Consider the following 142810-nt stretch of genomic DNA (forward strand, 5'->3'; position numbering starts at 1 on the left):
ATTCCAGACATAAGGGCATGTTCTAACATCGCCCCATCATTACCATGTGCAACAAATGAACACCCACAACCCACCTGTGGTCGATGCTGTGGTGAGCTGCCGGGCCCTTTGCTGGAGAGCTGAGGGCTCGTTCGTGGTCCAGCAGCTGGGAGCGCTGCTGGCAGAGAGCCCCCCGAGCCGGCCCCTTTGGGGATCACCTCAGCTGCTTGGAGACCCTTTGCCCTAAGTCACACCCTTCCCCTGGGTGGCCTGCATGCAATGACTAATCCATGCCAGGTGTTAAGGTCTGGTCTTCTTGGCCCTGCAGGGGACAGCTGTGCAGGGCCACCATAGCTCCAGGACCCCTCCTGGGGTCTCCCAAGTCAGCCATTGGGTTCACATTACAGCTCAGCTTCTCCCTCTGCTCACTCCTACCACCTCTCCTGCCTCAGGCACCATTCCCGGGGGCTCCTTTGTAATCACCCTGCACATGAGGCCCTCTGCAGCGGCTGCCTTCAGGGGAACCCAACTCGGACATTGGTCCTTCTCCCCCACTGCCACACAAATGTCTGTAATTGTCTGTTTGCTCAAATCTGATCTGAACAAGACATACACCTTTAGTTGTTATGTCCTCTGAGTGTGTTTTAATCCATAACAGCGCTTCCTTTTTCCTTGTTGCAGAAAGTGTTAGTTGTCCCATATTCTCGATGTATCCATTTGCTTCCTCTGTCCCTGGTTCTCCTGTAGGTGGGTGTTGGCTCTCATTGCTTTGCAGAGAGGGAATACATGGCTTCTCCAAACTGTTAGTAAACCACTGATCTACTCTAACTGCCCCTTCCCTTTTTTTTACATTAATGAGGAAACTGAAGGCCAGCAAGCGGATGGGCTGTGCAAAGTTCATGGCACAGCTCCCTGGTTGCCCTCCAGAGGCAGCTGCCCAAGTTCACAAGAACACAGTGTCCAGGGCACTTGTCCCTGTGACTTGCACAGCAGATCAGTCTGAGCTCCTGACGCATGAGCCTTGCCCATCCTTTCAGGTCATTATGCAAACAGGGAGCTGGGTCTGGAACACTCATCTTTTAACTCCCGAGCTGGGCTTCCTGCCCTCCTGAAACTGACACTCTCAGAGCAGTGGTCTCTTCAGCAAAGGTGCGTCTCTAAGCACATCACACGTGGTAACTAAGTGGTAAAGAAGAGGAGTGTCACCCGGGTATATACAGGTGGTGGCGTTGGCCCAGGCTCTGTCCCTTAGGCAGGTTCCCTCCATTCTCTTTAGTCTTCAGCCTTCCCCAACCTGTCAAGTGAGGGTCACAATCTCTGCCACACCGTGCACAGAGCTATGGTTCGACCAAATGAGACCATGCACGATGAGGATGGCACCTCGTGTTGACGAAGTGCCCCTAATGTCCCAGGTGCTGTGCACGATCTACTTCATCCTCACAACAACCCTATGGGGTAGAAATGATGAGCAGCAACAGTTAACACACGGCGAGGAAGAGACTCAGAGAGGTTAGGAAACCTGCCCAACAACACCCAGCTGCTGAGTGGGGAAGTCAGGACACAGAGCCAAGCAGCCTGACACCAGACTCCTGGCTCATAACCATCTTCCCTGCAACACAACTGCTTCTGAGAACCTGCCTGTTGGAGGACCTGGACGCTCATCTAAGCTAATCATCTTGTTTCCTAGTTGGGGTCACCAGAGGCCAACGAGGTGCCTTGTCCAAGTTGCACAACACAGAAGTGGCAGAGCTGGGTCTCAACACACAGGTCTGGAAGCTCTTGATCTCCCATTCTATTTCTTTCACCGCCGGCTGCAGCTTTGAAAGGACTGTTTCTGTGGCTCTGTGGCTCAGGAGCCTCCCTCACTGCGTGTAGCCATCAGGCCATGGGCAGGAGCCTCTCACTTGTCCATTCATGATGCCTGATTAATGGGGCTAGGCACCCTGCAATGAGTGGAGAGGCACCCTGTCCTCCTGGAGTTTAGCATCTAGTCAGGGGGTGACAGACACTGAGCAGGGGGAAGACCTCCCCAAGGACTCGAACGTGCCAGAGAACCCTGCTGCTAAGGGCAAACCTCCCATTCATTGTAAAGGAAAAAACCACCACGTGTTCTCTCCCAACCAATGAAATCCAAACAATTTCCAGACTGAAAAAATAATCCCCTGAACAATGACAAACCATTTCCGTTGGTAACAAACAAAAGTTTGAGGACAGTGTGCACGTGATACGAAATGGAACGGCCGTCCCTATTCTTATTTGCACGTGGTTTTCTTCATCAGCGATTCGGCACTCTGGGGGCACGTGGGCATCTGGCACTCAGAGTGTACTTAAAAATGCTAATGTGAAAAAAATATTAACATCAAAGCAGCCTTAGGACAAAAGAAAAGCTAAACCCAAGAGTGCTCTGAAAATGAGGAAAGGCACACACGTCCAAGTCTCGGTCTTGGAAAATGCCTCCTCTTTATGGCTCTGGCTGGGAGTGAGTGAGCAAAGGAAAAAGTGTCTAGCTCCCCTAAATACAGCACACACTTCAAGTCTGCCCTCCACCTCCTCTGACCAAGACTTGCTTTAGAGTTCATTGGTGAGTGGTTTTGCCTGGAACTACAAACATCTCATTTGGCACATTCCTTCAGTGTGCTCGGGTAGACAGGTCGGTGCCCCCAAACAAGGGAGTCCTTGATCAGAAAGTGGTATAGCTGCATAAAAGTCACAGTGAAAAGCAGGGACGAGACATCTGTTACATGTGGTGAGTCTGAGTGACTCATGATGATTCATGAAAAGTGCTGTGAAGGAAGAAGTGAGCTCAGAAAATTCTGGGCGGGTGGGGAGCACACACTGACCAGGGTCTTGTCTGAGACGGCGACGCCAAAACCAGAATCCTTTCCCCAGTCGCTCGACAGGCACGCAGGACCAATAAAGACACACCTGGGCGGGGCTGTGGGTGGTGTTTCCTGTTTAATCTCCATAGTGTATTTGTTAAGTTTATTTATAAGCAGATCACTTCACTATTTACAGTACATGAGCATAGAGATTCTACAGTTTCTGTGATGTAAACAATAACTCCACAGTGGGAGTCTGAGAAAAGAAGCCAGTTCTGAAGTATTTACAGAGGTTAAAATAGAACTTTATACTCACAGGATAATAATACATAGAGCAATTTGGTTAAATTATCTATGAAACTATAGAATCTGACAATGTACAAATACAGGAAAACATCTTCTCATTTAGAAGGTAAGACAGATAAATCACAGCAGAAATAAAATAGGGACAATGACAACCACAATAATTAAAAGCAAAGAAGGGTTCTTCCTTGCCTCTTACAGATAAAGCATTTATATAAATAAGGACACAACCCAACAAAATGGAAAAAATATATAAAAATCCTCTACCAATTAAAAAAAATAGCAAAACTAAAAACTCGATTCCCAATCATCAGCAGTGTCCTTTAAAAAATTAAAATTTAGCTTTCTATTATAAATAACAAAGCGATGTGTCCCTCTGTGTAGGTGAAATTCTTGCACCTTTCTCAAGAAATGCATCAATGCAATTCCACACACACGCAGACGGGCATGCGGGTGCAACGCACGCACACAGACACACACACACAGCCTTGCACTCACACACCCCAGGCTGTAGTTACCTTGTTGAGCTTCCTAATAAGTAATGCCCCCTATGGAGTACCCCTGGGGATGCCCAGACCTCACAAGGTTAGCCATCCCTGGTGTGGCCCTGTCACAGAGCCAGTGAAAGCCCTGGCTTCCTGTCGCTCAGAATTCTCCAGGCTGCATGGTCACACTGAGAGAAAATAATTAGAGTCCAAGACTTGGAAATGCTGGAAGGGACCAGAGGGACCACCTTGCGCAGTCAATTAAGGCTAGCTACAAATACTGTCTCTTTAGAAACCTGGGGGTGGGGAGAGAGATCCTATGTTGGTTTCACCACCAGCAGCTGCTCTGAAGCAGCGGATGCTGAGCCCATGCGGATACCATGGCACAGGAGGTGAAGGGGGTGGGTGTGAGTTCCCAGAGCAGGCCGCACTGAGCCGGATTTCGGGGTGGTCGCCTTCCCCAGAAACCATCTGGAAATCCAAGTGGTCCACTTCCCTGTTTTACTGACCACTCTCCCCACGCCCCTTGAGATTTCCAACCCGTTTCCGTCGGAATCAGAACATCCCTCAAGAAACAAAGTTGGGAGTAGTTTATGACTTTTTATTCCTAACACAAAAACACTGGACAAGATTTTAAAATACAAAATATAGAAACAAAAACTAACAACAAAAAGTATATAACCTGTTTGGCTATTTTGGTGGACCCCGTCAAAGGCCACGGCCAGTCCCCCCACAGCATCCTGACGCCCAGCCCATCTGCTCGTCCCGAGGGTGCGGTGCGGCCCACCTAGCAGAGGTTCACTTAAGAGGGTCAGCAGCTCAGCTGCCAGTATTGCAGGTACAGTAAACCCCTCCAGGGCGTCTGGACATGGGGTCCACTCCTATCTCCTCTGCCCACAGGAGAGCTAGTGCGCTTCTCAGTCTGCGTGCATCTGCATGGTTGATTCTTAATTCTCCTGAGCGGTGTTCACTGGGCTCTAAATATTACAGACAGTTTACTCGCGACATCACGTTTCATTCCCAAAGCGGGTGTTGGACAGCAAGGTGGCGGAAAGGATTTACTTGCCTTCCATCTGGGTAGCTGGTGGATACAGTCTTTGGCCACTAGATGGCGACTAGACGTTGATAAGGCAAAGTGCTGAAGTGGAAGCGAACCAATCCCTTCAAGTCACCCAGAGCAAGGCCAGCAAAGTGGACAAGGAGGCTTTATTATGCTTCCTTGAAGGATCCTTTGACAAAACATACAGCACAGGGGGGGGATTCTAGCTACAGAAGCACCTCTGGGAGGTGCTGTTGCAGATCCCAGGGACCACCTACAAAACTATTTTTCCAAGCTCCCAATTGGGGCGGCTGGGTTTCTGAGCTGCTTCTGGATGTGCAAGGGATTCTGATGCAAGGGTCGCTGATAATCTGCCCCGCTCTCACCAAGAAGCCTCAGTCCCTGCAGCATACCGGGGGCATACCGTTCAAGAAACAGAGAAGAAAAGCTGCCCTAAACACACTCAGTGCAATCGATGGAGGCCTCCCGTTGCCCCTTTTTATAATCGTTTAAAGGAAATGTGTGAAAAGTGCGTACGGTAAGCTGTTTTGAAAAAAACAGAGTATTGCTAGTATTGTCTGGGAGCAAGAGCCAAACAGCCGAGTGGTCAGAACATGCAGGTTCATACAGTAGCTGTTTGGTGGGGTGATGCCGAGGCTAATGTGAGACTGGACATCGCCACCTCGCCGAGCGGGGGTTGGATTCCCACCATCCCCACTAGAAACTATGGCTTAGACCTGTCCTGGGGAGCTGGCCTTCTGGCGTAAGGTCGCTCTGCCAGGACCATGTGGGTTTGAACCTGCTGCTGGTTGGTTACCTTGCAGAGCACTGCACCCCGAACATGAGCTGGGTGTGGCCAGAGAAGGGAATCCGAGCCTATCAGAGAAGAAGGGGACTGGAGTGTTCGTCCCATCCAATATTCTTCTCCTTTGCCGGATGAGGACACGCAGGCCCAGGGCCACACAGCAGGGGAGGAATGTCGGCTTTCTCACTCCAAGATGGCTTATAGTTAAATGATGTGGTGTGCAAATCCATTTCAATCAGCTGGGCTGTTTTAATTTTTTATTAAAAAAAAAAAGGTACCAAGATCTAAACTCACAGTTCCCTGTCTCTAGGGCCTCCAGAAGCGGCCAGGAGAGGACTAGCCCTAGCATGGGCTCTCGGACTGCTGCCGCCTCGGGTCCTCCGCACCCTCCCCGCTCACAGCAGCCCCTCCCTGGTGCCCTGTCCCAGGCCCTAGGAGAGCAGCTCGCACAACCAGAGGAGACCCAGAATTGCCAGTGTGGCCACACGGAAGCAGGCTGAAGTGTTGTGGTTTTCTCAAAGTGCTTTTATTGGTTCAAGGCAAAGTCAGCCTCTGCCTGCTTCCTGGGTGTCACGCAGTGGGCTCCCGAGGGCTCTCCCTCCGCCCCCGCCATCTGTTTTGGGCCAAGGGCATCTCTGTGCTCATGGGCTTCCCGGCTCCCCAGCTCTCCCTCCATTTACCCTGTACCTCCGGTTTGGCAGACAGCCCTGGAGCCTGTCTGTGTGTGCAAATGCCTCGGGGACTCGGGGACAAGCTTACACATATTGCACGTCAGCACTAAGTGGTTTCCTTTCTGCCCCCACGGGAAGGGGTGAGGGGCTCCTCTTCTTTGGCCAATGGAACCACTAGGTTCACTTTATTTGCTACTGTGCATCCAATTTCCTTCCTCGATCATATCTTTGAGGGTGACTGCTAAATCTCAGATGCTAAGAAAATTACCGCAGTTTTGATGTCAAGTCAGATCAGCAAATCCTCTAGGGTGTCTTCTGCTTCATAGTCGATATGACCCCTCCCTCAAGCTGCAGGCCCAGCTGTGAGGCCTGGGGTGGGGCTCTGACCTACCTGTCCAGACACGAGAATCTCAGTCTTTCCTGCCCCCGCCTACGCCCCTCCCACATGGTGGCCTGGGCTTGCAGATGGCTTATACCTAGAAATCACTCTCAGAACATCAACAAGCATGGGGTTCAGGTGATGAGAGCTTCTCATTGCATCATCCTTTTGCACGTTGGGACTTAGGTACTGAGTCTTTGAGCTCAGAGCATTCCTCCCGCCCCCACTCCCCAGTCCCCGGAAGCCCTGCCTCTCTCCTGAGCACGTCCTAAGTGCTACATGGCCAGATCGCACAGCAGACCCAGACGCCCAAACGGTCCTTTTGACTCCAAGCAGTTTTCTGATTGGAGGGACAAGGTGTGGAGGGGTGGGGGGTGGGGGCCTTAGCTACACTCCATCCACTCATATCCTTGACCTCTTTGATGCATTTTCCTTCGGTAACCAGAGCCCCCAAGAGTGAGGATTCTGATTCAGCCTTGTACCGACTGAGGAAGGAGATGGAAGAATTCCACTTAGCGGTTGGATAGGGTATTTTTGGAAAACACCAGCACAGCACAGAGACGGACAGTGCAACCTGCCCTGCGTGGGCGGCTACCGACAGAGTCTACAGTAAGCTTTATGGTAATCACATGTAAACATCATCGAGAGCAAATACTAGGACAGAGCTACGACGAGATGGTTGCCAATGGCAGCTGCTCCCTCTGGGTTACTCCTTAAGTTGGTGGGCAAGAGACCAAGGTTGACTTGTTTTCCTGGAGAGACCTTGGAGTCTCCCTGGTAAGTAATACACAGCACCGAATGGGTCTTCTGGACAGAGGTGGTCTGCAGGGCCGGTCAGCTCTAGAACCTGCAGCCTTTTCCGTATGGGACGCTTTGAGCAGAAACCGATGGATGTCCTCAGCGGGATCCCTCTCCTACCGGTGGCCCCAGCTCCGACCGTAGGCCCCCCACGTCCCACGGCCGTGCTCGATCCCTGCTCTGCTCAAGGGCCAAGTTTAAGTAACTTCAAGAGCCCTGTATTGATCTGAAGTGAAAGGACAGCTTCAGCTGACCCGAAAGATGGGAGAGACTTGTCCCTCCCTAAAAACCTGCCTTTTCTTACCCGAAAGGACCACCTGCCCAGGGTAGGACCCCTGGCTCAGTGCCATCGAGGAAGAAGCCAACGGGAGGCTCTGAGATGACCTAGTCCGACTCCAGATCTAGAGTTCTCTCCTGCCGGCTCCCACGGGGTGAAATCTGTGACTCCTCGGTGCGAACAAGGACTCGGGGGAGGCGGCGGACGGATTTAGATTCCATTCCATAACCATTTATTGTGTGCCTACTGTGTGCTAGGCAGTGAACAGCTATAAAAGGAATTTAGGATGTTCGGGTCTGTGCTGTGGGAAGTCCCTGGTTTGGTCCATCTCACACACCCTGCCTCCCCCAAACATGTTCATGTCCGCGATTCCACTCTCCACCCCAACCCCAAACCGGCTGTGTGTCACAGGAGTACGGGGAGTCCTGTGTCAGGGAATGGCTTTAGGGAAATTTTCTCTCATAGGTCAGGATATGACAGACAGGAATGGGCTAGCATGAAATCCAGCCACCGTATTTGATGTGTGATGGAAACTTTTAGAAGATTAGACCAAGATGTCAAATAGGTTAACCTCTGATCAATTAGTAATGTCTGCCCAGAGCACTGTGATGAGGATTCTAATAGCAGACCAGGCTCAAAGAACCTGAGTGCTGTGGTTGATTAGTTATGTCTGCCACTGGCTAAGGGTGTGGCTATAGTGGTGCGCATGCTGTGTATTGGCCATCCTGAGCTAGCACTGCCTCAGCAGAAGCTAAGACTGGCAGGGACCATGGAGATAAACGTGTCCAAATCTCCCCCTGTCTCCTCCAGCCTTCTCTGCAGGCTTGTAGTTTGCTCACCACCCAGGACAAGCTCATCAACTGGCTCAGTTTACCTACTGAGGTATTTGAAAAATTTCTAAAAAAAATCAACTATCGATTCTCAAAGGACTAAGCCTGGCACTAGCAATAGGTTAACTTAGCTTGTTCAGTTTAATGAGTCAATTTCAAACTTCGTTAAAGCAGCAGGACCCCTTTCCTTTGCTTTTTAAAATACAAACATTTACCAAGGAGCACTGCCATCTGAAAGTGACCAGGCTGGAGCTGCTCTTGCTGGAGCAGAAGCCACGTGCTCACAGCCTGCCTGGCCATGCTCTCCCTCCAATGGCCCCCAGGGCACCTGCAGATCACCCAAGCAGGACATGGCTTTGATGTCTCTCAAGCACACAAATTTTAAAGGAAACTCCAATCAGAATGCTTTCTACGTTGAAAAGGAGCTCGGAGATTACTTTATCCTTCCCCAACCCTCACACCCTCTTTCTGCTTCTCTGTCCCACGCCGCCCAAACAACTTGACAGCTGAGGAAAAGGAAAGACAAGCTGAGGGGAGTAAGATGGGCTGGTGACTGGCCCAGAAAGGATGACTGCTCCTAAATCACCTGTTCCTGACACTCCAGGCATGTCACTGACGTTCTGACATCATGCCCACAGGTGTAGGCAAACTACAGAGCCCCTCGGAGGGAAATGTGTACCAGAGCTTGAACTCACCTAATGCTGGCAAATTAGCTGTTGACTTGACCCCCACGATGAGCCTGTAGGTTTCTAGTTAGTGGACCAATTGAGCTGAACTCACCTCTACCAGCTCTGGAACTCTGCATCTTTACCCGAGCTGCCGCAGGAGTGGGAGACCAAGAATCAGGAGGCCCAGGCCGGGCCACTGCTCTGCCCACTCACTGACCAGCTATGGGACCCCAGGGCAGCCATTTCGCCTCTTGAGGAACTGCCTGCCTTCCTCCTGAGGATCTGAAGACCCACGGCCAGGCAGAAACTCTTAAGTGTGAGCTGGGCACCAGAGGAGGGCTCTGAATATAACTGGACCCAAACTCACCCGATGAGAGACAGGGTGGGTCTTGGCAGAAAAGGCCCAGAAACACCCCTCCCCTGTTCCTCGCTGGGGCTGCAGGCCGCACCTCCCGGCCACGCAGGACTTCTGGGGCATCCCGGCGGAGGGAGCAGAGCAACTCAGTGGCAAACACCTCACACAGTGCATAGTTAAAAATCAAGGAAGCGATACGATAACCCCAGGCACAGTACGTCTGAGCCATAAATACATTATTTTAAGGATATACTTTGTTTTTCTTCCATTAAAAATGAGTTTATAATCCTGATCCTATTCACAAGTAACAATTTCATCATCACGCGCTACGGACAAGAAATGTTATGGCGAACACAGCTGCACGTCTACGAGGGGAGGTCGGTTGGGGAGGAGGGGGGGTGGGTGACGGACCCAGCACTTGGAGACGCACCTGGGACCACCCGTCGGAAGCGAGGACACTAATGTGGCAGTGGAACGTCAACACCATGGACACTCACAGACAGAAGCAGCTTTGTTCAATGTAAACATTGATTTTTTTTAAAAGGACAGCAGTTTCAAGTCTCTCGCTCGCTCGCTCTCTCATGTGTGTTCGCTCACACGCTCGCTCGCTCTCCTTCTCATATACTTATTTTCTTTGAAAACGTAAACATATTGAAAGGGCCTTGTCTGAGGTATTGAGGTATTCCTCGAAGGTTAAGGCTGTTATCAATGCAGGCTCTGCTGGGCCTCCTTCAGCAAGCTGTCAAAATCCATGGCTTCGTACTTGTTTTTCACTGATGCAGGAAGGGCCTCTTCTGAATTGGAATCTGGGCAGGGGGTGGAGCAGGCAGTGAGTGGGGAAGGCAGTGAGCAACGTGGCAAGGTCAGACCATCCAAAAACCTGCCTCCGTGAAACGGCCGTGGCCCAAGGCCGCGGAGAGCACTGGATGGTGAGCATCGGCGTGGCCATCCTGCTGTGACCAACGTCTTGGGGCCCCGGCTGCCATCGGTGGAGCGGGGGACCTCGCGTAGAGCACCCCAGGGCTCCTTTATCCTCTATTTCTACTTCCCCGAACAGCTCACTGCCCCCTGGCAAACCACTGCAGATGCCACCTGATGCAGCCTCCAAAACTGATGCCCTCCCTGTCCAGCTCCGGACCAGGGTCCCGTAAGCGGGCACGCAGCCAGGGGGCGTGCTGCCTGGCCTGGAACCCTCCGAGGTCTGACACTCAGCCCTGCACTACAGAAGCTGCATCAGGCTCTCCCCTGCAAGTAATTCCCTCCTAATTTTACTTCTTCATTTTCCTTCACCAACTTTCCCCAAATGGTGAGGGCACGGTGACGATATTGTTTCCCTGTGGTGCCTTGGTGGGCAAGGCTGCTGCCTGTTGGGGTCACCATGGAGGGCCCCTCAAAGAAACAGCAGTCATGGCTCTGTCACCATGTGGCTGTTAGCACAAGACTCCACCCTCCCAGAGGCCACGGGAGACTTGGACCTCTCTTTCTGGTGCCAGTCCTGGGTCAGGACAGGACGGACCAGAGAGCAGAGGAAGAAAGCAAGACGGCAGCCTCCCGGCAAAGTGGCTGCAAAGGCATACACTGGCCAGCACTCGGAGCTCGGGGGTGGGCACTAGCTCGGGGTCTCAGTAAAGGCGGTCTCAGACCTTCATGTTACAGAGGACGGCGGGGCCTCAGGTACTCACCGTAGTCAGTGTACCTGGGCCAGCAGAAGCGCCGGAGTCCTCCGTAGCTCAGCTGGAACGAGGGCTCGTTGTGCTTCCGCAGGGCGGCACCATTCCTCAGGGAGAGGGCGGCGTGCTCAGAACACCGGTAGGTGATGAAGCCGTGCTTCTCGCCCCTGCAGGGAGGTGACAAGGGGACCGTGTCACTGGGCCAGCTTGGTCGACACTGTCGGACCACCCGTGACTAGAAAAGGAGAGGAAAGCCCATGACCCAGTAACCACGTCAAGGAGGGACGAGGACGATGGCTAAGGTGACCTCTGCAATGTAACCACAGTAGGAGCAGGTCCTTTACTGAACGTCTGCCAGTGCTGGCCACCCACACGGCAGACCACCTGTGAGCGGGCGCTGCTGTTGTCTCCACCTGGGGTGAGGAAAGAGGCTCAGTGGATTCGGAGTTCGCCCAAGACGGGGACCAGAGCAGGGTACCCAAACTCAGGCCTCCCGCCCACTGGCTGGTACTCTTCACACTCCCGTTTCCCTCGGGAGTCCCATTTTCTGGGACTTGCCCCGCCTACACCCTGTCCCACCACGCCAACCCCAGCCACCACTTCCCTGGCTGCTAACTGGGCCTCGCCCTCCCTAACATCGCTGGTTTTCTCTGCAGTCCCACCCGTTGTGCTAGACGTCTGTTGCGTTGGCCAGCTCAGCAGCCACGCCCCTTTATCAGACAGCAGCACCGTGTGCTCAGCCCGGCTCGGGACACCAGGGGATGTCCCGTGACTGTGGCCTTCCCTGGCCACCATGATTTGTTCAAGGGTGAGCCTGTCACCCAAAGCAGAACCCCAGAGAATCCATTCCAGGGCTTTGCTGGAACCATGAGGGAGACTCCCGCTCCCACTGGGAGGAGATAAGCTTAGAGGTAGAGGCAGCCACTTTGCCACCATGAGGGAAGCCTACCAGAGAAAGATGCCAAGGCTGGGGGAGCCTAAAGTCAGTTCTGTGCCCACTTCCGACTCTGCGGTTCCAGGAATAAGAGGAAGAATCCTGACTGATACATCCGTCGTCTGCTATGCAGACTCAAGGGCAGAGACAATGTGCAGTGCCCCCACCGCTCAGGACGGGCTTACTGATGGTAGGGGCTGAGTGAACACTCAACTGAACCACACACACTTCCTGACCCTTCTCTGAGCCAGGCCAAAGCCAGTCCCCTTCTGCCTCTTCAAATGGCTGAGACTTGTGTGTGCCTGTAAAATACTAATGAACTGACCCTTGCCTTTAAAGACTAATCTGCTTTTTGCTTTTGCGTGTTATCTCCATATGATACCCTGAGGACTGCGTAGAAATGCTTTTATGTGTTTAACGACTCTTTTAGAATTGTGGCGGAAACATTGACCACTTTTACTACTTTTAAGTGTACATCTCGGTCGTGTGAAGTATATTCGCTGTTGTGCAACAGGCCCGTGGAACTTCATCCTGCAAACGCTCTCCGCCCACGAAATGACGACTCTCTCTCTCACCTCCTCTCTGCAGCCCCTGGCAACCACCCTTCTACTTTCTGTCCCTATAAGTGCGACTACTCCAGGTGCCTCATATAAGTGGAATTATACAGTCTTTGTTTTTTGTGGCTGGCTTTATTTCACTATTAGCATCATGTCCTCAAGATTCATCCATGCTTGAAGCATATGACAAGATTTCCTTTCTTTTTAAGATTGAATAATATTCCGCCCTGGCTGGTGTGGCTCAGTAGATTGAGTGCCCACCTGTGAACTAAAGGGTCACCGGTTCAATTCCCAGTCAGGGCACCTGCCTGGGTTGTGGGCCAGGTCCCCAATTGGAGCAAGAAAGAGGCAACCACACATTGATGTTTCTCTTCCTCTTTCTCCCTCTCTTCCCCTCTCTCTAAAAATAAATAAAGTCTTTAAAAAAATGACTGGATAATATTCCATCATACGCATGTACTATATTTTCTTTACTGTTTCATGTGTGGATGGGCACTTGGGTTGCTGCTACCTCTTGGCTGATGTGAATAATGGTGTTCTGAACGTGGGTGGGCAAATAGCTCTTTGGAATCTTGCTTTCAATTCTTTTGCATATATACCCAGAAGTATATGGTAATTCTGTGTCCAATTTTTAGGAACCTCCATACTGTTTTCCATAGTGGCTGTGCCATTTACATGCCCACCAAGAGTACACAAGCGTTCCTTTTTATCTGCATGCTTGCCAACACTTGTTATTTTCTGTAGCCACTCTAATGGATGTGAGGTATGTAATGACTCTTATGCAGATGCTATTTTCTCATTGTGCTTTAAAAGTTATTACTAAGTTAGGATTTAAAAACCTTAACAACTCATCTTGTGTGTAAGTACAGCAGTACGCACTTTAGAATTGTTTCAAAACTGACAACGTTTTTGACATCTAAGCTGTGAATTTATGTACAACCTATTCCCCCGACAGATGAAATGCTGCTTCCCCAGGTGAGTGAGGAAACACCAGGCTGCCCAAGATGGTGGAAGGCCCGGGAGTGGCTGCTGCAGAGGAATGGAGGGGAGTGAGCAGCGTGGGGCGAGCAGCGTGGGGTGAGCAGCGCAGGGAGGTCCTGACGCACACGTGCCCTTAACCGCCAGGGGCTGTCTGCTGCCCAGCGCCAGCTCCGGGCTGGGGAGCCTGAAGCAGACAGAAGCAGACGCGGGGGCTGCAGCTCTGGCTCCGCCACAAACGAGCTGCTCAGCGATTTGTCTCGGCTCCCCGGAAAGAGCAGCCAGAGAAAGAACGAGCGTGTACGTTGCAGGCACCGTGCCGGGAAGCTTAAGAGAATGACGGGAACTGGCTGCTACTCAGCAAACCAACAGTGTGTTGGCCGCTCCTGCTGGGCTGCACGATCATGGTCCAGGCTGTGGATTTCATCCACTTGGTCCCACAGACCTTCCAGGGCATCTTCCGTGTGGCCAGCCCTGGGTGGGACCTCTGCCCCTCCCCACCCCTCTCCTCTGCCAGAGCTCGGCTCCACTCACCTCTTGCTTCTCGTCAGCACCTGGCACTCCACAATCTCGCCAAATACCTCGAAGCGCCTCTTCAGCTCGAGGGAGCTCATGTCGCTGGAGAGATTTCGAACATAGACCACTCGGCCTTCGCCCTGCTCAAGAAAGGGACACAGAGGGACCCAGTCATTGTCTGGCTCCCGGGGCCCCCTTGGGGGCAGGCTCCCACGGATTCTTCGTCCCCAGTCCAGGATGCCCCGCTGAGCGAGTGACACCAGCTGGGGCTAGAGTCAGAGGGGACAATGACAGTTGCTATCCCAGAGGACCTGTCCCGCTGGAGAAGCAGGCAGCAGGGTGTCGAATGGGGAGCTGAGCCCCAACAGAAGCAATTGCTTCCTTGAAGGAAATGAGGCTCATCACTGTTAATATAACAGAGAACATTGTAGCTTCCACATCTGTTTTGAGTCTGAGACTTTCATGGGCAGTGGGGAGGTGCTGGGTGGAAAGGCAAGGTGGTGGTGGTCAAGCCTTGGCAGCCAGGTGACAGAGGGGGCTGGAAGGAAAGTGACGGGACAGAGGACACAGGGCTACTGGAGCCAATATTATCCTTGGTTTTGCCCAGGCAGCGTGCACACACTGCGACAAAAGCCACCTTCGGGTGAGCTCGGAGCCATGCCTGAGGGCCCCTAGAAAATTGCAGCAGAGGGCAGGGGTCGGGGGCAGCCTGGCAGAAGCCTCCCCTCCTCCACCATCTATGGTTGTGTCTGGTTAAAGCCACTGCCCTCGGAAGAGTCACTTTGACCTGCTGGAGCAACTCCGCCATGTTCCTGGGAACCTGGACTCCCACGGGCAACACTGGCAGGTTCGGACGGGACAGGCTTTCTCTGGGGACAGGTTAAGGCCAGTGATTCTGGAGCCATCCCACCTCACACCACAGATGGCAGGGAGGAGGGAGGAAGGCCCGCGTCCGTGGCAGGGCCGGGCTGTCTGTCAGCAGTCCCGGGAACTGTGCATCCCACGCCAGGGTGCAGCTCAGCTAAGCTCCATGCAGAAATCCCCTCCCCAGCCTCCCCGCAGCTCCTGAATTCGTCACTTTGCCTGACTGTTCCAAATCTTTGCTTGGCTGGCACCTTCCATCCCTCAGCGTTCAGCTCCCCCTCCCCCTGCCGCCAGACCACCGTCCAAATACATCCTCTCCAACAGTCAAAACAGCCAGATAGTGGAGTCGTGATGTGAATTCTCGCTCAGTGCTTGTCCTGGTCTGTAATTACAGCGTCTGTTTCTTGTTTACGCGCCCGCTGTCTCTCTCCCTCTCCCTGCTGCCCAGCCAGGGCAGTGGGAGCTCGTCTGCCTTGTTCACTGTTGTCATCCAGGGCTTCGGACACTGCCAAGCCTGCCACAGCTGCTGAATGGTCACACGTAGGTTCAAAGATGCTCCACGACAGCCCGCGTGCAGGCAAGCTCTGTACCTCTGCGGCACGCACACCCTGCGTGAGCGCCCCATTCCCCCGCAACGCATCCATCGCCGGGAAAGGAACAAAGTGAGAGTCTATTGCCTTTTTGTGCTTGTCTTCCTCTCCCGTCTCCCCTTTCTAGTGGAGGGGCTGGCTGCACCCCCAACCCGCCCCCAGCAGCTGCCCAATGAATGTTCCCTGTGGCGCGGGTGCTTTGCAGCAGGTTCACCAGGCAGGGCTGGGCCTGTGGACTCACTCTGGTGGGGGATCAGGGAGGGGAGCGGGGAGCAAGGGATGGGATCTCTTGGCTCCTTAGACCTAATCAATCTGGGGGACCCTTAGCAAGCATAAGACCCAACTCCCTTGTGTATAGATGAGTAAACTGAGGCTCTAGGAAGCTGAAGCACACACCTAAGGTCACACAGAAGGTGGTGGCGGGGCTGGCGTGTGACCTGGCCGGCCCAGCTCTGCTCCCCCTACCACGGCCTGCCTTCTGCTGGAGCCCCTGAGGCTGTGCCAGAAATCACCAACAACTGCACGCATCGCAGCCAGTCCCTTGGTGTCACTTTGCACGGTGCCACCTTTGATGCCCTTTGGTGACCCTTGTGCTTTTTGAAATGAGAGAAATATAATTATCTTCTGCAGGTCACAGCCAGCCTCAAAGGGCTTTGGGTCTGTGAAGTCCTGGCCCTTCCTACACCCTTGCTGGTTCCCGTTCGCTCCGGGCTCCAGGGCCCCAGGTCACTTACAATAGCTTTTTCCCGCTGCTTCCTGGCGTGCCGGACGCTTGGCGTTCCGTCTGAACACGGCCCTCTGCTCTCACATCTGTCAGTGAACAAGCAAAGCAGAGGCACTCACTCTCCGGAGGGACCATACGGGGTGGGGGCGGAGCTGCTCCCAGAGGAAGGGACGCTTCTCTCTGGACTCGTTTGTGGGGGCAGAACTGTCAGAACCCCCTCCCACCCCCCCGCAGTGACAGCCAGCACCATGCGTGTGGCTGAACACTGACACACACCTCCTGCCACCTTCTGGGGCTAGAGTGCGGGGACCCGCCACACTGCTGATCATGACCTTCTGAACCTGGCCGTCCTATGACTTTAGGGATACAAAGGCCTTTCCACTTCATTCTCATATTTGATCTGTTGAAAGCAACCCTGATGAGGTCTTATGTTTCCCCATTTCCAGACGGAAACCCTGAGGCTCAGGTTCAGTATGGGATTTGCCAAAGCCAGAAAGTGGGGAAGCCAGAGGAAGGAGGTCTGCTGACTCTAGACCGCTACCCTCTAGTGGTTGCTGCCCGGCCCAGAGCCCTGGCCATCACAGACAGCCCCGTGGCCTGTACTCAATCCAGACGCACCACCCGAGGAGGCCCTTGGGTGCCCCATGCCTGTGCCTTCAAGCCTGTCTGCACACTGCCCCCTCCTTCACAGGGAACACGGTGTGGGAGGCGTGGCCAAGGCCCGGCTCTGCCACGTACTGTCTACATCCCTGGGAACATGACACAGCACAGAGCAGAAGAGCAGGGCTCCAGGTCGGACAGCCTGTGCTTGAACCCTGGCTCTACCACATCCCTGCTGCATGCCCTTGGGCCGGGCACTTAAACCCTCTCAGCATCATTTCATCTGTAAAGTAGGGGCAATCAGAGGTATCCACCTCCTCGGCCTTTTGTGAGGACCAAGTCAGAAAATGCCTGTAAGTGCTGTGCTCAGGAGCTGCTCAATAACTACTTGCTATGTGTTTCCATTGAATCTCTTGGAGCCTCCACTTCCTCATCTATAAAATGGGGATAAGAAGCAGATGCTCCCTCATAAGTGCATCTGTAAAGCTCAAAGAGGGATGTGGCCTGTAAATGTTAAAGTGCTGCTTAAAGTGCTATATAATAATAGTATCGTCATCCATTTGCAAGGGAACTGGCAGTTTCCCCTGAAGAGCTGAGAGTGGTGGAAAGGTGCCGTGGGGTTTGAGGTTTGTGTTGTTAAAGCATCTCAGAATGCTTCCTACTGACTGATGCTGGGTAGCGGAAGCACAGGAAAAGAAAGGTGGCTCTGGAGAAGGCTGATGACGAGTTGTCCAGGCTTACCAGGTGCTGAGCTCTGCCAGGCGGCCAAGTGGGAACTGAGTTAACCAGTGAACTTTCTCCAGTGAGCAGAAAAAGCCGAGCCTGAACTTGGCCCGAAAGTAAGATGAGGAAGAGAAGTCATGGAGGATTCTAGAGAGGCTCCCAGCGCTCTGCCAGCAAACCCGTGACCGCAGGCCCTAGCTAAGCACCCCTGGACCTGGCATGGGGGAGGTGAGGCTGGGCAGCACCAGCTCTGGGCTAGGGGTGGGCTTCAGCGGGAAGAGAGCCTCAGTAGCCTCTGAGCAAATGCTGCAGAGAAATTGCCTCAAGTGAACCTGAGTCATTTAGCTCCCAGCAACCCCTGCGGAAAGGGGAACGGAGCCAGAAAGAGAGCCCAGGTCTGACAGAAGGCAGCTCTGACCCGTCATCCTGGCGCATTACATAGAAGGGCTTTCAGAGAAACCACCCGGGAACTCATTTCGGGTAACACAGTCCAAGGCTTCCAATCTTCAGTCTCTGGGAGTCCCTTAAAGTTGAGGGCCCAGTTAGATAGATGTCTGTGCACATTTTAATGGGGGAGGAACCTTTGCTTTTATCAGATTTCTGAACAATTAAGAGCTTTGGCATAGATATATAAATAGAATGCTGAATTTTTCTAAGAAAAGATATCTATTACTGAATTCTGGTTCTCAGAGTCACACCCTGGAGACTCTGGGCATCATCACCTGGGAACTCAAGAGAAATGCAAATTATCTACTCCCACCCCCAGACCTACAGTATCAGCTGCTCAGGGGGTGGGGTCCAGCCATCTGCAGCTCCTGAGCCCTCCAGGTGACTCAGCTGCACTGCTCTAGAGCCAAGAGCACCATCTAGTGGTCACTCGGGAGCACCTCAGGCAGAGCGTTTGGGACCTGTACCCACCCACTGCAGGCCTCCTCCAGGAATGTCCTGCTGGGATGAGGGAGAGAAGCAACCTGTCTCCAGCAAAATATGCCAAACCTCTATTCCTTCTGCCCAGCTCCCCGCTGACCTTTGGACGGGCTCCCTCTGCAGTCCGGTCCCGCGAGCAAAGATGGGATGAGCGAACAGGCTCATGACGCATCTCTGCGTCATCCCCACGCAAAGATAAAAGAGCGGGGGCGGGGGAGGCGAAGAGGGGCGGCGGCGGCTGACTATGGAAAGTCACAGTGGTGCAGCTCAGCAGTATGGAGAAATAGGAACAGTCATTACCACTGCTTTAAACCCAGGTATTTTTCAGAACACACAATAGAATCATGCTGATTTTCCTTTTAGTGGACCCGCGTCACATAGGTATTAAACTGTGGGAATGCATATGTCTCCTCAAAGACCTGTCTGTTTTACAAATATATGAGCAGAAAACAGGTGAGTAAGTAAGTTCATTTAGGCATAAGGCCCCAAGTGACAGAGAATAGGTGTTCTTCCTCTCTGAGGCCAGGAGGTTTGGGCCACTCCTGACTGTCGCTCATCAGGCTTCGCTCCCCTCCAGGACTTGCCCACAACTCCCCCAGGAGACCACCTTCAGGCCTCTAACCAGGTCATGGGCCACACAAGGAAAAGCAGACCTAGTTTCAAAGCTCCTCCCTCGTCTGGCACCCTGGGGACAGGGGTCCCTCCTGAGGCCACCCACCCATACCTGAAGGTCCGGCGGATGGCTGGTGACCAGGAGCGGCAGGATGAGGAGCCAGAGCTGGAGCGGCTGCGGGAGCAGAGCTGCCGACTGGCCTTGCTTGGTGGGCTCTGGTAGGGGCAGTGGTCAGAGCGAGGGGGGCTGACCCCTGAGTCCTCGTCATTGTCCTCCTCCTCCTCCTCCAGGAGGAAGCTGCTCTCGCCACTGCTGCTGCTGCTGTCCTCAAAGACAGTGTCGTATTCGGGGCTTTTGCAGGAGGCCAGGTCTTCGTCCTCCAGGGCAGTCTCCAGGAGCCCAAAGTGCTTGGTGAGGCTGGCGCGGATCTCGTGGTCTCTCAGCAGCAGACTGTCCTTGGGGGGTGCGCGTGCCCCACAGCTGCTGTTTTCCTCCCTGCCGGAGGCCTGTGTCTTAGCCTGCGGGGCACCTTGCTGGGACCAGTCCTCCAGGTGGACCCCAGCTGGCTCCCAGGACCTCAGCACCTTCCTCTGCAGGGCACCCTCTGGCTTGAGCACCTGGCAGTAGTCGTGGTCTCCAAAGGAACATGAGAAGGGGCGCTTCTGGCCAGCCTGGGAGGCTGGCTGAGCTACGGCATGCCGCAGGTGGGACAGGAGCTCACTCCGCTCCGGGGGCTTCTTTGGCAGCTTGTGGGCCGCCCCTGTGGCAGCCCCGAGCTGGAGGCCCTTCATGGTGGGGAGGCTGGGGGCTATGTCTTTGCCTGGGCTGTGCTTGATGTCGGGCTTGAAGGGATCCTCCTCTGTGGGCTTGTATGGAGGTGTGGTGGGCGGGGTGAGTCCTACCCGTGCAAGAGGAGAAACATGTGAGGTGGAGACCGAGCCCTTCTCCACGAGACACTGAAACTCTAGTTTGGCATGACAAAGGGTGACCCCACTCTCCAAACTCAATGGGCAGCAGGCATCACTAATCGATCGCTGCAGTGCTGGCTGAGCCTGGGACTCACTGTCCATTTTTTTGGAGCTGACATGTGATGGAAGCCATTTGCCATCCCTTCTGTAGCCTGGCAACGATAGCTAAAGCCCCCAGGATAGCTTCTTGCGCCACAACCAGGCATTCGACAAGATCTGCTCACCCTTCTCCCACCTGCCTCCCACTTGGGTGTGACCACCACAGTGTCCTTAGTGCCCCTGCATCTGTCCTTGGCCTCCAGCCTCCCCTGTGCACCAGAGGGAACTCGGTAAGAAGCCACAGAGTGCTTCCTCCCTGGGGCTCCCGAAGTCTACAGGATCGAGGCCAAGCCCCTTCACCTGGCATTCCTCTCGGCCTTTGCGGGTGCTCTTTCCTGACCCCCCCCCCAGTCTGGCCATGTCACAGCGCCAGGTGCCCAGTCTCCTCAAGGGCAGCTGCCCTCTTTCACTCCTCTATGCCTTTGCTCATACTCATTCTGCTGCCAGGGAGACCCTTCCCCTTCTTTGTCTCTCCAACTTCTACTCATCCTGCGAGCCCAGCTCGAATGGCCCCCACTCTGGGTGCCCTGCAAATCCTCCCAGGCCCCACTCCTGCCTCCCCAGCCCCCCACCTCTGTACTTCCAGAGCTCCTGCGCGTACTTTGGAACTAGTGGGAACAACACAGCACTCATCACGGGTGAGTGTGTCTCCTACAGAAGACTGCAGACTCCTTTGGGCAAGACGTGCGTGGTTCTGTCTTTTCTGACCTGACGTCAGCTCATAGGCCAGTTGGCAGCTGAATGGCCGAGCTGGCCCCTGACTCTCCTCCTTGTAACACCCTTGTTATGTATCTCAAGACCCGGCACAGCCTGTGCTGCAGTGCAGGGAGAGCTCAATGGGGCACCCGTCACTGCCCGAGGGGCTGCTCAGTGTGGGGGACTTGCTGCTGGGCATTGCGCCAGCCCCCCTGAGGGCACCCCACAGCTGAGCCCCTGGCTCACCTGCTGTGCCACAGAGTTCCACCGTCAAGGTCTGCTCAAAGCTCTTCTTGCCAAAAGGAGGGTCACTGGTGGGGGTGGGGAGGACAGAAAGGAAAGAGGCCAGTCAGCAGCAGGCCCCACCTCCCCGAGCACACGAGGAGGGCCAGGGGACACCATGACAGACCCTGGTTCTGCTGCCCATAGAAGTGAGGCCTGGGGAGAATTTGCTAGGGACCCCTCCCATCTTGGCTGTCAGAGGAGCACAGATCCACAAGAGAGATCTGCTGGAGAGTGGAGAGAGAACAAGGATGGCCAGCCTTTTTATTTTACAGATCGAGCACCTGAGGAACAGAGAGGGAGACAGACTTGCCCAAGGCTACACAGCATTTCCAGCTTTTCCCTGTTGAGTAAAGAACTCCTTCCCTGGTCCTAAAGGGGACGACTTACAGAATGGCAGAGCCTTGATTCCCCATCCTTTCCTGGGTCTGCAGAGACCAGCTTCTGACAGCAAACCCCCTTCTAAGGCAGCCCAGCTCTTGAGGACCCCACCAAGCACAGAGGACACAGATGTGGAGACAGGGCCGGGCTCGGGGCTGATGAACCACTCGGGCCCCCAACAGGACAAAGTCTCATGGGATAATAAACCAATCACATCCAAAACCTACCTTTGTGACAAGGTCAGCATGAGGCACCTGGGAGAGTCTGAAAAGAAGAAAAAAAGAAAAAAGTTAAGATTCCACAACATGGCACCATGAGCAAGTATTTCCCTCAGGAGGAGACCCCAACTTCCACTGGTACCAACCACAGCTCCCTCTAGGCATGGGACCCAAAAGCCTTTGCCATGTTTAGGGAAGGGCAGGAGCAACCCGAAGCCACCTCCATTCCCAGTGTCCCAGCAACATTAACTGCTGGCAGACCTCCATTCTGCAGAAAGAGCAGATGGGTACAAGGGCGACCCCTCCTGGCCACACAGTATAGCACAGTGGGGAAGAGTCTGGCCGAAGGCCAGTGGAGGTGGGTTCTACCGCATCGGATGCAGGACTAACTAGCTAAGGGGTCACTAGATATCCCTGTGCGTTCACTTCTGTTAAAACGGAGATTTTAGCAGAACCTACCACACCGACTTCCTGTGAGGAGCCGGCGGGGACAATCTGTGTTAGACCAGCCCCTGGCACAGTCAGTGCACAGGAGATAACTGTTACTGTTCCCACGACTATTGTTAACTTTTAAAGTTCACCTTCATTGTGGAGCTGAGTTTACAGACACACCTTGTGTCACACCATCGCCCACGGAGTCTCCTTCAGGGCACTTATCACAATATGCAGTTATCTTCCTCTTTGGCTTACTTTCTGATTGCCTGTGCTCCCCACCCACCAAATCATAAGCCCATCAAGGCAGACACCTCACTCTTTGTTCATGAACTGGGACCTGGCCCATGCATGACGGGAAGCGCAGGGATGTGCGGGAAATTCCTGAAGACCCACCCAACCAGCGCACTGTACAGAGAGGAAAGCTGAGAGCCAGAGCGGAGAAGGGATCTGCCCAATGTGGGGCTCCCGGCTCCCAGCAGGAGGAGGTGCACCACATCCCCAACCCCCCCCACCCCCCCCACCCCCACCTCCTGAAGCCGAACTCCGACTACCTCTGGCAGGGAGCAGCAGGCAGCTGGCGTCCTCATCTGTGTCCCCACACCCACTCTCACAGGGGCTCTCCAGAGCCGGGACCTGGGGTCCCTGGAGTTGCTGCTGGTCCTGGCTACTGTCCTCGCCCGTGGGGTTGCCCAGCTGCCCCCCTGTGTCATAGGCGTCTGGAGCCAGGTGCAGTGAGGACAGAGCTCTTTGGGGCTCTGAGGGGCCCAGCGAGTCATCGGTGAAGGCCAGCCAGGGGCCCAGCTCAGGGTTCAATCTCCTGGAACGCCGCACGGGGCACACGGAGCTCTCCAGCTTCCTTCCCAGCTTGGTCCACGGCAAGCCTCTGCCCAGCCTTTTCCAGCCCCACTCGTCTTCCTCCTCCTCTTCTTTTTCTTCTTCCTCCTCATCCTCCTCTTCCTCCTGTTGCTTCTGCCTGGCCCACCGGCTGACACGACCTTTCATCCTCAGCCGCAGAGGGCGCAAGCTGGGACTGGGCCCAGCACTCTTGGGTGAAGCCGAGATCCTCACCTCCTCCGCGGTGGACAGGCGGCTAGCGGAGGCCTGGCTGTCCTTGGGCCTGTGCTGGGGCCTGAGGGAGGCGTAGACAGGCGTGGCCAGGCGGTAGGGTTTGCTGACATCACAGAGGACATCTTGAGCCAGGAGTTCCCTCAGAATGGAAAACTCAGCCCAGGCGGCTCTGGCAGGGTGCTGAGACCGGGCCCAGGGTCGGACCTGCTTGGAGGGGTGGCTGCAGGGCCGAGGGGCAGGCTCTGGGGCCTGCAGGGGCCGCTTCCTCTGGGGGAGGCAGTAGGTGTGCATGTAGTGAATAAGCTGCACCATTGCCTGCATGTCCTCCGGGGAAACCTGGGCACTGGGGCCTGCCCTGTCTGGAGCTGGGGGCTCCTGGGGAGAGGCTGGAGCTGGCTGGGGGCTCGGGCAGTCCATGCGTGGCTCTTCATCCTCCTTGGCAGGGAGCCAAGGACTCAGGGGGGCTGTTGACTGCAGGCCCCTCTCTGGGGAGGGGGCTTTAGCCTGAGGGCAGGATGGCACCGAGGTGAGGTGCTTGTGCAGTTCTGTACAGCTCCGGCTCTGAGACTGCGTCGCGGGGGCCTTCCTCTCCTGGCTGCTGTCCATCTGGAGCAGGAAGGAGACCAGAGTGAGGTGGGAGGCCCTTGCTTCTCCTCCCCTCCGCACCACCCCTGCAGCTGCCAGCTGGGCTCAGCAAGGGTCACCAAAAATTGCCAGGGTTTATCCATTTTCCCCCAGCTTCCAGCACAGAGCCTAGTGCCTGACTGTGCTCAGCGATGAGGAACAAAGGAATGACCGGCCTCCTTACGTGGACTGTGCCCCCACCAGGTTCACAGCGAAGCCCTGCTCTGACTGCACCCCACGCCCGCACTCCCGCCTTCAGTGAGAGCACCAGGAAGTCCATTAGTGGTTGCTGGGGGAGGGGGGTGGGGGGGCGTGGGAACATGGATTAACGGTAAGTGGGGGCGCTGGGGATCTGCCTGGGACCGTGGAAATGCTCTAAAACTGGACTGTGGTCGTGGCTGCACGACCGTGAACTTACTAAAAATCACTGAATTGTACTTCTAAAACAGGTGCCTTTCATATGCAAGTGGCACCTCCATAAAGCTGTTAAAAAAATAAAAAGAAGAAAAATTCAATAGCTTCCCAGCACCCATCAGAAAAAGGGAAGGCCCCGTGGCCAGGCATCCGGGGCCCTCCGCAGGCGGGCCCCAGACCACGGCCCTCAGTAGCCTTCTCCGCTCCCGATGTCCTGCAGTGCGCCTGCCCCTTCGCTGGGGCCACAGGGGCTGCCGGGTGTGTCTCACGTCCCTGGGGCACTTCCTCGCCTCAGCAAAGAGCCAGCTCACCAAGGAGCTTAGTGGCTCAAATCGTGAGAGCTCATGTTTCAGGTGGTCTCCCCATTAGAAGCAGCCCCCGAGGACAGGCCACGTCCTCCTCGTCCCTGCCCTAACCCAGTGTCTCACACAGTGCCTGGAACATGGGTGTGTTCGAGAATGTCTGGGCTCCTTCTAGAACCCCAGACCTCCTGGGTCTGGAGACGCACCCAGCACACCAGCTGCCAGGACTGTGTGAGGAGCGAGGAGGGAAGCTCAAAGTTGAATGAACTTGAAACCCCTAACAAGAGCTCAAGGTTGCACATCCCCAGGGGCCACCTGGGGCCGGGGCGGGGGGGCAGAGGATGTCTTAGGGCATGCACAGAAATACCTTGACACAAGTCCGCTGACTTTTGGACCTGAGGCCAGCCCGGCGCCAGGGGGTCCCTTCCTTCTGGGTGTCAGGGCTTGACGCTGGGTAGGAAGTGGCGAGCAGGAGCTTCTGCAGCTGCAGTGAAGCAGAGAGGGGAGGAGTGGGGGCTGAGCCGCAGCCAGGACATGGGAGAGGGGAGAGGACCAAACCCCAGCCGGCCCCTGGGACTGACCACGCCCTGAGACCCAGGTCATCCCAGGACCATGGGGATGGCATGAGGAGGGCAGTCAGTGACCTGGGATGCGTTCCTGATATACAGTGTGGGGCAAAAGTAGGTTTAAAGTTGTTCGTGTGGAAAAATAATACGCTAATTACTAATAATAACACAAGAATACACTCAGTGTTTCATGCACTCACAGCTGTAAACCGCTTGCCCCACCCTGTATGGCAGGAATACTAACAAGCGGGCAATATAAGCAAGTCTCCCTGCCACCTAAGGTCCCCCTTCTCCCTCCCAGAGGCAACTCCTGGGGACCATTTTCCCGTGCCCCTATCAGGAGGTGGGACGCAGTCACACAAGAATACACAGGGTGGGCCAAAGGGGGTTCACAGCTCAGCAGCCTGAGCTAATAGAGCTATTGCACTAACCGTCAGTGGCGGGTCTTTCCCTATTCAAACAAGCGTAAACCTATGCTCTCGTCCGCCTCTGTATAGTTTTCACCATTTGTAAGTGTTGCTTTTCAAAGAAATTATTTTTTGAAAAAGCAACATGAATAAGCCAAGAACAAAAGGGAAATCAGCTGGAACCCCTCAGCAAAGAATCCTTGTGGTGCTGGACTGTCCTGTGTGTGTGTGTGTGTGTGTGTGTGCGTGTGTTCGCACTACAGGTGGAGGCAGAGTGTCCCAATGAAGCGCATACATCACATTTTAACAGAAGGGGCGGACATTACCCAAGATCCTGTTGGGGTTCTCAAAGTCACAGACGTTCTTAGGCGACTGGTTTGGAGAAGGATTTACAGTTTGCTGGGATGTCCGTGGGCATTTGGGGTTGTTGGACATTTGGCTCCCTGTACTCAGTACATTACGTACATGGCACCTCCGGCCACCCAGCTGTTCCTACACAAGCAGAAGCACGTGACACTTGAGCTTGTCTGGCTTTTCTAGCTTTTCAGTAACAGTGCTGAGACACTCACGCTTCTGCACCCAGAGGGCAGATGCCCAACGTTTCCCAGCCGAGAAAGCGGGGGGCTGAGTGCAGCTGGCACCCTACCCGGGGTCCTTTCACAGCCACAGTTGCAAACAGGTCAGGAGGGATGACAGGTTTTTGCCAAAGCGCTGAGTGCTTTCTTGAGGGTCATGCCCCACAGGTCACCCTGGCAAGGAGTGCCGAAGGCCCAGGAAGCAGGGGAAAGGCCATTCCACACTCCCGTAGGAGCTGGAGGGTCCCCACCACCCTTCCTGCACCCCAAACCAACACACACACACATCTGTGGTTCTCTGACACAGATAGAAAGAGTCCTGTGGGCTGGAGAGACCTGGTTCTGGCCCAGTTCAGCCCCCACTTACCATGAGACCTTGGGCAAGTCCTTTCCCTCTCTGGGCCTTGGCTTCTCCATTGCTATGGCAGGGGCAGGCAGATTAAATGACTAGAGCTGAACCTTTTTTGACTCAGGAGACCCTCTAAGAATATGGGAGAAGCTACCGGGCTCAGAAACATGCACAGGTAAGTAAGAGGCCCATGGGTCCCTATCGGTCCAATGGCAGACTCGCTGCGATCCGTGACTCCAGGCTAAGAACTGAGAACTCCCGTTGCACAGAGATCTTTCAAACTCTGTCCGTATACTGGGAGTCCAGAGGGTGTGCTTCCTGTGTGCCCAGCACAGTGCCTGAAACAGGCGCTCAAAAACGTGTGGAACGAAGGCAACCTCAGGCACGGGAGGGGACAGACTGCGACCAGCAGGGGCCGCTCTGTCTCTCGGAGGTTTGGTCCCCTTCCAGAGCCACACAGAGAAATGGCAGAGAATTCTTTCTGCTGCTGCTACTACCGGTCGGGCCCGGACTACTCCCTGGAGAGCATTTATTGAGCAAATTCTATGTTCCAGGCACTGCACTAGGTACTTTACATGCATTACCTACTGCACTCCTGCTAGGAACCTTTGAGGTACACACTGTTTCGACCCCACCTTATAGACCAGGAAGCTGAGTCAGAGAAGTTAGGGACACACAAGTACTAATTGCTGGGGTGGCCTGAAAGGAAGCAGGACCCCTACTCACCAGCAAACGCCACAATGTGGGGTTGAACACACTTGTGTGTCCAGGTGCTTACTAAATGGTTCGCGCTCCTTTGGAAAACAAAGGAATCAGGAGAGAAGGAAAGGGGTCCTGGACCAGGAGGCAGAATACCTGGGTTCTAGTGCTCCCGGGCATACCAACTCGCTATGTGGCCACTGAAGAGGTCCTCCCACTCTGGGTCTCCACTTACTTCCCCATCGCTGGACTTGATGGTTGCCAAGAGCCGTTTCAGCTCAGAACTCTCCATGACCCAAGACCCTTCCCCAGCTCCCACGGGATCATTTTCTGAGTCTCACGGGCCCCGGCAGCCTTAGCACCAAGCTGAGGAGCCCAAGACAGGTGAGCGCGGCTGGACTGTACACCCTGTGACAGCTCATCTTTTGTACTCAGTCTGACTCAAGGGCAGCTGCGGGGAGCAACTCTTGAGGGCTGCACCCCTCAGAGAATCTGATAAAAGCTGAGACCTTCTCCCCGGAAAGCGACAATTCCCTGTGCAGGTTCCCACAGGCCACACACACTCACACAGACAGCATCTAACTCTGCTGATGCAAGTACAGACCAGGCCGACCCCTGTGGAGGGAAACCTGGAAGTAACTGTCTAAACTGAAAAATCATGTATTTGTCTACCTAAGAATTCCATTTCCGGGAAACTTATCCACTTACAGGTGACGAAGGCCACTGCACCAGGACACTGACTACAGTGCCGTGGCAACAAAGGAGTTGAAACAACCCAAATATCCATCAACAAGGGGACTGGTTAAATAAGCTACGGTACATCCTTACAAAGGGACACTGCGGCCAAGAAAAAAGATGAAACAGAGCTACCTGGGCTCATCCGAAATTATTTGCAAGACAGCAACAGTTCACTGAGAAAAGCAAGGTACAGAGCAGTGTATAATGCAGGCTCCCTTTTTGGAGTATTTAAAAAAAAAGGTGGAAGAGGAAAGTCATATAACAGAACAGTAACCATGGTAACCTCTGGGGAAGGAAACGCAATCGTGAGATGGGTAAGAAAGTTTCGCTTCTAACCATCCACATTTCCTGCTTCAATTTTTGCTGTGTGTTTATGTATCATCTTTAGGAAAATGTTTGCATGCCGTTTCAAGGTTATGCCACACAACTAAGGTCAATCCATGAAATCCCCAAGGGCCTACAGAATGCCCGTGAAGGCCGGGTGGCTAGTCCAGCTGCACAGGTGGTAAAGGCGAGGCCCAGGGAGGCCCCCCAACCCCAATCTGAGCTGTCTGCTGTGAACCCCATTGCCACGGATGCATGGAGACCTCTGCAGGGGCTGGAGCTGGTTTCCCTACACCCACCAGCCCTGCCGCCAGGCACCACACCCCAGGCCGCCACCACTACTTCACCTGGAAATAGGTTCTCACCAGTGAGAGCTCATCCCCCTCAGGGGCAGGGTCTGGAGGGCTCTCCAGGGAGGGGCTGGGGGGCGCAGAGGAGGGGACCGGTGAAACTGAAGTGCAGGATGGTGCGTCTCCACCGTCCAGGGCTGGGAAGGCAGCCAGACCCACATCGTCTTCAGGGATGTCGTCCAGGGTCTTGGAGAGCGCCGCCAGGAGAGCCTCATTCTCGCTATCGATGATCTGAAGCGGGGAGTGCAGTGGGGCAGAGAGGGAGGGCGGTGAGTCAGTACCTCGGGCTCAGCCATCTCCCCCGTGGAAGCCTGCTGTGCACACGCAGCTGCACCATCACCGCCCTCCCGCCAGCCCCTCCAGGGTGCTTCCCCCATCACATTCTCTCAGGAGTGCTGCAGTAGAAGATACCAAGGAAATGTGTTATTGATGCCACACATCTCAGAAGCTGATGAGCAGGCAGCAGGTAATACTGAAAACGACCTTGCCCTGGGAGTCCCAGTCTGCTGCTCATCAGCGTGGGAGACACCTGTCCGCTCCACCAGACAGCAGCTCTGCGCCACAGCCCCCTGCACCCAACCCCTGGGACATAGCCCTGAGGCCGGCGTATGCCCCTGGTAGCAGTGTCCCTTTGTGGGTCCCAGCCCCTGACCCTGAGGCCCAGGCAGGCAGTGGGAAGGCTGGAAGCCTCAGGGTTCAACCATGACAATGACCACCACATGGCCACCATGTCCCTGCGGGTTTCCAGGGCTTGCTCGCCTCACTCACGCATGAAGAGGAAGTTACACTGGTGGTCAGGAGTCTGGGCTCTGGAGCTGGGGTGGAATCCCAGAAGCACTACTTTTCAATCTGGGTCCTTAGGCAAGTTACTTAGTTTTTTCATCTGCCGAATGGGACAACAACACTACCTACTTCATAAGGTTATTGTTGAGGACTAAATAAATTAACCTATATAAGACTCTTAGAAATGGTGCCTGGCAATAGTAAGTACTCATTACTATTACTAGTACTAGTACTTCTACTACTATTGCTACTACTACTATGGCAATTACTGTGATGATGGTGGAGATGATGATGATGTTGATGATGATGATGTGGTGGTGATGACAATTATGATGCTACTGACAGTAATGATGGTGATTATGACGATGGTGATGGTAGTGATAATGATGATGATGATGAAGGTGATGGTGAGGATGATGGAGATGGTGGTGGTGACAATCCCTCCCCCCCTTCCCTCCCTCCCCCTCCCTTGCATACATGTACTGAAGGGCTACCCTGTGCCTGGCGTTTCCTGGGCACTGGCAATACAGCATGCCAAGACTGGTCCAGCCCGTGCCCTCGTGGAGCTTACACTCCAGCGGAGAAAAGAGTGAAACGGGGAAACGAGATCATTTTGAAGAGTGACAAAGGTTGGGAAGAAAACGAGAGGAAGCTGCGACGAAGACTCCGGACGCAGTGAGGGTGTACAGACTGTCCTGGGGGCCAGAGAAGGCTGCTCCGTGCAGCCGGAACTTAAACTCCGGCTGAAAGGTGAGGAGAAGGCACCGATCAGGCGAAGGGTGGAGGACAGAAGTTTCCAGGCAGAGGGGAAAGGGAGTCCAAAGGCCCGGGACAAATAATTTGGCTGATGAGAGGGACAGAAAGGCTTTGTAAATACTGCCTCGTACCAACTTATAAGGCAGGGGGTACTATTCTAATCTCTGTCTTACAGTTGAGGAAACTGAGGCTCATAGAGGTTGAGTGAGGGGTCCAGGGTCACATGGCACATCCAGGGCAGAGGCAGGGCTTACACTGAGCACAGATGACCCAAGCCCCTTCCTTCTCTGATGTCTGAGAACTGCAACAAGGAGGCTCGGCCAGCCCACCCCCAGCCCAGCCAGGCGCCCGCACCTGGCCCCCATGCCAGAGGCCCACAGTGTGGAGACCTCACTGCTCCTAGACAGGGCAGCGAGCGCCTCATGCAGTCAACCCTGGCTGCTGGGCCTGCTCTGGTGGGAAGCACACTCTGTCACATGACACCTCCCCCAGTGCTCTTTCCCAGCCCAGGTCGGGCTGTTTATCCTTTCTTCAGGAAGTTCATTGGAAATGCACATCTTGTGACGGCCTTTTGGCCGCACTGAATCTGTTCCAGGCCTTGCAGCCGGAGCAGCAGCTGAGTAATTCAAAGGGGGGACGTGGGGAAAAGAGAACAAATGGGTTTGTAATTTTTGGAACACAGCTAAGAATAAAAGAAAGGTCAAAAGAAGGTTTTGGTTGGGTCTGACCCAGGCCCTGGGGATGGGGTGGGGAGGGGCAGCCAAGGGTAGATCTGGGCCCATGGACTCTGGCTCAAGAGTGCAGTGGAGCTCACTTAAACACCCCCCACCGCCACCCAAAGATCAGAGTCCCCTGTGTTCCCAAAGCAATCTGTCTAGCCTGACTGCAAGTTAAGGTCTTAAAACCTGGGACTCAATGACCACTCTTGGGGTTGGCTATGTGGGGCTCTGCCACCGTAGGGTGATATTGGACGAGTGTTTTCCTTGTTCTAAGCCTCATTGCTTTGGCTATAAAATGGGAGCCCATGAGCCCTGGCTGGTGTGGCTCAGTGGATTGAGTGCTGGCCTGAGAACCAAAGGGTTGCCGGTTCGATTCCCAGTCAGGGTACATGCCTGGGTTGCAGGCCAGGTCCCCAGTAGGGAGTGTGTGAGAGGTAACCACACATTGATGTTTCTCTTCCTCTCTTTCTCCCGCCCTTCCCCTCTCTCTAAAAATAAATACATAAAATCCCCTTTAAAAAAGGGAGCCCATGGGCCCTGGCCAGCCTCCCTCCCAGGTCTACTAGGAAGGCAAGTCTGGCAGTAATGTGGAGAGTGTTTCCATGCCTGCCCATGCCTGGAGCATGGGAGGCATTCAGGCAGGATTTTTTGAATGGAAGAATGAATGACCCAAGCAATGAATTCCGGCCTCGAGGAGAGACTGAGATTAGGGTTTCAAAGAATAGATTCTTAGAGGGACATTGTTCAGAAATGATGTCACCCAGCACTGGAGGGAATGAGAGTTCCCTCTTTCACAGAGGCAGCCAACGGCCCAGAGTAGCCAATCACAGCTATCCGCTAGATCCCTCAGGGATCACACAGTGACCCAGGATGTTAGACATGTGACCTTAAGTGCTACCACTTCCCGTACTGCTAACCAGATGTGGCTGTTCCTTCCACGCCAGCATCTTTCTTAGCGCAGCCCTCCCAGCCACCACTGCCAATCCCGTGCAGGGGGCACTCACCAGGACACTGATCTGCCATTCTTTCTAGGGTGGGCAGAATGAAGGCCCAGGAAGGAGACTCGTCAAGGTCACATGAGACAGCAAGTGAGAGGAGGGGTCACGGACTTACTGTGCACCAGACACTGTGCAAAAATGAATACAAACTGGCAGAGGCCTCAAGACGCCCCCCACAGGCTGATATAAATAAAGCGACTAACAAAAGGCCTCTGCCAGCTCCTCAGCACCCCCTGGGAGCCGCCCCAGCTGGGGCTGGAGGCTCTGACCCAGCCTGGGAAGCAGGGCCATTCCTGCCCACAGCATCTTCCCGCCGGTGCCGTAGGGTAATCTGTTCCAGGGAGCCGGCCACCCTTCTCCTCTTCCTGGGCCCATTAGCTCAACTCTCCCAGCTCTGCTTGGAAACGGAGTGTAAATTAATGGAGAGTTAATCAGCTGAGGAAGGGATATTAATAGACTCGGCCCCACCCCCAACCTTCCTGAACTGATCTCGAGCTAGAGGAAAAGAAGTCTACGAAATCTCAGGGAAAACACTTCGTTTTGGGCCCAGGAGGGGCTTGAAGGAATGTCACAGAACAGAATTGAGGCTACTGGGGATGGAAAGACACTCAGAAATCCTCTGCTGTCCAGGGGCCTTAACGGGTTCAGGACACCCAGGAAATCAGTCCCCACCTTCTTTACTGGGAGCTGGTCCACAGATGTCACCAGAGCACAACAGGACCCTGTGACTCCCCTAACAGATCAAGAACCACTGACTGAATCCATCTTCCTTCCTCGTTCCTCACGTGGGGAAACTGAGACCCAGCCCAAGGAAGCAGCTTGCCAAGGCCGCACAGCACATCACGACAGAACAGCCAAATGCCTGCCCCCCCCAAAATGCCTACGAAGTGCCTGTCGTGCCCCCGACCCTAGGGCTCCGGGCACACCGAGAGCTGGACGGCACTGCCCCTGCCGCCCCCGAGGAGCTATCAGACCTGTCACAGTAGCTTGTTCTCCACTCTCCCCGTCCGTTTCCATAGCAATGGTGTCAATGGACTGTCAGAACAGCCCGGACATAAGGCAGGGCAGCTTTATGAATCCCACTGGTCAGATGAGGAAACCGTCCCAGCCAGCGGCAGAGGGAAGATAGAGCCTATGGCCCCTGAGTCCTGGCTCAAGGTTGTGGAATGGGTCATGTCTGGTACTTGGCAGGAAAGAAAACATTACAATCGGTGCCTTCATTCAACACATATGATTGAGTCCTGACAATGGCTGAGGGCCCCAGTGAATAAAATGCCATTTGTCCTCAAGGAGCTCAAAGTCTAAAGGATACACAGAGACACATGCACGCGCACGCGCACACACACACAAGACCGGAAGCCAGGAGGGGAAGCCACCGACCCACTGCCTTAGGAGGAGCCGGCAGGAGAGCCGGGCGTTGAAGGGCGCAGTCATTCGGTGCACGTGTGCGGAGCCCCGAGAAGAGCCAGGCTCGGTGCAGAGCCCGGGATGATGACAATGCACAGTACCAGCCCCAGGCTCGGGGCTGACGACGGGGCAGGGGAGGAGCCAGGCGCTAGTCACACAACCGCAGGCACAGAGGTACAGCAAGTGTAATGGGCAGAGCTGGCCTGGTCTTGAGAGAGCAGGTGGCCCTGAATGGGACAAGAGCTGGGTGGGCGGAGTTCTGCACATTCTTCGCGTCTGGAGGATTCTGCCTCCCTTGCTGGCCTGGGAGCCTGGGGCCACAGCAGGCTGACTTGTGTCGGAGACCATGTCAGCATGCACGTAGTAGGACCTTGGTAGGACCATGTCAGTGGGACTGGCCAGTGTCTGAATATTCAGGGGCCTGTATAGTTTAGTGGGGTGGCCTCCAGGCATCTAACCCCTCTGGCTCATCAGGCTCCACAACCTAAAAGCATTCTCTGGAGGTCGGGCCCCTCTGCGGGCAGGAGCAGCAGAGCACAGGTCCCGTTCCCGATGTTCACATAAGGGATGAAGGTCACCGGTTGGAGCCAGACCTGGAGCCCAGCCCCGCTGGTCCTCACAGGGTGGCGGAGAGCTTGAGTGTGCATCTGCAAGGGGTGTGGGTCCTGGGATTGCTTGTCACCCTGGCCCTTCCTAGCTGTGGGGCCTTGGGCAAGTTACTGAACCTCACTGAGTTTCACTTGCCTCACTTGTAAAATGGGTTATTGTCAGTCCTTTACTTATAGATTAGAATAGCCTTGGGAGAAAAATCAAACTCCTTACCAGAGCTCACAAGACCTCTCTGGCTTTACCTCCTGGCATTTTCCCCTTAGCTTCTGCCCTCCGCCCTTCTGCTGTCCAACGCAGCCCACGCTCCTGCTTCCAGGCTCTGCACTTGCTGCCTCCCCTGCCCGGAAAGCTCTGTCCCTGCTCTCTGGTCTTCACGAGGCTCCTTCTCACCCCAAAGAGCTCTTTCCTGACCGCCCCATCTTGTTAGAGCCCCTTCTCGACCCAGGTTTGCTTATTTCCTTCTGCACCGCCGTCACAGTGACTGCGGTCTGCTTAGCTGATCGAGGGTTGGTCTCCCTCGGACTGTCCCGTCCACTGACGAATGCAGTGCCGGATGCACAGCGCACAGCAAGCCCCGCAAACATTCCTGGAAGCAACATTATAAACCTTAGGACTATCTGGGACGAGGCTCATGGCACGCCAGCGCGGCATCTGACACAGTGTGTCGTTGCTGTTACTATATTGCCAGACAGGTGCCGGGAGCTAGGTCTTCTTCCCCCAGTCTTCGTGGGGGAGCATACTTCAAGGTGAGAATAATGAATTCGAGTGCACCCATCACCCAGCTTCGACAGCACGGCCAATCTTCTTTCATCTATTACCCTCCAGGCCATCAACACACCTACACACGAATGCATGCAGAGCTGGCTTTATTCTAAAGCAAACCTCAGACATCACACTGTTCTGTGTTGGAGGGCTTCTTAAAGGAAGCGTTGCCCATTATGTGCCTCTGAGGCCGGGCGCAGGAGCACGCAGGATCAGAGGCGTTTGTATTGGTTCTCAGCACTGCCTCCTTTAAAGACCCTCTGACTGTACTTATGTCTGAGTGATGTTAAGAGAATTAACTGCATTAATATCCACAATGAGGGATGGTCCTGCCACAGAGCAGCTGCTCAGTAAATGGGAAGCATTCTCATTATGGCATCATCATGGCCATAAAGCCCTGGCTTGGAGGAAGCAGGACAACTGGATTTGAATCTCATTCAAACAAATAAATGGCCTTGAAACATGACTTCACTTCTCCAAGCCTCAGCTTTGTCATCTGCAAAAGGGGGAAATAATGGCACCTGCCTCAGAAGATAGAGATGAGAACTGAGTGAGACGCGATAGGGGAGGGAGGACGTGGAACCTGCCCGACCCACAGAGGGGCTGCATTCTGAGTGCGGGACGGAAGAGAGAGCAGCTCTTCCCTGCACTCACTTCCCAGAGTCCTGGCAAGGAAGGAGAGCTGTCCAAGGTCGAGTGCAGATCCAGGGCAAGAGAGGTGGCCCCAAGAGCTGTGGTGGTCTTTGCCTGAGCAAGTGCAGACAAAGGAGATGCAAGTCAGAGCTGGGCTCTCGGGGACAGAGAGGGACGTGGCTAGTCAGGAGGCCGAGGGCAGGGCTGGAGGGGACATACCTGGAAGAGCTCCGCGTCGTCGGGGCTGTACTGGCTGGGCTCTGTATCGGAGCCCTCGGGGCACCACTGCAGCTCCTCAAAGCAGGTGGCCGAGTCGAAGTCGCTGGCGTCCAGCTGGGAGAGGTCGAGCTCTGGGAAGTCGGCGCAGAGTTGCTCCTCCCCGGACCCCCCACCCTGCGGAGACAGGAAGGAAGGAGGCCGGTCAGAGCTGAGGGTGGCTAGACCCCAGTGGGGACCCTCTTACTCATGATGCTGCCAGCCTGGACATTGAGCTGCCTTTGGCCAAGGCCCAGTTTTGCCAAGTGGCCAAGAAACGTGAAGTTCTGCCCCGCTCTCTCTGAAATGTTGAATCTACCGGGAGCCAAGCCGGGCCCTGGCGGGACGACGCTGCCCGAGGCTCTCCCCCTTCTCCTCTGCACTCCGACACAGCAGCGCCCCACCCACACAGCCCCTTCCTCTTACCAGCAGTGTTTCACTGAAAACTTTTATAGAATCTGTAAACAGGGACCTACTCCTTTCCCTACCTGCCGCCAGCAGAAAGGGGACTTCTCGGGTGCAACAGTCCCTCGATACGAATAATGAACCAACAAAACAGCAATAATAATATTGGCTAACGTTATGAAGTGATTACTGTGTTGTGGACACGCACCCGTGGTGCCTGGGATTTTACGGGAATATCTGTACAGTCTACAGCGTGGAAGGCCACCCACCCATCATTAAACTGGAGGTGAATAAAACTACCATCACCTGTGTCATGGAATGTTACGGTGCTGTTGAAGAGAATGAGGCAGGTGTATATGCCCTTTAAGACACATTAAATAAAAAACGGAACTGCAGATTATCAGTAGGGAGAATGTTACCCCACATGTGTAAAGAGAAAAACCAGGCTACGCCTTTCTCTGTGTGCCGTAATACGCATGCAATGCACAGGGAAAGGTCTAGAAGGCCACCGGCCCACTTGGCAGTGGCAGTGCAGACTCTGGTGGCATCACGGGCTGACCAGAGCTTCCACAGCGTGGGCCCAGGGCTGGCAGGGGCAGCTACACCTGGGCCCGTGTGAGAAACAATGCAGGTTCTCAGGCCTCCCCAGGCCCCTGAGTCAGAAGGCAAGCACGTTCTCATCCTGATCTCCCAGGTTTACGCTGACCGTTCAGGAAGGCTGACTTGGAAACGGAATCCCGCAGGCCCCGGGGTCTGGCAGCCCTGAGTCATAATCCCTGCTCCGCGGCTAGGAAAGCTCGGGAGGGCCCCTTTGCCTCAGCTGCCTCAGCTGTGAAATGGGAACCCCCACCCACCTGGTATAGTTAAGAGGAAATAAGGGAATGGTATAGCCTTGCTTGGCCGGTGCCCAAGAAATGGCAGCTCACAGGGATGATAACAGAATTTTTTTAAATAACAAGAACAACAGCATTTCATAGCAGGCAGAGAGGGCGGACCTGCCTTAGAGAACAAAAAAAAAGGCTTATGTGACACTTGGAAGAAATAGATGTTGGCCGGGCCTTTTCCTTAATTGTTCCCACTTACTAGGCCTCATACATTATGAATAAATGTATATTATTAGCTCAACTTGACACAGGAAAAAGGCTTTTATCCAAATTTAGGTCAAATGTCTTAACCGGCATTTTGCAAGAACCCCGCACGCACCGGGTGGCACCAGGGCCCGCTTCTCTCGGGTGGCCCACCCCGGCTCTCGGGCCCGGGAGCCCGGTGCTCAGGCAGCTTCTGCCTCCGAGGCCCCCAACCACCCGCACGCTCCACCGGCCCAGTCTTTCTCCAACCCACCCGCGTGCAACAACCACGAGTACGGAGCACCGCGTCACTCCGGGCCCCGCCGACAGCCTGACCACAAGCCACCACAGCTGCCATGGCCGCAGGGACACTCAGGTGGATTCTCGGCCACCTCCTGGGGACTTCCTTCTCTTCCTTGCCCAGGGGGACTGTGGGGATGCAGGTGTCTCGCCTGCTCTGAGTGAACGACTGGTTTGTTTCCAGTTTTTGGTTGTTATGAACAAGTCTGCAATACCTGTGTGAACCCTTATGTGGACATATGTCTTCATTTCTCTTGGGTAAATCTCTAGGAGTGGAATTGCTAGGTCCTATGGTAGGTGTATGTGCGACTTTATAACAATTACAACATTGTTCTCCAAAGTGGTTAGAAGACTGTACACGCCTACCGACCGTGGGAGAGTCCCAGGTGCTCCATACTCTCCCCAGCACTCGGTACTGTCACTCATTTTAATTTTAGCCATGTCAGGGGATGCGTTCCAGCATGTATTAAATGCTGTGAGCCAGGCACAGTGACACAGAAGACTCAGTTCATTCCTTCGAGAGGTGACATCTTCATGGGGGAAGGAAACACACAAACCCTTCACTATAGATCGTGCTAGCGCTCCGAAGGAAATAAACCGGTGGGCTGACGGAGGGTCGGCGGGGACGATCTCTCTTAGTGGGGAGTGGGGCCAGGAAAGGCTTCCTGGAGGAGCTGACATCCGAGTTGAGACTTGAGGGAGAAGCCAGGTGGTAGAAGACGTGGAAAGAACGTTCCAGGCAGAGGGCCCAGCAGAGGCAAAGGCCCAAGTGGGGACCAAGCCCAGGGCATGCGGCGCTGACCCTACGGTCAGCGAGGCTGCAGCTTGGTAAGCTCGGTGTGTGTGTGGGGGGGTGGGGGGGGGGCGGGCGGCGGAGGGAAATGCGTGCAGACGCCTTCGGAGAGGCAGGTGGAGGTGGATCACATAGGGATGGTAAGGGATTTGGGGTTTGCTCCAAGCATGATGGGGGTGGGGCCGGCCTGGAAGCAGGCAGATGGGTTAGGCTGGTACAGCATCCAGGAGAGGGGCAAGCGGCAGGACGGGGAGGCACCGCTTGGACACAGGATGGCCTGAGGAGCGGGAGGGAGCGCCCGAAGCAGACACAAGAGTGCTGGGCAGCTGGGGCCTCCCTGGCCAGCCAAGCCCCCATGAATATACTCTGTGGGGGTCTCTTTCTATATGTTACTGGTCCCCTTGTCCCAGCAACTCGGAGCAGCCACTTCCGTAGGACTTGCTTCTTGAGGCTTAGAAACAACTGCATAGTCCGAATCCCAGAATCCCAGGCAGGTCGGGAACCAGCAGCCCTGAGAGGTTGTCCAGGCGTGTGATTGCAGACAACGTGGGAGTCAGAGGTGCCTTCAACAACCAGATGAAAACCACGGAGAGCTTTTATGCTGTCCATAAAGTGTGTGTGTGATGCCCGAGGAACTGGTACTTAACGTCCAGGCCTTCAGAGACGCAACTTAAGGACTGACTTGGCTGGTCTCCCTCCCTCACTGTTCAGATATGGAAACTGAGGCCCAAGGAGGAGGGCGGATTTGCTCAGGGTCACCCAGTGAGTGTCCTCCCCCACAAAACCATGCCACCTCCTTCACGAACATCCATAAAATGGCCTTGATGACTGCACTTATCGATCACCCAGAGCGGCCCGACGCACTCAGAGAGGATCCAGGACATAAAAATGAAGAAACCTCAGCTCCGCAGCCTTGTCAATTAGGGCGGAGGCCATTCTGGCCAGAAGCCTTTAAGCGCTGCATACGCAGTGATTTCTCTGGCCTTCTCCAGCTTTGGAGGGGCTTTGGAAGGGGTGCCGTGGATGACCCAGTTCTCTCTGAAAGGTCTGACGCGAGGCCTTCTTGTTCTGTACGGCTGCCTGCCACGGACCCCACCAATGTGGGACTAGGAGGCCACGGCACCGGACCATGCCCCTACTGTTACTGAGTGCTCACTGTGTGCCAAGGACCGTGCTGAGGGCCCTCTATGCATCTTCTCATCAGACTCTTAACATGACCCTGCAGAGCAGGTGTCACTGTCCCCATGTGGCAATGAGGAAACTCAGAGGTCGAGTCCCTTGTGTTAGTGTGCCAGGGCCACTGTGACAAAGCCCCACAGACTGGGTGGCTTCAACGACAGGAATGGATGGCCTCACAGTGCCGGAAGCCAGAAGTCCGAGATCAAGGTGTTTCCAGGGTTGGCTCCTTCTGAGGCCTCTTGTGTTGGCCCGTGGACGGCTGTCTTCTCCCTCTGTCCCTTCACATGTCTGTCTGCCTCTGTGTCCAGATTTTCCTTTTAAAAAGGATATCAGTTGTACTGGATTAGGTCCCATTCTAATGACCTCATTTCAACTTGGTTGCCTTGGTAGAGAACCTGTCTCTAAATACGGTCACATTCTGAGGTCCCGGGGTTAGGACTCCAACATATCTTACTTTCTGGAAGACGCAACTGAACCCCAGCACCAGGATCCCAGGAAACTGAAGCTGAGATTCAAATGCAAGTCGCTTTGCTCCCTGCAAACCTACTATGACTGAACACCCTGCTTCTGAGTGTGTGAAGGAACGTTCAAGACCATTTATTCCCATTTTGAGGTGGGGAGACAGACCTTCAAATGAGGGCTCAGGAAGACCCAAGTCACATGGCAAGTTCATGGCTGAGCAGGACAGGTCTGGGCTTAGATGCACTGCACTGTGCACCGGCCTCATCCCAACCGCCCCTAGGGCACCCTCCCCCACATAGGTCTGCTCACACCCCTGCTATGGGGCTCCCCTTGTTGCTGGGTCTTCCATATCCATTTCTCCAGCAACACTCCACCCCACTCTGAAAAGGGCTGTGGCTGCCCCAAGCCAGGGATATAAATGCCCCTGGCAGTGAATTAATGGCGCTTCATCCAGATTCACATAAGTGGCTTCATTGGAAGCCCATGCATCTTGGTGGAAATCGATTCCCTGCTTAAGAAAGAATGCATCTTCAAGGGAAATGGGTGGCTCCGCTTTCCTGGCTGTGATCAGCAAGTCGCCATGCACAGTGCCTGGCCCATAGCACATTTTCAGAGCTACCGAGTGGAAGGAAGCAGGAGGGGCTGGGGGCGGCTGCAGTGACACAACGTGGTGTCCGGGGCTGTCCCTACTCACTATGCAGCCTCCAATGAGTCACCTCCTCGCTCGGGTTCTCGCCGCCCCTTCTGGCAAAGAGAGCACCAAACAGGCAAACCACAGGGACCCTCTTGCTCGAGCATTTGATATAAGTCCATACATATCTAGTTTCTGAGATCCACAGAGGCTTGAGGGAATGAGTGAGGTAAAATTCAGCATTTAATGAACAAATAATTTCCAGAGGGAGTCAGACACAAGGGTACAGAGAAAAGGACCGTCTTGAGATGGAAGGAGGCCTGGGCAAGGAGGACACAGAGCAAGGCCCTGGCTTTGCTACTGATGCCAACCCTTGGAGGTCAGAGCACCCCTCTTGCCACCTCAGTTTCTAGGGGGTACAGGGAAGGTATCCTACCTCCCAGGGTTTTGACAGAGATAAAGTAACACAGGTGGGAGCCTAGCTGTGTCAGACACGCCCCATGTATGATGGTCACAGGTGTAGTAGCACTTAAAGTTGACATCTACAGCCATGGTCTCATTGGTACCTTCCCAAGATGCGGGAAGTAGTCAATGGGCAGCATCACCATTTGACTGATGGGAAAACGGAGGCTCTCAGAGGGCTGATGCTTCTTGAATTTGTTGTCTGACCTTTCCCATCAGTCCTGAACCTACTGGCTCTCTCAGCCTGTGTTCCTTCAGCCTTGACCAGCCTGAGGTCACAGTGCCACCACCACTCATGGTTTCCATTGAAGGAATGACCTTGCCGTGACAGCCAGACCCTGCTGGCTCTCTGCCGGCCTGCCCGGGCTGGTGGGGGGCAGGGCCCCCGCCTGGGCCTCACAGACTTCTCGCACACCCCACACACTGCCCTACCACCACTGGGAGCCTCCCCCATGGCAGGTATCTGGCACTGGGGTCCCCACTCCAGCCTCGCTCACCATGGACACCCCCAGCTGATCAAGGCTCTACTTCCTGCTCAGCCCCGAGCCTGCCCAGCATGGGGCCTGCGCAGCCGCTACTGATCCATGAGACCTGGCCTGGTCCAGGCCCATGGCCCTGTGCCTCTACTTACCCTCTAGGAAGGAAGTGAGGTAAGTATTCATGAAGTCCACACAGAACCATTTCATTCCACAAATGTTACTTCTCTTTTCCTCCTCCCTCTGTGACTTGGCTGGCCCCGCACCCATCCCCCTTCCTCATGGTGGCGGCGCATGGGTTTCCCTTAGGGAAGGCACCCCTCCCCTCCACCTAGGAGGTCCAAGTAAACCCAATCTGGCTAACGGATGTGCTTCGTCCAGTGACCACAGCCACTGGTTTGACGGTTCAGAGGTGATCGGCGTGAACGCCAGGAATGAGCTGGAGCATTTGCACAAGGGGGCTCAGCCGGTCGAATCTACTTCTGGAGAGGCTGGCGGTCATCTTCGTCACCACGTGGGAGCAGCCTGTCTGAGAACGAAGCCAGCACAGGGCCTGCAGAGCCACGGAACAGAAAGAGGTACACTCCCCAGATTTAAAAAAATAATAATTTAAACACTTGGATCCAGCTATTTTGGATCCAAAGCCAGGCTATTCCCTGTACTCTGCAATTTTGTGAGTAGATTCTCTTTCTAGATTACATGTCAGTTGCAGTTTCTGTCACCTATCAATGAAAAAGTTATGACTAATTCATCTCTCTGGCATTAAAAAATCTAATTTCCTATTGTCTTTTAAATTAGTTCAAAACTCCTAAAGAGGCTTGTAGGAGAACAAGGAAAACTAATTGTTCTTAGTCCCCACAGGAATGCTGACAGCATCCTCTGAAATAAGACTCGGGATCCCCAAACACAAGATTACCTCCAGGAAAAATTAAGTGGAAAATAGAGGGGCTCTGAGCCCTGATTAACAGGACAAAACACCCTGAACTTAGAGATAAACTAGATCACCGAAAGGATCTCCCACAAAAACACTCACAGCTAAACATCTCAACCTGGCACCCAAGACCTTTTGCAGGTGGAGGAAGCATCTGGCCCCACACCTGCCGGGCACAACCTTGTGACGCTCAGCCCTTCACAGTGGGGCCCTAAGTCCCAGCCACGCTGCCGTCTGCTCAGGGTTTAGGGTAAGGCAACCCGACAGAAGGTCACCAGGCCTGGTGAGAGCGGGTCCTTCAGCCCAGAGAGCAAAAACAGAGTCCAGTGCTCAGAACTGGGCTGCAGGGCCAGACCAGACCCAGCCAGCCAAGGAGGATGACCAGGTGGTTACTGGAGACCTGGGGAAGGCAGCTCGGCACGGTAGGCAGGGCGAGAGGATGGAGGAAGGCGGGGTCCCTCCTGCTGTGACATGCCAAACTGGCCGTGGGACATCTACTCAGGATGTGAGAGGGGACTGCACTTTGAGCTTGTTGAACTTTCTGTCATTTGAGGGGGCGGGGGAGGTTCTGTTACTTGCTGCCAGTGCTAACCCTAACCAGGCCTTCTCGGCCCTTGACACAAAGGAAGCTCCCACAACCAGCCTCCCCCTCACCAACCAGCCAGGTTAACCAACACCCTCCACCTCCTCCTGTAAAAATGCCCAAGGTGCCCCAGAGCCACAGAGAAGGTGTTCCAGGTCACCCACACGTCTGCCCCCTCCAGCGGGGTTGTTTGGCTACTGGGGATCAGTCGTGTTTCTTCCCAAATCCGCTGGCTGCTATAATTACAAACTTTAATTAAATGGCTCATCACAGAAAATACAAGTACCAAAGAAGTGAACTGAAGGGAAACTAAGTTGAAGGTTGTAGATGGATTCCAGAAAGCTGAGACGTTTAAAAAAAAGTTCTATGAAATTATGTGTTGGTGAGATGACCGTAAAAGATGAGGAGAAACTGGCAAGAACCTGGGAGGGTGCTGCACCCAGGTTGCTGGAGAGGAGCCTCACTGCCCGACCCCTCCGACTGATCCCCCTCTCCGGGACCCAGAGCCCCAGCACTGTGTGCATGGGCGGTGCAGGGAGGCGACTTGGATTTCCAGCGCCAGCGGCAGAAGCGGTCTTATAGAAGAAGTCTGGCAAAATGAATGGATGTGTCATATGGCATCATTAAAAGATAATGTTAGGTATTATACTTTATGGTTGTGTGTTTTCACAGGCATTTTCCTCGGAATTCCCCTCTCCACACCTCCGCCCCCCCGCGGCAGTCCCCACTCTTGTCAGATAAGATGACTATTGTGTATGGGTTCCCACCTCCAAGGCACAGAAGGAAATTCATGCAGCGGACCGCCCAGCCGCAGAACCAGGGCTGGGGGCCCTGGGACAGCTAATGCCTATTTTGCAGAGGGAAAAAGGAGCAAACGTGGAGTCACCTATGATCCACACGGACAACTCCTTCCTGGCAGGGCCAGGGCACACACTAGGATCTCCGGGGTCCCCATCCAAAGCTCTTTCCACAATGACAGGCCACTTTCTCAACAGCTGTGGCCTGTACACCAAAATGTGTTGTGTTAGCTCCTTCCCTCTTTAAAAAGGCAGGAGAAGTAAGAACAGAAAGCCTCCTGGGGAGGGTATTATCTTTCTCGGGCATCTCCCTTCCTACTCCAGGCTGCCTGCAAACAGCCCTTTATCCAATAGAGATCTTGAAGTCTCTGCAGCTGTGCCCAGGTGAGGTTACCGGGGAAGGACCAGCTCCTGAGTGTCCTGGCAGGTGGCCACGCCGAGTCCAGTCTCCTCTCCTAGACACTTAGGCCTCGGGGAGCCATCAGCTAACCCTTCTCTCCGCTTCAGTTCCTGGGACCTATTGGGGCTGCCTTTCAGTGGGCGCAAGCTGCCTCAGGCCTGGGAAAGTAGAGTGTGTTTCTTTTTTTTTTTTTTAATTTTAAAACAAAAGCTTACAATACATTCTGTGGCACAAGCGAGTGAGCCAAGGTATTGTAGGGGCAGTGCAATCCACACAACGGTGTGCGTCTGTGATTGCAGTCAATTTTACACACTTGAATTCAAGGGCCTCTCAAATACAGAGGACAGTGGCAGGAAAGTGCTTTGTGAACCGCCAAACCCGTGCAGGTCTCCGCTGTATGGAGACCTGCTTTGTTGAGGCAGAGCTGCCCGGGCTGCTCACTTGCTCGGTACAGGGAGTCACCTGGCCTCTGGGCATCTCCAGACACCAGCTCCCTCAAGGACTATTGTGAAGCTTGAGTTTCCACTCCTGGGCCTCTGTGCTGGCGGCTCCCTGGGCCTGGACCACCTCCCCTGTCTTTCATCCCTGCTTGGCTGGTCCCTTCTTATCCCATCCCTGGCCCAGACTGAGTGTCTTTCCCAGGCGGGCCTTCCTGACCACTGTATCCTAAAGTGGCCACCCCACCTCTGTCTTACCCATCACCCCACTCTCGTTCCCCGTGCTTCTTATTCTCTGATATCTCCCATTTCTAAGGATTTTCTTACATGATGGTAAAATATGCACAACAGAAAATGGAACGAGTTTAAGTGTGCGATTCAGTGGCATGACATTCACACTGCTGTGTCGCCGTCACCCCTGTCCCTCTCCAGACCCTTCCCTGTTCTGCACTTGTCTACTTGTGTGTCGCTGCCTTCCCCAGCTAACAGCTCCATGTGAGCGGGGGCTGTGCCTGTCCTGTTCGCTGCCGTTTCCCCAGTGCCTAGCATGATGCCCAACACAGTAGGCACTCAATACGCCAAATGAGATAGATGGGGCAACACCCAAAAGCAAGAAAATGCCACTATAGACATTTTTTTTCTGTGAGAGCCCCAAGATGAGAGCACATCGCCTGGGCACCACACGATGATGGAGCTTTTCTGTCTGTCTCCGGGGAGGGCGGGGGAGGGCAAGCCACCAAGAGCTACTTTCCTGGTCTCGGGCCCCTGTGCGAGGTCAAGAATGAAGATATCCGATCACAGAAACCACCTGACATCGACACTCACCATTTCAACACATCAGCTCTACCGAGAGCAACATTTTATCAGTTACTGAAGGGCAGGCCCAAAAATAGACTGCCCGGATCAAATGCCACCCTCAGCTGCTCTCTCGATACTCAGGGGTGGGTGGAAAGGCCTTAGCATATGAGGGCCTGAGGCCCGGGGACCCGGGAGGGGGCTCCTCCATCACAGGAGGGCACAGAGGTTGGCAGGTGTCATTGGAGCCAGGGTTAGGGGCAAATAGATAGGCACCTGCTTTGGGCACCAAAACACTCAGTAATCAAGACAGATTGTGTTTAATGCAAAAATAAAAATCAGAATTAATGCCAAAAGTTCCATGCTGAGCAAAATGCCAAAATTCTAAGTAAAGACAGGGTCAGTGGTACTGATCTTTCCTTTGGCTTTAGGTGTCTGTCTATATGTCTCTGCGTAGCGCTCTTACTGTTCCTTTTTTTTTTTTTGTATTTTGTTCAGCATGGATATTTTGACATCCATTGTTATTATTTTTAAATATTGCATTAGAATATGACTTATCTTGATTACTGAGTTTTTTGGCATCTCTGTAAATGTTGTGTGTGAGCCGAGGCATCCCTAACCCCGGCCGGGATGGGATGAGCCAGTGGAAGAGTTACTACCTGTGCTGGCGATGAAAAGGACATCCCAGACCACTCCATGCCTCAGTCCCCGTGTCCCTGCAGTGGGTCCCATACCCTCTGGCTGCTGTGGAATTCACTGGCCCGGCCCAGACCAATGAGGCATTTTGGGTGGGAAGGTATCTGGGCAAACTCTCAAGTGCTGTCCCTATGTAGGAAACTGCTATCACATTTTTATCAAAGGTAAAATCAGTGGTCCAACAGAGTGGCGAGCAGCGTTCAGTTCGACAAAACACTTGCCCTATTTATAATGAAAGGAGTGAAGTTTGCAAACAAATAGATTTTTGCTTAGGAAGAGAAAGAAGAGCAGATTCATGGTTCTCCCTGCAACCACCCCACTCACTCTGGTTCTGACGCCTTTCCCAACGTGCAGGGAGGACAGCAGGGGGCACCGCCAGCCCTGGAAAGTGGGACCAGGACTCCACATGGCTGGAAGGGGCCACCGCCCACCTTCCGATACAGTTGTGGCAACCCCAAACTGGCAGGCGCCTTCCTTTCCTGGTGTTTCCTCAAAATCGGAATGTGCCCCAGGGCAGGGGGTGGGGGGACTGGCACGTGGAGCCTTCCCGGTGTGTCAGGTGGATGACAAAGCACCCGGCCTCAGGACAACGAAAGAATTCCGGAATGGAGAGCAGTAACTTCGAACAACACTCTGAATGTACTTAATGCCACAGAATTGTCGATGAAAATGGTGCAAATGGTTAAGTTTTATGGTGTGCACATTTTACCACAATAAAATAAAACTAAATCTGAAGGAGTGTTAGAGTGAAAGAAAGAAAGAAGAAAGGAAGAAGGAAAGAAAGAAAGAAAAGAAAAGAAAAAAGAAAAAAGAAAAGAAAAGAAAAGAAAAGAAAAGAAAAGAAAAGAAAAGAAAAGAAAAGAAAAGAAAAGAAAAGAAAAGAAAAGAAAAGAAAAGAAAAACCCAGCACACTCCATCTGGAGGTGTTCATTCTCCGGGGTCCTGTAGGGTCCCTGTTCTTGGCTCTATTTCTATGTCTCTATGTCTCTTGCCCCAGCTGGCAGGAGAGACTGAGGGAGCTGGGCTCAGCTGAGAAGCCGTTTCTTTCCTTTTTTTTTAAACTGTTAACACTGTTATAAATAACCCAGAAAGAGGCAGAAAGGGGGTCCTGGCAGGAGCGTGAAGGTCAGGCAGCCCCTTCATGGCATCTGAGGAAATGTCGTGCCTGCAGGCCTGAATGCGCCAGCTCACATCGTCTGCCCAGGGCTGCCCAGGTCCACTGCAGCCCGTGGGGCGGCACTCCCACACAGGAAGAACGGCCCCAAGGCAGCTGGCTCCTGGGGGTTCTGAGAAGGGAGGGGACTGCCCCATGGGTGGAAAGGCAGCAGAGAGCTGAGGATTCCCCCAGCCCAGTGGACCGGGACTGAAGTCAGTCTTCTGCCCCTATCTGCTCCCAGAGGTTGGGACCAGGGTTCTGCCACCAACACACCAGCCTCAGCTTGTCAGACAACACAGGACCTGACCTGCTGAGGGAGAGATGACTCAGCAATGTTCAACCCACAACTGCCCCTGCTGAGGCTGCTGCACAGCGTGGGAGCCAGGAGGGGCCTCAAGCCCATCTGGCCCTGTGTTTCCCACGCTGGGCTCCCAGGGGAACCCCCTGCAGGATCTCCACTCCCAAAGCCCGCCAGGGTGCAGGGCTTTGAAGTGGGAGGGATTATGGGTGAGCTGATTAATTAGGCTTTCCATTTTTATGAACTAAGAACCACACAGGGGCAACCCATCACACTCTTATTTAGCCTGAGTGAATTAAACTTCATGAGCTTGGCAAAAAACAAATACACAAAAAGCCCAATTTCTATTTCTTTCTTACATATTAGAAATATGGTGGCATTCTATTTTGCACATGAATTCTATATTTTCCCATGCCCATGTACTCACACCTATTTTTCATACACACTATTTCACGGGCAATTTAAGGGCTCTGCAAGGCTCATTTGAATCCTCGGACGCAGGAAGCCATCCCCTCGGCAGGTGGTCTTTACCCCTCAGAGCGCCAGAGGGGTACCTGGGAGCCCGGCAAAATGGACATTTAGAATTCGCCCATTTTACAGATGAAGATGCTAAGGCTCAGCAAGGTAACGTGACTTTGCTGAGCAAAATGTTCATCCAGGCTCAACTCCAAAGTTCTCTGTTGCCAGCCCTTTACCAAGGCTGACCTCAGCTATTCACAACACAGTGCAGGGGGTGGGGGGTTCTCTGGTCCTCGCCCTGTGTGGTTTTACCTGCTAGACTTAAAGATAAAGGACAGGGGGAAAGAGTTCTCTAAGCTCTGCTAGTACTTTGCAAGTCTTTATGGGTTCAGGAAACCCAAGGTAGCAAGTCCTTGGTGTGGGCCATGGAGGAGAGAGCCAAACCAGGGGACACACCTGCCATCACCAGGGACCTGGAGACAGAGCTGAGACTAGAGTTAGTGGTTCACTCTCCTACTTCCAAACCTTCCCTGACTTTGCACCGCCCTCAGCAAAAACCCCAGCCCCCACGGAGCCTGCAAGGCCTGGTGCAGCCTGGGCCTGCCTCCTCTCCCACCACCTCCTGCCCTCCAGCACTGCAGACATAGGGGTCTTCTTCTTGGCATGAGCCCCACCTAGGCCACCTACCCAGCATGCAGTCTCAGTGGGAGAAACCCTCCCCAACACCTACCCCACCCAGTCACCGTAGATTACACGGCTGCGTGTAATCCGCAGTATGAATCCAGGGACTGCCAGAATGTGAGCTACAGGAGGGCAGGGGCCTGGGCTTGTCCTCTGTTGGCTCCCAGCACCCAGATAGCAGCTGGCACAGAGTGGGTGCTCACTAAACCTTTGCGGGATGGGCGGGATGAGCAGAGCCCCACTTCCCAGGTCAATGTGGGCACCTCTGCTTCCCATCGCTGTGATGCCTACGAGGTCTCCCTCTCACACAGTCAGCCCCCTTTACTGGGGCTGCTGTTGGTCTCCTTCCCCACCCACTATTCTCTTATGGAAGTTCCTGCCTTTCCTTTTCCAGGAGGTCCGATGATGAGAATCCCAGATCTATGAGCTCCCAGATAAAGCTGGTGGGAAACAGATTCTCTTGGGCCCCAGCAGGCCCTCCCTGGTCATGTGGTCAGCGAGAGCCAGAAAAGGAGGGAGGCCAAGCAGCCTGCTCAGCAGACCCCCACCCATTCATGTCCCGTGTGGCCCAGGCACTGGCTCCTCAGCCACAGGTGGACCTGCCTTACGTAGAGAAGCGCGTTCACCGGGCACGTAAAGTGAACTCGTATCAAACAAATGACATGTTTTCACTCCCTTCTGTCACGTAACGGGGATGTGTTCCATGGGGGGGCATCACCACAAGCACCCCCTCCAGGGCAGGTCCTCCACAATCTGCACTAATAGGGGAATCTGGCACTGAACTGTGGAAGCCTGACCATCGGACAGTGCCGGGTTATCGCCCAAGCCTGATGGAGAACAGGCCGGAAGTGAGCGCTCTCAAACGGAGAACAGTGAGATCATTCAGGGAGTGAGGGTCCTGCCATCCACACATTAGTGCCACCTGAACCCACTTTTCTGCCCTACTAGGTTTCTCCCACCCTACTGATACTGGGGGTCTTGGGGCTCATAAAAAGCCTTCATGCTGTTAACTAGACATTCTCCCAGTTGATCCTCACAACAGGGCAGAGGTAAAGCCATTTTTCCGATGGGGAAGCTGAAGTTCAGAGAGGGGAAGTAACTTGCCTAAAGTCACACAGCAAGTTCAAGAGGGGCAAGACTAGACCCCCAAGACCTCTGACTCCGCATCAAAGCAGCAATGGAGAGCTCTGATTGGGAGTCACAAGCCTGGATTTTCTGCACTATTGGCAGGGGACCTTGGACAAGTCCCTCTACTTCTCTGAGCCTCTGTTCCCCTGCGTTCCCACACTGGTCGGCTTTGGAGACCATGGTCGGTCGGCTTGGAGTTTGGGACATGCAGCCAGCCTGAGATGCCCTGAGCATGGTGGGAAAGCCTGTGGACATGGTGAGCACCGTGGGACAGGGCGTCATGGTGATGCACCGGTGTTGGGGAGGGCGTCTGGGAGATGTGCTAGCTCCTTGCTCCTACTCAAAGCACGGTCCATGGGTCAGCAGCATCAGCCTCGCCAGAGCTCGTTAAATTCTGCAGACTCTCTTGCTGAATCCCTGAACTCCTAAATCAGAATCTGCATTTTAACAGATCCCCAGGTGAATCATATGCAGTTTGGAAAGCAAACATTTTTAAGTCACGAGTCAGAGCGTAGCATGTGACCTTGGGTTTGAGACATAAATCCTTCGAGCCCCAGTGTCCCCATCTGTGGAGTAGAGATGATGTGCACACCTCACGGGACTGCCGTGAGGGTTATATAAGATCACGCATGCCCACAGCTCAGCTCAGTGCCTGGCAGGTAACAGCTGCCCAAATTGCCCGTTTCTTTTCTTCCTTAAAGGCCAGAAGGAAGAAGGCCTCTGCTTCCATTCCAAGTCCTGCCTGTACATCTGGGAGGCGGGGCAAAGACCCCCATGGGGCAGCAACAGATGGGGACAGGGTGGGAGCAGGGGGAAAGAAGGAGAGGAAATAAAGAAGCAAAATAAAAACAAGCAGCAGAGACTATCTGAATCCCCAGGAGGCAGGCGATATGTGAAACCCAGAGATGTGGCCATTTCGGCTCATGTCCTAAACCAGGGCTATCAAGCACTGCCAAGAGCCAGGGGGCTGGGCAGGGTGGAGAGGTGAGCAAGGCCATGGGGCTATGTCCTTCAGGTCACAGGTGGCAATGCCTTTCCAGCCCACCTCTGAACCAGTTGTATGGCCAGGGCAGACACAATGCCAAGGGTCACTACAGCAACAGAAGCTGAGGGCTTGGGCCCTGAGAACTCCAATCCAGGGAGCTGTCAACACAGAGGAGCTGGACAGTAGTGGGGCGGAGCCCTATTGATCTTGGCCGAGTGATTTAACCTCTCTGGGCCTCAGTAAATGAGGACGATAATAGCCCCACCCATTGCCTTAGGGTTCTAATGAGGATTTAATGACAAGGGTTTTGCACAGTGTCTGGTGCAAGTAAGGGTTCAAAAGACAATGACCATGAGTGAGATTATCACACAGGAGTCTCCAAGCAATTGCTGGAACAGCTGCAGCTTCTCTGGGCCAGTGGAACCTCCTCACCCACCCAATCACAGGGTAAATTCTTCAAGCTCTGACGGACTCAGTGCAAGTCCCAATCAACTCGCACCTGAATGGCAGCCCCAGCCTCCTGCTTCTGCTCCAGCTCCCGCCCCCCACCCAGGCTGCTGGACCTGAGCAGCCACAGCCATCTGTCTTCCCAAGATGCAGATGGGCCCGCCCCGGGTTTCTCCCAGATAAACACCAGAACCCTCCCTCAAGCCCATAAGGTCCTGTGTGATCTGACTCCTGCCCACCTGTCCTGTATCATTTCCTAGTATTAATGCACCGCCTTCCCATCCCAACTTTGGGTCCCACTGGCCTTCTTTCCACCCCTGGCACTTGCCAGAATCTCTCCCCACAGGACCTTTGCATGTGCTGTTGCCTCTGCCTGGACCAGCATCCTCCACATAGGTCCACTTTGCCTAGTTATCGCCTGTCTATCCTTCACTCTGCATCCCTGGGGAGCTCTGCTTGAGCCCCGCAGACCAGATGTGGAGTCCTATGCTTCACTGGCTCACAGCCTTCTGGAGGTTCTTAACATTCTAGAGCATATCACAATTGGTAATTAAAGAGTTATTTGCATGAGCATTTGATTAATGCTCATCCCTGTATCCCCAGCACCTGGTACATAGTAAGTGCTTAGTAAATACTTAGGGGGTGGTGGTGAATGGATGACCCGATTCTCTGGCAACCACCTCGCCCCCATGTCGTAGAAGTTCCCACCTCCCCCTCATGTGACCCCCTAGGCCTTTATTCTCCACATACCTAGGACAAACCCCAGTGCTGCCTGATCCTCAACTTACATCCATGACCGGCAGGCCCGGCGCCAAAGATCCAAACATTTCTAGATCTGATTTTCTTGAAAGCAGGGCTGGGCCACGGCCAGGGGAGGCGTGCGCCGCCAGCCTCAGCAGCAACCGCTGATGAAGCTGTCTGGACAGACTGAGCTGAGATGAGGAAATGCCAAGATTTAAAAGCATCCGGGACCCATTTATTTATTGTTGTTCTTGCACTTCCAGGCTATTTTAAGCTTCGGATCGATCTGTTGTCCCTCCACTCTCCAAATATCGCTCCAGAAACACCCAGCATGCACCTGGCTCTACCTGTCAGGGCTCAGCTGCCCCCAGCCCCATCTGGCACGGGACAGTGACAGCAGCAAAAACGGAGGGCTGGTCTCAGGTACGGACAGCCTCTGTGAGTGGTAAGGGCTCTCCATGAGTGGAAAGTCCACAACAGTCCCAAAGGAAAAAACGATTAGCTCCATTAGAAAGGTGGGGCAATTAAAACTCAGAGAGGGGAAGAAACCTGCCCAGGGTCACACAGCTGGAAAGTGCTAAGATGAGGATTCAACCCCAAATCTTTCCAATTCAAAGGTCAGGCTTGGCTCTTAACCACCCAGCAGCACTGCTTCCCTCACTCCCTGCCGCAGCTCCTCTTACACACGGTGGGTTTCCTCATCTGGTCCATGCCCCTCCAGCTACCTGCAAGGATCGCACCACTGGTCCAGGCCACCTGTGTGCATTTCTATGGGAAGGTCGCCAAGCTGGGCTGGTAAGAAAAAAGGGGAAGTTAATGTTCTATGATCCTGTTGGTACTTTTTAAAACAAGAAATGACACATGGATGTAAGTATACATGGATAGTTTGATGTTCAAAGATTATTGCTAAAAGACCACACAAGAAAATATTAAGAGTTTGGGAATAGGAATAAGGAATCGGTTGGCAACAGTGGGAAGTCAGACAATACTTTCTATTTTATGTTTCCTTACTCTTTAAATGTTTTTTTTTTAATCCCCACCCAAGGACATTTTTTTTCCCATTGCTTTTAGGGAGAGAGGAAGGATAGAGAGAAACATCAGTTGATTGCCTCCCGCATGTGCCCGGACTGGGAATATCTGCACCCAGACCCAGAATCAAACTCTCAACCTAAGGATGTGCCCTGACCAGGAATTGAACCCGCAACCTTTCAGCTGTGGGACAATGCTCCAACCAACTGAGCCACACCCGTCAGGGCACTCTTTGAAGGTTTTATTTGTATTTAGCTGTACACACATTTCAACCCATCCTGCAAAGCCCAATTCAAATACCTCCTCGCCCGTGGAGTCCGTCCCATTGTCCCAGCTTGTCCCTCCTCTCGTTTCCTACCACATTCTGCCTGCGCCTCTCTGACCACACAGTCCACTGAACCTGTGTCCTCAACGTGCATGTTAACACGGGAACCCCCAGCCAGGCAGGAGCCCCAGGGCCTGGGTGGCGTCTCAGGCCTCTGGGGTCTCCCCACACTAAGCCCGATTCTCTGATGAGGTGGGGGTGTGGACAGCCCTGGTGCATGAATAACCATTTTGTTTTCTATCTTGGTCCTTGGCCTTCTGAAGCCAAAGAACTTGGAAACTCTAAAATGGAGCTTGGGGGTAGGGAGAAGAAGAGGAAGGCGGAGAATCAGAGGGTAAATTCAGCTCCTGGAAGCCTGCCCAGCACTGGTCCCTGGGAAATGATTCAAGCACCACTTATGCCAGCAGACAGTCCATTTGGGCCCTGAGGTCACCTAATCTTGTCATGGTCCTGCTTATTAAATATTGAGGCGTGTGAAATAAAGCTGCCACTCTGGTGCTGGGGCTCTGAGGAAGGGACAGAGACAGGGATGAGAGGTGGGAGTCTGTCCTCGGTTTCCCAGTCCTGACTGCTCACCTGGGAAGCATTGGGCTATGATTGAACTTCAGGATGGTCCTGGCTCTTGGCCTTGGCAGGAGCTTGGTGATGGTCCCATCTCATCCCCCAGGCAGCAGAGGGGGGCCGCTGCCCACCTCAGCACCCAGCCCCTGCCTACGGACCTCTGAGAATCTGGCAACATTTGGCCTGTGATAATCACTCTCCTTTGTTGAGCCTCCCTTTTGTGCTATGTATTTCACACACACCCCCTTCGTGCTGTGTAATGACCAGAAAGGCAGGTAGACACATCGGCCAGACCATTTTACAGATGAGGGAAACCGAGTGCCAGGGATGCTAAGCGATGTGCTTGAGATCACGTGGCTAAGTTTGTGATGTTGGAGCTGGGCCAAGGCTGCAGTCAGAGAAGAGCCTCAACCAGAATTCCATTGGCTGAAGCTCCATGACGACAGGCAAGGCACCTGATGGCCCAGAGCCTCGGTTGGTTTTCTCGTTTGCTTGGCGGGCTGCCTGCCAACAGGCCAGCATGAGATTCAACTGAGCTGAATCTCACTTGCCTGTCTCTGATGGCAGCATACGGCTGAGGGCGCAGTGTGGGGCTGAGAAGCACTCATAGGCACAGGACAGGCGTGGGTGCCTCTTCTCAGACCCCCACTTCCTTCCCAAGATTCAGCATCAGAGCAAAGTAAATCTTTCCACCAGGAAGGAAAGCTGTCTTCTATTATAAAAAAGCAACTGTATGCTAGTGACTAGAATGCAAAAGCTGTATTAATTTTTCAAATAAAATATGAACGGTTTTTGTGCTATAGATTCTGATTGAATTGGTTGTAGGTTTCGCTAATGGGGCTACAGGGGAGGCAGTGGCAGGACTGTTAAGAGCATCCAGTTTGGAATCAGAAAGACCTGCATCACTGTGAGCTCAGTCACTCAACTAGCTGTGTGGCCCTGACCACGATGCTCAACCTCTCTGAGCCCTAGCGTCTTTATCTGTAAAGTAGGAAAAAGATCACACTTTTCAAGTGGGAGTCCTTAACCTTTTTTCAATCCATTAGTCCCCCTGGCAATCTGGGAAGCACATAAACTGCTTCTCAGAATGTTTTAAATGAATAAAATAAAACAAAACAGGATTATAAAGGAAACCAATACTATCAAAATATGGTCATGAAATATTAAAAAGAATAAATTTATGTTACAGTAATATAACATGCCTTCTTATTACTGTATAAATAATACCTGGTAGCAAGTGCAATAATCACCCACAATTTAAAAGCAGTGATGAGCAAAAATATTTCTGGACACCTGAAATAACTGTAATATAACATGCCAATATCTACGATTTCCATCAGTGACAAAAAAATCACAGGTACCACTAATACCTCTATGGTTTGTCACCTACGTTCACAATTAAAGGAAATGCTAAATTTACATTTCCCTTCCAGGTTAGTGAAAATAAGAGATGTACTATTTTTTTCCATCCAAGTTCACAGACCCCTAAATTCTATCCTGTCTCTGGGGTTGGCTGATGGACATGAGGTTAAGAGGCTCGGTTGTAAAGCATGTTGCACAGGCCTGGCTCTGCAAAGGTGTTTTTAGGCTAGCTGCTTTGAGCTCTGCCAGCCTCTGCCTCCAGACACAACAGCACCCAAGGTTCCACCTGCATGCCATGGAAAGTCCTCTGGGGGAGTGGCTTGAGCAGCCTTGAGCCCTTTGGGGGCTCAGGGAGGGATGTGGGTCATGCCAGGCTGTTGGAGGAGTGAGGGAGGCCCTTGGAGCTAATCCAGAAGCTTAGAGCTGGGAGAGGGGTAAGCCCCAGTCAGATATGCGCTCACTCAAGCTGTCTCAGCTCAAAACAAGCTGTGTCCTGCCATGCATTAGCTGTGTCCTCAGCTACTCCTGCGAGAAAGCCCCTTCAAATCCTGCCTCTTTGACACCTCCCCTTGGGTGGTCTATTGGCATCCGAAGCTTATATCCGAATGGAATTCTACTTTCACCCAAGGCAGTTTCTCCTTCAGTCCTCTCCTCGTCAGTAAAAAGCACAGCCTTCACCCAGCTGCTCAGAAGTGAAACTTAGGATTCCTCTTTCCCTCGCCTTCACTTTCAATCCATCAGCCCATCCTGTCCACTCCAAAGTACCGTCTCTCCAGCTCTGCTGTCATCATACTAGCTCTTGCTATCATTGTCTCTTGCCTACACTCTTGCAATGCTGCCTAACAGGTCCCCCAGGTCCACAACTGTTCATCTCACCCAAAGCTGGTCTCTCCTAAAATAGCCACAATCACCTTTAAAAAATGGAAATCAGACCACACTGCCTACATAAAACTCTTCAAAGACTCTCCAGTAGTACTTAGAATGAAATCCAAACATCTGTGGCCCTTGCCTACCCTGCCAGTATCCTCTCCAGCCACTTTCTGGCATTCTTTACATCAGAACTTCAAAGCTGGTCACTGCCCCAGGGCCTTTGCACAAGCCATTCTGGTATGGCTGGCTTCTTCTGATACTTACACCAAATGTCACCTCTTCAGAGACCTCCCTGACCATTCACTATAAAGTGGCCACCCCTCCCCTACTCTGACATCCCCCCCATCATGTGACTGTGTCTTATTTTCTTCACAACCCACATCGCTGAAATAATCTTGCTCATTCTTTTCATGTTGGTTATCTGTCCACCCCCACTCTCATGGACACTCCTAATGGCTGGGAACTAGTCTGTCCTGCTTCCTGCTGGATGTTGGCGCATTATTAGGCGCTCTTAGGATTTTACTGAGCGAGCTTATTTTGCGTGGAAAAATGAGCAGAGCACTCGCCATGCATTGTCATTTAGTCTTCACAGCTGCTGTTATTTCCACTTTACAGAGAGAGGAAGAAACTGAGGAGGCCGAGTGAGGATCCTCAGCCGGTGGAGGTCTGTCTGATGCCAAAGGCAGGGCCTTAATCACTCACTGCATTACACTGCATTAAAAAAATATATCCCTCCAAAACCCACCCCAAACAGAAGACAAGGGAAAGCTGACTCTACAGAAAGATGCAGAGGGGTGGGTCTGAAGTGATGGTACCCCAGGCCTCATCCCACTCAGAAGCCCCTCCCTCCTGGGCCGCTCTGCCTAGAGCAGCGGCGGGCAGGGAGGTGGTGCAGCACCTGGGCTCACCCCTGCCAGCAGCGCCCTGAAAACCCCCGCAGCTCCTTTCTTCTCAGCCTTTCCCTGGTCTCTAATCTCCCGATCAGGTTTCCTTGGGAAATTTCCCAGTCAGAACTGGGGAAGACTGAGTCTGAAGAGAGAAACCTAGAACCACAGGCAGGAAAAGACCTGGACAACCATCTAGTCCCACCTCCCCCTTATGCTTTAAGCAAACAAAGCTGCAGGTCCTTCCTGGGAGAGGTTCCCTCTTTATCTCCATCTTACAGACACAGAAACTTGAGGCTCAAAGAGGTGTGCTAACTTCCCTTGGAGACACCCAGATAAATTAAATCGCTGAGCTGGGATAGAACCCGGGAAATCTGACTCCCCAAGCTGTGACGTGTAACTCCCACGCTAGAATAAAAACAAAACCCTTTTTCTTTCAGAGCCACTTTGAAGGAGGCTCAGGTGCCAAAATTACAGAACAGAATGAAAGGGGCCCTTTGGACAGGTTCTAACTCTCCGATTTACCATGGGGGGAAACTGAGGCTCAGGGTGGGAGAACCTGACCGACCCCCTGACTGCATCGAGCTGCTTCTGGTGACTGCCTCGTGGCCCTGGACACAAGGCAGGGTGTACAGGTGGCGGTCCAGGGGGAGGGGGGCACCGACCCCCTGCAAAGGACCCACTCCAGGACCGTGCAGCCCTGGTGCCCGCATTCCAGTCTGGTTATGGCAGGAAGGGCAGGTGTTCAGCGGACAATGCTCCATCCACAGCGGCTGGGAGGCAGCTGTTGTGTGCGAGCTTGCCTTAAACAGAGCTCCCTGTTTCCTTTCTCGCCCTGTTGCTATGGGATGGGCCTGGCTGGGACAGCAGCCTCCTTATATAGGGCGAAGCAGGGATTCTTGCCCCCTTCTTCTAAAGAAAAGGCAATGGACACAGAAAAGATAAAATAAGCAACTGCCCTTTAGAGGCAAAACACTCTTTGCTGTTTTCCTGCTTGGAGAACCGTATGTAGGCACGCGCACACTCAGGCGTGTGCCACAAAACAGCAAATCAGAACCAAGTCCTCTGGCCTGGGTTTGCGACTAAGAGCGGCCACCACATGCTCCCAAACCAAGTCCCCTCGCCTCCCCAGACCTCCGTTTCCCCACATGGATATGCAAGAGTCAAACTAGACACTGTCTAACGTCCTTCTCGGCCTTAACCTTTGCCAATTCTATGAAATTCAGATGATCTGAATCCTTCCCCACTCATGACAGCACCAACACAGGAGTGACACCATCAGCCGGTCTGTCTGCAAGTCCTTCCCCAGGAGACTCAGTACCTCCTGGTCTTGCTCTAACTCAGGCTGAATTTTAACCCTTCCTTGGTAAGTCAAACCATCAGGGGCTGGAAAACTCTTTACTGAAGAGCCGGACAGTAAATATTTCAGGCCTGGAAGCCAGAAGTGAGCGCTCAGCTCTGAGGCAGTCGTGTAAACAGCAGCCGCAGGCAATGTGCAAACAAATGGGTGTGGCTGCGTTCCAATAAAACTTTATTCACAAAAACAGGCAGCTGATTGAATTTGGCCCTGGGGCCTTAGTTGCTGATGATCCCCAGAACCATTATCTTAACAACCACCCCTTCACAGCAGTCCTTTGTGCTGACACAGTGCTGCCCCTCCCCTGGGGACCTGGGGGCCTCAGAGCGGCCAGTACCCACCCTTCAATCATCATCATCTCTTTGGCAACTGGCTTCTCGGTCTGCACATCTTCCAGCTGTGAGCCTACTATCTTCAAGAAGTTCCACTTCTGTCTGTCTAGGGGCCATGGCTCATCTGGTCGACCAGATCTCCCAGCTGAGGCTCTATCTAGTTTCGTCTAAAGCAAGGATCAGCGGGCTCCGAAGGAGAATCCTCTGGGGAACAACAAACGGTGCCTGGTCTCCCTGATAACGGTTTTGGCTTCCGCAGGCTCTGCACTAGAATCCAGCAGGCTGAGGCTGCTGGACGGCGTGCCTCTGAAGGCATGAGGGAGCCGGGCTGTGGGCTGTCCTCCCCACAAACATTTGTTGCACGGATGCCAACCGAGGCAGGTGGATGAGGGCATTCTTTTCAGTGAGGGGCTACTTGTACTGTTATTAATAGTGCACTGGGATTTTCAGAAGACAGGATGCGCTGATGAACCAACTTCCTTCAGTCTTCCCCTGGGACTGGTTGCTATAACCACTTCTCCCTTCTGACAGGAAAAAGTCTCCTATGAGTCAAGGGCTCCTCCTGGCAGGCAGAACCACTCTCCTGCCCAAGAAGGCCTTCCCTACCGCCTCCACCCTGCCCTCCTGCCCTCCACCCAGTTCTTGGGAAGGCGATGAGGGAAGAACAGGCTGCAGCAGCTGCCCCCGCAGGCTGTCCTGGGACAGATCCACAAGACCAGCAACCCCTAAGGAGGAAGAACACATCCACCACCAAACCCAGTGGCCTGGGCTCCACCTTGCCTCTGACTCATGAAGAAGCTGAGTGTCCAACCGAACACTGTGGTCATTGTCCTCTAATCTGTGCATCCCTGAAGGTCTTCAGGGAGAAGACACGGGAACTTCTTCCCTGGGTCCCCAGGGGCAGATCCCAGACACCAGTGGGCCGAAGTCACATTTTTCCACACAAGGAAGAACGTTCCAAGGAAGGCGCTGCCATCCTCCTCTTTGCTGAAATTTATACAGGTGGAGTTAAAGTAGGTTTACAGTTGTGAGCATGCAAAACACAGTTTCTATTTGTATTGTTTATCAATTACTGTATTATTTTCTGTATAAACAACTGCACACCTACTTCTGCGCCCCCCTGTACAAAGGCCGGCAGTGTGAACTGTGAAGGGCGCCACTCAGGGACCCAGGAATGCACGCCGCTTTAATTAATCAGTATGACTGCCTACCGAGTCTGCGCTCTTCCAACTCTTATCCTTCATCAGGATATTCTTTAAGCCTCATGACCATCCTCAAGGTAGAAATGAACAGTGTCCCGCTTTGCAGATGGAAAGAGTCAGGATCAGAAAGGCTGTAATAAGAGGGGAAGTAGGGCCACCGGCCAGGGTAAGACGCAGCTTCCAAGCAGCAGTGTCTCCACAAAACTATGACACTCCGAATACAAACCCCATCACCCAGCGTGGGACGAATTCACTCTGGGGGTGGTCTTGGTCTTTCTTTCACCACTCCTCCCTCTGGAGAGCTGCTGGCCTGAGGAATGATGGGGTAGCCCTCCACATCTTAGATGCCCAAAGAAGAAAGTCTTCCCCACCTCACCCCAAAGGGTCAGAAGTCTCCCCCAACTCCAAACCAGGAAGAGCCCTGCTGGGTCCAGGACATTCCCTGCCAATTCCCATTTTACAGCCTTGGGTCCCGCCCCTCCCCACCCTTTACTCTAAACACCCGGACTGTCCCCACCCACTTCAGCACCTCTGCAAATACCTTCCCCCACTCCACCCAGGTCCTGCCTTCCCTACTGAGGTGACTTTGTTCTCTGCCAGTCTTCCAGGCCCTGCCCTTCCAAGGATGGCCCGAGGGCACCCTCTGCCCTGCTCTCACCCCTGCCTGGCTTCAGCATCACTTCCCAGGGGAGAAGCTGAGAACCCAAGGCCTGGGGATTATGCTGTGTCTTCCGGTCACCTGGGGGAACCTGGGGCCAGCAGGTGCTCATTCGTCCCATGTGTGTTGAATGAATGAAATTTTTGTAGATGCATCCTTTTATATTTAAATAGAAAAACCACAAGGCACTGGGACAGAGGCCCTTGCTCAGTCTCTTAATCAGTAAAAGGGACTGCTGGACGCCAGTCAAATCAGAGCAGCTCTCCTGTCTTAAGTCATTGGGTCTCTGGGTAAGATTCTGTCCACAGAGGGAAGAAAAGCTTTCCTTCAGTAAAAACAAAAACAAAAACAAAAACAAAAACAAAAACAAAACTCCCTTCTAGCTCCAAAATTCTCTAATTACCACCCATTCTGCAGATGCTGACTTTTGCTCTCAAAGACTAGCCTCTCTCTCTGCACAGAGTCACCACAGCAAAGGAGACTTTGCACTTAGGTGGCTCCCCAGCCCCAATCTGGAGCAGGCATACTCTGTAGCTCCTCACACAGCTTCAGGGAATGGGGGCAGGGGGGCTCATGAAGAAGCAGACAGCCGTCCTCAAAACTCTTAAGGAGGAGCTCTGGGCATCTTGCAGGGTCTTGCAGGGTCTTGCTGCCCCAAGAGTTGGGGGTAGGCGGCTCAGAGAAGGTAGCCCAGGAGAAGCCTCATAGAATCAAAGGAAAGTCCCTTTTTTTTTAATTGAGGTGTAATTGACATAAAACATTATATTGGTTTTGGGGACACAACATAATGACCCAATATTTGTATATACTGCAAAATGACCACTGCAGTAAGTGTAGTTAACATCTTTTATGGGAGGGGACAAAGGGTGGGGTCTGAGTCAGGATCCCAGGTGTCAGCACCACTTATGTTACTGGAGAAACCCGGTTCTTCTTGTTGACACAGTAAAGAATTACAGATCAGTAGTCTATTAGTGTGCAAGCAGGGTTTGCTGGTGATACGCTTTCTGGAAGAGAACGGGCCTTGACAAGGTCGGGGAGAAAGGCACAGGTTCAGGGCAGGGCAAGGTAAGGGCGGCAAGGGCAATGGTGGCAGGAACCCCAGGGCCTTTATTCTGAGGACTTACATCGTTGGTGGGATGGGGGTAAAGAAGTTACCTATTGATTTACAGGTAAAGGTGGTGCCAGCTTTCCCAGCAGGGACATGACCACCTAAACCTCTGCACCCTCACCCACCCCCACTCACATCACCCATACTGAGCACTTAATGCCTTACTAAGCACATCCCTCATATTATCCCACTGACTCCCGTCAATAATCCTACCCAGTATGATTATCAGCTCTATTGACAGATGAGGACACCAGGGCTCAGAGAGGTTAGGTAATTTGTTCAAGGCCACACAGCTAGGAAGTAGTGCCAGGAGGTGAACCCAGGCAGTCTGATTGGCAATCGGAGCAGACGCTAAGGTTTACCCTGCTTCCCCTTTCTTACCTTCCACGGGGTCTTAGAAAAGTGTCATTGAGCCCTAAGTGACACACCGACCTACTGAACAATTTCACCCCCGTGGGCATTAATGAGGGAGTGAATCAGTGAGGTATTTCCTGAGCAAGAAAGGAATTAGAGATGCTGCTCCAGGTAATCCCTTGTGGGTGCATAGCATTCTACAGTTTACAGCGAGGAGCACCGAAATGAAGGGATTCACAGCAGTGACCCCCAGAACCAGGTCATCTGGGTCTGAACATGTGCCCATAGCTATGTGATCTCAGGCATGTGTCTGTGCCTAAGTACCATTCTCTACAAGATGAGGATGACAACAGTAACCACTTTATAAGGTTGTTTTGAGAGTTTAATGAGGATATAAGCATATCATTTAGAACAGTGTCTGACATAAAAAGTGCCATTTAACTGCTTGCTGTTATTATGTGTATGGCCAAGTGCTTTCACATCTCCTCCTCCATTTGACCCTCATAACAACACTGCCTGGCTCAGACGGCCGGGTTATCTGTCCCAGTCCGCAGGGGAGGAAAGTGAACTTCAACAGGGAAAACGGTGTCCAGAAGGCCACACGGCAAGCAACGGGAGCCTCGGAATCCTCAAGTCACTTCCCAGAAGAGCCCTCATTTCACATTCGTTTCTCTTTTGAGCCCCGAAGTTTCCCCCATCTGTTCTGCTGATTCATGTCTAAAGGCGGAAACCGGGAGGGGAAAAAAAGTTTGTGTACTATGTGACAAACATACCATCACTTCCAATGCCTTTGCCCATGGCAGACAATGCTAATCAATCATAGGCCTTTTTCCTGCTGAGCCAGAGCCTCCCTTCAGACTCTGCAATACAAGACTCTTGGCAGGCATTACCAACTGATCACAGATGGTAGGTGATCAAACCCAACCCTTCCATTGTATGAAGAGAATCTTTTACCCAGATTCAGACTATTTCCAAATGCAGTCGTGACCGGCAGACCGAGGTGCCTCTAGCTCGGTCACATCACCACGTGTGTCGGCCTCCCTACAGACCCTTCTCCTAAGTTATGGTGTCGGTGTGTACAGAATATGATCACAGCAGCACCCACCCTCCTTACACCCACAAACTGCGCGGCACGGAAGGCTTGGAGAGCTGGCCCCACAGCCTTGCCTTCGTGGCGGCCACCATGCCGGCTGCTGGGGGAAGTACACGTTCTCAGTCCTCAGCCTCCCACAGCGGCAGGTCTCCTCTCGGTGGGTGGCTGCGGACACGGTGAAAGGAGTGGTAGGTAACGAGTTCCTAATCACGTTCTAAAACCACAACCTGGAGAAGGATTTGGTCTTTAAGTAACGAGGCAAAAGGGGTTTTGAATCCCTCCGCCATCTCTCTGGAGAACAATACCTTCCTGTTCTAGATCTCACGGCTCAGTGATGCTGAACACACATTTCCCAGACGTCACCACTGGCGCAGAGCTGAACAGGTGCCCCCATCCCGACAAGGAGAGTTGGCCCCGGGCTGCTAGCTGGCGCTCTGGGAAAAGAGACGCCTCCCGACGGCAGCTGCTAAGCTGAGCCCCGTGGCCGTTTTTCCCAGCGACTGGAAAGGGCCCGCGCGGAAGTGGAGCCCCCACAGGGGAAAGCACACTTGAGAGATGGAGCTTCTGGACCCAACAAGTTCCTTCTGGGCAGTGGTGGGGGTGTGGGGGGATGTGTTTGGGACAGCCCTCTTTCACTTACAACGGAAACAGTCCTGGCCGTTACATACCCGCATTGTGACATGGGTGGGAGAGAAACCCAGCAGGCGCGTGGCCCGGCCGCTTCTCCTATCCACAGCTGGTAACTAGGGGAGTGGGCCTGTGTTCGCTAACACGCGTGCCCGGCAGAGTTTTGCAAGTCTAAAACTCATTGAGCATAACCCCGTGGTTCTTCCTTTTTCTGATGTCTCTTTTCTACTCTGGGCACCTAACAAAATTGATGAGGCTTGAGTCAAGGTGCAGGGGGTTTGTGCTCCACTTCTGAGGCCTGAGTGAGATTCCGTTTCCGTTGACAGGAGACCTTGGTTCACTCTGCGCTGTATTCATCTTGCTGGCATTTACCGCTGTTGGGCGGTCTTCACGCCAACCCTCTGCGTCCTTCTTTCTCCACCTCTCCTACCACCTGGGACATTCCTCCTGACCGTCTGGATTTCTGGTTTCTGCAGAGTCGGCAGCAGGCGTGCAGCTGGGGTCAGACAGAGGCCACCCCTGTGACAGGGTGTCTGGGGGAGCATCTGCACAGATACACCTGCCTCCGGACCCTGGCTCCTGCCCCTGGGTTACCCTCCCACCAAGAACAGCTGCCAGGATCAGACCCCAGTTTGCCTTCACTGTGAGTCAAGCCCGGCCCAGACCTCAGGGCAACTAGCCTCAGAGGTGTGGGGGAGGGCCAGCGAATGCTTCTCTTCTCTGGCCTCTGTCAGTGCCAACCTGGGCTGGGGTGCCACCAGCCTGCAACCGTCACTACTACTCTAAGCCCCAGCAGGCTCCACAGATACGCCTGGACCGCTGGTGTGACACCACCAAGTAGAAGGCTAGGCCAGATGCACAGTAGCTCTTGGCACTAAAGTACATGGGGAGAAAAAAACTTAATGCTAAACATTTATGAGTCATTTGAACTGCCACGTTCCATCATCAGATTGTAAACTACGAAGGAGGGAGCCCCCATTTATTGGGTGCTGACTAAGCACCAGCCCCTGTGCTATATCCTTTGAGACAAGATAAGTTATTATTCCACCTCTCCTTCCCAGAGGAAGGACCAAGGTTCAGAGAGGCCCAAGATCGCCTGGCCAAAAGTGATGAAAGCCAAGGTTGAAACCTGGGTCTGCCCAGCCACAAAGTCCATGCCATTAGCCCCTCTGCCTTTTTCTGTCCTGCCTTTAGAGCTAAAAGCACCCTCAGACACGGGCACCCTCAGACACGGGCATATGAGACGGGACCGAGGCCTCAAAGGGAGAGGCCTGCCCAGACCCGGGTTCCTGCAGCCCGGGGTGAGGCCTCTCTCTGGACCCTTGAGCCCTGAATATCAGTATGGAGAACCTCTGTCACCGAAGGGACAGTCAAACCTTGGTTCTCCACACCCAGGTTCTCAGACAATTCGGTTCTTGACCAAGTTGCTCAAGGAAAAATCATCTCAGTTGTCTAACAAAACTTCGGGTGTCGATTCCTGACACGACGGCCCCTTCAGGCTGACACCTGCGCGTGATCGGTCACGCGTCTCTCAGGCGACAGACGAAAGAGATGTGGTTTTCAAACAAATCGCTTCTTGAACCATTTTCTGGAACGAATTAAGTTCGAGAACAGAGGTTCTGCTGTACATAAACACTTTCCTCTTTCCCAAACAGTTATTTCCATGCCGGGCAACTACCTCGCACTGGGACTACAGCGGTGAGAGAAAGGTGGGTCCCCGCCATCAGTCGGGTGGGGGAGGCCCCGGGCCAGTGCCCCAGGGATCGGGACACGAGGAGCGGGGTGGGGCGGGGGGGAGCTCTGCTGGCTGCAGTGAGTGAGGGTCGGTTGTGGGGCCAGACCCTGGGCGACTGCTAGGCCACAGTGGGGGAACAGCTGGCCTTTGCCCTAAAGTCACAGGGCCCCACTGAGGGGGTTTCTGCAGGACGCTGATGTGACAAGCCTGCCATGGGGGGATGGGGACAAAATGGCAACAGGAGCTCCAGTTAGGAGGCCGTCTCATAGGCCAGAGTGACGGAGTGGAAGGAAAGGACAACGAAGAGAAGCAGAGAGATTGTGTGTATTGTGATCGGTATTCTGGGGTAGGACTGAGAAGTTCCGGTGATGGCCAGGCTGTGGGGGGTACAGGAGAGGGAGAAAATAAGGATGGCTCCCTGGTTCCGGGCTGCAGTGATCTGGGTGGGAGAGGCAGGGAGAACAGGGCTGCGGCGCAGGTGAAGTGCAACAAGCAGCTCTACCCTGGGCCTACTGAGACTGGGGCACCTGGGAGCAGGTGAGCAGCGTCTGCCTCAGGCGGGCAAGCCGGGCAGGCCCCTGGGTGTGAGCGTGTGCAAGGGCCGGGGCGGAGATGTGGCTGCCACCTCACTCCTATTCATACAATGCTACGGAGCAGATTCAGACACCCTCTAACCCTCTCAGCCGGTCCTCAGAGCATCCTGGTGAGTTCTCCCCCTTTCTCAGAGGAGAGCCCTGCAACCCAGGAGGTGAGCTCCCCACGACCGCAGCCCCAGTGCACATTTGCTCTCTTCCAGGCCCACGCTCATCATTGAGGTCACTGATCCCCGTCCCTGACAGGTACTCTTTCTGTGAAAAACTCTGCACTGCCTTAACGGAGTTTCCAGCAGAGCAAAGTGGGGCAGATGTGCTGATTGGTCAAGACAAGCTCCCGAATCCCCCTGGTGGCTGCGAGTCTCCATGAAAATTAACTCATGGGCTTCAGGGGTGTGGAGTGTGCGGGGGGGGAGATGTGCCCCAAGGGTGAGGAAGGCTTGAGTGAGCCAATGGTCTCTTTTGTTCTCATTCCAGTGTGACACTGATACCTGGGCCCAGGAGTTCCGGTGCCCATTCCAGAGCCCCTGCCCTAAGCATCCCGACCTTCCGCTACCCTGTGAACTCAGAGCCAGCGGCCTTCACACAAGCCCTTTCTTCTTTTTTTGTCTCTTCCTCTTCTCCATGCCGCCCCCCCCGTCCCAGCAGACACTTGGTGGCACCCCAGAGGCCCACTGGGAGTCAGGAGGGAATGTTGAGCATCTGGCCAGAGCCCAGGCCAGCTCTGTGGGTTCACATTAGGGCACCTGCTAATGTGCAGGACCCTGGGGCCAACCACCCTGTGATTGGCTGGCAAGACCTGGCATCCGGCCATCCGAGCACCCAGGGCCCCGTGACCCCAAATCCTACCTATAAATAGATGAGAACCTGTCAGCCCCCTTGCCCATACCCAGCCTCCCCTTCCTCTTGGCCAAGAATGAAAGGGCATCTTGAAATGGTGCAGAGGCCCAGACAGCCAGCTCAGCTGCTCTGGACCCAGGCCTGCTTCCACCCTGGGGGCAAGTGTCCATCCTCTGCAAACCCAGGGGTCGGTCGAGCCCGGGCCCTGCTCAGCCCCCATCTTGCTTCTTTCCTCCATAACCATCCTGGTGTAGCAACTGCTTCCAGCCCCCAGATTTCTGAGTCATTTGGATCATACTTAAAATGCTGCCACCAGCAAGGCATTCATTAGGAACTCAATGGCCACTCCTGCGGGGGCGAGCGTGGGGGGTAGTCTTGGCAGAAAAATTTTTTAGAGCTTCTTTACAGCTTTGAGGATATGAGACCAATCCCTGCTGCTCACCTCACACAAAGGGACTAAGCCTTACCCAAGGTCACACGGTCGCGGCCGGCCGTGCAGGAGGCAGGCTCCCAGGTCAGTGCTCAGCCAGCCTCAAGTCGATCACGAGCCCTGCGCCCAGCCCAGCACCGCGGGGGGTTCTGCTTCTGCCGCGTCAATGGCCTAGAGCGCCCCTCTTGCTTCTCTCTGTCTCTTAATCTCACCCCTTTCTTGGGTTTCGCTTACTGCCACCTCCACCAAGAATCTGTCCTGACCCCCACTCGCCATCAATACACACGCTTCCCTTAATAATGCATTTATTGGGTCACCTGCTAGGTGCTCACCAAAAATAGCATTAGTCGTTATTTTTCTTCATTTAGGAGTGGTGAATAGGGCCTAGCTCTTAGGTCAAATCCTAACAGTTAGTAGTAGCTGCCATCATGTGGGTAAGAAATGTGAGGCCATATCCAAAATCAGCAGGGAAGAGTGTGGTGATTGATTAGTGATGTCTGCCCTGGCCAGAGAAAATGTTACCTCTCATGCCAGGTTTTGTTTTCCCTGCCTTAGTACTTACTCTTCACTCTGCTTCCCCCAGAGACTAAATTCCTTGTGGCAGGAGCTGAGTTATATAGATCAGTCAGCTTCAGCTGTGAGAACAGGGCTACTCCCTGCCCACCACCCACATGGCAGCACCGTGGCAGGCAGGCGGCACAGAGGGGAAAATGATAATGATCCCTTGCTTGCACCTGGGGTTGCGCCATGCAGAGAACTCTATTGCCATCACTTCAGCCAGTCTGGACAAGAAGCCCAAGAGGTAGGCAGGCAGGCAGTCTCTCTGCTTTCCGCAGGAGGAAGCCGACGTTGTAACTGCCCCACGTCACCCTACGGGAGCTGGCAAGTTCAGACCTGAACCCAGGTGACAGAATGGCAGCCATCCAGACCAGCGGGGATCATCCAGTCCAGTGACCCAAAGGACAAAGAACAGTCAATCTGCCAGGTGACTGTCCCCCCTGGACTCGCATTCCTCCCACAACACGACACTCCCAATCATCCAATGCAGGCCAGCTCGTTCCGCCTGAGGGCAGTTCTGGCCATCTGGGAAGCTCCTTCTTAGCCTGAGCCGGACACTGTCCTCAGGACCTCCATGGCCAGTGCCACCTCTCTAAGCACGTTAGGTATTCGCGGGCAGCTCTCACGCCCTCCCGGAATCTCGTTCCCTCTGGGTTACACGCTTCTGCAGTGCTTGCTGTTTGGAAGAACACCTGGTTTGAGTCATCCTGCTTTCCATTCCTTTCCCTGAGAGCACATCTGTTTGCCTACTTCGGTGACAGCATCATCTCCTCCCTCGTTCTAGACTCCAGACTTCTATTAATACAGCCAAATGTTCAGAACTATCAAGAATGTTTTGAAGCTTACCATCTTTCACACTATACACCCCCGCCCCCAAGTACCCTCCTCTGCCAGGGATCTACAAAACCAGAATAAACTAGAATAACACTGTCAGAGCAAGAAGAGTCTTAGAGACCCCTGCCTCAGGTTCAATGCCGAGACAGTGAAGAGCCAAACCAGAACCTAAATATCCTTCCCCCAGTCTTGGACTCTACCCACCAAACACTAGGTAATGTTTGACTATGAGATCTTGTGCCCGGTTCAAGGTCAGGTGAGCCAAGCTGGGTCACACAGAGGACTGCCGCAGGCCAGGGGGAGAATCTGAACCGGCTCTGCAGGCCTGGGGCCACCCTGGACTCCCGCCGGCTCCCACACGGGGTGCATCCTGTGGGAGAACTCGTGCCTGGGGCTCTGCCCTCCTGGGTGTGTGGGCTGGTGATGCTCCAGCTTCACATGGCTCTCTGCTCCCCCACTCCCGCACACCCCCAAACTCTGCAGCAGGAACAGGCTTTCCACCTGCGGGCCCTGCGGCTTCCTCCCCTTACCCCACTCAGGTTGAAGGCCCTCTCACCCCATCTCTTTTCAGCCTTGGGGGAAGGGAAACTCACGTGCTGCCATCCAAAGGGTGGTAGGAAGGCCCACTGAATGGAGAGAGACCCCACGTGGAGGGGCTGGGAGGGCTCCATACCCTCCTCGATCAAACACCACAGCAGAGAGCTGGCTGCCCTGGGGCCAAGGCACCGGACATGGCACCACAGGGGCACAGTACATGCCCAGTCCTGGCACCTCGCCCTCCACCCCACACTGTGTCCCTCCTTCCCCTTCATGCCTGTGTTCCTACAACACCAGCCTCCTCCTGGAGTCCCTCCAGCTCTTTCAAACGCTCTTTCTTGCAAGGAGGCCTCAAAAACCAGTCCTGGAACAAACCTCCCCTGATGGCCCCACCCTTCATTTTTCTCCTCCTTCTGCACCCACCCCCACCGCTGTCTAAATGATGGGGAGTCTCGGGCTCAGAGAGGCTTAGTGATGCGCACGCAATACGCGGTGGGGTCGGGACCCAAAACTCAGGACTCTCCTGTGGGCTGCACTCGGATGCGGAGCCTGGCCCTATCGGGACTTTGTGTAGTAGCTAACGGGAATCTAGGGGAGACCCTCCCGAGAACATGCTGACGGAAGCCCTTTGACCTGCGACATCCACAGACCAGGTCTCAAGGGGAGTAGCAGCTTTCTAGGGCACCTGCTCCGTCAAACACTGGCCTGTGGGTAAATTCCCAGTCAAACACTGACCAGGCACAGGTCATCCCTCCCCTGCGAGATGTTTCTAGAACCTCCCGGATACTCTCATTCCATACAATCCAGGAAAACTGAGGGATGACTCTGAGATCACGTAGTCAGTCGAATTTCCCTTTCGTCAAACAAGGAAACTAGGGACACAAGTGTCAGGTCTCACCTGAGATTCCCAAGCCACCTCCAGCTAGTTACAGATCCAGGATGCCTGGTGGGGCAGCGGGGGACATGGGAGGAAAGGGGCACGAAGAGCTGTGACTTGTAGGAGGGGTGAGCTGAATTCACTCTGTGGGGTCCCACAAGGTGTAGGGGCCAACGGTGGGAGCTGGGGCTGCAGCTCACGTATCCTAAGGAAGCACTAGGGATGGTTGGAGCTGCCCATAGATGGTCACAGGCAGCCCCATGAGGTAGTGAGAGCTCCGTGTCTGGGCGTGTGCAAACAAGAGTGGCCTGGTAGGATGGGAGGGGCTGCCAGTATTAGGTGGTGGGCGGTCTCCAAGACACAGGCTTGAAAGTCCCTGTGACCCAGAGAGCCCAGAGCCTGCTCTGTGCCTCTTCTGGATCTCTGCCCCAGGGCCTCTCTGGCTGCTGGAAATCTAGGCAGTCTAGGCGCAGTCAGGGAACCTCGTGAGCCTTCCCCTCCAGCCGGCCACGGTGCAGGCAGAGGGTAAGAGACAGCCCACAGTCTTTTTGCCAGGAGCACGGGCCTCCCCACCATGCTTGTTTCGGGGAGCTGCCTCCCTCATGCCTTAAGTACAAGGCATCTGCCGAGACCCAGCTGATGCTGGTCCACGGGTGTGAGCAGCCGGATGCTGTGTGTGTGTGTGTGTGTGTGTGTGTGTGTGTGTGTGTGTGTGTTTTAAGAAGAGCGTTTGAAACCCCTACATCCAAATGTTCCCCTCCTGGGAAGCTGGAGCTCTGGGAGGAGGATAGGGCGGTGCAGCCCTCATGGGGAGAGAGGACCAAAGAAGGCAAGAAGTTAGGCTGCAGTGGGAGGGGGCAGGCCACGGGCAGTTCCCTGAGGAGACCCAGGCTGTAAAAGGAGTGAAGAGGCCTCCGTGACTGTGATGCATGAAGGACGAGGCAGACACTTAACTCTTCCCTCCCAGCGTGGGACAGTAGCATAATTTCCCAACACATTCCCCGGAGCAGAGCCAGCGAGCCCCGCCCCCTCCCAGCTGTCAGTGCCAAGAGCAGGGCTGGCGATGGCCTGGGGGTGGTGGACTTTGGGAAGGCGGTAGGAGAGTACGGGGTCGAAGGACACGAGTTCTGGAGACAGTGAGAACAGCCTCGGACCCTGGCCGTGCCAACCTGGGCAACCTTGGTGTGCGCTTGGGAATTTCTCTCAGAACAGAGATTCCCACGTCTGTGAAGTGGGCAGACCGTGTGTGGGAGTGTTTCAGATGATTGAGAAAATTACTCTGAAGGCCCAGCACATACGAAATGCTTGGTAAATAGGAGATGAAACAACCACAGAACTAACTGCCTTGGTGATAATGGCAACAACAAAAATGGACGCTAGCCCCGGCCTTGCTGCTCAACTGAGGTGAATCCCATCCCCTTTCTGAGCCTCAGGCCCTGCATCTGCAAAATGGAAATAATAACCTCCCTCTTGTGAACCAAAATGTGCAGCAGACCAGGAAATGGTTGTTCCTGTCTCGGGAGAGCTGGGCAGAGGGTGGGGCTAGGACTCAGGGCAGGAGCTGGGCAGGAGCGCGAAGGTGCGTGCATGTGTGTGCATGCGCACGTGCAGAACACAAGCAGCCTGGGACAGCCCCACTCTGTCTGCTGCCAAAGGGAAAAGGTTACTGGGCTATTTCTATCCTCAGCTGAGAGCACGGTCCTGGTTCAAACCTGCCCGAAGCCTCAGAGCCAGCAAGTGGCAGATATGAGTGGCAAGTGGGGATATAACACAGGTCTAACTGCCCAGGTTGCTCTGCTCCTCCACGGTGCCAGCCTCCAGGTGGGCCACTCCCAGGGCGCCTGGGCGAATTCACTGCAGCCTGGCTACGGCCTGGCACCACACCCCCACCTCACGCATGACCTCAAGATCCCTGGTCTGCGGATGCTAGCCGGGATGGTTCCACTCTCAGGGGGCATTTGGGAGTTCTGGTACAACCATGTGATTTGGGTGCCTGGGATGCTGTACGCCCTGAATACACGCACATTTCCATTCAATGAAAAGCTGTCCAGCTTGAAAAGCTTCTGGTGCTTCTTTTGGGAAACACTGAACACAGGTAAACTTTCCACAGTGCAGATGGGGAAACGAAGGCTCACAGAGGGAAAGGAATTTGCCCATGGTCATATGATTAGGTAGCAGCGGAAATGAGGCTCTTCCTACTCCTGTCCAGTGCTCCTCTCTGCTGTCTTGTCTGCAACATGTGTAAGAGTTAGAATGGAGTGCAGGAGGGGTCCTAAAGAAATACACTTGTATGAGGAAACTAATAACAATGATGGAGGAAAAGGGTTGGGGTCATGGCTGGTGGGGCATGACAGGAGGTGGTGGAAAGAGGGCTGGGCAGTCAGTGCTCTATCCGTGGTAACCACTAGGGGGCAATGTTGGCCTCAGTAGGCTTGGTTGTGTTGGAGGAATGTTGGTTGTGACCCAGGAGGTGGCCCAAGGGGGCCGCCTATCTCACTTGATTTACTTTCCTTCTAAACCACCCAGTGCACCTAATGCCCCAACTCCCTGCAGCACTGTTTGTGGAGAGAGGTACGAGGAAAAGAGTGAACTGGAGAAGGAGGTCCAGAGACAGATGCAGAGCAGAAAAGCCACAGAGGTGCCGAGCCCTGAGCACTTCCTAGCTCCACGCACGCCAGCACAGAGGAAGAGGGGTAGGCATCGCTAGCTGAAGCCTTTGACGTCAGATGCGGCCAGCTGCAGGCCCAGAGCACCCCTTTCTAGATCTCTTAGAAAATGGGTATCTCAAGTGCCAGCTCCAGCTGATTGGAAGGACTGCCGGCAGCGCTGTTTTGGAAAGGATTCTGAGGCCTGTCCAGATTTCGGGGGGTGGGAGGGAGTGTGCTGATTAATTAGTTCTGTCTGCCATGGGTGCTGAAAGGGGGGCTTCCGCTCCTATGCCATCTCAGGCGTGACTTTTTCCCTTCCGGGAAGCCTCCGCATGCCTCACTCCGCTGCATCCCCCAAGCAACCTGGGGAGTGGGTGGAACGAGAATGACTGAGCCCCTGGGAAGGAAGAAAACTGAAGGCCTGCAGGTCCAGGGAAGCTGTCCGAGGTTACACAGTGAGTCAGTGATGGTTATGAGGACGAAAACCTGGGACTCCATCTCTCCTACTACTGCTCTGTCCCCTGCTCTCCAGGGACCCACGGAAGTGCCTCCAGCAGCCTCATGGGCCTGCAGTTACGGCTTCTGCAGGAGGGGTGAGAGTTCAGCCGAGCAAGGCTATCGAGAAGTCATTAGAGGCCTCCAAGGCAGGGATCGGCCCTGCCCCACCCCTGCACACCCTTCACACACCCCTCAACTGCCTACAAACACGCCCCACTGAAGGAGGAAAGGGGAGGCCAGTTCTGGTGGAGTTGTGGGACCAGTTCCATCCATCTGTGCCTACCCAACAGCGAGCTACCAGCACCAACTACAGCTCTCCCTGCTCTCTGACTGTGGGGACGGTCACTCAGCTGGGTAATGGCCCCGGGTCTCAGGCGAGTCCACCCAGACCCTGGAAAATGCCAAGGTGGAGTGATCACACCAAAAGGTCATGCTGGACAGTGAGGAACTTGGAGTCCAGAGTCTTGAATTAAGTTTTCAGCTCTGTCACTCACCCGCTCTGGGGCCTGGCCAAGTCCCTACCCCATCCTGAGCCTCAGCGTCCTCTCTGTTCCACGAAGATTCTGTTGAACCCCAAATGTCAGTTTGTGGGCCAGCCGCATCAGAGCCACCCACACGTGGGGGCTTGTGAACACACCCAGGCCAATCCCAATCCCAGACCCACGCAAATGCCTGGGGGCCCAGGGCCTGGAATGGACTCTGTGAACCAGTTCCCACAGGACTCCGATCTAGGGACAGAACTCAGTCCCTGGGCAGAAGGCCCTCACAGCTCCCAGACAGCAGCCTCGTCTCCATGACTCTGCTGAGTGGGTCCTGGAGAATCTCAGCCACTCTCTGGGCAGGCCTCAGGGCCCAGCTACGGAGGGGAGTGTCCGTGGCCAGTGCAGGGCCGAGGCAAGAGGGAGAGGAGGTGAGGCTCAGACCCTGCACCGCAGTCAGATCACAAGCTGGGCAGGGACCCACCCATGCTCACCCTCCAACACCTGGCACCCTAACAAGGGCCGGCTTCTGCGGGACAGGCTGGGAGCCTAAGAGATCACCCCATCCCCCCTCAGTGCTCAGATGCGACTATAGTCAGGAGGCTGCTCATCGTGGGACCAGACCCCAGAGGAAACAGCAGCAGCAGATCCCTATTGAGTCCTTATTCAGAGCCGGGCCCACGGCTGAGCACATTATTTGTATCATCTCATTTAAACTTTATAATGGGCATGTAACATTTTCAGCCCTGTTTTGCAGGTGGGGAAATTGGGGTCTGGGGCACAGAATAAGCAGCAACACTAACTTGAACCCTGGTCCTGTGCCCATTCTCTGCGCTTCTCTACTACCAGTACCTCTCACCAGAGGAAGCAGGGGGCTCCACCAGGCTTCCTGCCTATGGCCGCTGCAAGGTACCAGCCCCTGGACTTCTGCTGCTGGGGCTCAGATGCCCATTTCTCCTGGCCTCTACCCAAAGGGCATCTATGTCAGACCTGAAGGGGGAACCCAGGACAAGTGCCTCATTTACTCTCCTAAGTGGGACTAAAACTGCCGAAATAGACAGGCAAGGCTGGGGCTAGGGCCCCGCAGCACACCTGTAGACACCGCCTTACTGACTGACAGGGTATGCGGGCTGCCATGGGGCCGCGCACAGGGCTGGCTGAGGTTCCGGGGCCAGGGCTCTGACAGGGTGCCTGGCAGAAGGGGCTCGCACCCTGGGCCCTGTCACCCAGTTCTAGAAAGTCGCCATCAAGCCAGGCAATTAGGGCCCCTCCTTCAGAAGTTTGCACTCAGCTCCCTCCCTGGAAAGCCTGTCCCCACTTTTCCACCCGCTTTCCCTCACTGCAGCCACAGCGCCCACCCTGCCTCGGTCTATCCTGTGGGCTGCTTGGCACCCCACTGCCCTATCTGTTAGCTCTGTCACACTCTCGCAATGCATAATTGCACACCGGTTGGGATATCGATTATTGTCTGCCTCACCCCACGCTATCCCTTTCCACCAAGCCAGGGATGCTGTCAATCTTCTTCACTTGCCCAGTGCTAGCAAACAGTGGGCACTCAATAAGTGCTCATTCAAGAAAGGAGTAAATCTAGTGGGGAGGCAACACGCAAAGTTGGGAGTGAGCAGACCCCACAGCATGGGTGGACAGAACCCTGATGGGCAGAGATCCCTCAGGGTTGGGGCAGGTAGGGGAGAGGGAGTCAGTCAGGGAAGGCTTCCTGGAAGAGGAGTCAGGCTTTGAAGGGTGAGTAGGAGTTCAATAGTCATTTTTTTTCTGTCTGATTTTTTTTTATTTTTTATATATTTTATTGATTATGTTATTACAGTTGTCCCATTTTTCCCCCTTCGCTCCCCTCCACCCTGCACCCCCTACATCCCCCACTTTAGTTCATGTCCATGTGTCATACTTACAAGTTCTTTAGCGTCTACATTTCCCATACTATTCTTACCCTCCCCCTGTCTATTTTCTACCTACCATCTATGCTACTTATTCTCTGTACCTTTTCTCCCTCTCTCCTCCTCCCATTGCCCTGTTGCTAACCCTCCATGTGATCTCCATTTCCATGGTTCTGTTCCTGTTCTAGTTGTTTGCTTAGTTCGTTTTTTTAACAGTCATTTTTAAGAGAGTGGACCCTTATAAGGTGGAAAGAGGACCAGGACAGGGTCAGGCTGGCAGGGAGCAGTCAGGGGACCAAGCTGAGACAGAACCTCTGAGAGTGAAGGCTGCCTCCCCCTACCCTGCCCACCAGCCAGAGAAGGATCCAGAGGTGTCTGCCCTCCTGTAGGGAGCCATAGCGAGAAATGTCAACAGCCAGATTGATTCATACACTAGCCCCCACACCAGGCAGGGAGCATCCGGCTTCGAGAGGCGTGGCCATGATTCCTCTGGAATCTGCTTTAATCAAAGTCTGGAGACTCAATCTGGCTACATGAACGACCAGCGGAGCAAGGCCTGCCCCCACCTGCCATCACCAGGAGGTGCCCACCGAAAGCACCAGCCCCGCCAGCCCGGTTAACTGCAAACACCAAGCACCGCACCCTAGCAGCAGACAGCACCCTGCAACCCCACCGCGGCTGGTGCTGCTGCCTTACACGCCACGCACGGTCCTGGTGGGACCATCCCCGCAGGACACCCTCAGACGAAGGAAACCATGACACCTTCGCAAGCTCACAGGCACTGCTGCACCAAACCCCACCATGCCACCACCTCTGTAACCCAGTTGGCAGTTACAAAACACACAGCAAACGCATCGCAGTACCACGCAGCCTCCACAGCCAAGTCCAGCACACCAGGCAGCAATGGATGTGGCATTTGCACAAGCCCCACATCCCGCGACAGCCAGCATGACCCGGACACCCTCACGCCCTAACCCACCACCGACACATCACAATAGTGTCCCTGCCAAACACCCTCGCGGCAACAAGGCACAACGGCCAGCCCAGCAAGCTCACAGCAAAGGCCTTCACCGCCAAAGCTACCAAAACAAACTCTGGCCCAGCATCTAGCACTGCCCTCGCGCCTGCTTATCCAAGGGCCAGAGGGTGATCCCAGCCCTGAGCAGATCCGAGCAGGCCCCTCAGAGGACTCTCCACCCTCACACAGTGGGGGGCTATGGCCCACCCCATCTGCTTCTTGACTCCATTGGTTCGTGTACCCGTGTCGTCCCAGGTCCCTCCTGACCACACACCACGGCCGGTGCAGATCAGGAGCTCCCAACAGTCGGGTTTCCCATCCCAGCACTCCTCATGGTCCCTTAGGGACCTGCCTTCGCCACCCACCCTAACCCACCCCTACCTCAGTGTTCTCAACCCCTTTCCACTTGGGACAGTCCCTGGATACACGCTCCCGTCAGCCGCCGTGGCTGAACTCTCAGCCACGGTGGTGCAGCTGAGGGGGACCCCTGGGCCGTCACGGAGCTGAGGGGTTCACTCTTACAGCAAGCAACATCCCCAAAAATGTCCACATCCTAATCCCACACACCTGTGAATATGTCACCTTACGTGGCAAAAGGGACTTTGCAGATGTGATTAAGTCAAGGGTTTTGAGGTGGGGGATGATCCTGGAGTAAGTATCTGGGTGGGTCGCCTATTATCGCAAGGCTCTTTATCAGAGGGAGGCGGGAGCTCAGAGTGGGAAGGGGGATGGGATGAGGGAAGCAGAGGCCAGAGCAACGTGACGAGCCAAGTAATGTGGGCTGCTCCAGGGGCAGGAAAAGGCAAATAAACAGGTTCTCTCCCCCTTGACCTGCCAGGAAGGATGTAGCCCTGCCAACACCCTGACTTTGCCCAGTGAGACTCACTCTGGAATTCCAACCTCCAGAGCCGTAAGATAATAAATGTGTTGTTTTAAACCTCGGTGTGTGTGGTAATTTGTTGTAGGGGACGTAGAAAGCTGATACAACCCTCATTCGATGTGTAAGTGAAAAGACCAAGGCCCAGAGAAAACCAGGGAGTGGCCAGCTGTCCCCTCGACAGTGGGGAAAGACCCAGGGAGCAGGGAGATGGGCTCCCAGCCCCAGGGAGAACCCACCTGCTCTGCAGTTTACCCTTTAGCCTCTGGATTATCATTCGCAGAGGGGGAACACAAGACAGCATGGACAATGCAGACAAATGCTAATACACTCGGAGGAGCAGAGTTCAATGGAAGGAACACCTAAACTGTCAAGATGCCCAAAGGGAAGGTGGTACCCACAGGGTGAATAAATGTCTGTCCTTAGAGGTGACAGCTGAGTGGACACAGCATTTTCAGGAATGCTAAGAGAAGGTTCATCACTTTGGGAAGAAAGTGAGTCCCAAGGATATCCTCAATAATTCATGATTTGAGAAGTTTCTAGATTTCTAGAATTCTGCTCTAGATGCCCCCGCAGGTCTAAGACCCGACCCTGTCCCTCCACGAAGTCTGAGACCCGGTGGCTGGGAGATGTCCTGAAGCCATCCCTCCACACCTCCTCAAAGCTTCCTGGTGTCTCCCTGGACGCAGAGGAAAGAGTAGGAAGAGGACTCTTTCCCTGGGAACCCTAAATAAACCATCATTCCTAAACAATAATTTTATAATCAGGGAGTCTTTGCAGTCGGCCTCACCCAGACCATGTCTCCTGCAGCAGGGGAAAGGCTGGCGGCACGGGAGAGCCTCTGTGGGCTCCCGCGCCTCCCTGCGCGGACACCCCTCAGGCCCCAGGGCCCACCTCCCTGAACTTGACACCCAGGCCATACCCTTCCCTTCCCTCCTGGCTAAGACAGCGTGGGAAACGGGCCGAGACGCCCAACATTACAGAAAGGGGACTGCGTTCCCCGGAGCAGGGCAGGCCTCCCCCCTGGGTGCAGGGCATCCCTGCCCAGGGCCAGGAAGGGGCAAGGACAGCTCTCGGCCTGTTCCAAGCAGGGACCTCGTCCTCCTCTCCAAGCCAGCCGCTGGCACCGCCCGCCAGGCCACCTCGGGAAGAAACAAACCGGGTTTGCTTACTCCTTACACCCCTGCCACCTCCCCGCCGGGAGCGGGCCAGGTCCACGTTCAGGCTCTCGCAGGGCACCCAGGAACCCTGCTTGTCTCTCAGAGCCGCGTGGAAAACATCCGCCTTCCCCAGAGGGCCGGCCACCTGACTTGAGAGGCTCAGGGGACAGGACGGAGGGGCACAGACAACCCCATGCTCTCATGTTTGCCTTCAGGGGAACCAGTGACACCAGGGCAGGGGGCCAGCATGCTCTGTAAAGGACACGGGCAGGACCACAGGGTAGGAGCCCAGGCCAGGGATGACACGTTGCTTCCGCAGGCAGAAACCAAGAGCAGGTGAAACCTCTGGGACCCGGGAGCTGGACCGATGCTTGGTCTGGGCTTGGTGGGCAGGCAGTAAGGTTATACCTCCGGGTAGTGATAGGAAAGACACAAAAACACTAATGCAAACTATTTGCGACCCCACGTTCACTGCAGCACTATTTACAACAGCCAAGGCACGGAAACAACCGAAGTGTCCATCAATGGATGAACAGAGAAAGAACAAATGGTGCGTCGATACAAGGAAATACTATTCAACCGCACAAAAGAAGGAAATCCTGCCATTTGTGACAACATGGATGGATCTCGAAGACATTATGCTCAGTGAAATAAGTTAGAGAAAGAGACAAACACCATACGATCTCATTGATACGTGGGATCTAAGGAGAAAAAACAAACTCATAGACACAGAGAACAGACTGGTGGGAGCCGGCGGCAGGGGCGGTAACGGTGGTCAAAGGGAGCTTCCGGCTATAAAAGGTGGTGTGATGTGCAGCACGGTAACTATAGTTAGTGACACTGCACCAGGTATTTGAAAATGTTTTAAAAAGAAAGGTTAAGATCACACACAAGCTTTGGAATCAGACTGCCTGTTGAGTTCAGATGCTGGAGGGAAGCCCCAAGGAGCTCCAGCCTCCCTGGGCCCGCCTTGTCTGCACTATTCTAGGAACGAAGCCCACCCGGGAGGGAAGTAGGGGCCGGGTGCCTGGGCCCCGCCCTCTCCCGCCCTCAGAACTCAGGGATTAGCCGGGGTCAACTGTGTCAGTCCTGACTCCAGAGTGCTGTCAAGTGCCCTCGTCCCCACGTCAGCTGCCTGAGCTTTACCTTTGTACCCACCGCACCGCTACTTCTAACTCAATACCGGCCTTTGAATCCACTCACTTTTTTCTCCTTAGACTTATCCTCAGCGACGAGTTATACGCACCAGCTGTATTTCCTCAGAGGTGCACTTACATAGCTCTTAAAGTGAAATAACCCGATGCACTTGCCACCCCAAACCACCAAGCAGACCGCCCCTGCCGGCCACACTCTGACACTCCGCATCCCTCACTCACACGCCCGCATAGACTTCACCCCAGCCGTTTGTCCCTGCTGGGCCCCAGGTCCTCCCCGGGAAAATTCGAAATGGTGGCTCTGAGGTGTTTCCAACTCAATGAATGCCTCGTCTCCCAGGGTCTGTTACCTTTACTGGCCGAGGATCACGTCACCCTGGTACCAGAGCCTGTCTTAATTTCACCATGAATTCACCAGCTACGTATCTATCACCAACTCCCGTCGCCCCCTCTAGCCCCTGACCCAGGCTTCTCAGCAGGGCTAGAGGCCAGCATGCCCTGGGCCGATGTCCCTCTGGGTCCCTGTCCTTGCTGTCCCCAATAACCCTGTTCCCGAGCACACCCCCCCCAGCCCTGCCTCTGGCTGGGCCACCCCACCACCCCCCTCTGCCCTCCGACCAATGATTGGGAAGTGTAGGGGGTGTGTACCTTGTCTCTGGGCCTCAGTTTCTCTGGCCAATGACGGTGCCAGGACTCCAATAGAAGTTCTTATTTTGGACCCGGGCCTGGCCACCAGTCTATGAAATGGCACACAGGCTGCTCTGGGTTTTGAAATTCTTATCTAAAAGGATTCCATACTGTCGTCGGAGTCCCGGGCAGAAGCTCGAGCTCTGCTGAGAAAAGGGCAAAAGCCCCAGGAGCGACGGCGTCCGTGGCCTCATGCCGCCTCTGGGCTCTGCCACCCTCGTCCCAGGTCCGCATTCCACAGCTGGGGCCTCTAGCGGGGGGCGTCAGTCGGAGACGAGACACCCTCTCTTTGCCCTGAACTCCACCTTCACAGTCAACACACCCTGACCACAGCAAAGAGAGACTCACCGACTGTTGGATGCTTTTCTTCCATCCAACCGAAGGGCCAAAGCGAGTGATAACTTCAATAGGAGAAAAAAAGAAAGTTCGAGAGTCACCCCAGGACCTGGGGCCCCACGGAAACTCCACGCCACCGTGGTTCCCCCAGGAATCCAGAATGGAAACTGCAGGACCAGGGCCAAGGGCCAGGGGAGGGCGACTGTAGGGCCAGGGGAGGGGAGAAAAGGGGAGCAGGGTGCAGGCAGGTCGCCTCCCTTAAGGGACCTGAGGGGCACAAGGGAGAGCCCACAGGAAGAGCCAGAGGAGAGAAGTTACAGATTCAGCTCAACACCCAGATGCCACCGACACTGTCCCCCAAACAAGATGGAGGGCCCCCAAAGACAGTGGGCGCCCTGACCTTCCACAGGCTCAAACAGCACTGGAAAATCCCAGCCCTGCCCGGAAGGAAGCTGGATGAGATGCCCTTTAAAATTTCTTCCGCTCTTGAGAGTTTTAGAACCCTCCTCCAGGGCAAAAGAGAAGCCTGGGGCAAAACGAGGGTGGGAGAGACTTCTAGAAAGAGGCCCCTTGAGTGATCAGCAGGGAGGCTGCTGCACCTGAGCCCCTGTCCTTGCATTTTACACTCAGCATCTCACCTAAGTCCCGGCAGGAACCCAGGGAAGATGAGGGTCTGGCCAGAGAACAGGATGGGGAGTGGACAGCTGAGGAGGGAACAGCGACACAGAGGCAGACACCGCAGTCGCAGGAGCAAAACAGGAGTGCTCATGGGACCAGCACTGTGCCGAATGCTCTATGTGCGCTCCGCCCACCGTCACCCTCCAGGTACCACGATGAGGTCAGTGCTGCTGGCATCCGTGGGATCACGTGTGCTCCCCTTGCTGTGGAGGAGGAGACTGAGGACAGTGGGGACTGTCCAACTGTCAAGTTAATAAGCCGCAGAGGCAGGATTAGACCCCAAGCCACCCCTCCAGCGCCCACAAACTGAAACAGCATTGTGCAGTGCGAGAAGGGGCCGGACACCAGACCAGAGCCAGCCACTGAGCACATTTGCCCAGGTGCCCCATGCTGGGTGAATTAACTAGAGCAGCAGGAAACAGGCCCCGATTCCAGAAAGCTTCCTGCTCCCCTACCCACCTCTCTGCCCCCCAGTTCAGGACATGAGCCTTCCTTTCACATTTAGTTCAAGGATGGACAGGCTCTCTCCTTCAGTGCTCAACTAGGTGTGTGCTGTGGGACCCGGTCAGCGGGGATCCGCTACCCCTCGGGGCAAATTCCAGAAATAGTTCCGCCCCTCCCCTTCTTCAGCGGCAGCCAGGCACGGCAGGCCTCTGTCCCTTTCCTATCTGTGTGGCAGGTGCAGGAGATTGTTAGTAGGGCAGTGTCTGTCTTACTTGCATAGCATTTGGGCTCCACTTACATTTCATTCCACAACGTACGAGCAATGCCAATCCCAGGCGGGTCCCAGACTTCCGCACACCTGCTGTCACCACCATGAGGGACAATGACATAAAGAAGTTGTGATGATAATCACAGGGCTGTGTATCCATTAGGTCCCTATATCCCCCTTTCATTCTTATACCCTTTAAAACAGGGTAGGAGGGTGAGAAAAGCCAAGCCACTTGCCCAGGGTCACACAGCATGTTAAATGGCAGAATCCTCAGACCAAGGTCTGAGTCCAAAGCCCTGCCCTTAGCTACCATTCATTGCCAAGGCCCTGCCCCTGACTTCAGGGGCACTGCAGATAGTGTCACCCAACGTGAAGCCCCACCCCAGGAATTCTTCCCAGGAATCGCCAGCACAGTGTTCTTTTCCCCACTGGGCTTTCTGATGTTTGCTGGTTGCTGATCGAGGGGGTCTACTGGCCCACGTGTGTGTCTGATGCTAAGCCCAGGGCCTGGCTCAGCAGCTGCCTAAGGAATGAACCAGTACCATTGCCGTCCCCGCCGTGGCCGTGGCCCTTGCAGCATCTCCTGCATCGTGTGTGTGTGTGTGCCGGTTCAGCAAGAATACTTTTTTGTCTGTCCACCCCCACCCCACATAGCTCCTTGCACTAATAGATTCTCCATCCCACAGGTAAAGAAATTGTAGGGGAGGAAGAAATTTTTCTCTACCCTCAAGGTTCTGTTGGCTGGTCTAATAATCAAATAGACCTGAGACAGATTAGCAAGAGAGAATAACCAAGTTTAATATACATATATGTATAGAAGCCCCAGATACATGAGAGTCAGAGACACGCCCCCCATGCACCCCCTGCCCTATAGATAGGTCAAAAGAGGTTATCTCTGATCATCTCTTATTATGGGTGGGGTCTCTAATCCAAGTCCTTACTAGGTAGTTCAGGGAGGGGCAGCAGTTTTTCTTGAGCTTGTGGGTAAAGTTGCCTTTATCTCAAAACAATCCACATACTACAGAGGCACATCTTGGGGTGGCTCATTCTGAACCCCCACAGAATCTAACATGGAAGATGTGGTAGGAAAGCCCTGGGTTCAAATCCCAGCCCTGCCACTAACGCACTGCCTGATGGGCCGGTAGCTTAGTCTCTGAGCCTCAATATTCAGGGCAGGTGTGGGCGGCCCCCAGCTTGGGGGGCTCTTGGCGGCCGGGCCCTTCACCACACCCCAAGGAGCAGGCTTGCAGCTGCCCCACACTGCTGCTGCTGGAGTCATGCCCAGTGAGGGGTGTGGGTCCTTCTTAACCAAATGCACTTCCTCTGGTTGGGGAGGAGGGGAGGGGGAGCAACAGGCAGGCCATCTTTGCATGGAACTGGCCCATCCATCCGGGGCACTTATGTTACTTAAGCTCCGCTCTGGTCAGCAGCTCGTTAAGACAGAGACTCCAGCTCCTGGACACCGAATCATCAGAACATGGCAGCACCTCCTCCCTTGCTGCTCCAAGGTGGTGGCCACTGTGGTGGCATTCTCTGGGCAGGCGGCCCGTCCACCAGTCAACCCTCCCAGGTCCCTTCCAAGAGGCGGGTAGTTACTTCCCATTTTTACAAATAAGTAGAGAGACAAAGAGGAGTCAGTGGCTGCCTGGAGGTATGAGTAAAACCCACTGGCTCTGGGAGAGAGACCAAACCACAAGAAGCAGCCTCTCAGTGCACATTCACAAGGAGCGTTACCTGCTGCCTTCAAAATGGGGGGCTAGCAAAGGCTGGGCCGAGGGAAAGGCCTTCCACAAGCCTTAAAACGATTAATGGGGCTTTAGCAAAGATATAGCATCCAATATCACCCTAGGTGAAAAGTCACAAAGACAATATAATCTGAGGGGTTTTTTTTTAAAGGAAAAAATACATGTGGGAAGAAAGATGAAAGGAAATATTGGTGGCGGTGGCTTCTAGAGAGTGAATTCATGGGTGCTATTTATTTCCTTTCGGGGGGCCTAGTTCTTTCATGTTCTTCAAGAAAGACTGAATTCTTTCATAATGATAAAAAATTTAAATAGTTCAAAAACAAAGCATAAGTTACTCTCATATGAATCAGAGTGGTTGTGAATATATAAAATTAATGGCCAATTCTTCAGTTAATTAGACCTGCTTCAAAACTGGAAGTAAAAGGTGAAACATTTATAATTATTAAATATTTTTAATTTTTTTAAAGCAGGCTATGACCCCACAATGCAGACACTAGACGCCATGGAGCCTGAGAAGAAGGCTCAAGTCCGTGGGTTAGCCTGCGGTTATCTTTGACTCCAGGGCAATGAGCTCTCAGCTGGGACCCCTGCTCCCAGGAGGTGGGAGCAGGGGGTGCTCCCAGGAGGTGCCCCCACAGGTGACCCCCCAGGAGATCACATACAGATTCAGACCCCCCAGCCAGTGCCAGTCCTTCTCTTTTGAGGTATGTCTCACAGCGGTAACTGACGTGTGCAGCTTCAAGACAAGAGCGATAACGACGGTACCACATGCAATGCACAGGCCCACTTCCAGCGTCCCAGTAGACACTAAGCTCTAAGACGGTGGAATGGCCTGTCCTGTTGTGACTGTGCCCCTCGCACCAACACAGAGTCTGTACTGGACCTTGGCTCAGTAAGTATTTGCTGAATAAACGAACAGTCAAAAGGATGTACGTGAATAAGGTGCGAGGCTGGAATTGCTCCAAGGGCAGGTTACCCAGCCAGAACCCACCCTACAATGGGATAGGAGCTGGCAGAGTGACCTTTTATTTAGCCTTACCACACCATGTCCCCTCACGTGGCCATCATGGTCCCCAACACCAGCTGGCACTGATCACAGACAGCGCTACATGTGGGATGGGGGAGCAGAGTCATGGCATAAAGGGGAGGGAAGGAGAAAAGGTTCCTATAACCCAGGCTGTTGCTAGGAGAGATTAGTGCAGGCCAGCAAACGCCCCAGCTGCCCTCCTGAGCAGTGGTGCTCGAGAGCCCCACACCTCCACATCCATCCTTGTCATCCCAGCTCTGGGACCAGCGGCTCCCGCCGGCAGGGCCTCCCTTCCTCCTCCGGGCTTGCCCCCCAAGGCGAGCCCTGCCGGTTTCTCGGATCCTGACCTGCCCCAGGCCCAGCTTTTCCAATTCGAGGAACCTCTCTCTTATTAAGCCACCCAATTAGCCCCACTGACCTCAACTCTCTGCAGCTACCTGAGCAGCCAGGCGTTAAATCGCAGATCCAAGAGTGGAAATTGACTTTGTGTCTCCGGTGGCATGGATGCTGACACCATTAGAGGGGAGGCTGGTGAGGAAGCCCTCTCTCGTTAAGACAGCCTGCCAGAGCTACTTGGAACTCGGGAAGGCCTCGGGCCTGCACCTTACCAAGACCTTGAAGATTTTACTCATTTCAGAGAAATACTGCACCTTGAGCGATGACCTAAAATGCTTTTACTCACTCACCTCACCTGGGCTGACTGGGTGACCCCCTCGGGTGGGGCCTACTCTGATTTATAACCAGCACGTCACCTGCTCTGAAAAGACACTCGAACACTTCAGGCCTCCCCTCGGATCTGGTCTGCACCAGTCACAGCAGGCTCAGACACTCCCGGCCATCACCTGTGGCGTCTCCGCCACCTCTAGCACCTCTTCCCCAAAAGGCCACTTCCTTTCCGATTTCTCAGGCTTCGGCATGAATGTCACCTCAGAGGGGTTTCCAGACCAGCCCTTCCACCGCACGCATGTCCTCGTCTTACTGACCCCTTCTCGGGACTCCCCACGGACTGCAGCCACCTTGTTCACTGTCTGCTTCACTATGCTGGCTCGCCACCGGCAGGACAGGGTCGAGCTCACAGCTGTGTCCCCAGGTCCACCTCGGTGGTGGCACACAGGAAATGTACATTACACAGGGGTCAGATGAGAGGCAAATGCCCTTTGGCCGAACAATGAATGAGCCAGGGAGACTAAGTCAGGCCCAGGCAAGGCATTGGACCACAGGGAGTCGAGAAGCTCTGATCCCCTCCACTCCCAGGTCAGCAGGGGAAGCCCCCACCCCTGTGGGAGGTCAAGGAAGGCAGGCTGAGTTACCTTCCCAGGGGTCACAGGAAGAGATCTGCTGAGTCTACAGGGGCAGGAAAAAAACCCCAAATTCCCTCAGAGCATGCGTCCTGGAGTTTCTGGGCAGGTGCCAAGAAACTGGTGCAGCATCTGCACCAGAACCTCACACTGGCCAGAAGACCACACTGCCATTGCCATGACCAAGGACAACAACAAACTGGGATGTTTGCTCTCTGCAGCCAGGGCCCCTGCTTCTTTTCTGCTAAAACCCAGCATCTGGACCAGTGCTGGCCCATAATTGGCACTTCCATAGTGACCTTTTAAAGAACTTATTCTTTTATTAAGTGCCTCCTGGGTGGTAAGTACTTCATATATAAGGTCCACCGGTTCTTCCAAACAGCCTGTGCAGCCAGGACTCCTACCGCTACCTCAGGACGGTGAAGAAAAATGCCCAGCCATCAGGGGATGGTAGGGCAAGGCCTTACACCCAGGGCTCCAACCCCACGGTGCCTGGCTCCCCGACAATGGGCAGCACCCTCCTACAAAGCCCAGCAGGAATAATGACACTGTCAACCAAGCCCTGTCATGTGCCAAATGGGGAACCACTGTGGTCACAGCCACCATCTCAACAGCCCTCTAGGTTCCAGAGCAGGCAACTTCGGCCCAAAAGGCGAAGGCCCTGGTGTCGAGCCTGCAGCCAACAGTTGGCAGAACAGGTGTGTTTCTGCACTGAGACTATGGACTTCCGGGGGCCCAGCCGCACAGACTTCCCACAACACAGAAAAGATGTCATGGAAGTTGGGATAATTTGCCATAAAAATCGGGATGTTCTCGAAACACCTGCACGTTGCCTGTGGCTCCGACTACTACGGCAAGACAACTGGGGAGCCCTTTCCCCATCGGGCTGGCGTCCAGCACAGGACTCTGGCAGGTCCAGAGTCCTAAATCCCCGACAGAGGCCTGGCTAAGAAGACTACAGTCAAGCTGAAGAATGCAGTAGATCTTTCTTTGCATACTGGTATGAAATGATTTTTAAAATATATTATTAAGTAGAAAAAAAAGCAATATGCACAGCAATGTTTTTAGCTTACTACCATTTGTGTAAAAATGGAGGCAGGAAGTATGAGCATATGAGTGTTCCTGTCGGCACGGCTGGTCTCCAGGACACATTGGAAGTTGGTAGCAGGGTTGCTCTGGGGAGAGGACACAAGAAGGGGAGAGAGGACTTCCATGGGTAACTTTTACAATTTCTTCAAGCAGGATCACACATTACATGTTCCAAATGAATACAAAAGCAAGTCTATTGTCTCTTGCCCACAATGCTGTCTGTTGAAACCAGTATGAAAATGAACTTGGTAGGTTGCTAGAGCTTCCTGGGGTGTGCTCTGCCTGACCCTGCCCCCCAAATCTCTTCCCCATGCTTTAGCTCCAGTTGCAGCCTGCATCACAAGGTGGATCAGTTAACACTTCAAACAGCCTGGCTGACTAATCCATTCTAAATCAGGAAGCCTGGGTTTGAATGCCTTCTCTACCAGCAAGGGTGTTTATCTTGCTCTGTGCATACTAACAAATGTATATATAGACGGATGTGGTACGCCTGCCCGCCCGTGTGTGGAATGAAAGCCAAACCTCGGGGGTGATTAAATTCTGGGGTATAATGATGATCGTTCATGTGAAACGCTTGGAGGTGATGAGACAGTGTCCAAACCACAGACTCTCTGACTTAAAATAACAGCAGTCACTGTGGTGGACGTGGGCTGGTCAAGTCACAACACCACCTCACCTCTGTTTATGACTGTCCAATTTGCAAATGGCTTTGAAATCCATGATTCGTGCATTCTCAGAGCAATGCAGGGATCGTTCCCATTTTATGAAGGAGGAAGCGAGGCTGGAAAACGTCACATGGTGGGCAACAGTTAAACCACGACTACCGTCTAGGCTCTCTCCCTGTCAAGGTCAGAGGCAGAACTCAGCCCATAAATGACCACTGGGAAGCAGGAAGTGTGCCCAAGAAGGGGTGCCTGCTGGTGGTGGAACCTACGATGTTAATTCCAAAAAAAAAGGCACTGGTTTTGACTGGTTGGTTATTTCTGGGTGACAGGGGTTTTTTCCCTAATTGTATTCCTTCAAAATGCCAAAAACCTGCCACTTTTGTAACAAGAAAATGCAATTTATATAAAAATAAAAGAAAGCGCAGGATCAGATAGTCCATGGAAAGGCATTTAAATGCCCTGAGCTGCTGGGAGGGGCTGTTTCTCGAGGGGGGAGATGATACGATGGGGGCGGTCCCCCTTTTGGTGACAAGCTAGCTCCTAACACGAGGATTTGTTTTAAATGTCACTTAAATTTTTTATTAAAAATATTTTGATATTAACATTTAAGTATTTATTTGTTGAACCAAGCAAAATATAAAATTGAAAAACTGAATTTAAGACAGTTCTCCAAAACCTTTTGGGATTCATGGGTGAACTATGGAGCAAAGAAAGAAATGTCTGAGTTCTAGCAATCGAGAATTCTTGTTTTAAATTCTGTAATTTTTAGCTTCCCTGGTTCCCCAACAAAACTGCTCTCAGGTTAATGTGTGCCGTAAGGCTCAGAGCGGAGCTTCCCTTGGATGCAGGCAGCTCCTGTCTTCCAGGCTGAGGCAGGGCCAGGCCGCCCGCACGGGCACCCACCGGGCGCCCACCCTGCGCACTTGGCCCTGCCCGTCAGCCAGTCCCGCCGTCATCTAATCCACCTGGCTGCAAAACGCAGCAGCTGGTGAGGACCGGAGGGAGTTAGGTAGCGCTGGTGTTGAATTGCCTACTGGCCACATGGTATGGTAAGTACGGTCGCTGTTTTTCCACTTGCTGTGAGCTTTCTTTAAATAATTGCAGACCTCGTGGTTGAGCAGGCAGCAAGCAGCTCTGCTGGGGGCCAGGGCCCCAGAACGGCCATGCAGGGCCTCAGAGAGCACCCAAAGCCAAGGCTGCAGATCTCCAGGGCACCCGAGAGTTCTCAGACACCTCGCCTCCCCTGTTAAAACAGGTTTTGGTTAAAACAGAGAGCTCAAAGGCAGCTTTCCAGTCACCAAAAATGGTCCAAGATGGATAAAACAGTACTTTGGAAAAAAGGAAGAAATCAATTTAAATAGAATCTGTCCATAGAGGATTTTGAATAACTGGCTCCTTAAAAAAAAAAAAAACCTCACCTGAAGTTCCTGATTTTCACCCAATCTTTCCACCCCCATGAGTGATTTATCCAAATGTTCCGTGATTCACTGGAAAGGTTAGAAATCGGGGATTCTCTTGCCTGCAGTTCCTCCTCCGCCTTCTCCTCCTTTCAAACCCACTCATTTAAGGCACATGATCCTATGACAAATTTCTTCCAACTTGCAGTTCAGAGAGAAGTCAGCACCTGCCACCAGGAAAGGTGACTCAGCCTGGGGGGTTCAGAACCTGCAACTGGCTTTGCACGCTGGATGTAGGGAGACCACGTTGCCCATCTGAGATGTGACAGTTCCCTAGTTCCTGCGGTCTTCAGTAACTCACTTTCTGCCTCTCTACCCAGGACGTGGTGATTCTGCCCCGAGCAGAGTTTACAGAAGCAAGACAGCCCCCACAATAGAGAAATGAGTCCCAGCGTGGGAGAGATCAGGGAAACTCAAGCCCAGAGAGGGGGCCAGATTTTTCCAAGGTCACACAGCAACGAGGGACAGGCAGGACCTAAACCCAGGCACCCAGATACAATGCTTTTACCGTCCCCAGTGCAGCTACAAAATTCTCTCAACAAGATTTTCTCTTCCCAACTCTAACTTCAAGAGGAATCAGTGGAAGTCACAGTTCTCTGGGGGAGTTGTAACGGTTGCAAAACCACACAATAGAAGGATGTTGCAATTCCAAAAAGACTGGGGATCATTGCTCCCCGGAGATAAGCCTGGGAACTCAGTCTAGACAAGGCACAGGCAAGAATGGCTGAGGGGTCCCCAGCCAAAACCCACCCCTTCTCAAACCGGCGGACTTGGCGAGCCACACGCCCCCCATTCCTATTGAGTTCCTGCAACAGTGACCTTACTGGACAAGATACTTCAACATCCCTGGGCCACAGTTTCTTCATCTGAAAAGTGAAAATGAAAATCCTCAGGAGGATGTTAACTGTGGATGTGAAAATGCTTTGTGAATTTCACAGTCACATGCTAAAGGGAGTACAGTAGTGGTGACAGGAATAACAGTAATTATCATTATGGCAATAATTACCATGATTAAATTTATTGAGGGCTTACTCCAGAGCCATTAACCTCCTGTGCCAGGTGGTTGAGTGGGCCTACCACGATGGAGACTGAAGCTTTATTTGGCCCGGGACTGCAGTCCGACTGCAGGTGGCAAGTTGTGCCCGGCCTTGCGCCTCCACTCCACACCTAGGCCCTGGGGACAAGTGGCCCAGACCACAGGGTGAAACCGCTCACCCCATCCTGCCTAAGGCCCAGGGAAAACCTAGTCACTGCCAAAGTCACCCTCCTCAAGACCTCCCCACATTCCCCCGCAGTGGCCTCCAGCTAGATAGATTCTCAGGCGGGAAATCCTGGTCCTCCTGCTTGTGATTCTTCCAGGCCCTTGGTTCGTCTGCTCTTCTTCACCCCCAAGGAAGGCCTCCAGCTCCCGTCTCCCCGAGTCACTCGCTGCTCATTCACCAGCCCTAGGACGTGCTGGGCTTCTGACTGTACAGGCTGCACAGGACGCCCTTCCCCATCGTGTCTGCAGCTCCCGCTCGCCCCTCAGTCCTGTCTGCTCCACCCCCTTGGGACTGGCCACCCTCCACAGCCACCGCAGATCACTTCTTCCCAGGACAGGGAACAGGCCTTGTTCAAATCTGCAGACCTAGCTTCCCTCCCAGAGGGAGCGATTGCGCCCAAGTAGGAAAAGGAAGGAGCTCCAAGTGATAATCCACAGTCTGTCACTCATGGGGTCCACCAGTGACCTCCACCAATCTGTCATCAAACCATCCGGTCACTGATTGTCATTATTATCACTATAACGCCCAGACCTTGCACAAGGCTCTTCAGACATTGTATCTCCTTGTCATTTCAACCACCCAAAGAAATGCACATTATCATCCCATTTTGGTGGTGGGGGGAACGGAGGCCCAGGCAAATTAAGACACAAGCTCTAATTCAGTCAGCTGCCGAATGACAGACCCTCACCCAGAGGTCTGGTCCTCGTCACTGTTCAAGTCTGCTTCCCACGGACACTCCAGATCCAGACCTGGGGCTGAGTCCGTCACCTGGAGCTGGCTGAAGCTGCTCCTGCTCTGGTGGTCCCACAGCTGGGTCACTGAAAATTTACCGTGAGGTCATCTGAGCAAAGGAGGCCCTTCTTCTCATTCTGGGGTGGGTTCTAACCCACCCCCTCTCATGCTCCCTGAGCCCACCCCATTCTCCCACGAATTACCCTGCTAATCTGGGCCTACTTTGACTCTAGGGAGAGGGGCCTCTCCCTCGTTAGGCTGGCCTGCTCCAGCGCCCAGTCTCCAGACCACCCCCATCTACAGACCACTCCCACCTGTACCCCCAGAGGTGGGAGACTGCCACATTCCTGCTGGGCACTGGGCCACAAAGTGTGAGCCAGGCAGCCACTCCCTCAACCACTAGGACAAAGAGCAGGTTTTGGGGAAGGCTGGGAGGCCCAAGGGCGCTGCCGAGCAGGCACCCCGTTGCTGCATACACAGGAGGAGAGGAGCTGTTGCCCAACCCGAAAGAGAAAGTGGTGTGAGGTCAACAGGGCACTGGGGCACAGGACTCCTTTGAGGCCAGGCCCTAAAACCGGCTGGGCCCCACCACTTACCTCTGAGCCTCAGGACCCTAATCTGAACAATGGGGCTAATTGTCTTTATCTTCTGGAAGTGTGGGAAGGGTCAAATGGGCTCAGCACAGTGGCCAGTACAGATTAAGGGCTCAGCCCAATTGAACAAATTCTTTTACACATTCAAGAAACATCCAGCAGCACCAACCATGCGTCAGGCCCGAGGCTAGGCCCTGGGGCTACCATGGGAACCAGACTGGCAAGTCCAGTCCTTATGGAGTTTCCATTCCCACAGGGGCAGCAGGCAACCCACGAGGAACAAATTAATACACAAAGCGTCCAGGAGTGGGATGTGCCCTCAAGAAAAAGAACAGATACTAGGATAGAAAACGGGCAGAGCAGGAAGGCCAGGAAGGCCTCTCTGAGGAGGGGACGGCTCAGCGGGTCTGGGGGAGGTGAGGGAGCACCACGCCCGGCGCCGCCTGAAAGAGCATTCCCAGAGGAGGGAACAGCAAGTACACCAGCTCCTGGAGGCCACTTCTGCTACCGCTTGAGCCATGCCCTGCCCTGCCCACGCAGCGGAAGCAGAACCTAGCTGGGTGGACAGTGAACTGGGCATCAGAAGAAGTGGGTTCTAGTCCCCTGCTTCTCCTGAACTTCCTTACAGCCTGGGACCATGACCCGCACCCTCTGACCTTTAAGGGCCTGATAAGTAAAACAATCACTGGTCTGAGGGTCCACAGATGGCTTGCATTCTTTCAGGCCCCTCCTTCCCCCTTCTTCCAACCTACCCACCTCTGAGGTCTCAGTGATTTCCTCACCTCCTGAGCTGTCCTACGGGCAGAAGTGTGGCTGAGGATCACAGAGATAAGATTAAGACAAATATTTGAAAAGTGATTCACTGCAGGATCCTATCAAATCCCTCCCCGGGCCTCCACGTCCCCATCTGTAAAATGGCAATACTCCACTCCTCCTGCCCACAATGCGGGATTGAGGGGAAGATCAAATGGATGTGCCAGATAAGGAAGCCACCCTGATTCTTACGCAGGCATTACAAAGAGGTCCCCTATCTGCTCTTTGGTCATCTGTATCCTAAGTGCTACCCCATAGCCTGGACAAAGGCAGGAAGGACAGAGAGTGGAGGGGACCGAAAAGTTAATGCAGACACTCTACAAAGAGTATCTGATTGTTTAGGACCAAAGCCCTGTGCCATGAGAGGGAGCTTTCTAAAAACAAAGAAGCTTAAGAGTCTGCTCTCAAAGATTCTCCGTCAGTAAGTCTGAGAGGGCCTCAGACTGTGACTACTATTTTTTCTAACTACACAGTTGATTCTGACATGCACTCTCGGTGGAAAAACCACTGATGACTTCTACCAATGTAGGGAAGGTAGCAGCATCTCTGTTATTCCCGTTTGGGAGCTGCCTGCCTAGAGCACAGAGCGGCTGTCTCACCCCTTGGATCGCACAGCTTGTAAGTCATGAACCAGACAGTCTGTGCTTGTTGATCACTCAGCAACACGGTTTCTTGAGGCCAATCAGCACGTGCCACATACCTTTTCTACCACCACCCCGTGCAGCTGAGGAAGTACAAAGGACAACATCTCAACATCTCATATTGGGAGACAGCACCCACTTTCAAAGAAACTTGTACAGCTAGACTAACTCCTTAATCATCTGCCACGCTCAAGAAATAACACGTGCTTGCAACAGCTAAGTTTATAGCTAACTTTGAAACATTTCCTGCTTTTAATAGACCTCCTATTTTACACGGTAATACCCAAATGTATCCCACTCTTCCTTGCTTCCTTGAACAGAGAACACTGAATAGAATAGGACTCTTTCCACGGGGATGACACGCTGTTGGTGACCCCATCAGCTCGGTGCTTTTACACAGTACTGTCCTCAAGAACAAGGTATCTCCCTGCCCCTCAACTTAAAGGCCCCAAATGGCCTTCAGTGCTGCAGTCCACATGCTTCCCACTCCAGTGGAGCTGTGCCCCTGACCCGTGCCCGCACAGACACACACTAACGTTACTACCTTGCTGATTCTAATGTCACACGGGCCAGGACAAGACTGCCAGGCTTATAAAAATTATGCATAAACCAAGAATTAGTTGGTCCTAAATAGGAAGGGTGAGGGATGATCAGATGTAGGAGGGACTAAGTCTTGAAGGGACCCTAAGCAAGGAAAGCTCTATGAGGCATGGAGTTAATCCTCTTGGGCTGGAGGGTGTGGTCACTGGTCCCCAAGTACTCCCTCGCCCCTGCACTTTACCTTCCTGGGTCCCCCATTTCTTCCTCCAGAGTGGACACCAGCCTGCCCCGTCCCTCTGGAAAAAGCCACTGAGCAATGGACACGAGCCCAGTGTCAGGTCATGGTTTCCATCTCCCTGGAAGGTGTAGGGACATTTGACCAGTCACCTCCCTGCAAATACTGAGCCTCCAAGAAGCTCTGAGCTCCTCCCCAGCTGGGCCCCAGCAACGCCCTGGAGTGGGCTGGACTCTTAACAGTGGTTTAACATTCCACGAAGGCCTGCCTGCTGGAAGTGTGTTCTGATAGAGGGCCCTGGAGACTCCACAAAGTGGTTGCCTTTCATTCCTTCGTGTGCGAGGGTTATTCGGAAACAAGGCAGCGGGCTCCTTGTGGGGACTGGTACAATCCCCCTAAACTCCCCTCACCCCACATCCTAGCACAGCTTCAAGCACAGAGACAGAGCCTCTGGAGCCAGGCAAATGATTGGTGAATTTTCTAAAAGACCAACCAGCATTTGTCCATTCATTCAACATGCATCTAATATTCAACAAATATTTATTTGGGTGGCGTGTTGGGGGTAAGCTACAGTGTGCCAGGAACTGTGGAGGCACTGGGGGGTTTGAGGGTGAACCAGCTTGATGAGGTTCCTCTCCTTAGGGAACTCCAGTCCTGGCTGGGTAGAGAAGAGTAAATAATAAACGCGCATCAACAAACTTTATCACGGGCGGGACCAGAGTTTTGCATTTAACAAGGCTCCAGGGAAGGTCAGGGTTGGGGACGAAGCAGGCACAAAGTGGCTCCTGAATAAATGGGTATTCCCTCCCCATAGAAACCCCCCGCCCCCAGGAACAAATCCTCCTCTGCAGCTTTATCTCAGCTGGAGGGGGTGCCGCCCTGAGGCCCCTACACTAGGCCTTCTCTCCCACATCCCACACACTTCCACTGGGCAGCCCGACCCCACTGAGGCCACATGCAGATGCCTCCTCCCTGCCTCCCATTACCCCCATTCTAGTCCTTCCCAGGTGCTCAGCCAGATTAGCCACACTGCAGTGGTTTAGACCATGTGCTTTGTAGCCAGGTAGACCAAGGTTCAAATCCCAGCCTTTTTACTTACTATCTGCCTGGGTGACTTGGGGCAAATCCCTGAACTCAGTTTTCTTGTTTGTGATTGCACCAACCTCACAGGTAGTTAAAGATTAAACAAGATAACGTACCTGAACGTCCTAGCTTAGGACCTGGCACATACCAAGTAGTCACTAAAGGTTAGTTCTGTTCTACGATTACTGTTATAATAAACAACATACTGTTGGAAACTTTTGCTGACTCCTCATCAGGATATTCACGGCTCTCCCCTTTAGCTGCTTTTCCCTGTTTTCTTACGGTGGGCTGGAGGGCAGACATGCGCTCACCAGGGTGACAGTGTAGAGTACAGAGGGTGCGCAAAGAATCTGCAACAAACTGGGATCACAGAGCAAAAAGGGGCCACTTCAAGGAGACGGGGAATTTGGGGAGGTGGCGCTCAAGCTGTCCTGGAAGGATGTGCTTGGAGATGGGGAGTGGGGACAGAAATCTCCTGGTAGGGGCCCTCCTGGTTGCCTGGTTTAGGGAAGGAACTGCAGAGCAGCACCAGCCCCACAAGCTCTGGAGCTGGCCTCAGTCTCCTCAACTGCAAAATGGGGACAACAGCGGGGATTACTTCATGGGCGTCCTCTGAGATTAAATGTGATTCCATAGGTGACTAATTTAGCACAGGGCCTGGGAGGGTAATTGCTTGAAAAGGTTAGCTGTTGTTAACCTGTTCTCATCACTGTAACTGTTAAAGGATACAGTTGAAGATGAGGTCAAGCTGGGTACATTTACCCCCAGGGTCCATGCCAAGAATTCTACATTGTTCTGCTCTTACAAGCAGTGGGTACAGTGTTGCACAGTCACACGCTGTTTGATGAACACATGATGGATAGGCATTTGAGGCCTTGAATGCCATACCCAGGAGTCTGCTCTGCAGGTCGTGCAGGGTGGGCCTGCAGATGCCTTGACCATCTCAGACCAGGGGTTGCTGTGGCCTGAGATAGCTAGCAGCATGAAGGCCAGGTCATCCTCATTGCCAAGGAGCCAGGGCAGGGCCCTCCCCAGTATCCTGGGTACCAAACTTCCCCACAAGGAGCCTAGGACCAGAAATAAAGGCTCAAGCAGCCACGTTGCCAAGGCTGTTTGCCATGGCAACATCAGGGAGCCACTCGTGGGCTGGCTGCCGCAACTGCTCAGGGCCCGGTTTCTACCATCTCCTCGCTCTCCCTCTGCTACACGACTGGGTTCTGCCAGACAAGCACAAGGAAAAAAACACGGCTGCAGAGCTGCTGGGGAGCATCCATCTCAGCCAAGCAGGGCTCGCCCGGCTGAGTTCCCAGACAGTGAGTCCCAGACAGCTGAGTCCCTGCCACTGAGAGCCAGCCCTGGCCAAGCAGGCAGGAGATGGGGGTCCTGTTCTGCTTCGGCTGAGTGACCTGAAGGCATCTGCTGGTCTGCTGCCAGTCTGTTTCCTCACTTCAAGGCAAGGGCACTGAGCAAATGGTCTCAAAGCGCTCTGAACTCCCTGAAAGCTGCAGATTTACATTAGTGTGTTTATATCATTGTCGTGGTCATCTCCATAGTGGCTACCACTTACTGAGCGTTTACTGGATGTCCTGCAATGCTGCAGACATCATTTATCCTCTGCAGTCATCCGAACAACATTCTAATACTTCAATTTTCATGGGGCAGCTGGGGTCAGAGAAGACTCTTGCTCAAGGTCACACACTAGTAAATGGTAGTCGCCCCCACCATCCAAACCCGTGTCAAGTAGCCTCCAAAGCCGAGCACTCGGAAGCCCCGCATTTCCTCTCCTTTCCTGAAGCGGTATCTCACTGGACTTGGCTTCCTCCAAGTCAGCATCATAACACTTGCTAAGCTGGAGGGGTTCCTCTTCAGTTCCCTCCAAAGTTTGGGGAGAAGAACGGAATGCTCTGAAAGAACCACAAAGCCAGGGCAGGATCAAGGCCCTACAGTTCGCATCTGCATTACATTTGACTATTTGTAACACCAATGATGGCTCCCCTTGACTGAGCATTTGTAAGCACCTCACCGGCACACATCAGTCTTTGCTAAAGCATCAGTCTTTAGAGTATGTGCCACCATTAGTCCCATTACCCAGATGAAGAAACTGAGGCTCAAAGAAATCACGTGCCAAGGCCACAGAAGTCAAACCTGGGATGCAAAGCCCTCAGCTACCAAAGTGAATAATTACAGCAAATGTTCATTTTCTTACCTAAAAGACTGAGCAGTGATTACAGCCTTTGGGGATAATTTGTCAATGGTTTTGCCCTCCCACTTGTAAAAATCACTCTGGTCTCCTACTCCAGACTGGCAATAACTCAGTGTCCACCCTAAGCAAAGGGCGGGGTGGGAGCCCAGGAGTCCGGAAGACCCTGTGCCTGGCCCAGTAGTGCGACCTCAGGCCCCTCCTTGCAGCTCTGTGAACCCAGGCTGCTGACCCTGCAGCCCTGCCTCCCTCATCGGGCGGCCCCGAGCACCTGAAGAGAAAACCTAAGGTCAGATGCAAGGGAGTGGGTGAGGCCTTTGGGGGTTAGCAACAGTGAGAGCCAGAAGAAAACGCAGCCTGTCCAGGGCTGGTGGGTAGACTGCACCCCAGGGTCCCATGGCCACCACAAAGCCCAGGACCCTGAGCAACAGTATCTGTCCAAAGACTACCCAGCCTGTTGCTCCCCAGAACTAAGACACCCCCCCCACACACACAAACGCAGGCCCTGATACTGGGAAAGAACTGGCCGGGGAGTCAGGGACCTGGGCCTCCTCCAGCTGGGTGGTCCCCTGTCTGTGCCCCAGTGCTCCTTCTTCAGGAAAAGGTCAGGGCAGGCCTGAGGCTCTCTAAGGGCCCACCAAAGCCTGGCCAGAGAGGGAGCTGCTCAGGAGCCAAGGTTCAAATCTCAGCTTCGACGCCCGCTACTTCAAGACCCCTCGTGACTTACCCTCTGTGCCTCAATCCCATCTCTTACAAAATGGGAACAACTGGCCCAGCCTTGCAGCTATTGAGAAACCCACGTGATAGTACTCAAAAGTTTCTTTGTAGGTACACACTGCAAAAGTCCCAGAGAACACGCTGTGGTGCGTGGGCGGGTGGACCAGCGTGGCCGCAGATCCGAAACGCCTGCAGCTGGAAGGCAGGCCTCGGGGCTGCACTACACCAGGCCCGCCGCTGGCTCCTTCTGTGTAAGTTTGACATTTCCCATGGTAAAATGTTTAAAATGCAAAGTTCTTTTCAGCGAGCCTGATTCCTAGTCACATAAAACATGACTCAGAAACGCGTCTGCTTCATGGGTGACCACAATGCTAGTCTAGGTTAGAGGCTTTATTTCTCGCCCTCCCAGAGCTGTCCACCGAGTTGTCGGGATGAAGGGACACAGGTGCCCCAGGGCAGGAAGTGGCACCCTACGCACCGGTGGTGGAGGCAGAAGGACAGTTGGCTTAACAATTAAAAGGCCTTCCAGAGAGGCCGCGTGTGAGCCGGGGCTTCATGTGCCGGCGGCCTACGAGCATGGTATAGCAGGCGGAGCGGAGACGTGGGGAGGATGTTCCGGGTCATCCCACAAGCACTGATCCGTCTGTCCCTTCTCAGGGACACATGGACTGGAGATACAAAATGAGAAGCCGTGTCTACCCCGAAGGGGCTCGAGGTGTAGCCCCTTTGTCCACCCGGTGAGGACTCAGAACGACTGCTCAGTTTCGGGCACTCGGCTCACTCACTGTGAGGGGACAATGCTGAATGAAACAAACGAACGATGACAAAAAAAAATCATTGTCTTTGCGGAGCTTAACAATCTGGAGTGATTTCCGGAACAAGACTTAACGTGGCCTGCATTAGGTGAGTTGTATCTATTATTTGGTGCTCATTATATGCCGGGCATTGTATTAGGTGCTTTCAATCCAGTTTGCCATTTGATTGTCATTGACTCCCTGCAACAACCTTATAAAGGAATTAATATTTATCTTGATCTTTACAGATGAGGAAAGGGAAGCTCAGAGAGGCTGTGTGACCCACCAAAGGTTTCCCAGCCAACAGTCTGCAGAGCCAGAACTCAAACCCGGGCTGGCCGACTTGAGAGTGCATGCGTGCGTGCGTGCGTGCGTGCGTGCCGCGCACACAGGATGCAGCTGCGCCCGTAAGTGCGAGGGAAGGCCTCGCCAACGCAATGGTTTGGGGGCTGGGTCTTGCGGGATGAGGGGAATGGTGGGAATGGGGACAGAGGACATAAAACAGCATAAGCCTGAGCTTCCAGGAAGAAAACTCGTGATCCTGGGTGGACCAGGGCTCTGAAGGGACAGCAGATGACTGAGGACAAAGCTGGGGCCTGACCCTCCAGCTTCAAGTACCTGAAGGCCCTTGATCATCAGGTTTAATTTTAAAAGTTTTCATTTCATTTCATTTCATTTCATTTCATTTCATTTCATTTCATTTCATTTCATTTCATTTCATTTCAAAAGCACCGGGGAGCCATGGGTGATGTGTGAGCAAGGGAGTGACATCAGATATGCACTCTTAAGAGGATTTATCTGCCGTCAGGGCCAAGGACAAGTGAAAGAGGACAAAGTCTAGCGTGGCCAAGATCTGTTTGGTGGCAACTGCAGGAATGTAGTTGTGCACCTGCAGGGACCGAGACTAGGCAGCGGGGGGTGGGGTGGGGAGGAACGGGAAGGCCAATCCAGTCCCATGGATTTCCCATCAGCTGAGTGTCCATAGGACAGATGTGAGGTGCTGGACTACCCTGGAAGAGGAGAGACAGTAGAACAACTCCGCTCATTCTCATCCAAATGGTTTTATTTGGGTTCCCTTCACACTCGCACAACAAGAATTATGCTCCTGTTTGTACATAAAAAGACTGAATGGATGGGAGTCCGCTCCCTACTCGATCCTGCCCTTCTAAAGCGCCTCAAAGAGAGAAGAATGCCAAGTTTTCTGAGTAGCAAGCAGATGCTCGTTTTATTTTTTTAAAGATTTTACTTATTTTTAGAGATAGGGGAAAGGAGTGAGAATGAGAGGGAGAGAAACATTGACGTGAGAGACAAACACCGATTGGTTGCCTCTCATACACACCCAACTGGGGACTGAACCCTCAACCCAGGCATGTGACCTGACCAGGAATCAAATCGGAGACCTTTCCGGGTGATGCCCAACCAACTGAGCCACACTGGTCAAGGCCAGATGTTCATTTTCAATACATTATTTAATGCCCAACCCTAAGAATTAGGGCCTTATTAGCACCATTTCACAGATTGAGAAACTGAGGCCTAGGGAAGCATTTGCTCCAGGTGCTGGAAGTACTAAGACAGAAATAGAAAGCTGTCCCTGTCTTCACGCATCTTGGAGTAGGCAGTCCGGAAACCTTACCCACTGATCGCAGCGTAGGCAGGTAGACAGTCTTCAGCTGGTCAGTGAGTTCTCTGAAACTGTAATCCTCACCTACTAATGGGAACAGTGCCTACCCTTTGTAGAAGCTTCATGAGACTACAACATGTAATGCACATAGAAGGTTCAGCAGAGTGCATGGCCTCTAGAGTCCACACCTCTAGAGGATGCTCAACAAACGATGATGATGATGATGATAATGATGAAGGAGGTGACAGCTGTTACCTGCAATGTTCGAGTTAATTAATGGCCTCACTTCCAAGCCCAAGCCCCTATCTGCAAAGCTGCTTCTGAGTCAAAAGCAGTGTCCTATTATTCCAGAGAGAGAAGGAAAAGGGTGACTCATATCCTTGCAATGGGGGAGCTTCTGGCTGGCTTGCATCAGCTGGGGAGAGGATGGCCCCGAGGTGAGGGGAAATATGAACCCCGGGGCCCCACTGCCTTTCCTGGGTTTCACAGGCATCCTGATCATTAGCACCAGCGAGGGAGCCCCAGTGAAAGAGGAGCCCAGGCCCCTGAGAAAGCAAGCATGTCATGTCCCCTTCTGGGCTTAGGTGAAGAAGTTGTTCTCCCTGGTCTCACACAGGTGCACAAAGGCACCCAGCAAAGGCTGCACGTCAACTTACTCCTACAGATGGCCAAAACTTGGACTTGGAAAAGAAAGTGGTCCAGCTTCTGGGGCTGTGGAGGCAGTGATATTCCAGACCTCACAAGTGAACACTAGGACTTCAGCCCATTTTCCCACTTCTCCCGCTGGTGGGGGGTACCCTCCTGGGAGCTCCGATCAGTTTTAGAACAATGAGGGGAGAGGACACCAATTAAAAAAGGGGCCATGTTTTTACAAACACAGCATTTTACAGAACAGAACCATAAATCATATGGGGGAAAGGTTCAGCATTACAAGTAATAAAAAAATGCACATTAAACAATAAGGGTGACAGAGAATTTATTGATGAACAGACTAATAAAAATGAAAACACCAAGAGTTATCTGGGAATGAGGCACCAGGCATTCCCACACAATGCTGGTAAGTGTGTAAACTGGCACAATCTTTCTAGAGAGCAATGCAGAAATGTGTTTACCAAATGCATGCACAGTTCCTTTGACAGAGTACTTTCACTTCTAGGAATTTAAATAAAGGAAATAAGACATATGCAAAGATATTAATTTCAGCACAGCTCACAATAGCAAAAATAAATAAATAAAAACAGCTTAAATGGCTAACAATAAAGGACTGATTAAACACATTTTGGTTCAACCCTCAGCGAGATACTATATACTATATAACCATTAAGCAGGATATTTATTAACGAGGAAAAATAGTCACAGTATATTGTTTGGAGGAGGTGGGGAAAGCAAGTTACAACAGTGTGATTCCAAATTACAATTAGTATATAAAGGATGAGTCCATTTCTCTATGAAGATATAATCAATAAGAAGCTACAGGAACAGGAAAAGTCTGGAAACGCACGAAAATGAACAGTGGTTGTTGTCTCTGGGTAAGATTACATGTTTTCAACTGCCTTCTCGATGCTTGCCCGTATTTTCTAACAATTCTACAGATAAACATTTTCAAATGACGAGGGGTTGGACCAGATGACTTACAGAGTCCCTGCCACTTCTGACATTTCGGCCATCTGTGACTGATGTCCCAAGGGACTTTGAACAGCCCATACTTGGTGTGGGCTTATGGTGTGGCCTTTGGAGCCCAAGTGCGGGCCCACAGCTGCAGCCCTCTGCGTTCCTCTCTCCCCATACTTGCTGCCCAGCTGTCTCCCCAGCCAGCCTGGGAGCCCCCCCTGTAATTCATGCTCCTGGCCAAGAGCTGAGCGAAGGCACTCAGCATGGTGACAGGTGCCACAGGGGAACGAGGAGATGAAAGGCACAACTCGAGCTCTAGACTCTTACTGGGACACAGGACACAGACACCGAGTGCCTGGTTGTATAACACCAACTGAGAGGACCAGGGAGAGGAAGGGAAAGCAGGGCAAGCCAGGCGGGGAAGGCCTGCTGGAAGAGGCCATGCGGGACGGGTGGACGAGGGCGCGGCACGCAAGGGGCGCAGCCTGAGCAAAGGTGAAGCCAACCCAAAGTCCTCTGGGATACATGTCCCAAACCTTTCCAAGAAACTTTCACAATCCTCGGTCGGCTGGATCCCTGAACTTTGGCCTGAATGGGTAAAAGTTAAGTCTCTTAAACAGAAGTCTTCCCTCTATCTAACCCTGGATTAGCCACCAAAGACAATTTAAGTCTTTTGGATGAGACAATAAATTACCTTTGTATTCACTTTCCCCAGCCTTTCCAGTGGGAGGAGGGGATGGTGAGGGAGGGTCTGTGGGAGGAAGGGGAACCACAGGAACCGCAGGAACCGGCCTTCTCACCCGCACAATGTGCTCACTTCCACCAGGCCCTGGACTTCCCCTGGCGGCCCCACCAGCCCCATTTGACAGGTGGAGGAAAGGAGGCTCCCAGGGCTAAAATGGCTTGCTCCAGGGTCACCCAGCCAGAGAGTGGGGAAGGCGACTCCACTCAGGCCTTCTGACTCCAAGTCCAGTGCTATTTCGAGGTAACACACAGGACCTGGAGTCAGGAGCCCTGGGTGGCTCTGTCACCCGCTGGCTGCGTGGTCCCGCACAAGCCGCTCACCCCTCACGGCCTCTGTCCCCAACTGTAAAAAACGAGGGGGCACGTGATGGCCCGCCCAGGTCCTCTCACAGAAGGGCTCTAGGAGCCCTCGGGGGCAGGGCGAAGCTCTCCCTATCAATTACATTTCCCAAGTTGGGCCGGGGAAGATCACCAGAAGATCCTCAGCCAGTCACGTGGTCACATAAAAAAAGCAAACGTCCCAGATTAACTTTCACTGCACTGCTTCTGCTGACACCCGGTTTACCCAATTTTCTAGTTTCCTTGAGTGGAATATCCCTCCTGGGTAGGTAGGCCCTCTGGGCAGCTAACGGGACAAATAATTAATTACAGGTTCGCCAAAGAGCACTGAAGATGGAGTTAAAACCTGGAGTCGGGTCCAGAACGACCAGACCTTGCTCCGGGTCCCTGAACAAGCCTCCAGGCCTTTCTCACCCTCGACTCAGTGGAGAGGCTTGGAAACCCTCCCAGACAAGGGCGACGGCTGTGGACAGAACTTTCCCAGGAGCAACTCTGTCCCGCCCGCACCCAGTACCCCTAGCCCCCGGCTGTCCGCTGGGGTGGGGGGCTGTGGGGACCGTGGTGGTTCTGGGGCTGGGATCTGCAGTCCCCGCAGATTTGGGCTCTGCTCTCTGGGCGTGTGACGGCGCCCGGCGACCGCCGCTGGAGCTCCACTGCTGTTTCGTCAGAGGTGAAGGTACGCGCCCGGCGCGCGCGGCGTGTGCACCCAATCACACAGACCCGCGCGCGCAGCCCACTCAGCACACACTCCCCTGGCCTTGGGAAGCGCGATCACACTCCACCAGCCCCTTCGGCCTCTGACCGGAACCCACCCGAGTGCGCCTGCCACCGACCACGAGGCCCCGCTGCTCCCTGACGCAGGAACGTCTGCAGCGCATCAGGACTGGCCTTCTCCCGCGCGTGGCGGGCTTCCTCTCCGAGACACCCCGTCTCGCCGCGCCATCGTAGCCGCCAGCCGGGAGTCGCCACCCGGAGTCCGCCCGGAGCTGAACGTCTCGGCTGCAGCGTCCCCTCCAAGTCGCGTCTCGCGGCTCGGAGTCAGCTTGCAAGCCTCTCCCCGCCCACCCGGTCCCATGACAGCTGCGGCCGCCCAAAGACAGGCAGATTACAACAAGAAGCAAAGTTTCCCTCTCAACCCTCCCACCCCCGCCCTCTCCGCCCTCCCCCTCCCTTCCAGTGTTATGCAAAACGAGCCAGTTTGGCACTGGCGCTCTGACTCTAGGTACCAAACCAGCCCCGGCGAGCCGCGCCCGGTCCCACCCGGGGGCTCCTCTCCTCCTAGCCCAGGCAGGAGCCCGCATCCGGGGTCTCTTTCTTTGCTCCACCGCATCCCCATTCTCCCGGCTTCCTGCAGCCTGGCGCCAGGAGAAAAAGCTCTAACTATGGGGCAAAACTTTGTGCTTTCAACAGGCACGGGGCTGGGGAAACCCAGGGAAGCGTTGGGGGGCGCGCACGCCTCGTTCAGGCATTTTCGGTGGCTGTTTGTCCCACCAGCCCCCGCCCCCCGCCTCGGTCCCCAAGTCGCCAGCTTCTTTGGCGCCGCCACCCCCCAGCACACCAGAGCACCCTCTCCTGTCACACGCGTGTCGCCGGTGGGGCTCCCTGGCGCTGCCAGATCCCGGGACGCCGCCTCGCCTTCCCTTCCCCCAGCATCGCCGAGCGCGCACCGGGGCCGCGCACCGCAGGGGGACCTAGGCGCCCCCAGACAGTCCTTCCGCCCCCATCCTGCCGTGCTTTCACCCCCGGGCGCTCCGCGGGGTAGCGTAACCAGGAAGGTGCTATCCCCGGCGTAGGTCCACGTGCCCCTCAGACCCCTAAGCGGGCAACTGGCAGGAAACTCCACGCTGCGGGTGCAGATGAGGAGCCACGGTGCCGATTGGGAGTCACGGGAGGCAGGAGACTGGAGGAGCAGGGGACTCAGAGGACAGGGGTAGGCGTCTGTGCCGGGGCCACAAGTCCACGTGAAAGTACAGCAGCAAGTGCCGGGAGCCTGAGGGCGCACCTTCTGCACCCGGAGCTAGCCTGAGGGTCCCCCACACCTTGGCGCGGCTCCACCTCCCCAAAGAAACCGGTACCCTCACCCAGCTCTGCCGGCGGCGGGGGGGTGCGGATTCCAAGAGACCAAGACTAGACCCTCCCCTGCGGCCGTAGCGCCCACGACGTTCGGGCTTGCGCGGGGGGAGACCTCTAGCTCCCTGCTCCCTTAACGGAGCGCATCGCGGGGTTCATGGAAGGGGTCTCTGCAGCCTGGAGCCCCCGATCCCCTCAATGCACCCCGCGCTGCCTCCCAGCCACCCCAGCTGCAGCGGCAACCTTTGCAGCTCAGCACCCCTGGCCCCAGGCCCGCAGCCCCAGCTGGCGGTACCTGCGTGTCGGCGAGATAGTTGAGGAAGAAGGAGGAAAGCTCTTCGTCCAGCAGCGCGCCGCAGTCGTTCCCCGCCATCTTCCAGCCGCGGCTGCAGCGTGCGGCGGAGTCAGCGCCGAGCCGGCGGGGGGGAGGGAGCCAGCGAGCGAGCGACGGAGGCGGGAGGGGGGAGCGAGGGAAGCGGAGGGCGGAGCTCAGGCCGCGGCTGCCGCAGGGCCGCTGGCTGCGGGGGCGGGGCCGCGCGGTGCCTGAGCTAGCAGGGGGTCGCGCCCCCACTTTCTTGCGCCTAGTCTGAAGCCGCGATGCTCGCCCGCAGCCCCCGACCGGTACGATGGCGCCTGAAGCCCGGGGACGGTGCCCCAACCTGCAGCCCGATGCCTGCGCAGCAATGCGGGCAGCCCCCAGCTTTTGCCAGAGCGAATCACGTTGCCTTAGCGCTGGGCGGGTCCTCCGAGACAACCTGCTTCAGCACTGATGGGGAAACTGAGGCCTGGGAAGGCAGAGGACCGCGTTGGAAGTCACTTCAGTAGAAGGAAGACAAAGCCTAGGTCTGACTGCGCCCGAGGTTGGAGTTTCCCTGCCGGGACTGCAAGACCAGAGAAGGAGGGACACCATAGTTGAAAGGTGGAGAAATCAGGGACTGCTCCTCGGAAGGGGTGGCATTTTCATATTTAATTTGAAAATACGTTGACTCATCTTCTGTTATTTGGCAATCTCTTTTAGGCCTCCTTTCACTCCCCTTAAGTGCTCCAAATAATAAAATTAACAATAACGTCTCTTACATGGCCCGAAATGCCTTGAAGTGGCCAGGCTTCCCGAGGCCCACTGGCTTCCGCGCCCCTTGGATGAACCATCTCATAATGGGCCTCTTCACACCGAGTGCCGTCCTGCGCCCAGCAGCCACTCACCTGGTAACCACGTCTTCAGGGCATCCTCCCCCACTGCCCCTCACACTGTCAACCCACTGCCGGTACCCCCACTCCCTCCATCCTAGCTCTCTTAGCTCTGCAGGCCTTCCTTTAACACACTGGTTCCAGATGCCGTCTTACATATGTCTCAGGGAAAATTTGACCTACCTATCCTTCCTTACTAGACTCCAAGAGCCGTGAAAACAGGGCCTGAATCTGCTTTTCCACTTGCCGTGTTAACTAAAAACTAGGATGGTTTTGGTTTCCACTGTCCCCCATACCACCACCACCACCACCACTTTGTATAGATAAGAAAACTGCCCAGGGTCAAAGTGCACGTGGATCGGGTGCCGGGCCAGAACCTGAACTGAGCTTCCTGACTGCAACCTTGAACTCTCATCGTTAGGACCCGCTGTTGGCCAGGCAGGAGATGAGGGCTCGGCCAGGGTAGAGGCAGGAAGGCGGGAAGACCTGGACCTGTTTTATTGGGCTTGTCCTGCTCTCCCCTCACCTGTACTCGCCAGGGCTGCCCCACCCTGTCCCAGCCAGAGGAGGAAATAGGGAGAGTCCCATACACCTGCTCAGACTTGAACACCAGAAGAGCTTCCTTCTCTGTTCTGAGCTTCCCAGAACCTCAGGGTGTGATTTCACTCTTTGGGCTTTAGGCCAACACACTTTTAAGGAACAGCAAGTCGACATCTAGCCTTGGAGCACGAGTCGGGGAGTCAGGATCCTGGATGCTGGGCCAGCCCTGCCGTACCTTGTTCCAGTCTTGGGCAACTCAGAAAGGTAAGCACATAGTCAGACTGTCAAGTGTTGAACCCCCACCAGTCATTTAGTTTCAGGCCTGAGTTTCCTCACCTACGCAAACAGGGATCATAGAATTACTTACTTCATAAGGCAGTTGTGGTGATTGAGGAGATAATGTATCTTGGCACAGTGCCTGACCTCATAGGAAATAAGCAAAACTCTCTGACTCTCTGTTTCCTCATCTGTAAAGATGGTGGTAAAACACATATCCCTTGAAGGCATTGGTCTGTGTTGCTTTCCTGCAGCACTTGCAGGCTGCTGGCTCTCCTGGACTCCAACAGATCCAGATTTGAATGCTGTGCCCACTAGCTATGTGTCCTTGGTCACTTGCTTAGCCTCTCTGAGCCTCTGTTTCCTCCTTGCAAGAAGAACCTTGGGAGGTTTGCATGAAACTATGTGTAAAATAAATTGCTTGACCCTGCACCTGGCAGAGAGGAAACGCTCATCCTCACTCTGTCACCATCACCGACCATGTCACCATGAGCACGAAGGACTTGAACTCTCTGAAAGCCCTGCTTTCCTGCTGCTGCCCGGGGACAGCAGAGTCAGAGCCCTGCAGGACAGTTTCTGGAGATCTCTCTACCAGATCCAGCCAGGGGCTTTTCCCCTTACAGGCATCTCTGGCCGTGACGTTGCAGAGCTCCTAGACCAGATAGGGCCTCCCGGGGAAGGCCTCCACACTGCTCCCCCAAAAGTATTTGTCTTTAAAATTCCGGGCTTGATAGAAAAGCCACACATTGCCCAACTTCAGGAACTTCCTCACTAATCACTGTGTCCTCAGAATGGGTTTCTGGCTGGCAAGAAACTCAGGTGAGAGGGCACGTCACCTGGGGTGTCTAGCTTCCTTTTCAAAAGCATCTTATCCCAGGAATTCCTTCTAAAAGGCTACCCCCGGTGTCAGCCTCATCACCCCCTCTAGTCCTTGGAGGAATTTGAAATTCTTCATTGAGATTAGAAGCTCTCAAGAAACCGAAGGTGCTAGATAATCCTGTGCAGTTTGCTGACCCTCTCCGAGTCTGTTTCCCTATCTGTGAAATGAAAGAGCTGAGCTAAGTGACCCTCAACTGAACCTTCCAGCCCAAAAATGATGTCGGTTTATAGATACCGGCCGGAACTTTGCCGCTTTCCTGTCCTGGGCATGCGTCAGACACCTGAGTTTGTATCATCTCAGGTTGTTTTCGACAGTCCTGAGTAATTGGCATTGTGATGTCCATTCTGTGACTGAGGAGACTAAAGCTTCAAAAAGGTTGTTTAGCCCAAGACCAAGCAGCTGGAGACATAACAAGATCTGAACCCAGGTCTGTGCTTGGTCCAAGCCACAGTCCCTTGAAAGACACTGAGAAAGACCCCACAGTAGCTAGCCACTCCCGGGAACGGTGGCACATTTCTAGTTTTATGACTTTCAAGTGAAGAGCAGTAATAACGCCAAGCCTGGGTTTCATGTGACCCAACTCCTATCTTCTGTGCCTTTTTTATTGGCCTCGCCTTTCCCGAGATTAGTGAAAGTTTGCCCTGCACATACTCCGGGCCAAGCTCAGACTCCTCCGGGCTCTGCAGAACGGGCTACAGTAAAATGAACCTGTTCGACTTTAATATTACATTCACTACAACAAATGCTCGAAGTAAAAACTTCAGCACTTTCTCCCTCCTTGTAACAGAAGAATGCATTGATCAGACATGATAGCCGTGGTTCTCCAGCTCTCAGGGACATGGCAGTCACCTGGGCCCCATCACTAGAGATTACAGTTTAGTCGTTCTGTGGCGGGCCCAGGAATCTGCATTCAATAAGCTCCCCTAGGTGACTGCTACAGGAAACTGCCCATCATTCAGCAGATGGTTAACGAGCCCCTACTATGTGCCAGCCACCGTGATAGGTGCCATGCATAAATCAGTGAACACAACAGCTGCCATCCCTGCCCACATTCTATTCACACAACTGCTTGGTACATTTTTGTTGAATGAGTGAGGGAGATAGGACCCGAGTCTTGATAATGGCTGAGGTTTCCTGCCAGCCACCCACAACTCTGTAATTCTAAGACCCAGGCCAGGGAGCCAGACACACACCAGTTTCCCAGCTTCTCTCCAGGAGGCAGGGACACCGGCCAAGATGAATGAAAAAGGCACCTGTATTGTACTCTTAATTCTGAAAGCTGTCTCTACCTTCCATTGAGTGATAGGACTTGAGGCCTGTGCAGGGGCGGTGCAGAGCATGTCTGCCGCTGAATCTACTGTCCAGGTACAAGGATATGGAATAATGAAGCAGGCAGGCATAGAAATGTGGGTGTCCCCCCCACCTACCTGCCCACAGTGCAAAAAGATCCCAGACAGGGACCTCCTTAAGCCCACTCAGTACATGGCAGCGGCCGGGGGTGGGGGTGGGGCAGATATGTGGGTTGTGTGTGTTTTTTTAATGGAGGTATAAATTCTATCAGATTATTTTATTTATGTGCGTGTGTGTGTGTGCACCAGCACAGCAACACTTAAAGAGACAGTCAACTGGCATTAAAGGGCAACATCTAAATTTAGTGTCCCCATCAAATAAGGCAAGCAGATGGCAAGAATACCAGAGTACCTGTTGTTCTTTACACTCTCTCCCTTATTGGCTTTGTGAAAAGCAGTCCTTGGTGAGAATCATCCTCTCTGTACTACCTGACCTAGAGTTTTGTATGGATCAAATCCACTTACAGAGGGCTTTGAACTTTCCATGCTTTCTCCTAAGTCATCAATAATGCTCCTTTGGGGAGTTTACCCTACGGTCTAATTCAAAGGATGGGAAAACTATAGCATGACATATACTTTGATATATATTTACATTCTGATGCACTTTGATTCAATAAATACTTTTAGAATCTGCTACATGCCAGGCCCTGCCACCGGTGCAAAAGTGATACAGTCTTTGCTCATGTGTAACTCACAGCTCTGGTGGCCACAGTGTGCAGAGGAGCGATGAGTCAACATGCGACTTGCAAGGGTGCAATAAGTTCAATGGAGGAAGTTGGGGGGCTGGAGAGGATGAGGGACCAGTTAGGAGCTAAGAGAAGAACCCAGGGGAGAGGTGGAGTCCTGAGCCCAGACAGAGAAAGGAGGAGAGCTGTAGAGGAATGGGTGGGGCAGAGACGTCTTTAGAGTGGGAATCGGCAGGCTTGGGTCACAGGTGAGGTGTGGTGCAGGGATTAAAGGGAAGAGTCAGGACACCCTGTTTCTGTCTTCAGTGGATGGTGGGTCTTAGAGGGAGAGGCAACTTGGGGGAAAGCCCCTGAAGGGGGTTTTCGGGTGACTGGGGACACCCAAGGGGAGGCATACAAGGAGAACACACAGCCGCCGAGCAAAAAATTTGCAAATAACCAATTCGGTTCAATACCTGGTTACAAACAGCGGACAAAAGCTCACATGTACACACAGAACTGTGTTCACTGCAGTATCTTTAATTGTGTTAAAAAAAAAAGTAGAAGGTACTGAAGAAAATGAACTGTGGTGAGGTCACACACTGGAATATTAGACAATAGTGAAAATCAATAAAACCTACGCATCCGCACAGAGAAATCACAAAAGAAAAAGTGAAATAAGCAAGCAGCCTACAGACACATACAGTATTAACAGCACTTAGGCAATATTTTTAAATACAGAAGTTAACACTCCACAATGCCCTGACCCACCTGAATTGCAGGCCCAGTTCCCAATCAGAGTGCATACGAGAGGCAACTGACTGATGTTTCTCTCCCTCTCTTTCTCCCTCCCTTCCCCTCTCTCTAAGAATAAATACGTAAAATCTTTTAAAAATAAAAACTAACACCGCATAGTGTTGGTCAATATGTGCATATAAGAAAAAGCATAGAGATGGGACCTCGAGACACAGGTCCGCACTAGGAAAGTCAGAGCAGAAGGGGAGCCAGGGCTGGCTTGGGGGGGGCACCTGTGCAGCCACCTGGGCCCTACCCTCAGAAGGGCCCGTGCTGGGCTGAATGCTCTGCCATCGTCGTCTTGAAATTCATAATGATTTTTTATTACTTCTCTGCACTTTCATTTTCCACTGGGCCTTGCAAGTTTGTCCTGGGGGAATTACGGTGCGCTGTACGGAAGGAAGAGAGCTCTGATAGTGCCTGCAATGTTTCATTGTTTAAAAACTCAAAAATATTTTTTTGCCCTGATGGTGTAGCTCAGTGGATTGAGCTCAGGCTGTGAACCAAAGCATCGCAGATTCGATTCCCACTCAGGGCACATGCCTGGGTTGCAGGCCGGGTCCCCAGTAGGGGCCACATGAGAGGCAACCACACACTGATGTTTCTCTCTCTCTCTTTCTTCCTCTCGTCCCCTCTCTAACAATAAGTAAATAAAATCTTTTAAAAAGACTCAAAAATATTGTTAAATAGTCCTATTTGCTAAATCTGTGTAGTGTGTCGTTCCTTTTGCTTCTCTGTACATTTGAAGTGGTATATAAGAACAGTGAAGACACAGTTGTGTGTGCTGAAATACTCTGCAGAAGGTGGGAAGCTATATGACAAATGTCCAGGTAAATATGCTCAGCATTAAGCGAAGCGAGATTAGGCAACGTTTGTAAACGACCACAGCTCTGTCATAAACACGCATGTGAGGTGTGTGTGTTAGAGTGCCTTAATGTGAGCAAACGAAACATGACTAGGACGGTAGAAACAACTTCTTTTAGTATTTTCATTTGTTACAATTTTGTTTTTGCAATAAATAAAGTAAAATGTAGCTTGCTCTTTGTTTTCTATACTAAAACCCAGCTCCTCTGAAGGATATTTTGAAGACTCCAGATCTCAACATGAAGAAGTAGCTCTGATGGTAGGTGGGCATTGGGGGAACCTTCCCTAAAATGAGCCCTGAACTGGAAGCCAGGTTGGAGATCCACTCTGGCACTGAGCTCACATTTGCATAAATGTCCACTCTGAGACTGGATCAACCTTCACAAACATGCCTCGGATGGGTGTCTTCCCCGGGGCCTCCTCCCTGACTGAGAGATGCTCTGATTCCCTCTCTCGTGTGCGGGAGAAATCATCTGGGCCACGTGGAGTTTGGCAGCAGAGGCAGTTGGAGTCAGGATACTGAGAGGAGAATCCAGGTCAGTAGGCCACCCCAGGACCGCTTTATATGGGGTGGAATCGCCTTGCCTCCTGGGACAGCCAGAACTGCAGAGACCAGGGAAAGGGCATGGCCTCACAGGCAACGCAAGGTGCAGAGGGCACAGCAGAGCATTATGGGCACAGCAGCAGAGCATCGTGGGTACAACAGCGTGGGCTCAGCAGAGCATCACAGACACAGCCCTGCTCTCCTCAGCTGTCCTGAGAATACTAACAGGTACCTCAGGTGCCTGTTAAAAACAAACAAACAACTTAAAAGGAAATAGTCCACCTTCTAACAGAGTTGCTATACTATTTTTTCATTATAAATTATTTTATATTATACACGTGACCCACATTTATTTTACCCTTGTATTAAAAAATGTAAATAGTACAGAGAAAGGATAGGTTTCTGTGACCACACCCACCCAACCCACTCCCTCCTCAGAGGTGCCCACTGCTGGTGTCATGAACAGGAGGCTTTCCAGAACTTTTCTTTGATTTACGCTCCTATTTTGTTTATAGAGAAGCTCAAAGTTTCACTTGGGAGAGTGTATTCTTAATGAAAATGAAATCTTACTGTACTTGCTGTTTTGTAATTTTCTTCTTAATGTGTCTTGGAGGTCTCTCCATGTCAGGGCTCGGAGACCTCACTCCTCCGAACTGTGGCGTGGCATCCCAGTGGGCGTGCGCCCCACCCTCACCCAACTCTGTTGTGGTCCTGACTCTGGACCGTGTTCTCCGGGTGCTTCTGGGGTCCTGGCGATGTCACTGCAGAATAGGCACCACTGGGCCTAGGGAAGGTCGGCAAGGGGCACGTTCCTTTATGCATCCAACCAACAAAAGCCCTCCTCATGCTTACTCTGAGTACACCCTTCGTCTTTTAATACAGAATCAAGCCAGATCTGCATATAAGAGTTTAGTAAATAATATTAATCATGTGGCTACATTGTTTGAAATTCATTCATCATTCTGGCCTCTGCAAATTACTTTGTGCCAGGCATTCTGCTAAGCTTTGCAGGACCCTGTTAGTTGTAACTGCTATCGCTTCAATGAACAGAAAACCCTGCTTAAACTGGCTGTAACAGATCATGCAGTGGCTTCCATAGTTAACACCTTAAAAGGAGAAATGTCACCAAGAAGTTGTGAATGACCATCTCTTAGCTCTGCTTTCCTCTGTGTTCGCTTCGTTCCGAGTCTGGGTGATTGCAAGGAGGTTTGCTCCAGGGCTCACCTGATCTCCTTAGCAAGTCCTGCAGAAGGCACTGTCCCAGTTGTCCAGCAAAAGTCCAGGATTCATTCTGATTGTATCCGCTTGGCTCCAACGCCTATCGGTAAGCCAATCCCTGTTTTGATAGGCCAGCACTGGGTTACATGCCTGCTTCTGAATCCAGGAATCAGGCAGTTTCACACAAACCCCCAAAACCAAGGTTTCTTAACAAGGAACCATTCATTTGAATGGGAAAAATGTATATCTCTCTTTTCGCTAACTTCTAATTGAAATTTCGCATTTCCTTCTATTATCAATGGAGTAAATAAGTCATGGTAAATTATTAACAGTGCCCAAAGCTTTATCACCAACAGAAATCACGGATATTTCATACCACATCACAGTTGTCCTGGATACCTCTAAATACTGTGTGTGTACATCACTGTTTTGTAATTTGGTAGTTCTTAGACCAACAAGATCTTGTTATTTAATGTTAATGAAGCAATATATTACTATATTATAAATTTGTTTTTCTAATCAATTGATAAGTATTTCAATATAACTGACTTCTTTTAAATCATATGTTGTTGACACTACGCATTTAAACAGCATCCATCTGAGGAGAGGTCCACAGGCTTCTGCAGGCTGGCCAGGGGTCTGTGACACACGCACAAAAGAGGAGTGCCTCTGATATGGGGGACAGGTGTCTCCCCCGAGGGAAATCAGGTGCCTTTGCCAGAGGGAGAGGTGTGTGGAGTCCGCAGAAAGGACAGATGTCCCCTCCACAGGGATTCCGAGAAGTGTCGGATGTGAGCCTGCCCGCCCAACCAGTTAGACCAGAACGCCCCCGCGGATGCTGTGGTCCAGTCCCTTCATTTTGTAGATAAGAAACAACTAAGACCCGAGAGGGGCAGGTTCTTAGCTAAGGGCTCCTACGCGGCAGCATGAAGACCTGGATCTTTTCCTCCAGCCTCTTCAGGGCGGGCGGGGAGGCTGCGACGGAACGCGGACTCCCGAAGTCAAACAGCAGCGCGCTTGGCAGAGGACAACCGCCGGGGCTAAAGTGTCTGCGGTGGAAAGGAAGCTCTCAGATCAATGACGTAACCTGGAAAAAGAAGGACAAACTAGGCCTAGAGCATGCGGAAGGGAATATTAAAAATTAGAACCAAAATTAGTGAAATAAAAAGAACATTAGAGAAAATCCCAGGAGTTGGTTCTTTGAAAATGTGAGCAAAACAGACACGGCTTTAGCTAAGAAAAAAAGAGAGGAGATTCAAATCACTAAAATAATAAATGAAAGAGGAGAGATTACTATCAATCTTAACAGAAATGAAAAGGATTATAAGGGAATACTATACACAATATATGCCAATAGATTAGCTAAATCAGATGAAGGGGTCAAATTCCTGGAAAGACATAAACTATTAAATCAGTAAGAAACAGAACTTCCAAATAGAACTGAAACAAGTAAAACATTGAATTAGTAATCAAAAAACTATCCACAAAGAATAACCAGGCCCAGATGACTTCATTGGTGAATTCAACCAAACATTAAAAAAAGAACCAATAGCGATTTTTTAATTTTTTAAAGGTATTTTAAATTTATTTTTAGAGAGAGGGAAAGAGAGTGAGAGATGGAGAGAAACATCAGTGTGAGGCAGAAACATCCATCAGTTGCCCAGGAACAAAACCCACAACCCTGGCATGTGTCCTGACGGGGAATCAAACTGGTGACCCTTTCACTTTGCAGGACGACACCCAAGCAACTGAGCCACACCATCAGGACTCGATACCAATTCTTCACAAGCTCTTCCAAAAACTGGAAGGGAAAGGAACACTTCTCAACTCATTGTACAAGGGCAGTATTACTCTTATATCAAAACTAGACAAAGACATCACAAGAAAAGAAAGCTACAAACCATTATCTCTTAGGAGTATAGATGTAAAAGCAGTATATGTGAGGACAAAACCCCATAATTAAGTATCATAGTGGAAATAGATGCATACAGATGACCCAAGTTCCCCAAAGATGTCCATCATCAAAGGGAATGAAAGATAATGAGATACGTCAAATTAAGTTTGAACATAGAAGCAGAGTGAGGTTTATTTAAGATAAAGGATGTGACAGTGTTTCAAAACTCTCTAATAAAATAATTACTTTGAGGACTCTTCACTGTTTTTAGAATATGACTCCACTCAGGAATTGTATTCTACTCCTTGTAATAAGTTTTCTCCTGTCTCAGGGCCTTTGCCCTTTCTGTTCCCTTAACCTGGAATGCTGTTCCCTCTCTGGAATGCAGATCCACTTGAGCTCTGCAATTACTCTTTATGCCTTAGCCCCAACTCACCTTCTCAGAGTCTCTTGCTGACTCTCTGATTGAAATTAAGTCTCTGCTATGCTTGAACAACAATAAAAAATAATAATAAAATAAAATTTTTAAAAAAGAAATTTAGTCTCTGAAATGATCTTTCCTGTCTACTTGTAAAACCAGGAAGGCAGGCGAGCAGGAACTGGGTCTTGGCACCCGGAGTATCCAAGCACAGGCCCTGCCGTGTGTCAGGAGCACACTGAACAAGCATACGGATTGCGGTGATAGCCATTCGGCAGACTACTATTCAGCAAATAAGAGGGAGCGGGCTCCTCACACACATGATAACACAGTGCACTATGCTCACCGACACATGCCAAACTCAAAAGACTGAGTAGTGTATCACCCCGTTCCAACAGAGTTCTAGAAAAGGCAAGATGATGGTGACAGGAAGTAGAGGCCATCAGGGATGGGAAGAGCAGATTGACTGCAAAGAAGGAAACATTTTGAAATGATGGAATTGTTCTAAATTGTATTGTGGTGGTGGTTACATGCTTGTATGCATTTGTCAAATGCACTGAATTTTCTACTTAAATTGGTGCATGTTATCATATGTAAATTATACCTCAATAAAAATGATTTTAAAAATACATATCTATTGTTTATTTTAAATTTAATTGCTTTTTAAAGCAATTAAATTGCTTTAAAAAGCAATGAGCCTCCTGTCCCTGAAGAATCCCAAAGAAAGACTGAATGATACCGACCCGTCAGGCGTGCTGCAGAGGGGCTTCCTGAGCTGGGCGCAAGCCCAGGGCAGCTGGCCTTTAGAATGCTTAGGGTTATGAAATTTAGGCTTAAGGTCAGTATTGCCTAATGTGTCGTAGCAAAAACAAGGGTCTGGGAGTCTGGAGCCAATCATTCCTTCCTTCACTCACCATTTGTTCAACTCCCACCGTGCGCCAGGCACTGCGCAGCAGTGTTCAGCTGGAGCTAGTTTGAGTTGGGTCTCTGTGCGATCGTATCTAAAAGGGTCCTAACAAATGAGAGCCCATTGCTAGGTATTAAATTGGGTGACACTGATGACGAGTGCCAAAGGAGGCGATGGAGGAGGGCCTGAAGGAGTCAGGGAAACCACCTACTTCTCTCTGTCTCCATTGCCCATTGTTGACCCAGGCTGCTGTCCCTTCTCGCCTGGACAATTAATGACAACAGCTTTCTCAGTGGTTTCTGTGAGTCCACTCTACTTCCCTGGGTCCACTCCATGCATAGCAGAGGCTTTCTGTGGCCACCTGAAATCTCCATCTGGCCCCTTGCTCTCCGGCCTAAAAATTCTTTCACGGTGTCTCACTGCTCCAGATTGCAGTCCCAGCTCCTCAGTGTGGTTTACGGGGCCCTTTGTGACCTAGGCTGAGCCAAAGGAAGATCAGCTAGGAGGTGTCATGGTGTCCCTGTGACTGGTATGAGAGGAAGGACAGGAAAGGATGGTATGGAGACATGGTCAGGAAGCAAAAGCCACCTGGGTTCTGGCCCTGGCCGTTCTGTTGGTCTGTACCACCCATGCCTTATTTCCCCAATCACCCAGTGATGGCACAGGGGATGTCGAAGGGTGCTTTCGGGTGCAGAGCCCTATGTTTATGCTCTAGGTATGTTTCCCGGCTGGTCCTCTGTCTCTGTCCCTATCTCTCTGTGTGTCCTTCTTACTCAACAGACACCTTTGCAGAACAGTTTTTATCTGCAGATATGAGTCACAGATTATAACTGGCTCAGTCTGCAGGATGCCTCACAGCCCGTCCTGCTGACATGATTCTCTGCCCAGAGGAGCTTGAGGGTCATGTTACTAACCTGAAGTGTGAAAGCAAACCTGGTGAGCGTCCTTTGAAATGAGAGAAGAAGGAATGCATTTAAAACTGTTGGTACTCTCCTGGACAAGGGCTGTTTCCTGGAATCCAGCAAAAGAGAGTGAATGGGAGAGGAAATGGTCCTGTTTCTTTCAGATATTTCAGATGCTGTGTGTCCGAAGCACTCAAAAAATTCTTAGGGAGGGGTCTCCTTCCAGTCAAATGGAAAGGTCACTGAACTGGCCATGAATCAATGGGCCACTCAGCCTTGGCTTGACCTTGACAGTGTCGCTTCAGCTGCAGCTCAGTTCCTTTACCAAACCAGCCAAACACAGTAAGGACAGCTTGAGCTCATCGAATATTTCACATTATTTTCAATTTCACAGGCAGTACATGTTCATTAAAGAAAACGCAAAGCACAAATAATCACAAAGGGAAAAATATTCCTTAATCTCATCATTTCAACACAAACAGATGTTTTTCTATTTTAACCAAAGTGGGGTTGCAACTGTACAACATTCCCTCCTGCACCCAATTATTTTCCTTAACAATATATTGTGGACATGTTTCCACATCATTAAATTTTCTTCTACATTATGATACTCAGATGTGACTGGATATCCATGGGTATTCTCTGATTGAGGTCAGTCTCTGTATTTCATTTCACCCTTCAAAAAAACACCCAATCCCCAAAGCAATGCCAGGCACTGTGTATTTTACTGAAGACTTTGTGAGCTGTGGAGAGGAGGCTTACATTGCTCATCATCCAGTAAGCACCCTCAAACATCCCAGTTGGTAGCTCTGTTCTCTCCACAACCCGATTTTCCTGCCCGCCACCCCTAGCTCTCCTGGTCCCCTGGTCTGTGCCGTGCAGCAAGATGGCAGTCAATGGCATTTCTCCAGGACGTCCCTTGGAGATTAATTTACGGCATTCATTCTTTCAATAAAACCAAACATCTCTATGTGACAGGTGTTGTTTTGGATGCTGAGAGTTTCACCATTCAGTAAGAGAAAAATAATTTGGTCTCACGGGACCTCCGTTCATCCTTGTGTATAACCCTACTGAAGGAAGTCTCATAACGTGTTTCCACAGTCATCTCTGTTTGGACATCCATGTCACCTCCCATTCTGCACTTCCCCGTGGTAAACAATGCTGAGGTGAACATCTCTGTGGCCTAGGTTTGCACTTTACTATTTTCAAAGATCTTTCCCTTGATAGATCTTTCTTTTGTCATTATAATCTAGAGAGATTTTACTGAAAAAGAAGGCAAGGGCCAAGAAAAAGCATCTCCCCAATGTTACATATTTGGTTACTGGGTGGCGAATAAAAAAAAGAAAGAAGAAAAAAAGAAAAACACCTTTTCAAGAGGCCAGCATGGATTCACAACAGCTGGGGTTCAGCTGTGAGCTGAGTTCTTTCCCCCTGAACCGCAGGAGCTGTCATTCACACGGCACTCACCATGAGCCACCAACCCCAATCTATGCACAACATCTAACTGTCTTATGTTGTCACCCCCATTCCACAGATGGGCACCTGGAGAGCAAGCAACAGCCAGGCCTTGGAACCAGCAGAATCTGATATCAAAGCCCGCACTCTGAATTACTCCACAACCCTGCCTCACTGCTCTGTGTCTGATCCCAATCCCAGCAAACTTCTCTTAAAACTTGATAGGAATTTGCCAGTGCTGCTGGTAGGCCAGTAGTCAGCAGTCTGGTTTTTTTTTAGCATCGTAATCGTAATACCTTAGTAATAAAGATCACTGTCTGTGACACTGGTACATTTTACAAACAACCTCACATAGCTACTGTCTCACTGGATCCTCATACCCAGTGCTCATCCCTCAAGGCCTGACCAGAATCTGCTTTCCCAGGAAACCCTCTCCAACTACCCCCAGCCAAGACGTCTCCCCTCCTCAGCCTTATGGGCCACCGTACTGTTGCTCTTTCAGGTTGTACTGTCATTATCTACCCCTTGAGAGTCCTTTTTATCCCTGGCATTGGGCACTATGCCTGGCTCACAACCTACAGGCTATAAAAGTGTGGCAGCACCGTTGCTCACACTAGCTTCCTGGAAGGGAAATGAGGGTTAGAAATCAGGGTCCTAACTCCACCTCTTCGTCACAAGATTTTTTTCCTGCTACACTTGCTTTGAGCTCAGCTATTTCAGGTAGTGTGAGCCTTGCCTGGTGCAAAAAATTTCAGCAAAATACTAACAAACAGAATGCAGCAATGCATAAAGAAGAATTAGTCACCGTGAACAAGGGGATTTAGCCCCAGGAAAGCAATATTGGACTAACATCTGAAGTCAAGTAATGTGCATACCCTTTATCAATAGACTAATGGACAAAAACCACACGGTCATCAACAAGCATTTGACAAAATTCAAAACCGTTCCATGATAAACACATCCAACAAATTAGGAATAGAAGGGAAAATCTTTAAGTTTATAATGTGCATCTATCAAAAACCCGCAGTTAAATCATAGTTAATAATGAATGAATGAATGAATGAATGAATGAAGGCATGGACAATGCAAGTCTGTCTTCTCCAACCATTTCTATTCAACATTGTACCTGAAGTCTTGCTAGGGTAATTAGGCAATAAAATAAAACAAAAGGCACCTGATTGGAAAGAAAGAAGTAAAACTATCTCTATTTTAATTTACTTTTTCTACCAGTATCTCTTCAGCATGGTAGGCAGGAATTAATTCATTTCAGCCATACACACTAATTGCCATAAGCAATCAGTAAGTCCTGAACTGGACTGCGCTGGACTCCGAGGCACAGAGATAAACCAGATTTGGGGAGTATCCTTCAGGAGTCCTGAGGTCGTTTGAGGAGCTGAGATCAGCAAAGCCTAGAAGATGAAATGGAAAGTGACCAGAGCCGTGTGAGGACACAGGCAAGAAGGGTCTATGGGATTGCAAAGGAAAGGGAGTCGTTTCTACCCGGAGCTGGATCCAGATGCTGGATCCAGCTGCTGGATCCAGCTGGAGATGGAGCATCAGAGCTGGGCCTTAAGTGCTGGGAAGGATTTTATCAAGTTAGCAGAAGAGCAAGAACAAGTTTGCTTAGTTCCGAGTGGGTGGTGAGTGAGGGGAGAGGACGGATAAGGGTCTGGGCAGAGCAACTGATGTCTGGCATGCCACACTCGAGAGATGGGGCTTTAGTCTGAAGCGTGGGAAGCTTTTGAAGTTTTGGAGCACAGAGTGATCTGAGCAGATATCGTTTGGGTGTGTAGGTCACTGTGTTTCCTTCATACATTTGCTAGATGATAAAAATCCTCTGGGTGCTGGGTGCTGGAGGGAGGGACAAACACGGTTTACACGGTTTGGTCCGTTCCTCATATCAAGGCTGAGCCTCACCCCAAGCTAAGTCCTGTGTCTACTGTGAGTCGAAACCTACTTCCTTCAGTTGGATCGGCGAGCGGGTGGTAGATAAAGTTTGGGGATATTTCCCTTGGTGTGCTGTGTGAAAGGATCCACAGGGAAATGTCTCCTACCCCCATGGCCCCAGCCCAAATGAACCCATTCAATACACATGGGGCTGGGGCCGTTCCCACTCCGCCCGCAACCTCGTGGGTGCTGGAGAGGGGCAGGCTGGCCAGCTGGCATGAACTCTGGACCAGTGTTATCACTTTTCTTGAGAAACTCTAAAGTGGCCAAGTATTTCAAAGGTCGTTTATCACCAGGAGGACAAAAGTCAGCTCAGCCATTAGCCATTCATTACCCCTCACCACACCTTGGGCAAGATCCTTGCCCCGGTTTTACAGAGAGTGCAACTGAGGTCTCAGGGTTACTCTGATAGGTCCCTACCCGATGCCAAGGTGTCTTATCAGACTACCAGGCGGGCTTATTTAGAGAGAGTCTGCTTCTCAACTCACACCCACTACACTTGTGTGTAGGGGTACGGAGAGGGCTCAGCGTCCTTCCTGCGGAGGACGTATTTATACCTAAAACCAGGATTCTCCAAACAACAACGAAATGGTCATTACATGAGGCAAAGGAGGCATTAACTAATCTTAATGTGATAAACATTTCACAATATGCACAATGTATTAAACCACTCCATCATACATCGTAAACTTACACGATGTTATATGTCAATTATATCTCCATAAAGCTGAAAATCAACGAACAGATAGTAAATCAATTCAGGATTCTCCCCTTCTGGCAGGAATGTCAATAGCGATCTATATCAAGGACTTTAAAAAGGTCTAGAACCTTTGGTCCAGCAATTGCATTCCCAGGAATCTCTCCTAAGGAATGGACCTTCAGTATGGACAAGACTCTGGACACAGAGGTGTTCATTGCAGCGTTACTCACATTCGCTGAGGAACGAAATCCACCGTGTCGATGCTAGCAGTAGACGAATTGCTAACATTTATGGCATTGGGCCATTGGCATTATCTCCCCGAATCCTTGCAGGAGTCCTGCAAGGCAAATACTGGTATTATCTCTGTTTTGCAGGTAAGCAAACGAGGCTGCAGGGAGGTGAAGGAGCATGCCCAGGAGTACACAGCACCGCCAAGCCCGGATTTACAGCAACACAAACAAGCGCTCCTGTTAAAGAGGATCACGCTTGATGTATGCAAGGATCACAATGCTGTAAAACAACAACAGTCATAAACACAACAACAACAGTAATAAAAATGACTCAGAGGTCTATTTTTAAAGGCCTTAAAGAAGTATTTCATAATACTACAATGGTTCTCTTAAGATAGTGGGTGCGTGACTTTGGGGGGTGGGAGAGGTTCTACTTTGCACATTATACATTTTTATAATTCAGGGGAAAATGTTTTTGTTTGTTTTTACATTGGAATTTAGAACTGACCATGCAAAAACATGGTTCTGGAACGGAGGGGTTTTAGGCAATCAGGAGGTTACCCTGGGGGCAGTAAGGACCTGGCCGGAGCAGCAGACAGAAGACCTCAGAAGGGTCACATGGGCTCCCTTCGGTCTGACCTCACATTCCCTCAGAAATGTGCAGGGGACAGCAGAACGGAGAAGGCAAGATGGGGAAAGTCTCAGAAGATAAACCCCAGGAGGCAACTTCCAACCAATGCTTGGTCTCAGGTCATGGGGGCAACGCAGGGAGGTTTTCCAATGACGTGTCTGGGGACAGGGAGGCTGGAGGCGTCTTTGTTCCCCTCTTTCCTCTGCAGGGTGGCACTGGCGGTCAAACATTAAGGTTGGCCCTATGGTGGCCACACAAGGGGTATGTATGGCCAGGGCACCTGGTCTCTGAGCTAGCCCACCTCTTCATCATCTGTCTCCCCCAACATCTGTGTGCTCCCTTGTTTAAATATTGTTACATATATCAGGTGCATTTGTTCAAGGTCACGACTAGCTGCACGTTTGCAGTGTTTTTAATTTTATGTATTTATTTATTTGTTTATTTTTGCACTTCAGCACATAATAGTAACGAGTGTGTCTTGGATGCACCTACGCTGTAATTTTCTTGACTACAGCCTCCACAGGGTTAAAATGGCCAGCCAATGTTGGCGCAACCTAATATAGAGCATGAATAAAAAATTCTCTTGAAAACTTTGTTTGTATTTGTTTATGACATACTATTAGAGTAAAACATTGTTCTTGTAGGACACACACACCTTGAAACCAGCCCATGCCTGCCCCAGAGATGAATCCAGAAGCACTGCATCCTGGGTGTCCCAGCTCCTCCAGCGCATCCTGAGGGTGGGGACTGGGTGAACGGCTTGGCAGTGGGTACTGGCCAAGGGCAGCGGGAGAATCTGGGCCAAGGAGGCTATGGAGAGCAGGGCCAGAGAGAAGGGTCCAGGGCTGCTGCTTGGAGGTCAAGGTCAGGCCAGTACTGCTTCACCAGCTGCCTGAAACTGGTGGCTTTATGTTCAACAACTCGGTTACTTGCAGACCTTTTCCAACATAAAACAATAGATGTCATCAGAAAAAAAGAAAAAGAAAAGGTATTAAAAAAGACCATTTCTCTGATACCTTTATTTTATTTTAAAGTACATTTTATTACTAAAAATATTTTTCCTTTGAGAGTAATCTAGGAGGTGTGTTCTGTGTTTACTGTAAACATCTGTGTTGTTTGAAAATTGAAAGAAATACCTGCCTTATTTATATTAAATAATGTTTGTTGTTAATTTGGCAAATACAGAATAGGGTAGAAGTAAACAAAAAGTGTTTTATTTTTACCTAAAAGGTTTTGTGCTATGTTTTGAAACTTTGTTTTTTATGACATAAAGCAGGTACTCAGGAAAAAAAGGAGAGGTCTTCAAAAGCACATGCTACCAAATTCAAAAAGTACTCAGAAGGGTACACAGGGAAGAGTCAGTGAAAATCAGCCTCCTCCCCTCCTTCTCCTGTTCCCCAGCCGCCCACTTCCCCTCCCTGGGGAACATGTTCTTGAGGTTCTCTAATTCCCTTTGGCAGAGAGGATCTTTGCATTTGCAAACGTCAGTGCATACATCTTTAGTAACTGTGCGTGTGTGTGTTGACACTCACCGTGGCACTGTGTTCTGAGCTCTGCTTTCTGCGCAGTATGTCTTGGGGATCCTTCCAAAGGACCTGGAAAGAGCCCTGCTGGCTGGCACCTTCACCCCTATTGACTTAAAGGGTCCTTACTGGTGTCCAGTCAGAAACACAACTCTCAGACCCTCGGGCAAGGCCTGCAGCCCCTGGTAAATGGAAGAAACAAGGGGGAGGGGTGGCTCAAGGGATCCCCTTTTCCTTCCTTCCTTCCTTCCTTCCTTCCTTCCTTCCTTCCTTCCTTCCTTCCTTCTTTCCTTCCTTCCTTCCTTCTTTCCTTTCTTTTTCACTTCTTGCTTTCCAAAATGAAAACAGCTCATTATGGCTTTTATTCACTCTGATTATTAATGCAAAACATACTTACTATAAAATGATCAGATATACAAAAAGAAAAAACACGGAGTGAAAAGTCACTCCTACTGTTACCCCAAAATAATCCTTGTTAACATTTTAGCATCTATGCTTCCAGTTATTTTTCTGAAATGCACTCAGTATTTTCTCTGTTTGAACCGTTTTAAGGTGTACGATCCAGTGGCATTTGGTACATTCACAGTGTTGTACAACCATGACCACTATCTAGCTCCAAGAAAACTTCGTCACCCCAAAAGGAAGCCCATACCCATAAAGGAGTCACATTCTATTCTCTTCCCCACACCCGGTAGCCAGTGCTTTGCTTTCTGTCTCTGTGGATTTGCCTGTTCTGAGCATTTCACATAAGCGAAAGCATATACAATGTGGCCTTTTATGCCTGGCTTCTCTCACTTGGCATATTTTCAGGGTTCGTCTATTTATAACACATATTAGTACTTTATTCCTTTTTATTGCTAAATAATATTCCATTGCATGGATCGGTCATTCATCACTTGAGGGGCATTTAGCCATTCATCACTTGAGGGGCATTTGGGTGGTCTGGGCCTTTGGGCTACTGTGAATAGTGTTGCTACAAACATGTCCACATAAGTTTTTGACTGGACACTTATTTTCAACTCCTTTGGGTATATACTGAGAGGTAGCAATGCTGGGTCAAATGGTCATTCTATATTCACCTACGGAGGCAGCACCAGACCATTGTCTGCTGCGCTGCACTAGTTTACGGTTCTGCCGGCGATGTATTCAAGTTCTGATTTCTCTGCCTCCTTGCAAACACTTATTATTGTCCTCTTTTGTTTTGTTTTCTAAAAACATTTTATTAAAGTGCACATGAAGTGATGTCTTATTGTGGTTTTGGTTTACATCTCCCTAATGACTAATGACAAGTAATATTAAGCATCTTTCTCCTGTGCTTGTCAAATATTTGTGTAGATTCTTTGAAGAAATAACTATTCAAAACCTTTGCCCATTTAAAAAATAGGGTTATTTATGTTTTTGTTGTTTGGTTGTACAGCTTCTTTACATATTCTGGATAAAGAAATCTTATCAGATATATAACTTGCAAATACATTCTTCGATTCTGTGGGTTTCTTTTCACCTTCTTAGTAGACTCCTTTCATACATAAAGCTTTTCACTTTATCGGTGAAAGGAGCCAAAAGGTACAAACTTCTAGCAAATAAATAAGTAAAATAAATAAGTTGCAGGGATGTAATGTTTACCATAGTAAGTATAGTTAACAATACTGTATTGAATATTTAAAAATTCTAAGGGGATGGATCTTAAAACTTGGCATCACAAGAAAAAAGTATTTGTAACTATGTGTGTTGATGGATATTAACTAGATTTATTGTGGTGACTATTTTACAATACATACAAATATAGAAAATCATATTGTACACTTGAAGCTAATATAATGTTATATGTCAATTAATGTTATATGCCAATTATACCTCAATTTTTGAAAAGTTTTTAATTTTTAAAAAATTTTACTTATTAATTTTTATTGATTTTATTTATTTGCCTTTAGAGAAAGGGGGAGGGAGGGAGAAAGAGAGGGAGAGAATCATTGATCACATACCCCCAGCCCCCACCAGAGACCTGGTCTGCAACCCAGGCATGAGCCCGGACTGGGAATCAAACTGGTGACCTTGTGGTTCACAGACCAGACTCGGTCCACTGAGCCACATCAGCCAGAGGGGAAAATTTTAATTCTGACGAAGTCTAATTTATCTATTTTTTTCCTGTTGCTTGTGTTCAAGATCATGAAGACTTATCTCTTATGTTTTCATCTAAGAGTTTTTATAGTTCTAGCTCCTATATTTAGGTCTTTTATGCATTTTGAGTTAATTTTTCTGTATGTATGAGGTAATGATCCAACTTCACTTTTTGTGTGATGAAATCCACCTGTCCCAGCATCATGTGTGAATGAGACTATTTTCCCTCTGGTGAATGGTCTTAGCACCCTTGTCAAAAAACAATTTACCAGAGACATATAGGTTTATTTCTATTTTCTCAGTTCTATCCCATTGACCTTTATGTAAGAGTATCCTTATGCCATTACCACACTCTTTTGATTATTGTAGCTTTGTAGTAAGTTTTGAAATCAGGAAGTATGAGTCTTCACATTTTTTTTTCTTTTTCAAGATTGTTTTAGCTATTTGGGGTTGCTTGCAATTTCATATGAACTTCAGAGTCAGCTTTTCTACTTCTGAAAAAAGAATTTTGGGGATTTGGGGATTTTTCTTTGAATCTGCAGATTGCTTTGGGGAGCATTTTCATCCTAACAATTTTATATCTTCAGCTATGAACAAAGATGTCTGTTTAGGTCTTCTTTAATTCCTTTCAGCAATGTTTTGTAGTTTTAAAGTCTTGCTTCTTTGTAGTTAAATTTATTTTTAAGTATTTTATTCTTTTCTGGTGCTTTTACACACATTTTTATCCCTGAATTTTAACTATGGTACAAAATACATAACATAAAATTTACCATCTTAACCAGTTTTAAGTGGACAGTTTAGCGGTGTTAAATGCATTCATAATGTTGTGCTATCATCACTACTCTCTAACTCCAGAATTCTTTTTTATCTTATAAAACTAAAACTCAATATCCATTAAGCAATGACTGCTGATTCTGCCCTGCCCCCAGCCTTGGCAGCTACCATTCTACTTTCTGTCTTTATGATTTCGACTATTTCCCATGACTCATGTGAATGGAATCACTGTATTTGTCTTTTTATAACCAACTTATTTCACTTAGCATAATGTCCTCAATGTCCATATATGTTGTAGCATATGCCAAAATTTTCTTTTCTGTTTTAAGGCTGAATAATATTCCATTGTTTGTATATACCACATTTTGTTAATCCATTCATCTGTCAATGAACACTTGGGTTGTTTCCACATTGTATCTATTTTGAATAATGCTATTCACAATATTGTAAAACGGTTGTTTTTTATTTACAATAAAAATATTGTAAACACAAGTATACAAATATCTTTTCAAGAACATGTTTACAATTATTTTCAGTGTATGAGATTATGTGGCAATTCTATCTTTAATTTTCTAAGCAACTGCCATAACTGTTTTCCCAGTGGCTATACCATTTTATACCGCCACTAACAGTACACGGGAGTTTTAGCATCTCTGCACACAAATTTTTAAACCAAATGCTTCAACTTAACATAGGGACATGTTTCCAGTCCAGCGGTAGAGAGGGCTACCTAATCATTTCACAGCACTTTACAGATATATTACAATATTTCAACAGTCCCTTAATATTGGCTGCTTTGGTTATTTCAAATTTGTAACTATCATATGCAGAGAACTTCATGAGAATGTACATCTTTGTGCATTTATCCAAGTATTTCATTTGGATAAACCCAGAAGCGGACCCATTAAGTCAAAGGAGAGGCATACTTTTAAAGCTTTGGTGAATGTTACCAAATTGTCCTCCAAAAATGTCAGACTCACACCCATCTCAACAGCAAGAAGAGTTGCTTATTCCACACACAGAGTCCAATGACTTTTCTCCAATGTCACTACCAGAGAGACAGTGGGGGGGCCCTGACATGTTCCTTCACTGGGCAGAAACCTTGAACAAGATTGTAACAGTCCCTCTTCCACAGAGAGATCCTACTCTTAGGTCTGGAAGGGCCCTTCGCAAATCTTTATTGGAATTTTTATTGTGAAGACAATTTTTTCTGTTTTTCTTTCATCTGTTATTTGTCTGTTTCTTCCTCTAGACTGCAGGCTACATGCGGCCAGGGACAGTGTCTGGTTTGTTCACCAATGTCTTACAGAGTGCCCAGCAAGGGAGGGTCTCAGCAAATGTTATTTATCCTTAGGATGGGGGACAAGACAGCTCACCACAAGCTGAAACTCCACGACACTAGGAACAGCGTCTGTTGTTCCTTTGTTGCCCTTTGTGTCTGTTGCGCTAGCACAGTCTCTGGCACACAGTGGCTGCTCAGTATTGGTTGAGTGATTGAATGAACATGTCTGGCTCTAGTGTGTCCTTGAGAGCAGCAGATCTGAACTCCTAGTTCAGTGCCCTTTCTGCCTGCTGCTCCCTCTTGCTCACTTTTAGTGTTTGTGCTGGATTTCTGTCTTTATGGTCCCTTGGTTTCTGTGCGTCAACGAAATAGCCACATTTCGGCTGCCAGACAGCATGGGGCATCACCTGTCAGCAGCCCTGCGGTCCCATGTACATTCTTGAATGATTTTCCAGTGGTGAGGACCAGCAAGGGGATTTCCCCATGCGTGCCCAGCTCTGGCCCATCTGTGCCCCCCTTTGCCTGGATGCTGTTCTGTGGGCTGGAGTCAGCATGAGAGCTATTTTTGACTAAGTGGCTACCTAACCTTGCATAACCCTCAGCCATTCAGGCCAAGGTCATTTGGCTTAGCACATGAAAGACACTTCAGAGATCATGACCCCCCTTCCCCAGAGCCCCTCCTGAGACCCGGAGCTGGGAGGGCAGTGCCACGATGGTGGCTGTGGTTCCCCACTGCAAAGCCAAAGTAGGACCTTCCGAGCATGGCTCAGCTTCTGGAACCAGCCCTGGAAGAGCTCTCCAAATATCTGCTTCCCTAATATCCTTAACACTTGGGTGGAATCACCAATCCAGGATGCACGGTGTTGGGATCTTGCTTTCTCCACGCACACCCAGTCTTGCTTCTTCCCCTAATGTGTTGGCGTGGCAGCTGGAGGAACTCGAGAGAGCACAGGGTCAGAAAAGACCTTTGTCCCTCCTGGGGGAGAAGGGATAAGTTCACATTTTTATCTCAATTTTGTTATATTGGGAAAGAAACAGAATGGCATTCAAGGTCCTTTCCAATCTCATCAGCAAGCCCTTAGCCAAAAGCCTGACATACAACAGCTGCTCACTAAATGCTTAGGGAATGGAATTCACCACCTGCTCCCTCAGACCCGCCACACCCAACTACCTGCCAAGTCCAGTCCTGCTGACTCTGAGCCTCTGCATTTGCCGTTTCCTTCACCTGAGAAGCGCTTCATCTCATGCTTTACCCTCAGGGCCCAGTTCAAAGCCCAGTGAATGGCTCGAGACCACCTTTAAGGTTCCCCTAAACAGAATGGGTTATTTTTAATCTATATTTCCCTAACATGCTGCTCACACTTCTCTTTTGAGATTCTTATGACATAACTGATTATGAACTTCTCTGTTTCTTCTGCCAGGCTGGGAGCTCCACGAGGGCAGGGTCTAGCCCTTAGTTATCACCGTATCTCCAGGACATCTTGCTGCCTGGCACTCGTGGGGCCCCTTGTAACTATTTATTTGTTGGGTGGGGGAATGGCTGGCGACATTTGCAAAGAGGTCTGCAGTTCACAGAATCATTTATATTTCAAATCTAACATGAGCTGGCTGAAGGCAAGAGACACGAATGGTAGTTGACATTCCAAATACTCATGGAGTCCATGTAGCTTTCCTCTCTTAACAATTTTTTAATCTTGCAAATAACTGGTGTTCATTGTAGAAAACAGCACAGCTACAAGAAAATCAATGTTAACATTTTAGAATATCTTCTCCTCCTTCTTTCTCTTATCGTATCCTCCCTTCTACCCCATGTTTTCACAGAAACGGGACCTCACTGTGCTTACTGTTTTGTTATCCATTTCCCTTAACAATGGGTGGACGATAACTGAGAGTATTGGCCCAGCCCTCCTCCCTGGGAAATAATAACCTCTGTTAAATTCGGGAGCTCCCCTGGTAGGGCAAGGAGACCCCTCCATTGGTCTTGGTTGATTGGTACAGAGGCAGGTCTTAACCCCAGCTGGGCCAATCACAGTGCCTAGCTACCCTGCCACGGTTGACTAGTTCTAATTTGGGTACCTGACCTATAGTGGCCCAAATATTCCTGGCTTGGGGCTTTTGGATTTCAAGCTAGAGACAGCTTCAGGTAGACTCTCTTCCAGTGTCCCAAACCTTCTGCCCCACCATCAGTCTGCAGTGAAAAGCGAATCCGTCATGCAGGGAGGGGCAAGCATGGCAGACAGAGAGGGAGTTTCGGAGCTATTCTCGTCCAGATTCCAGCCATTCTTAAGGTCTGGGCACACCGGGCTCCTTCCCAAAACTTGGTTGTCCTACACCCCTTTGGGTCCCACAGGTCAACAAATCCTCCCTGTGCTTTTTCTTTTTTGAGATGGATTTCTCTCACTTGCCGAGGAACAGCTCCTAACACATACACACAACATGTCATGGACATAATTCCATGTCAGTGATATATGTACAACATCACTTTCAATGGCGGCAAGGTATTGTCTGGGTTTCCACTGATAACCAACCTCCTTTTTTTTCATTGTGATGAGCGAAACCTCATAAATTCACCTTTACTCCCATGCATTCGTTTATCAGAATTAATCCCTTGAGGTAGAACTGCTGCAGCAAAAGGTGTTCATGTTCCTATGCCTTTGTGACACAGCTTTCGGTGCTCTGTGACTATCGCCTCTTCCAGGATCACTGTCCACACTGCTGACCCTGTCACTGGACGTCTTCATGAGCTTACGTTATTTCAGACTATTGGTCCCAGTGAGTTTGACCCTAATTAGTCCCTTGTAAAGGGTGAGGGCAGGTTTTGGCTTCAATCTGCCTATAAACTGTGTCCAAGTAGTGTGTTAAAATAGTAAGTACCAGGCCAGTCATGGTCGTGAACATTTTCAGGGGATTTTCTAAACACAAGGACAAGTCCCGAAGTGCACAGTGGATGCTAGATCTCCTGGCTTCAAGGTCATCACTGGGTCCTGAGAGTTTATTCCAGAAGGCAAAGAAAAACACGGCTGTGAAGACAAGTTTGGCACCTGGTGCCAGGGAGCAGGACACAGCCTTCGGTCTGGGAGGTCATGGGACAAATCAGTCAACGGTCCCTGTACTGAGCACTGTGCTCCGTGTCAGGTTACAGGGACAAGAAGGCAGGCAGAGTTCCCTGCCCCCTGCCCTGGAACTCAGTCTGGTGGCCAAGACGGATGCTGGATGTGTCCTACTATAAAGAGAAGTGAGAGTCACCTCGGGCATCACTGGTGGCCTTGGGTAAACAGGTCAGGAGCACATCCCGCTCAGGGAGCAGGGAAGCCTTCCTGAAAACAATGGATTAGGCTGAGATGTGAAGAATGCAGTGGTAAGCCCAGCGAAGAGTGAACAAGCACCCAGGCAGAGGACACAGACGATGCAAAGTCCTGGAACGAGGAAAGCACGTAGCACATTCAGCAGACAGAGAGCATGTGCTGCCTGGCTGAACCGTGGAGACTCCAGCAAACGGAGCAAATGATGAGGGTGCAACGTTGGTGAGGACTCCTCCCGGCCAGGCCTCATGGCCAGTGCTAAGAGCTCTTTCCTGAGGGCCTGTGGGACAGCCCAGGCTCCTGTCCCAGGGTCTGCTCTTTCAGTAGATAGATAGAGCATGTCCACGGAACAGCATACACATGAATGCATCTCTACTTTCTACATAAAGAAACGGCATCCCCACATCACCGCCCTCTTGCCTCCCTTACAACAGTCTTTGTCATGACATTAAATGGAAGGAGGTAATGGAACTGTAAGCACTCTGTCAAAGGAAAAAGGGCTAGAATGGTGGTTTTTAATTTTTCTCTCTCTCTTAAGCACCCAGAATCTTCTTATCAAATGAAGTCTTACTGTACATTTGTACAGCCACCTGCTCCCATGATGTTGCCTTTGGAAACATCAAATTTTACATGTCCAGGACCAAGGCCTTGGATTCTGCCATCCTCTTTAAATCTGTGCCTCCCCTACCTTCTCCATCTTACTTCTGCCACCCCCGCCACCCAGGTGCCCGTGCAAGAAGCTGGAGAGGCAGCTCTGATTCCACCACCCCTGCCCCTGCTCACAGGCCCCCCTCTTCCCGCCACCACCCGTTCTGTGGACCCTTCTCTCCCATCCATCTTCATGTCTCCACCGCCGCAGCCACCCCCTGGGCCAACTGCCACTCACCTGGACTCTGCAGTAGCCCTACCTCGTCTCGCCCAGACCGTGCTGGCCCCTTTGCAGTTCCGTGCTGACCTGCTGACCAGAATGCAGCAGACGATAGAGTCGTGCACAAATCAGAGCGTTGAGCCTGATGAGTTTGCCCAACGTGAACACGCCTGTGTGACCCACGCCCAGATCCAGAAGCAGGGCGAGGGAGGGTGCAGGTGGGAGACGGTGCGGCGGGATGAATGGTAGTGGGGAACAAATACAATAAAGTAAAAAAATAAAAATGGAAACTAACCCCCCCAAATCTGCAGAACATTGCCAGCATCTCAGGACCCCTGTACACCCCCTCCTAGCCACCGCCATTTCTTTCCCAGGATAACTAACTACTACCCTGACTTCTAACCAAACATTTGTTTTGGTTGTTTTGAACTTTACGTATGTGGATTCATGCAGTATGTAGTATCTTATACCTGCCTTAATTCACCCATCATTTTGTCTGTGAGATCCATCTATATTGCTATAGGTAATTATAGTTTGTTCATTTTCCTTGCTGTGTAATATTCCATTGTCTGACTATATCTTTATTTAGTTTCATACTGAGAGTCATTTAAGTGGTTTAAATTTGGGGCTATTACAAAGAGTGCAGTTGTCAATATTTTTATCTTTGGTGCACGTAAGTATGCATTTTCGTTGGCTAGCTACCTAGGACTACAATTATTTCACCATAGGGTATGAACAGGACCACCGCGTGATATTTTTGAAGTACAATCAGATCACAGCATTTCCTTAGACCCTCCACGGCATCCCCTTGGCTTTAGAATCAAGTTCAAACTCTTTATCTCGGCCCCCATAGGCCTGGCCTGCCCTGGCGTCCTGTGACCACACCCTGCCCACCACAAACGTTGCACAGGCTGCCTCCCTGCCATGTTGACCCTTTCTACTCCATCCCTGAAGCCTGCCTGCTTGATAAGCATCCGCTTCCACCTGGCTGACTCTTACTCATTCTTTACATCTCAGGTAATACAGACATGCTCAGGAGGGCCTCTCCTAATCTCCCAGTCTAAAGGAGCAATCATCATTATTGTGTCTCATTGCACAGCTCATAACTGCTGCACTCAGCTCCAGTTTGTAATTGTCCAGTTGTTAACGACTGCCTCACCCAGTGGACTGTGAGCAATAAGAGCCTGACACTGTCATGTTCCCTGGGCAGGAACATAACAGTATATGTCCATGGGCTGTAGAGAGTGGATAAGAGAAGAACCACGGCCTTCAAGTCACACAGGGACAAGGGTGTAAATCTTGGCGCCACTCCTCACTATTCATGTGCCTTTAGACAAGTTAGTTCAGTTCGCTGGGCCTCAGCTTCCTTCTCTGTAAACCAGGGATGCTGCTGCTCACCTCTTAGGCAGGTTTTAGTGATACGCTGAGAGCACATGGATGCTGGATGCACATCGCCTACAGCGATGGGCGCATGGGCAGTGCTGACTCAGCTGTGGCTTTCCACGTGCCAGCTTCTGAAGGCTCACCTCCAGCCCAGGGGCAGGCCCTGTTCTAAGTCCCCGTCTCACAGATTAAGAAATTAAGAAACTAAGGCCCACGGAGGTTAAAGCTTTTGCCCGATAATTCCAGCTGCAGATCCTAGGCCTTTGTCCACTACAGCACTGGCTGCAGCGTGTGGGCGGTCAATAAAAACAGAGGAAGGGGCGGTGGTGAGCTCCTAACAGCCAACGGACTCACACAGCCCAACCCCCGTGACATCTACTCATCCCCATGAAACCCAAAGGTTAGGAGCACAGCCCAAAAACCACTGGGTTACACAAACATCTGTGGTTACACAGAGCTCTGAAGGAAAACTAGATTTGATTACATAAAAATCTTAAACTTCTATATAATGAAAGACATCACGAAGGAGGTCAAAAAATAAATGAGAGTGTGGGAGAAAATATTTCAACTTCATGTAGCAAAGGTTTACTACCCCTGGTATGAACACGCTCCTGCAAACAAACTGGAAAAATACAGGCGGCCCAGTGAAAAACCAGGCAGGGAATGTGAACGGTGTCCAGAAGAGGAAATGAAAGTGGGAAACAAACGTATATATAAGTAGGGAAACGAAAATTGAACCATGAGCTCCCACATGCCTCCAGTACTGGCAAAAATGAAAAAGATCGGTAATACTCATGGCAGATGAAGGCGTAAGAAAACCGACACTACCATATGCACTGTTGGGTTATAAAAAGTATTGCAGTCTTTTAGAGAATTTTTCTGAAATCCTGTGGCAAAAGCAGAAATGTGTGACAACTTGCAGAAATGAAAACAATAATAGGTAGTGATACAAATAGACAGATGGACGAGAGTAGTCATTGCAACGGTTTTGTCGTGACAAGAACCCAGAACCCCCGGCTGCAGCAGTACAACTGCATGTCACACAGCTGTTGATGCAGATGAGGAAGGCCCACGCATGCCAACGTACTGTTATCTCTAAAACCTGCGAAGCAAAGAAAGGATGTTAAACAGCCTTGTCTATGGTTTGATTCCATTTTCATAGAAAATGGAAATAAACATACCCAAATCATCCCGAACCCTTGTTTAAGCAAAGAAACAAAACAAAACAAAACAAAACAAAAAAATTGGTAAGGAAACAAAATTTCTAATTACAGTGTTAAAAGAGTTGAACTGGAGGGTGTCGGTTTTGCTTCGGATACATCTTAAAGTTCAAATTGTTACAATGAGCATGGACTCCATTAAAGATTATTTGACAAGCCCTGCTCACTAACAATGGCTTCATAAAAGGCGTCTGCCTGTCTACTCTCAGAAAACCTTTGCCGCTAGAACGCTTACCTTGCTCCAGTTCCTACAATGAGCTGCCGGTTGGAGAGAAGTTAATTGTCTTCTGAATAACTTCCTCTGGTTAACCTCTTGGCCTGCTCTGCTGCCTAGTTTCCCAGGGGGAAGGCACTCGCTATTATTATTATCCTAAAAAGAGATGTCAGTTTTGAATATACAACACATGCACCTGATAGGAAATCTTTAATAAATAAAAGAGTATTGTAGTGAAAAGTGAGCCTCATTCCCTCCCTCACAAGCCTAGCCACCTAGTTCTGTACCAGTTTCTTGTGTATGCTCCCAGAGACACTCCAGGCATACGCCAGCGTGTGCGCGTATACGTTCTATTTTTTAAACACAAAGCTGTGTATGTCTATACACCCATACACGTATGTTCACATGGAAGATACCTTTTGATTTCTTCCAGCCAGAGCCTGATTTGTTCCAAAGTTGCAATTGTTTTTCTCTGCTTGAGAAGCTGAATTTCCCCCACTGAGGCAATTCCCCGTCCATCCAACTATCTGTCCGCCCATCCATGCATCCATCCATGCGCCCATCCATGCATCCATGCATCCATCCATCCATGCATCCATGTACCCATCCATGCATCCATCCTTCCACGAACACCCACAAACAAGTATTTGGTGAGTACTCCCTCTGCGCCACTCACTAGCAGTGAGAGATAGAGAGGTGAAAAGAGAAGGTCCTGCTCTCACCCAGCTGGACTTCCAGTGGGGAAGAAACAAGTTTTGTAGAAGAAAACAAACAATAGAAGAAAGCTAACAAATTTCAGATGATGGGATGTGCCTTGGAGAAGCTCATTCTCTGTTAAGAGATGGGGGTAGGGGCAAAGGTAGCAAGGGGAAGGGAGGGGAAAAGAGGGACCTATTTTAGATGGAGTGGCCAGGGAAGATCTCCCTCAGGAGGTGACATTTAAGCTCAAAACTGAATGACACGTAGGAGCAAATGTTACTGGTTCCTTGCTCTGATGACTCTCCAGTGGGATTCCAGGGCAGAGTCTCAAGGTGGTCCTGGTGGTGAAGAGGGTGGGCTGTGAGGTCCCAGAGGCATGCAGTCAGACCCCGGCTCTGCCACTGAAAGCCGGGTGAGCCATGGGCAAATTATTTCAGCTCTCCGTGCCTCAGGTTCCTCATCTGCAATATGAGGTTATATAAAATAGGACCACTCTCATAGGACTGCCATGAAGATCAAATGGAGTTAAGCAATGTGGGCTGCCCAGACTAGCCCTAAGAAAATGATCAAAAAATGATGTTAGGCAAAGAGCTTTCAGACAAAGAGTCGAAAGCATGCTCTATTAAGGACAAAACACCTGATAGAAATTTTCTTCATCAAAATTAAAAATCTTCGTCCCAGTCGGTGGGGTTCCGTTGGTTGGGTGTTGTCTTGCACCCTTGCAAACTAAAAGGTCTCTGGTTCGGTTCTCGTCCGGGCACGTGCTGGGCTGTAGGTTCGGTCCCAGGTCAGAGCATGTTCAAAAGGCAGCCGATCGATGTTTCTCTCTCACATCGATGCTTCTCTCTCGCTTTCTCCCTCCCTTCCCTTCTCTCTCAAACCAACAATAAAATTTTTAAAAATTGGAAATATTTGCTTGTGACAGAAAATGTTAAGAGAATGAACCGACAAGTTATAGCCTGGGAGAAAATATTTGCAAATCACACATCTGACAAAAGGCCGATGATATCCAGGATATATATAAAAAGATCTCTTGAAACCCAGTTAAGAAACGGACCAGACCCTTGACCAGACACTTGACCAAAAAGGATAGATTATAGCAAAAAAATAAAATAAATAAATTAAAAGCTATTCAACAGCATCAGCCATTAGGGAAATGCAAAATAAGGCTAAGATGAGAATTACTACACACCTATTAGAATGGCTTAAAAAATCAAGGTGAAATTTTGACAGCAGCAAGTGCTGGCCAGACACAGAGAAACTGCAACCCTCATGCATCGCTGGTGGGAGCGCAAAGCGGCACAGCCACTCTGGGAAACAGTTTGGCGCTTTCTTATAAAGTTAACCCTACACTTAACACCCAGCAATCACCTTCCTAGGCAATCACCCGAGAGAAATGAAAACCCACATTCACACAAAAACCTGTAGACAGATGTGTATAGCAGCTCTCTTTGTAATCACCAAAAACTAGAAGTGACTCAAATGTCCTTTGAGCGGCGAAAAGACAAACTGTAGTAAGTCAATACTACTAGAAAGTTATCAGAGAAGAAAAAAAAAGAGGTACGAATTACTGATACCTGCGATGGGAAAGAAGCCAGTCTCCAAGGTTGCACACGACAACGCCCCGTCTATGACACGCTCCTGCAAAAATAAAACGGCAACGACAAGGGCAGGTCAGCGGCTGGTGGGGGTGGGGCTGCAGCAAGGCTGTGACTACAGCGGGGCAGCTCCAGGAGGTCTGGGGGCTGACAGAACCAATTCATATCCTGATCTGCATCGGTGGTTACCCAAATCGACACATACCTTAAAATCTATAGAAATGAACACAAAAAGTCCATTTGACTTCATGCTAATTTAAAAAATAAGCAAACTAAAAAATGATCAGTGATTTGTTCATTCTAATCCAGCCACTCCCTTACAGTCCCTCTTCCTTCATGTTCCCTCTTTTTCCACCAGAAACGTCTTAGGGAAACGTTTCTACCCTGAAGTATTGGAAGAAGACATCTTTCATAACTTGACTTTGTTACTCTGCATACAAAGGTAATATCATTTATGTTGGGGGAAAATGGAGGGAAAGAGGGAAGGAGGGAGGGAGAGAGGAAGGAAGGGAGAGAAGGAGGAGGAAGTCAATCATGACAGAAGCATGTGAGGTAGAAAGCAGAACCCCTCAGGAACCCCACCCTCCAGAATTCACCGCTGGGAGAAGCTTCCACCAGAACCATTTCCAGGCAGTTTTATACAGTTGTTTCTTCCCCAGGTTCAGAACCCACGTGGTGGGATTCATTCTGATGGATTGCTCAGGGAAACCTTGAGAGCCCTGGGGAGACAGCCTCAAAAGGCTAACATCCCGGACACCAGCCCATCCTCGCACCGAGTCAAAGCATTTCATAGCTGGACAGAATCTCAGGGTGATCTAGTTCATCAAAGGTCACCCAGGCCCTTCCTGTCTCTCTCCAGTGCCACCCCCGACAAGGCTCTGTATCTCATGGCAGCCGCCTCCACACCCCTCCCTCCCTCCCTGTGCCTCAGACGGCCACTTCCCATTCAGCCAGCTCCACTCACAATCTCTGTCTGGGTCAGTCAACGTTCAAGAGGTCAGTCATTCATCAGTTCCTCACTCCATTCTAAAATACTTACTGAGCCCCTAGTCTGTGCTGGCACGATGCAGAGTCACAGGAGTAATGCCTTGGTGAACAAGATCCACGTAGCTCCTGCCCTCCCAAAGCTTCCACTCTAGTGCGAGAGACAGCGACGCACTACAAGATGATTCTAACACGTAGTTCAATAGTAACCATACTAAAGCCTGGAAAGTGGAAGCACATGGTGTGGTGAGGATAAACCTGGCTGGACCATGCTTCCCTGAGGAAAGGGCCAGTAAGCTGAGCCTCTGCAGGATGAGCAAGAGCTGGTTGGTGCAAAGTAGAGGGAAGAGCATTAGAACTGGAGGGAAACGCACATGCACAGCCTCAGGGGTCAGGCTGGCTTGCACGTGTTGTGGGGACAAGCAGGAGCTGGGGCCACAGCAGTGGACAGGGCACAGTGACAGCTCTCCAGGGAAGTGCTTTGGGGACCCTTGCTACTGGCTTTGTGGCTTCCCTGGCCCTTTCCCTTAGTGCCCTGCATCTGTAACAGGACGCTCCCTCTAGGGGCTCTGGATATGGGATCTGGAGTCAGACTGGTAGGACCCCATCGGACCCAGGCTCCATCACTCACCATGTGTGTGCACATGGGCAGCAACTTACTCCCTTGGTGCCTCGTTTTTCCCTCTGGTAAAGTGTGTATGAAACTATAAGGTGTGAGGATTGAAGGAGATAATCACACGAAGCCGTGCAAAGTTGTGATCACTGCGTTTGGTACTTCAGCCGAGCTCAGTTCGCAATAGCTAGTGTCGTTGTTATTATTAGCAGCCTGGGGGTGCCTGACCCGGAGGTGCAGTCTCTATGTAGTCACATGTGGAGCCAACACAGAGCCAGGGAGGGTCTTCCGGCCTCTGGATTCCTGTAGACAAAGTCCAAGGAGAGGGTCTGAGGGAACGTCACTCTTTGGAGCCATCACGCATGTTTTGATTGTGGACCCACATTTGTCAGAGACACAGGCTGGAGAGTAGAGGACAGATAAGACCCAGAAAGGTTCCTTAGCTGACAGATGGGCACTGACGGTTGACATTAGCCCACCCCCACCACCTGCCCTGACGGCTGGACTTGGTTCCAAAGGATTCCAACGATGCTGTTGGTAACGAGAGCCCCACGAGGTCCACTCTGGGCTAAGGAGTCACGGGTTCTGCGTGCCCAGAGCAGCACCTTTGCTCCAGTGGGAGCATGCCTCTGGACTGATAAAGACTCGCTGTGTCCAGTTATGGGTAGGAATATTGCAAGGGGGTGAAGCTATTTTTTGCCACATGCTCTATCTGTCCAGCAGGCACAGTGACATTGCTTGGGACCCAAATAGCCCAGCCTTAGAAGGTCATGGAGCTGAAGGCTGGAGGGCTTGGTTCTCAAAGGGCCAGGCTGGGGTAGGGGGAACTATTTGCATCAACAGTTGGGGGTCCTCGGACCTTTAACTGTCATCCCTTCAATCCCCTAACTCAGTCCCAATGAACTGTCCACAGGACACATGTTGAACTGATTTCCCCAGGCCCAGAGGGTGGTGGCAACGGTCTATTTTTAGCCTATGATTCCCCAAGAATGCGGGTGGGCCGCTGTGGAACAGAGGGAGGGAGGAGGGAGGAGGAAGAGAAACTTCAGGCCTAGAAGGCCAGGGAGGACACAGCTCAGCCAAGCCCTCAGCTCAGCCCTGGGACAGCCTTCTGCAGGGACAGGGCCAAGTCCTCTGCCTTCTCAGTCCACCCCAGCTCAGGACCAGCTTGGACTCAGATCCCTGCATTCCCCTTTTCTTTGTTCCTGAAGGCTCTAGACACCACGGGCTTTCCATCCTTCTTTCTAGCCACCCCCATGCTCTTGGTCCTCTGGGGCCGTCACACATAATGAAAGTGAGCATGGAACAGGACTCTGAACATCCCCTTCTCTGGCCTCTGAAGAGCTATCCCAGGCCCACCTCGTTGGGCCTGCCTGTCTCCAGAGAAGACACTTAAACATGTAGCGTCAGAAGGATGGATTCCGCCCTGGATGGTGTGGCTCCATGGATTGAGTGGTGGCCTGCAAACTGACAAGTCGCCAGTTCAATCCCCAGTCAGGGCACATGCTTGGGTTGCAGGCTAGGTCCCCCGTTGGGGGCATGTAAGAGGCAACCAGTTGGTGTATCTCTCACACATCGATGTTTCTCTCCTCTCCTTCCCCCTCTCTTCCCCCCTCTCTGAAGATATATAAACAAAATCTTTACAAAAAAAAAAAGAAAAAAAAGAATGGATTTCACTGCTTCTCCCTACGGGCAAAAGGCATGAATAATGGAAGAACCAATAAGGGGAAGTTATAGGGATTTAGAAACTGACAAAAACCCTGAGGTCATTGTCCCTGGTTGCTGTTCCTATTTCTTTTTCGAGAAGTTCCCAGAACCCCGGTCCTCATTTCGCCTCTGCGATCCAGAGAAAAATGCACCTACCCCTTCTTCCTCTTCAGTCCGCCTTCCCTTGACGCTTCTCTCCAGGATCCCTGGGCCCTGCCCCGCGGCCTGCAGAGCACCTGCCAAAGGTGAGAGCACCTCCAACAGAGACTGTCAAGACTCTCTCGTGGAGTTGTGGTGAGGACTAGCAAGACTGCTATAAAATGGCTAGTATGTAATAGGTGCTTAATAAATGGCCATTGTTGTTTTATTATCATAAAAAAGGGGAGTGTATGCCCTGGCTGGTGTGGCTCAATGGACTGTGGACTGGCCTGCGAACCAAAGGGTCACCAGTTCAATTACCAGTCGGGGCACATGCCAGGGTTGTGGGCCAGGTCCCCAGTAGGGGGCACACAAGAGGCAACCTCACATTGATGTTTCTCTCCCCCTCTCTCTCCTTCCCATCCCCTCTCTCTAAAAATAAGTAAAATCTTTAACAACAAAAAGGGTGTAGAAAACCAAGCTGTCTTTTCTAACATGTTCTTCCACACTATACCTGGCCCTTCTTCGTATTTATAGAGCACTTTAATAATTTATAAAGCACTTCCCCGTCCATTAGCTCAACCCCCACACAACCCCTTGAGAAGGGCTAAGTTATTATTCCATGATTATTATTCCCATTATACAGATAAAGACATTCCTGCTCCAGTAAAAAAAAAAAAAAGGTGGGTCTCGCCTGTCTCCGTGTCTGCTGTCAGTGCCTGGCACAGGGCCTGGCGCAGAGGAACCTGGTGCAAGCGCTGACAACAAAACAAAGCAAAACCCTTTGAAGGCAAGGTCTAGAGGATGCAGCCCTGAGTGCCACTCCCTCACATGCTGGGACTTGGGTTTCTCCCGGCTCCTCCTGCGGGGAGCTCCGCTGGAGAGAGAAGGTGGGTACCTGTGCGAGTAGTTGTGGGAAACAAATCCCAGAGGAAGTGGGAAGGGGTCCGGAGGAGAAATTAAACTTCCCTCTAATACAGACACCTTGGGGAAAAGGCTCGGCTGCGTTTCTAAGTGATGGGGTGCAGTGGGTGAAGGTGTACGAGGAAATTAAAATATACACAATCCCTACTCAGGTCAGAGATCATTTTATTAATTTAGGAACACAGAAATGTACAGGGTGATTTTGCTGCAAATGATGACAATCAGTATGTTACCTTTTAAAGTATAATCCTAGTTGTCAGGCAATAACCTTAAATGTGTGGTTTACTAGCAATTAATTGAAATTTTTAAACGTGGAGCTTTAGCTGTTCGATTTTGGGGAATCTCTTCAACTCGCCTGTTGAAGAGAAGCAGCGGTCCCTCACAACCAACTTCAACAGGCCTCCGCGGCTGTGGGTCTCTGGGTTTGCAGAGGGAGACCACTCGTCTGCAGGAAAGCTTCCAAGACGGTGTAGGAGAAAAAGCCCCAACTCACTGATGACAAGAGTTGTCTCTTGGAACTCAGCGCATCATTTTAAGTGTGCACTTTATCTTCTAGTGACTGTAAATCACATTTTGTTCCTAAGAATAATGGACAGTGCTTTTAGATTCTTGGAATCTAAAGCGAAGCTGACGTTTGCCGAGCATC

The 142810-nt window shown here is 51.8% G+C and overlaps 1 protein-coding gene and 1 long non-coding RNA gene across 3 annotated transcripts; both read right to left on the reverse strand.

The window, feature by feature from the left end:
• Nucleotides 1-2915: 2915 nt before the first annotated feature.
• On the reverse strand, nucleotides 2916-105828 carry PPARGC1B (PPARG coactivator 1 beta). 2 transcript variants are annotated; one of them, XM_045819163.1, is made up of 12 exons: nucleotides 105710-105828; nucleotides 35486-35659; nucleotides 28615-28830; nucleotides 24959-25075; nucleotides 22735-23857; nucleotides 21758-21794; nucleotides 21114-21178; nucleotides 19216-20002; nucleotides 16252-16327; nucleotides 14082-14203; nucleotides 11091-11245; nucleotides 2916-10214 (listed from the first exon to the last, which is right to left on the reverse strand). In XM_045819163.1, the coding sequence occupies exons 1-12, from the start codon at nucleotides 105785-105787 to the stop codon at nucleotides 10114-10116; spliced, it is 3051 nt and encodes a 1016-aa protein (XP_045675119.1). In that variant the 5' UTR covers nucleotides 105788-105828; the 3' UTR covers nucleotides 2916-10113. The 2 variants fall into 2 exon arrangements, with proteins under 2 accessions (XP_045675119.1, XP_045675127.1); XM_045819171.1 differs by lacking the exon at nucleotides 105710-105828 and adding an exon at nucleotides 104157-104359.
• Nucleotides 105829-135040: 29212 nt separating this feature from the next.
• LOC123805972 lies at nucleotides 135041-137830 on the reverse strand. Its single transcript, XR_006783402.1, has 3 exons — nucleotides 137778-137830; nucleotides 135523-135657; nucleotides 135041-135169 (listed from the first exon to the last, which is right to left on the reverse strand). It is a non-coding gene; the product is annotated as an uncharacterized LOC123805972 (long non-coding RNA).
• Nucleotides 137831-142810: the final 4980 nt, after the last annotated feature.

This window comes from Phyllostomus hastatus, unplaced genomic scaffold, assembly GCF_019186645.2.
Source record: "Phyllostomus hastatus isolate PE091 unplaced genomic scaffold, TTU_PhHast_1.1 phas_contig_150, whole genome shotgun sequence".
Lineage (NCBI taxonomy): Eukaryota > Metazoa > Chordata > Mammalia > Chiroptera > Phyllostomidae > Phyllostomus > Phyllostomus hastatus.

Coding starts and splice junctions, on each gene's coding strand:
- PPARGC1B (XM_045819163.1), bottom strand. CDS start 105,787: ATGGCGGGGAACGACTGCGGCGCGCTGCTGGACGAAGAGCTTTCCTCC. Junction 23,858..24,958: donor GTCAGCGGACTTGTGTCAAG/GTATTTCTGTGC, acceptor TTCCTGCTCCAG/ATGGACAGCAGCCAGGAGAG. Junction 16,328..19,215: donor GCCATCCGCCGGACCTTCAG/GTATGGGTGGGT, acceptor GTTCACTGACAG/ATGTGAGAGCAGAGGGCCGT.